The sequence below is a fragment of the Pecten maximus genome, chromosome 3 (genome assembly GCF_902652985.1).
Source record: "Pecten maximus chromosome 3, xPecMax1.1, whole genome shotgun sequence".
Taxonomy (NCBI): Eukaryota; Metazoa; Mollusca; class Bivalvia; order Pectinida; family Pectinidae; genus Pecten; species Pecten maximus.
In genome coordinates, this window is record NC_047017.1 from 26,795,981 (window position 1) to 26,917,948 (window position 121,968).

At 35.9% G+C, this 121,968-nt stretch overlaps 5 protein-coding genes across 5 annotated transcripts; 2 read left to right on the forward strand and 3 right to left on the reverse strand.

Moving 5' to 3' along the window:
• Positions 1 to 1,428: 1,428 nt before the first annotated feature.
• On the reverse strand, positions 1,429 to 1,824 carry LOC117322691 (adhesive plaque matrix protein-like). The gene has a single exon (XM_033877630.1). The coding sequence runs from the start codon at positions 1,822 to 1,824 to the stop codon at positions 1,429 to 1,431; it is 396 nt and encodes a 131-aa protein (XP_033733521.1).
• Positions 1,825 to 19,013: 17,189 nt separating this feature from the next.
• On the forward strand, positions 19,014 to 29,915 carry LOC117323750 (sarcoplasmic reticulum histidine-rich calcium-binding protein-like). The gene is made up of 5 exons (XM_033879178.1): positions 19,014 to 19,220; positions 25,002 to 25,073; positions 25,622 to 25,676; positions 26,604 to 26,640; positions 26,930 to 29,915. Exons 1-5 carry the CDS (start codon positions 19,068 to 19,070, stop codon positions 27,018 to 27,020), a joined length of 408 nt encoding a protein of 135 aa, XP_033735069.1. The 5' UTR covers positions 19,014 to 19,067; the 3' UTR covers positions 27,021 to 29,915.
• A 1,763-nt stretch (positions 29,916 to 31,678) lies between these two features.
• Positions 31,679 to 47,950, reverse strand: LOC117323751 (CAAX prenyl protease 2-like). The gene is made up of 9 exons (XM_033879179.1): positions 47,825 to 47,950; positions 45,659 to 45,764; positions 45,359 to 45,439; positions 44,203 to 44,263; positions 43,407 to 43,465; positions 42,929 to 43,037; positions 41,095 to 41,166; positions 40,192 to 40,254; positions 31,679 to 39,592 (listed from the first exon to the last, which is right to left on the reverse strand). The coding sequence occupies exons 1-9, from the start codon at positions 47,941 to 47,943 to the stop codon at positions 39,393 to 39,395; spliced, it is 870 nt and encodes a 289-aa protein (XP_033735070.1). The 5' UTR covers positions 47,944 to 47,950; the 3' UTR covers positions 31,679 to 39,392.
• Positions 47,951 to 51,230: 3,280 nt separating this feature from the next.
• LOC117323753 (carnitine O-palmitoyltransferase 1, liver isoform-like) lies at positions 51,231 to 102,624 on the forward strand. Its single transcript, XM_033879180.1, has 19 exons — positions 51,231 to 51,628; positions 66,961 to 67,073; positions 67,562 to 67,678; positions 70,465 to 70,541; positions 78,261 to 78,351; positions 80,589 to 80,669; positions 81,598 to 81,684; positions 82,020 to 82,135; positions 82,791 to 82,852; positions 83,277 to 83,375; positions 83,668 to 83,717; positions 85,779 to 85,863; positions 89,670 to 89,776; positions 90,281 to 90,344; positions 91,235 to 91,324; positions 91,775 to 91,845; positions 94,456 to 94,705; positions 96,603 to 96,756; positions 97,604 to 102,624. The coding sequence occupies exons 1-19, from the start codon at positions 51,308 to 51,310 to the stop codon at positions 97,708 to 97,710; spliced, it is 2,142 nt and encodes a 713-aa protein (XP_033735071.1). The 5' UTR covers positions 51,231 to 51,307; the 3' UTR covers positions 97,711 to 102,624.
• Positions 102,625 to 105,249: 2,625 nt separating this feature from the next.
• Positions 105,250 to 114,136, reverse strand: LOC117323754. The gene is made up of 4 exons (XM_033879181.1): positions 113,921 to 114,136; positions 112,891 to 113,020; positions 108,960 to 109,130; positions 105,250 to 108,424 (listed from the first exon to the last, which is right to left on the reverse strand). Exons 2-4 carry the CDS (start codon positions 113,006 to 113,008, stop codon positions 105,747 to 105,749), a joined length of 2,967 nt encoding a protein of 988 aa, XP_033735072.1. The 5' UTR covers positions 113,009 to 113,020; positions 113,921 to 114,136; the 3' UTR covers positions 105,250 to 105,746.
• Between the last annotated feature and the right edge of the window lie 7,832 nt (positions 114,137 to 121,968).

Below are 121,968 nucleotides of genomic sequence, written 5' to 3' on the forward strand. Positions count from 1 at the left end.
TTAGGATTCTACATTTGTTTTACACTAACGATACCTCAGTAGCTGTCATGCCTACAAATTGTTTGATGTAATTCATATGTTATAAACCCATAAAATGTCTGCCCTTGAACAACCTAGAACCTCCTTTTCCTTCTTTGCTTTGTTTGTGTCGAAGGTGTCTCATATTTTAGTTGTTGGGGGTTTTTTTTGGGGGGGGGGGGGGGGGTATTTTTTTTTTTTTTTTTTTTTTTTTTTTTTTAAATATTTTACTTTATCAACCATGTGACCAGGAAGTCATGTAGATGTTCTTGAACAAGCACTCAACACAGGCTATCAACATTGTGTCCATGTGAGATCGATTCAACAACGCTTGGTATCTACTCTTCAAAATAATGTTATTTTAATGAATATCTATATAAAAGGTTATCTAACACAACCAATAAAGTTATTGCTAGTGACGTTTTGATAACAGCTCTGTTATCTTTCTCAGACATGAATTACCAGTATAGGGTATGGCGCACGCTATTTTAGTGAATTTGAAAGGAAAATATATAAAACTGAATAGCTTATAAGTCTTAGATGAGTGATCAAACCAGCTGATTGATTTCATGTCAACATTTATTACAAAACTTAACAGGATAATGCGTCAGGCGAGGCCTATATAAATCGTTCAGCAGTTTGTTTGATCTGAGAAGCTGCCAGATTCATAGTCATACGATTCTATTGATTCAGTTATTTACGGAACTGAGTTTATTAGCAATTCATATCAACTGGCTCTCATCCATGACAGTCCGGGTTGTTAAGCTTGAATAGTTTCACCTGTTTATGTGCTATTTATAGATAATGAGCTCTAATATGTACATTTTCAATAACCACAAACATTGCTCATACTCATACCAATAGCATTATTACATTAACAAGTTCATTCAAACATATCTTTAGGTTGATATACAGAAGATATATATTATACTTATTAAGGAGATATTCAATAATGTTTTGGATATGTAGGCCTTTTTACCAAAGGGATTCTAGCAGAGTCTATTGTGTACATGTATTTCTAATGAGCTTTCTTTCATATATTTTTACCATATCTGGTCTTATGGACAAAACAAGAAAATGCCATGATGTGGTGTTTGTCGTCCGTCCGTCGTTGAGATTTATTTTAAAACTCTAGTAGTGAAGCATGGTTTTAGAGTTGTACTCTTCAGTCGAAAGACATCGTTTGGCTATCCTACACATGGATTATTAATGGGCTGATTTTAACCATATTTCATCTGAAGCATTCTTAGACTAAGGAAAACAAACATCGCGTAAATAGAGGTTGTGACAAAATAAGGGCAGAAAAAAACATTTCAAAGGGCTTTTCAATAAAGACAAAAGTATTTCAGCTTCAGATGGAACAGCGCTTGACCAATGACATTAAGCGTTTTTAGTTGAGATTGTGTTATTTCACTGGGGGCAAGTGGGTGTGGCGTTAGTGGTCATGGCGCAAATGGGTGTGGCGTAAGTGGGTGTGGCGTTAGTGGTCATGGCGTAAGTGGGTGTGGCGTAAGTGGTCATGGCGTAAGTGGGTGTGGCGTTAGTGGTCATGGCGTAAGTGGGTGTGGCGTTAGTGGTCATGGCGTTAGTGGGTGTGGCGTAAGTGGTCATGGCGTAAGTGGGTGTGGCGTTAGTGGTCATGGCGTAAGTGGGTGTGGCGTAAGTGGTCATGGCGTAAGTGGATGTGGCGTAAGTGGGTGTGGCGTAAGTGGTCATGGCGTAAGTGGGTGTGGCGTAAGTGGGTGTGGCGTTAGTGGTCATGGCGTAAGTGGGTGTGGCGTAAGTGGGTGTGGCGTAAGTGGTCATGGCGTAAGTGGGTGTGGCGTAAGTTGTTGTGGCGTAAGTGGTTATGGCGTAAGTGGTTATGGCGTACGTGGGTGTGAAGCACGTGGGTGTGGCGTAATTGGTGTGACGTACGTTGGTGTGGCGTACGTGGATGTGGGCGAACCACAGGGAAAATGAAGATATGCCACTAAGTCCTACTTCTTCCTTTCATTTGGTTTTGTTACCAAGAAACTTGTGGACAAGACTGCATGTAGTTAAATTGAGGTAAAGCTTTAAATCTTTTTACCCTAATTTTAAATTCACTCCTCACGACAGAAGAACATGTTTAATAGAGATGAATGTTAAAGTATCTACCACTTCATTACTTTGGCTACCTCGAAATGCGTGGTCTTTTGAGTCTGTACTACTGTTTCACTGTGTATATTCATTGAGTGCTGTATATCTCAGATTTAGACAATTGGAAATAGAAATCCCTTAAACTTTTTAACTACAGCACGGAAAACTTACCTTCTTTATTAGTATAATAGATGTACAGACTTGTCACATGAATGAAGTATATCTATGGTAATTACACGACGTAAGACATGACGAATTTCGATAAATTCCGTAACTAATGAGAAAGCTGCACCATCAGTTCGGTCACCGTCACAATTAGAAGATTTTAAGGTTCTGAGAACATATTGGCAGCTATGTGTATGTGGTGTTATGCAAAAGGCTCGGTCCTCCATATGCATCAAATTTGCTTTGTTTATTGAAGTAAATATGTTTTTCTCTGTACATCTAAGTTTGTAAAGAGAAAACAAATAAAAAATGCAGCTAACGCTAATCCATCACATTTTCTGGAATGCGATTCCCCGGTTGGACGTGCCAAGGTATGGGGTCACCTGCCCGACCACGTGGGTTTCTTCCTACAGTAAGAGCTCTCGCGCGCTTCCAGCCGTGCAAACGTGTCGGTATGAGAGAGCTCTTACTGTAGGAAGAAACCCACGTTTACGAGACTTTTGCATAACACCACTTACACATAGCTACCAATATGTTCTCGTACCCTTAAAATCGTTTAATTGTGACGGTGACCGAAATTATGGTGCAGCTTTCTCATTAGTTACTACACTCCAGTTATACCGACAGATAAAGACTACACCCCAGTTATACCGACAGGTATAGACTACACCCCAGTTATACCGACAGGCAAAGACTACACCCCAGTTATACCGACAGGTAAAGACTACACCCCAGTTATACCGACAGATAAATACCACACCCCAGTTATACCGACAGGTAAAGACTACACCCCAGTTATACCGACAGGTAAAGACTACACCCCAGTTATACCGACAGGTAAAGACTACACCCCAGTTATACCGACATAAAAAGACTACACCCCAGTTATACCGACAGGTAAAGACTACACCCCAGTTATACCGACAGGTAAAGACTACACCCCAGTTATACCGACAGGTAAAGACTACACCCCAGTTATACCGACAGGTAAAGACTACACTCCAGTTATACCGACAGGTAAAGACTACACCCCAGTTATACCGACAGGTAAAGACTACACCCCAGTTATACCGACAGGTAAAGACTACACCCCAGTTATACCGACAGGTAAAGACTACACCCCAGTTATACCGACAGGTAAAGACTACACCCCAGTTATACCGACAGGTAAAGACTACAACCCAGTTATACCGACAGGTAAAGACTACACCCCAGTTATACCGACAGGTAAAGACTACAACCCAGTTATACCGACAGGTAAAGACTACAACCCAGTTATACCGACAGGTAAGACTACAACCCCAGTTTATACCGACAGGTAAAGACCACACCCCAGTTATACCGACAGGTAAAGACTACACCCCAGTTATACCCGACAGATAAAGACACACCCCAGTTATACCGACAGGTAAAGACTACACCCAGTTATAACCGACAGGTAAGACTACACCCCAGTTACTACCGACAGGTAAAAGACTACACCCCAGTTATACCGACAGGTAAAGAATACACCCCAGTTATACGCCAGGTAAAGACTACACCCAGTTATACCGACAGGTAAAGACTACACCCCAGTTATACCGACAGAGTAAAGACTACAACCCAGTTATACCGACAGGTAAAGACCACCACTCCAGTTATACCGACAGGTAAAGGACCACACCTCCAGTTATACCGACAGGTAAAGACTACACCCCAGTTATACCGACAGGTAAAGACTACATCCCCAGTTATACCGACAGGTAAAGACTACACCCCAGTTATACCGACAGGTAAAGACTACACCCCAGTTATACCGACAGGTAAAGACTACACCCCAGTTATACCGACAGGTAAAGACTACACCCCAGTTATACCGACAGGTAAAGACTACACCCAGTTATACCGACAGGTAAAGACCACACCCCAGTTATACCGACAGGTAAAGACTACACCCCAGTTATACCGACAGGTAAAGACTACACCCCAGTTATACCGACAGGTAAAGACTACACCCCAGTTATACCGACAGGTAAAGACTACACCCCAGTTATACCGACAGGTAAAGACCACACCCCAGTTATACCGACAGGTAAAGACTACACCCCAGTTATACCGACAGGTAAAGACCTACACCCCAGTTATACCGACAGGTAAAGACCTACACCCCAGTTATACCGACAGGTAAAGACTACACCCCAGTTATACCGACAGGTAAAGACTACACCCCAGTTATACCGACAGGTAAAGACCACACCCCAGTTATACCGACAGGTAAAGACTACACCCCAGTTATACCGACAGGTAAAGACCACACCCCAGTTATACCGACAGGTAAAGACCACACCCCAGTTATACCGACAGGTAAAGACCACACCCCAGTTATACCGACAGGTAAAGACTACACCCCAGTTATACCGACAGGTAAAGACTACACCCCAGTTATACCGACAGGTAAAGACCACACCCCAGTTATACCGACAGGTAAAGACTACACCCCAGTTATACCGACAGGTAAAGACCACACCCCAGTTATACCGACAGGTAAAGACTACACCCCAGTTATACCGACAGGTAAAGACCACACCCCAGTTATACCGACAGGTAAAGACTACACCCCAGTTATACCGACAGGTAAAGACTACACCCCAGTTATACCGACAGGTAAAGACTACACCCCAGTTATACCGACAGGTAAAGACTACACCCCAGTTATACCGACAGGTAAAGACCACACCCCAGTTATACCGACAGGTAAAGACCACACCCCAGTTATACCGACAGGTAAAGACTACACCCCAGTTATACCCGACAGGTAAAGACTACACCCCAGTTATACCGACAGGTAAAGACTACACCCCAGTTATACCGACAGGTAAAGACTACACCCCAGTTATACCGACAGGTAAAGACTACACCCCAGTTATACCGACAGGTAAAGACTACACCCCAGTTATACCGACAGGTAAAGACTACACCCCAGTTATACCGACAGGTAAAGACCACACCCCAGTTATACCGACAGGTAAAGACTACACCCCAGTTATACCGACAGGTAAAGACTACACCCCAGTTATACCGACAGGTAAAGACCACACCCCAGTTATACCGACAGGTAAAGACCACACCCCAGTTATACCGACAGGTAAAGACCACACCCCAGTTATACCGACAGGTAAAGACCACACCCCAGTTATACCGACAGGTAAAGACCACACCCCAGTTTATACCGACAGGTAAAGACTACAACCCAGTTATACCGACAGGTAAAGACCTACACCCCAGTTATACCGACAGGTAAAGACCTACACCCCAGTTATACCGACAGGTAAAGACTACACCCCCAGTTATACCGACAGGTAAAGACTCACACCCCAGTTATACCGACAGGTAAAGACTCACACCCCAGTTATACCGACAGGTAAAGACTACACCCCAGTTATACCGACAGGTAAAGACTACACCCCAGTTATACCGACAGGTAAAGACCACACCCCAGTTATACCGACAGGTAAAGACCACACCCCAGTTTTTATAAGACCACACCCCAGTTATACCGACAGGTAAAGACCACACCCCAGTTATACCGACAGGTAAAGACCACACCCCAGTTATACCGACAGGTAAAGACCACACCCCAGTTATACCGACAGGTAAAGACCTACACCTCAGTTATGCCGACAGGTAAAGACTACACCCCAGTTATACCGACAGGTAAAGACCACACCCCAGTTATACCGACAGGTAAAGACTACACCCCAGTTATACCGACAGGTAAAGACCACACCCCAGTTATACCGACAGGTAAAGACCACACCCCAGTTATACCGACAGGTAAAGACCACACCCCAGTTTTTATAAGACCACACCCCAGTTATACCGACAGGTAAAGACTACACCCCAGTTTTTATAAGACCACACCCCAGTTATACCGACAGGTAAAGACCACACCCCAGTTTTTATAAGACTACACCCCAGTTATACCGACAGGTAAAGACTACACCCCAGTTATACCGACAGGTAAAGACTACACCCCAGTTATACTGACAGGTAAAGACTACACCCCAGTTATACTGACAGGTAAAGACCACACCCCAGTTATACCGACAGGTAAAGACCACACCCCAGTTTTTATAAGACTACACCCCAGTTATACCGACAGGTAAAGACTACACCCCAGTTATACCGACAGGTAAAGACTACACCCCAGTTATACTGACAGGTAAAGACTACACCCCAGTTATACTGACAGGTAAAGACTACACCCCAGTTATACTGACAGGTAAAGACTACACCCCAGTTATGCCGACAGGTAAAGACTACACCCCAGTTATACCGACAGGTAAAGACTACACCCCAGTTATACCGACAGGTAAAGACCACACTCCAGTTATACCGACAGGTAAAGACTACACCCCAGTTATACCGACAGGTATAGACTACACCCCAGTTATACCGACAGGCAAAGACTACACCCCAGTTATACCGACAGATAAAGACTACACCCCAGTTATACCGACAGGTAAAGACCACACCCCAGTTATACCGACAGGTAAAGACTACACCCCAGTTATACCGACAGGTAAAGACTAGACCCCAGTTATACCGACAGGTAAAGACTACACCCCTGTTATACCGACAGGTAAAGACTACACCCCAGTTATACCGACAGGTAAAGACTAGGCCCCAGTTATACCGACAGGTAAAGACTACACCCCAGTTATACCGACAGGTAAAGACCACACCCCAGTTATACCGACAGGTAAAGACCACACCCCAGTTATACCGACAGGTAAAGACTACACCCCAGTTATACCGACAGGTAAAGACTACAACTCCAGTTATACCGACAGGTAAAGACCAAATCCCAGTTATACCGACAGGTAAAGACCAAATCCCAGTTATACCGACAGGTAACCAAACCCCAGATTCATTAGCGTTATGATTTTAAAATGTCCATAGGCCAGTATTAAAGGAAAGTTCTTTCACTTATATTAACCTTAAATCCCAGTTATGCTTTCGTATGGACAGTTTAAGTTGGTGTACGTTGATGAAACCGGGGTCTGATCTACAAACAATGCAATAAGTAAAAGTCGTTCTGTTGTCGTATGTTTAAAGTATATGTGCCTCAGAAATAAAAAGGGGACTTCCGAACCCTTTAATCCTTCACAAATTAGGTTCTTTAACAAAACATGAAAAAGAAAATACCCAAGCAATGTGAAAAGAGGTAATAAGGTACTGAAGTATCAGAAGAATACTTAGCATGTTTACAGAATAGTTGAGTCACCTAAACTCCAAGAGACAACAACTTTAGATTGTGTGCAGACCTTCTTAACATTCACAGATTCCAGAGATATATTGAGATACAAGTTAAAAACACAATTTTAAAGGTACATGCATACCCGGATATGCAAAGTTACCTATATATGTACGTCGATGGTTTACTGTTAGGTTTATAGATCGGTCCATTGCCAGTATCTAGAAATGGATATCATAGTCGCATATTCTGTTTGAGTTCATTATTTACCTTAAAATATCTCCCACCGATCAAAAGGAATCACATAAGGTATATAAAAATATTAAGTAATGCATAAATTTCATGTATCTTGCTGTATTCGATAGAGTGCGTAGTTAATGTTATCTGTTTAAATACTGACACGTTCGTTTAAATCGAGATTTTATTGAAATTTATGTTAATAAAGATTGTATTCCCCTTTAATTACCACATTTCTAACCAGTTTATCTAACCAATACAAGAGATAGCATGTATAGACCTACAACAGAGGTTGACACGAACCATATCTCAACTTCCTTCTGAAATATGTTTATCCGAATTTTAATGAGCTAATTAATACAAGGCGCATAATCATAACATCCAAAACAAATATGGCTGCAGTATATGTCTACACAACGATAATTATAACAAAGCAATCGTGCTTTATATGATTTTGTTAGAGTAAATGGAAACATTTCTTGAACATTTGTGTTTAAAGTACCATCAAAAGATACAAATAAGATTTTATTTTTCATCATTAAAAAGAACATGTTTCATGCAAGCTAATTAAGCTAGAATGTCTGTTTACATCTTAAAAAGCGAACGATTGCTGTACAACTGCTAAAAAGTGTCCATGACATCTGTAAGTCAGTAATCAGCGCGTGATGAATCCATCAGAACCACACAGGATATGGTGTCATTACCGGACTTGCTTGTAATGAGAGAGTATCTGTCCATACACACTATAATAGTTTTCCTTTTGTATTCAGCATTGCACGGCAGACAATATTGCACATAATAACAAACAAAAAACAAAACAAAAATTCAATATTTTCACAATAATGCACCTGTGTCTTCAATAGTTCCCTCTGCTCTCCAGAATGATCTATTTCTAAATTATCCAGATGTTTTTAATTACAAATAAACACTCAATGGAGTATATCACATACGATCGGTGCGATTTACAACATGGCAGTTTTTGGTCGTTTCTTGGCAAATGGTCCGGACGTGTGCTGAGGTACTCGTGACCTTCCAGCGGTTGTCACAGGTCTGTGAATGGCGTCCACCTTCGGTTTTTGAACATGGAATAGATTTGGCTTGTTAGTCAGGTATCGAGATCCTTTGTGTGACCGCAGGTTATCCAGTGCAATATGATGACTTTTCACAGCCTCCATTCGCCTGCTGGTCTGATAGGGCAGGGGCACGTGTCGGCCTTTTTTGGCCTCTCTGTTCGGATAACAGATAGCTTCCGTTCCAACCACGTCTATCAAAGGAGCCACTTTAATCCTTTCCGCCTGAAATTTTGCTTTGCCTCCGACTGATGTAGGTTTCGTGGCGAAAAGTTTAGCGTCAATGTTGACATTCCCCAGACTTATGGTGCTAGCGTCAGGAGTATCGTCGCCGTCATTAACGTCAGTTGAGGGCTTGTACCGAGGTGTTCGGACATTGATCTGGACGAGTTCGTCCAGAAGGTTGTACTTTTGTTGCCACATCTTGGTGATACTCTTACGCTGCTGAACCTCCAGTCTCACTTCCTGTTCTCGTAGTCTGTGTTCATTACGACGATTTGAAAACATCGCGTTGAAATACTTCATATTTGAAACTGTGGCGGTCGACATCTTTAGCTTGTCCTAAAAGGTCGTTATTAAAGCAATTGTTTCCTCAATGTTTACTCTGTCATATCATCGACAAAATGGACAGTATGGCTCCAATAACTTCATTATAACACAATGTAGAGACGTTGACAGAATAGTTTCATAATGCAAAATGAGATACCGTGTCTATACTTGTCATTTTGCTATTGAACAACGTCAGAGAATATCCGTATTTTTATATGTCAAAACTATTGCGTAAAATTCCAGGATATAGTCGAGATGTCCGCTAATGGATTACAAAACACACCAGCTGTTCTCTAATATCCCGTCTCGTCTGTCGGCGAAACGAAAAAGTTTGGTCACTGATAGCTCAGAATCAATTAGATTTTTTTTCTTCTGTGATCACGTAAACTGAGATACTTGTATGTAAGTTGTAAAATAAATAAAAACGACATGACGCACTTAAATCAGAACATGGCCGTGAAAACAGGTGGACATGTACGTAGATCAGGTGTGTACACTTCATCCGTTAGGAAAACAAACCGTAATACTGTAAGTAAACCGTTCACATCATCCACGTGATTCCAGATAGAACTCGTTTATATATTTATTTTTCATTATGATCTCTTATCAAATAATAAATCCGTATTTGCACAAACACGACTTAAGTCTGAGTGTGGCGTTACCTGTCGAATGGCAATCCATTTTGAAGAAAAGAAAGCAGTTTGTTTGGTTGAAAACATCCGTTGTGGGCATGTCTGTTTTTCATCGCCCGAGCACGAAATCTCGATTATGATCCTCTTACCAAGAACACAATCCCTGCTCCACAGGCTCCCTAGGGGTGCCAAGTCCCTAAATAAACCTGTTTATAGGTATTACAGTATACGGCTACACCTGTAATTAGTTAGTATCCAGGTAAATAGGTGTGAGTAGGTCGGACGTAAACTGACACTTGGTTCGTTAGACTGTATCGAATGGGTTTTAAAGCGAAAGAAAGGGGTTTTATATTCATTAATATACTGAATATTTTCACTCATTGTGCGATGTTACGTTGTGTTAAGGTATCACTTTGGTCTAGTGAATACACTTAGTGTAACAGGTAGCTTAAAGAACGAATCATTGAATACATACACTTGAAGTGTGTGTCATTTTAATTTAGACGTGCGTGTCACTTTGATTTAGAAAAAAGGCGTTTTAATTTCGCTCAAATCTGAATAGGACTTACTGGTAATAATGAAAATGTTATATCTGAAATCTCATTAACTTTTCATATCTGTACAAGATATCACAGCTCCTTATGTACAAGTAGTAGACTATAGTACTGTATGTAGACGACTCGCACCAGCGTCGGGCCGTATTATTTATTTTATGGGTTACGATATAATGTGTGATTGATTGTAATCGACATCGGTAAGGTTAATCATGGATGTTCGATGACTTTAGGGCTCTCGCAGTATGGGGCATGCATCAATCACTATTTAAGTCAATATACATCAGTCAGCATTGCACTTTTACATATATAAAATATACCATATGAGATAATGACACCTGGGTATTAGTATTACGGTAGTTCCGTTATTTTTAAATTTTGGGAGACATATGCATACAATGTATCTCTACGAATGTTACGTTTACTTCCAGACATTATCATCATCATCGTCGTCGTCGTCAACGATCAAAACATCAGCATCCATGGTTGTCATTCATATCTTAAAAAAAACATACATGCATATTATAAGATATTTGTATGCACATCTGGGAAAAGAGAACGGGTAAACCAAAAGAAAATGGAGAGAGAGAGTAGACAGAAAAGATCAAAGAGGAGTACGGTTTCATGATATACATTTTTTGTAATGTATAAATATCCAGAGAGCCCATGGACTTGTTTAATTGGTCAAGTGATTATGAATAAGACATAAAACATTGAACGGCCAAAGTAATAAAAGAATGAATAAGTCTACAAATATAATCTATAAGTTGCCAACTGATACCAAAAAATTAGTAATGTTTATATCAAGATTATAGGTAATGATAATAATGATGATTAGTTATATCATTAAATGTAACTATAAAAATAAAGACATAATACGTGTGAAAATACTAAAAAAATATAAATATAAGTAATAATAAAAGATACTGTTTTATTGTTGGTTATATAATTATAGTTCCAGAAGAGATTTCCGATTTCTCCAACTTTTTTTTTTTAAATGCCCTCTACTAAACAGTTGAATATATTTATAATTTTTAACCGGGAAATGATCTTTGGTAACATTGATGAGTGCATTGATGTTCAGGGAGTTGCCTAGGCATCATGCTTTGCAGATCGTAATCTTTAATAAGAATTCAGATAGCAGTATCTACATGATCGAAGTTTTCTGATAATACATGTTCCAAAACGAAAAAGTCTTTATTGTAAGTAAAGAAGAGTGTTATGACAAAGTATCAGTCAAGCAGAGTTTTGGACATTGTTAGTCAAGTAGAGTTTCAGACAGTAAGTCAAGTAGAGTTTCAGACATAGTAAGTCAAGTAGAGTTTCAGACAGTAAGTCAAGTAGAGTTTCAGACAGTAAGTCAAGTAGAGTTTCAGACAGTAAATCAAGTAGAGTTTCAGACAGTAAGTCAAGTAGAGTTTCAGACAGTAAATCAAGTAGAGTTTCAGACAGTAAGTCAAGTAGAGTTTCAGACAGTAAGTCAAGTAGAGTTTCAGACAGTAAGTCAAGTAGAGTTTCAGACATAGTAAGTCAAGTAGAGTTTCAGACAGTAAGTCAAGTAGAGTCTCAGACATAGTAAGTCAAGTAGAGTTTCAGACAGTAAGTCAAGTAGAGTTTCAGACAGTAAGTCAAGTAGAGTTTCAGACAGTAAGTCAAGTAGAGTTTCAGACAGTAAGTCAAGTAGAGTTTCAGACAGAGTAAGTGAAGTAGAGTTTCAGACATAGTAAGTCAAGTAGAGTTTCAGACATAGTAAATCAAGTAGAGTTTCAGACAGTAAGTCAAGTAGAGTTTCAGACAGTAAGTCAAGTAGAGTTTCAGACAGTAAGTCAAGTAGAGTTTCAGACAGTAAATCAAGTAGAGTTTCAGACATAGTAAATCAAGTAGAGTTTCAGACAGTAAATCAAGTAGAGTTTCAGACAGTAAGTCAAGTAGAGTTTCAGACAGAGTAAATCGAGTAGAGTTTCAGACAGTTAATCAAGTAGAGTTTCAGACAGTAAGTCAAGTAGAGTTTCAGACAGTAAATCAAGTAGAGTTTCAAACAGAGTAAATCGAGTAGAGTTTCAGACAGTAAATCAAGTAGAGTTTCAGACATAGTAAATCAAGTAGAGTTTCAGACAGTAAGTCAAGTAGAGTTTCAGACAGTAAGTCAAGTAGAGTTTCAGACATAGTAAATCAAGTAGAGTTTCAGACAGTAAGTCAAGTAGAGTTTCAGACATAGTAAATCAAGTAGAGTTTCAGACATAGTAAATCAAGTAGAGTTTCAGACATAGTAAATCAAGTAGAGTTTCAGACAGTAAGTCAAGTAGAGTTTCAGACAGTAAATCAAGTAGAGTTTCAGACAGTAAGTCAAGTAGAGTTTCAGACAGTAAGTCAAGTAGAGTTTCAGACAGTAAGTCAAGTAGAGTTTCAGACAGTAAGTCAAGTAGAGTTTCAGACAGTAAATCAAGTAGAGTTTCAGACATAGTAAATCAAGTAGAGTTTCAGACAGTAAATCAAGTAGAGTTTCAGACAGTAAGTCAAGTAGAGTTTCAGACAGTAAATCAAGTAGAGTTTCAGACAGTAAGTCAAGTAGAGTTTCAGACAGTAAGTCAAGTAGAGTTTCAGACAGTAAGTCAAGTAGAGTTTCAGACAGTAAGTCAAGTAGAGTTTCAGACAGTAAGTCAAGTAGAGTTTCAGACAGAGTAAGTCAAGTAGAGTTTCAGAGAGTAAGTCAAGTAGAGTTTCAGACAGTAAATCAAGTAGAGTTTCAGACAGTAAATCAAGTAGAGTTTCAGACAGTAAGTCAAGTAGAGTTTCAGACAGTAAGTCAAGTAGAGTTTCAGACAGTAAGTCAAGTAGAGTTTCAGACAGAGTAAGTCAAGTAGAGTTTCAGACAGTAAATCAAGTAGAGTTTCAGACAGTAAGTCAAGTAGAGTTTCAGACATAGTAAATCAAGTAGAGTTTCAGACAGTAAATCAAGTAGAGTTTCAGACAGTAAGTCAAGTAGAGTTTCAGACAGAGTAAATCGAGTAGAGTTTCAGACAGTAAATCAAGTAGAGTTTCAGACAGTAAGTCAAGTAGAGTTTCAGACAGTTTGGTTTGTTTTTGTTTAACGTCCTATTAACAGCCAGGGTCATTTAAGGACGTGCCAGGTTTTTGAGGTGGAGGAAAGCCGGAGTACCCAGAGAAAAACCACCGGCCTACGATCAGTACCTGGCAACTGCCCCACGTAGGTTTCGAACTCGCAACCCAGAGGTGGAGGGCTAGTGATAAAGTGTCGGTACACCTTAACCACTCGGCCACCGCGGCCCCTGTTTCAGACAGTAAATCAAGTAGAGTTTCAAACAGAGTAAATCGAGTAGAGTTTCAGACATAGTAAATCAAGTAGAGTTTCAGACATAGTAAATCAAGTAGAGTTTCAGACAGTAAGTCAAGTAGAGTTTCAGACAGTAAGTCAAGTAGAGTTTCAGACATAGTAAATCAAGTAGAGTTTCAGACAGTAAGTCAAGTAGAGTTTCAGACATAGTAAATCAAGTAGAGTTTCAGACATAGTAAATCAAGTAGAGTTTCAGACATAGTAAATCAAGTAGAGTTTCAGACAGTAAGTCAAGTAGAGTTTCAGACAGTAAATCAAGTAGAGTTTCAGACAGTAAGTCAAGTAGAGTTTCAGACAGTAAGTCAAGTAGAGTTTCAGACAGTAAGTCAAGTAGAGTTTCAGACAGTAAGTCAAGTAGAGTTTCAGACAGTAAATCAAGTAGAGTTTCAGACATAGTAAATCAAGTAGAGTTTCAGACAGTAAATCAAGTAGAGTTTCAGACAGTAAGTCAAGTAGAGTTTCAGACAGTAAATCAAGTAGAGTTTCAGACAGTAAGTCAAGTAGAGTTTCAGACAGTAAGTCAAGTAGAGTTTCAGACAGTAAGTCAAGTAGAGTTTCAGACAGTAAGTCAAGTAGAGTTTCAGACAGTAAGTCAAGTAGAGTTTCAGACAGAGTAAGTCAAGTAGAGTTTCAGAGAGTAAGTCAAGTAGAGTTTCAGACAGTAAATCAAGTAGAGTTTCAGACAGTAAATCAAGTAGAGTTTCAGACAGTAAGTCAAGTAGAGTTTCAGACAGTAAGTCAAGTAGAGTTTCAGACAGTAAGTCAAGTAGAGTTTCAGACAGAGTAAGTCAAGTAGAGTTTCAGACAGTAAATCAAGTAGAGTTTCAGACAGTAAGTCAAGTAGAGTTTCAGACAGTAAGTCAAGTAAAGTTTCAGACAGTAAGTCAAGTAGAGTTTCAGACAGAGTAAGTCAAGTAGAGTTTCAGACAGAGTAAGTCAAGTAGAGTTTCAGACAGTTAGTCAAGTAGAGTTTCAGACAGAGTAAGTCAAGTAGAGTTTCAGACATAGTAAATCAAGTAGAGTTTCAGACAGTAAGTCAAGTAGAGTTTCAGACAGTAAATCAAGTAGAGTTTCAGACAGAGTAAATCGAGTAGAGTTCCAAGGATTAGTATGCCAAGTGGAGATTCAAGGCATAGTAAAGTAGAATTTTAGACATAGTAAGTCAGGTAGAGTTTCAGACATAGTAAGTCAAAGTGTTCATATAACACCAGGGTGTCATTTGTGAGAGTATTCGCTTAAGATGTGCACGCTATATCAATGGGGAAACTCAGAATACTTGGATAATATATTGTCATACTAATTCCAGAGCCATATATATTATACACAATATGTGTATAATTATTTTAGTAACTACGTTAAAGTAGCATTGTAAAGTATACATACATATTTCCTGTTTGGGCCTTCTGTAAAATGATTGGTGATGTCGCGGCGGTCGGTCATAGTGGTCAGAGCAGACTTGGACTTTACAGTGTTTGAAGAAAATTCGTCATCAGAGCGTGTTTCTTTTTAAATAAGACCTAGTTCGGCATAGCCGTATCATTTTCTTTTGTTCCCGGATATGACACGACAGGTGGCGTTACTGGTCAAGATGAAGTATGTGATTGGTCAATGGAGCGGTAAATGCAAAATGCAGACATGCAGTTAAAAACGAACCAAAGTTAAGATTGAATGCAAGCTGAATAAGTGGATGTATCTATTCAAATGACACATCAATAAAATCATATTCCTGATTCAAATGCAGTCTTATTATCACCAAAAATGATTCAAACTGATATAATTTTGTTATCCGTGCTGAAACTGCGCATTTATTAATTAGTTCGTTAATTTATTACACCAGCAGTTTGGCATTACCAGCATAAAACTATGCCGTTTATCTTTTTTAAAGATATTTCTTGTTTGTTTTGTAATTTGTTGATCAAAACATGGACGTATATATATATATACGTCTAAATACGTGCTTGATTAAAAGGACAGTTTAAGTTCTCTAAAATTTCAAATGGATGCTTATTCTTTTTTTCCTCTTTCATTTTATAAAGATATTATTCGTTATTTCTGGTTTATGTTTAATATATCAGCCATCTGACCATGTCATCACAGTAATGTCATATAATGTCAGTCTTATGACCATGCCATCACAATAATGTCATCTAATGTCAGTCGTATGACCTTGCCATCACAATAATGTCATCTAATGTCAGTCGTGTGACCATGCCATCACACTAATGTCATCTAATGTCAGTCGTGTGACCATGCCATTATATCAATGTCATCTAATGTCAGCCGTCTGACCATGTCATCACAATAATGTCATCTAATGTCAGTCGTATGACCATGCCATCATAATAATGTCATCTAATGTCAGTCGTGTGACCATGCCATCACAATAATGTCATCTAATGTCAGTCGTGTGGCCATGTCATCACAGTAATGTCATCTAATGTCAGTCGTATGACCATGCCATCATAATAATGTCATCTAATGTCAGTCGTGTGACCATGCCATCATAATAATGTCATCTAATGTCAGTCGTGTGACCATGCCATCACAATAATGTCATCTAATGTCAGTCGTATGACCATGCCATCATAATAATGTCATCTAATGTCAGTCGTGTGACCATGCCATCATAATAATGTCATCTAATGTCAGTCGTGTGACCATGCCATCACAATAATGTCATATAATGTCAGTCGTATGACCATGCCATCACAATAATGTCATCTAATGTCAGTCGTGTGACCATGCCATCACAATAATGTCATCTAATGTCAGTCGTGTGACCTTGCCATCACAATAATGTCATCTAATGTCAGTCGTGTGGCCATGCCATCACAATAATGTCATCTAATGTCAGTCGTATGACCATGCAATTATATCAATGTCATCTACTGTCAGTCGTATGACCTTGCCGTCACAATAATGTCATCTACTGTCAGTCGTATGACCTTGCCATCACAATAATGTCATCTAATGTCAGTCGTGTGACCATGCCATCACAATAATGTCATCTAATGTCAGTCGTGTGACCATGCCATCATAATAATGTCATTTAATGTCAGTCGTGTGACCATGCCATCTAATGTCAGTCGTGTGACCATGCCATCTAATGTCAGTCGTGTGACCACGCCATCATAATAATGTCATCTAATGTCAGTCGTGTGACCTTGCCATCACAATAATGTCATCTAATGTCAGTCGTGTGACCATGCCATCATAATAATGTCATCTAATGTCAGCCGCCTAACCATGCCATCACAATAATGTCATCTAATGTCAGTCGTGTGACCATGCCATCACAATAATGTCATCTAATGTCAGTCGTGTGACCATGCCATCAAATTAATGTCATCTAATGTCAGCCGTCTTTTTAATAGAATGTTCCGATTTCAAGCACATTCGTGATAAATACTTTCGAGTCCCGGATATGAAAACCCTTTTCAGTTCCGTGGATTCGAAAACAATATTTAGCTACTTGAAACAAATCGATCTATTTTATAGACTTTGATGTCTTTTACGTTACTGCCTTTGACGTTCTATTTATATCACAAAGTTCACAAAATCCATTCGTACATATACATATTTTACCATTTTTAACCAACTTTTTATCATAGTGATCTAAATATAAATACGGATGCTTTTATAAATGACAAATTTTATCTGATTTTAACTTTAGAAATAAAACATGTTAGTATATTGTTTGGCCCTAAATGACCCTAGTTGTCGATGGGCCGTAAAACATAAACAAACAAACAAACAAACTGACCATGTCATCAAATTAATGTCATCTAATGTCAGTCGTAGGACAAAGCCGTCACAATTATGTCATCTAATATCAGTCGTCTGACCATGTCATTATATCAATGTAATTTAATGTCAGTTGTATGACCTTACCATTATATCAATGTCATCTAATGTCAGTAGTCTGACCATGCAATTATATCAATGTCATCTTATGACAGTCGTATGACCTTACCATTATATCAATGTCATCTTATGACAGTCGTATGACCTTACCATTATATCAATGCCATCCTATGTCAGTCGTATGACCTTACCATTATATAAATGTCATCTTATGACAGTCGTATGACCTTACCATTATATCATTGTCATCCTATGTCAGTCGTATGACCTTACCATTATATCAATGTCATCTTATGGCAGTCGTATGACCTTACCATTATATCATTGTCATCCTATGTCAGTCGTATGACCTTACCATTATATCAATGTCATCTAATGTCAGTAGTCTGACCATGCAATTATATCAATGTCATCTTATGACAGTCGTATGACCTTACCATTATATCAATGTCATCTTATGACAGTCGTATGACCTTACCATTATATCATTGTCATCCTATGTCAGTCGTATGACCTTACCATTATATCAATGTCATCTAATGTCAGTAGTCTGCATGACCATGAAATTATATCAATGTCATCTTATGACAGTCGTATGACCTTACCATTATATCATTGTCATCTTATGTCAATCGTGTGACCATATCATCCCATTAATGTCATATAATGTCAGTCATTTGACCATGCCATCACAATGTCACCTGATATGTCAGTCATATGACCATGCCATCAAACGTGTCATTAAATGTTAGTCGTACTGACTATGCCATCACAATAATGTCATTTAATGTCAGTCCAAATTTCAGCGTGATTCTGCTATCAAACAATATATATCAGTGAAATCCCGTGGAGTTGTATTATTTCAATGTAATTAAAAAGGTTTTGTGGAATACATTAAAATTTATTGTTACTGTGAAATCACCGTCACTTGCTGTAAGGAAGACAACTCCAGCACAACTTAAGCCGGTGTTATGCCAGTAAAGACGACTTTGTGGCTAATAAAATCGATAGGTACACACATATGTCTATTCAGTTATTTTCTGGTAGCTGTGCTTTTTACTCACTTTACTGACCCAAGAACATTCAGAATAAGAGTTGTGTGTTTGTTGTTGTTGTTGTTTTTTGTTTTTTGTTTTTTGTTTTTTAACAAAATATGATGTACGATCCGGAATTTATGTAAGAGTACTGGTTCCGCTTTATTTTAGTGTTACCCGGAAGTCACTCGTGGTCGAAAAGCATTGGTTTATTCGGATACACACCGGCAAAATGAAAGCTACATACATGTTAGCAGCACTGTCTGTGCTCATTCTGGTCATATTCGTCAATGCAGCAGATGAGGAACAGAAAGAAAAAAAATTAGACCCCGAAACGCTTGATTATGCAAAAGGATCGGTGTGCGGTTATTGTGAATACTGCCAGGTAAAATAGGGTCATTTACAACACAAGTTGACACCTTAAATCAGCTGCCTATATGCTTTAACTTATACCTATATGAAGTACCCTAGGGTATTGTAGTATACACTATATAGCTAAGGGTTCAGAGATCTAGAAGTCTCTGAATTTTAGCAGTCTTTCTGGGGCGTATTAGATATTTCAATTTCAGGCCATCAATTGCCAGTGTTGGGGCATGCGCAAGACTAAGAAGAAATGTTGGCTAATAACGTAGGGGTCCGGTAGCCTAATATAATGTGTACCCCTATAGGTACCAGATGTCTTGTATTAATAGTCCGCCTAAATGTCTTTGGCGGATCTGAGACGACACCTGTTAAAATTGTCCTTTGGGCTGACACCAGGCTTGAGACATTCTGACAGATAAATAAATGTCTGGTGTATACGAAGTTAATACCACTATGACATGTCTCTTCTTATTTCATATAAAATATAGCCAGAAATACCTATATATGTATTAAGACAAGGAAATGAAAGATTACCATTAAAAGTCCTACCTTTTTTCAAATTTCCTTACAAAGTCTCCCTCTACTTGCATTATTTTACCGATCTCTTCAGAAGACCTCAATCTTTCGACAAATGCAAAGTTTAAAAAAAAAAGGATTTGTTCCTATGTCTACACCATGGCTAGACGCATCATCTAGCTGTCAGAATGTCTCTATTGTAAAGGCCTAAAGAAACTCGGACTTGGGACTCTAAGTGATGTACACGTGAATACATACTTATTGTGTAAAAGTGTGGTGTGATGAGTATAAATAAGGACACCTTTCAAACTCAGACTTGTAGGAAATTCTGTTTAGCCATTGTTAACGATGATTAACATCTGGCTAAACAGAATTTTTATTATTATTATTTAATACTGGTGATGAATGGTAAAGTGTTTCCAGAGAGATTGAGATTATGACCAGGATATAATATTATTATTATATACAAGTTGCCATATGGTGCATTTAAAGAAAGGCGATATTAACATCCTAACCTTTCTGATTACTATGCCACCTTTCTGGGTTATGGTTGTATTTGGGTGACAAAGATTATGTGAAGATGAAGGGGAAAGAGTAGACAGGAAGAAGTGTTAAAGTATATAGGGTATAGATTGGTAAACTTACAACCTCACCAAGCCTAGACAAAGTGTCCTCTGGAGATAGAGAGGTTGCTGTTTAGAGTCCAAACAAAGACAGGATATTTTTCATTATTTGTTTCTATAACATGTACCGAGATCGCTAGTTTAAGCACCAGTGAAATATTTTTGGAGCAGTACACTTTTCATTATCCTGCTTCAATCTAGCAAATTCTTTTTTCAAAATCTTAGCAACACGCAACAAGACTGTGTCCTTTGAAGTGTGTGGTATTGATCAGAGGAATCGCTGGTCTTATTGGACTGATGAGAAGACACTATGTATATAGGTGTGGGGGCCAGGTAGTACAGTATATCTCTGTGAGGGATTGAAAACTTCAACCCAAGTGGTAACTTTGCCGACTCGTTAATGTTGGTAGAACAGAGTTAAAAAGTATAGCTTCTACTCATACACAGACACGTGTAGTCTCACTGTGAGTATCAGTGGACTTTTAAAATTTGTTTGTCTGTCGTCACAGAATACTACATCTTAACCAAAGTTCTGAGCTCCAGCAATCCCTGTCTGACATACTGGTAGATTGTATTTGGATCTAGGTGAATGGCTCCATTTTCCAGATGAGATCTCTTCCTACTTTTTACATTTGAGATTTAATGCTTGCTTTCCTTAAGAAAGTGACATGGAGAAGCTGTTGAAATAAAAACCTTTACAACATGTAACTTACCTACCTGTACTCCTGGACACATGTAGACACTATACAATCTAGCTAGGTATGCACTTGGTCTGCATGTCTACCAGTCTGTACATGATAGTTATTGTTATAATTTCAGTAAAACATTGCCTGAATAAAAGTTCTCAGCTTATTATAATTTCCTAAAATCTGGTGACCTAATTAGATCTGGTCAAATATGATATTTTGTTGTTAGTCTGTATGTTGTTATATGATACTTAATTTAGCCTCAAGTAATTTTTCATCATTATTTAACCATTCAGTGTATTCAAACTTGTCACTGTAATTGTATTAAGATGTGTACACAATCTGTAGTCAAATACATACTCAATTTCGACGCTTTCAAAGCTAACGCTAACATAAATTTCACTAATATCAGAAAATGCCTATAATTTTTCACCCACTACCATGATCAGCTCTCCAGTAAGCTATAACATCGGTATACATTCAGATGTTGTCAGGACTTAGGTATGTGGTGTCATAAATAACATTTGACTTATAGCCATAAGGCTCAGGTTATAAACCTATTGAAATCTATACCATGTCAGATAACTGCTGAAAATATATTACACATTGATTTGTCAGGGGGCCAGATCTGATAAATTTGGGGCAGGATTTTTGGGATTTAAACAGTGTACCCAAATGTTTTGCTGAGAGTCTGACTGGAATTTTAGAATGCATGTACTATAATTATAGCAAAATCTAATGTACTTTTTTTTTCTTTTCTTTTTTTAAAAATTAGTTCTTCTATAGATCTATAAGGAAGTAGGAATGAAATGCAAAATTTAATTTAATTTATCTAGGACAGCTACATTCAACCATAACAGAAAATGGTTTCCAGGAAATACAAGACAGACATGGATAATTCAAATTTACAGAAAAATTAATTATGTCTTGAATCTTCTGAGTGTCGATATTCCCGCTTGATGCAATTTACGTTGATGAGAATCGTTCTCTCCAATGACTGTCAGATATCAGTCCATTCCCATTAATTGAGCTACATTTGCATTTGATCACTTACATGTATGACTATGTACAGAACTATATCAGATAGCATAGCCTGGGGTGGATTTCTGTAGAAGACAAGAAATGCCAATATTCTGACTAGTATCTCTCAGTTGCTACTATTAATTAAGACTGATTAATTGATAAATTAGTGTTAAATGTCTTCCAGCACTAGAGGTAGATCAATAATGAATCTATATTCACTAGGATATGTCTATCATCAATATTGGTACTTTAACTTACATGTACTGTAGACTGTTTGTAGATCTATATATTAAATATATTTTCACTGTATCATACTGAGAGAGTGTTTTATAGGATGTTGCTTACAGGGATCTAAATTACATGCACTAAAATTATGTTCTCTTTAAAAAGAGATAGGATTCTTGAATAGACAGATAATTTATATTTAAAAAATAGGTGGTATCTTTTGAGAGGTAATTTATTCATTGGATGTTTTATCATTAGCAAGTTAGATGCGCATGCATTTTCAATTTTTTTACCCAATTAAAGTTTTAACACTTTCTTAGAAAGTTCAAAGGAATACTATAGCATATTGATGTTTTTTTTTAATATGACAGTAATGTCACAGTAATCAGTATATCATCTCACTAGTAAAGGTGGCAATTTAAACTCCTGTTGGAAGCATCGGCATGAAATATTCTTACTTCTGGAGTTGATTGTAATTGATAATTGGGGATCTTCATTTATCAGTGATAGGTAATGACCACATACACTGGTTTATATATGATAAATATAATGCTCATTAATCCTCTCTGAAATGCTAGAGAAATGACAAAGGGGAGGTTGGATAAAAATGAAAACTTGGGCAAGAATTTTCAATTTTTAGTTCTCCAAGAAAGATTCCATGGGAGCTATTTCTACATGAATGTAATGTCGGCGTTGGCATTTAAGTGTCATCCGTAGACAGCTAGGTTTAAGTTTTTATAAGACATTTTTGTGTGAATGCTGCTAGAATACTAGCTATAAATAGTATTTGATGTGTTCCTAATGGGACTACATTTGTGGACCTGCTAAACTAGACTACAGTAGACCTTGACCTTTGACCTACTTTAAAAAATTGTTTTAACCATGATCACAGTAAGTATATGATAACCGTATCACATAGGACTTTTATATTTGACGTGTTCTTTGTGACAATGCCATTCAATTGGTACTACATTGGTGGACCTGCTGACCACATGTGACATTCGTGGACCTGCTGACCACATGTGTTCTTTGTGACAAGGCCATTCTATTGGTACTACATTCGTGGACCTGCTGACCTTGACTGTGACCTTGCCTACATTTAAAAGCTAATTTCAAATTTCAACTCACTCTACCAGCTACGTTGCCCTCTGACAACTCTTGTTTAAGAGACTACACTGACAGCAGCATCCATATACTCAGGTACATGTACACAGCCTGTCACAAAAATGCATGAAAAGGCACCCATGGTATAGACATAGTACCAACAACAACAAAAAAGAAACATAGAAAAAATTGTTTATAAGACAAAAAGTTACCGGTAGGTACCAAATATAGAGTTTAATTACGATAGAATTCTTTCTAATGCAATTATTTTGGTTTCACCTTTAATTTAAAAGAAAGAAAGAAAATCTTACACTCTTGGAGGGTTGTTATAGCACAATGTTTAGCTTCGTGTACTGCTTAAAATATAGTCAACAATTTATTCTTGTTTTAAAAAAGATCATAATTCATGTTTAGAAACTTTACTCTTAATCAATGCACACATTATAGATAACCAAAAAAAATCTCAAATTTCCAGAATTCTTGTCTGAGACTTCTTGAATAAAATTGCCTGAATAAATGATATTTTCCTGACGGCTTCTTGATCACAAGTAAAGTGTACATGCCTCACACTTAATAAGTCAGTTGTCAAATTAAACATAGTGTATTGGTATTTAGGTTAACGTTTGGTAACATAAGTAGATTACAAGTTAGAATTCTTATCCGGCTTTACCAAACTATTGTTGTACTTCTGTCTGTAATCTCACAACAAACAAAAATTAGGTTAAGATCTTTAGGAAGATCATAACCACTTTTATGGTTTGGAAAATATTTACAAAATTCATATCGTGCAGTATTATCAAATTTTTGTTTAAAAAGAGTTATGTGAAAATCCATGTTCGTTTTCACATTTAACTTCACAACCCTTTTTTTTGGTCATTGTGGTCTTGACCTCTACACACATATTGACATTTAACTCTATAGTGGAATATACTTAATACAAAGATGTGTGTATATATTATCTGGAATTCAGACTTACTGAACAAATGAGGATTAAATATGCAGTATGTAGTATATATACATGTAATAATTTATATACTTGCAGTACATTTACCCCATAAATACATACATGTATACTGTTTCTCCAGTGTTTTTATTTTTAGTAAGTTAAAGTATTAAAGTGCAAATACTTTTCTAAAATGGTCTGATCTGTTGATACACTGCCTGTCTGATAAGGTCTCCTCAGTTGAGTTTGTCTTGTTTCTCTTTTGTAAAAATAAAGACAGAGTTATATAAAGACTAAGCGTTTAATAAAGACTCTATTCAAAGGCCCGACTCTATTCAAAGGCCCCTTATTCATTTTGCAGAATCATTGATTTCAAAATAGAAAGTAAAAAGTGGTTCACAAATAACCCTGCCTCAAACTTGCCATACTAAACTTTTACACTAGAGGAGGGGGCTGATTTGAGGATTAATATGATACTAAACTGATACACTAGAAAAGAAGGGTGGGAGGCTTATTTGAGGATGAATAATACGGTACTTAACTTTGACCCTAGAGGTGTTTTTTTTTTTATTTATTTTTTTTATTTTTTTTTTTTTTTTTGAGGATAGATATGGTATTCATTGTATTTATGATCAAGATAAGAAGTATAATTTTCTTTCAATTTTATCTTTTTTTTCTTGCAGTTTTGTGAGCTCTGTGATTCGGACTGTCCATGTGAAACAAGTCCTTCTCAACCCAACTGTAAAATGTGCAAGGTAAGGAAACACAATTAGCCGCAGGATATCTAAGTTAATATAAATAGTAACTAGCAAAAGAGGACATACTTCTTCAGGAAAAAAACTAGAGGCACTGTATACTGTATTCGACATGAATTAGGGGCATCTGTCCCAATAAACACAAACCCACATCAGGAAAAGAGGATGGGTACGCTAATTGAAACATAAAAAGTTCCGAACCTCACTGATCTGCCATTTAATCTTCAGTCTTTAAATGTCTCTAGATTGTTTTTGCTACCTGAAGATACTAAATGAAAGAAGACTTATTTTTTCCGCACAATTTTCGCATTAATTTTTTTCTCTGTATATGGTTTTATCAACCTTGACCCCCTTTGTATTTTTGCAAGTGCACTGTGCTCCAATTAGGTCAAATATGAAATTTCCTGAAATAGACAGTAATATAAGCTTTAGATATACATCAAAAGACTTGAAACTCACAATAACCACAATCTACAATATACACTGATGTGACCTGCTATATACCTAAAGAATATGACCCATTTATTTGATTCTTTGTTTTACTTCAGTACTGTAAATTCTGCTACCTTTGCTCAGCAGTCTGTGATACAGTTTGTAAACCAGGTAAGTCAACATTTATCTTAAATACTGCCCTAGTCAAAAACATGTTTTTACATTTCATGTTCTAAAATATCATATTACTCAAGTGTTTCAGATAGATACATACATATTTTAACTAATATTAATAAATATTTAATATGTTATTGGTCCCTACCCATGAAACCAGGAGGACAATAGTTTTCCTCCCCATCCATCTTGTACATAGGAAATTCCAAAGTTTGTTATTTAATTGTTGGTGCTCTAGTGGCTTCATTAGTTGCAGGATTTTGATCAAACTTCAAACGATGATAAAGGACCATAAAATCTCGGACATGTTCGAGTTTCAGAATTTTTGGGTTAAGGTCATTTACTATTTTTAGTGGGGCGAGTAGGGGATAATGTTTTGCTTTAGCAATATCCCTTATGCTTGTTAAATCTGTAGAATGACTGAGTTAGCCTGGAAATTGATATCCTACATGTCATGTTAAGCAGTCTATAACATCACTTTGTGAAGGGGTTAGATACTTGTTGTTGGATTTTTTGTGTTTTATTCAAGAATTATGATAAATCCAAATTTACATTTCATGCATGGACATTTGATGTCTATCATATTATATATGGCAGGGTATTTTTCTTTTTTTTTTTACTTCTTCCTATAACAGCAGCATTTTCAATCAGTGGCTGAATAAATATAATTATATATAGTAAATATATTAATATTTGCACAGAAAAAAACAGGCGCATACATTGTACATAAGAAACTCATAAACACGATCCAAAGTAATATACAATGTGTATATAATCTAGACATGCCTAAGAGTTGTTTACATACAGTTGCATGCATTTGTTTACATGGATTTTGATTATTTCTGTAACATTTTCTGTCATTATTTTTTTCTATTAAAATAAATTGTTAAAATAAAAATGTATCTTTAATTTCATCCCATCCAGGTGGCATATTAGACAAAGTGTCCTCTGCTATAGTGAGGTGAGTACAATAGTAAACACTGTCTTGATTCCACAACATTTAAAGAGTTATTGTCCTTTAATATTACACCTGTACTTAAAAAATCGTTCAGAGGTCTTCTCCCCTCAGTTATCAACCTGATTTACTTAAGTTTTGAAAATATACAAATGTCTTACTTCATTTTTATGATCATGTCATGCCAAAGTGACTGTTTAGCGACTGCATGGTAAAACCGGACATTACATCTTTCTGTAGGTCATTTTACTAGATAAATGTTGGTTGTATAGCCAAGTTTTTTTCTCATTTTCAGTGCTCTACCTATCCATGACAAAGAGGAGATAGACAAGGATTTGGATTCTGTGTCTGACTGGATAGCTAAGGAGAAGAGAGACGAGTTGTAACGATATCGTCCTCTAGAAAACAATACCTTCACTGTGTTAAGAGTGCTAACCTTTCACCTCGGTGTTCACCTGGCCTGTGACCTTTGACCTAGAATTATTCTACATTAGCCAAAGCTATGTTTCAAAAGTATCAAATTGAACATGATTAATCATAGTAATTAAAAGTCTTGATTTGAAAAAAATTTAATAAAATATTCCCAGGGGCCATCAAATTGAGATCAAATATAACTTTTAGATACTTAATATTACATGAAAAAAACTAGGTATATAATACATTATGATATCCTATTACCATTAATGTATTTATTCTAATATTCCAAAGAATAGAAAGTAAAGTTATTTATTTCATGGATGTCAATATGTCACCTTCAGAAGTAGAAATATATTTAACTGTCTTCGTGGGACCACAGTTGTTACAAAAATAAAACATTTACAACTTTGTATGAATGCAAGTCGTGAGGGTGGAGATACTGTAGGCATTTGTTTGGGTGAAGTATAGAACAAGTTCAAAAAGATAGTTGTTAACTTTTTATGATTAAGAAGTTTTTCTATTAAGTTATTCCTTTTAAGGAAGATTATAAATATTGGATAAAGAACAAAATAGTACATGTACCAAGTGTTTAAGTCACTATAATGTGCATGCTATAATGGTACATGATGTTTTTATGCCTGGTAATTCCGTTACTAAAAGCAATACAAGTGCAATGTTTGGGCCATGTGGATCACTTGTCAGTACAGAATTGTCCGTTATAAAACAGAAGTACCAACCTTGCCCCTTATTGTTGTAAAGTTGTATGTATCCTGGTGTTAGTAGTATTACACAATGTATTTATGTATAACTGGATGTTATGTGGTGCAGTTTAGTCTGGTAGATTTGTGAGAACTCTAATTCAAACTAGATATTTTCAAATTTTGTCAGATTGGTATATGTAATTTTGTAGTAAGTTTTCCATTTAAGGATGATTAAATTTTTCAGCTTTCCATTAGAATACACAGTATTTTGGTAAAACATTTCAGTCAGTATTTGATGTCGAGTAATATCATGACTTCAGGTGAATTATGGTTATATATTTTAGAAAAAAACTTCATATTCTTGGAGTCAATTTCTACCAAGAAATTATCGGATATTAGTTGGAATATTTTTACTTTTAATATTTCGATGAAATAAAAAAAGCTAATTCCATAGTAATTTATGATTCCATAGTCAAACAGAAGCGGAAGGGGGATCTGTCATGCAAAAATACTTTGATATGAATTTCTGTGTAACTGAATGAGAGAAGTGAGAAGCAACTGTTACTGTATTAACTGTGTATAGATTTGTTATGGAAACTTTGCTGTGTATTGCTTTGTTGTGTGATTATAATCAGGAATTTCATTTTTTTGTCAATATGCCATTTTTGTGTCCAATGTATTTTATACTTACAATATACATTTCGTTATTTGTGATTTACATTGTAGACTGCTAATTTCTTTCATCATAAAACCAGGTCAAAGAACTTTCAGAAAAATATCCTTAGATTGTATTTGATAGTGAGATAGTCATTTGTATTAGAAACAAGTGGAATTGGACGTGAATACAATATATATATATTATTGGAACTAATTGAGGTAACTAATTATATAGATCATAGTTACCATTTTGTCCACCAGGTGTAGCTTTATTTCCATAAACTAATTAAAAATAACCAGTACCAAAGCATTGTCGGTATTGCCTTCCATTGATTTTAAACACAATTATTTTTTTTTACATCATGGTAACATCATAATTCACTGCATTAGTGTTTTGTTCCAAACCAACCCTGAAATCCCATTTATTTGATTAATTGCCGTAAACTGATTTTTCTAATGCGTTAATTGTGTTATCGTGTTCTACAAACACCCATCATCCTACTCCCCAAATGAAAATTATAAACATACTGACTTAACTTTACAATAATTATGCAACATTATGCAAAGTTATATCACATATTTATCTCTTGTTGTTTTGTCCAGATAATCTGTGGAGCAGAATGTACCGAAACCAGTATTTAAACTAGAAAGGCCCCTCAAACATATCTATTTTAATGAGAAAGAAATAATTATACCGTATATAGTAATGGATCAGAAGAAGAAATGACTAGCTGTTGAATGGATGTGTATGAAGTCTGGTTTACTTTATGAAATACGTAATTATTTCCAGCAAATGTTTTGCTTTATTATGTTGAGAAATTGTACAAATATAATTGAACAAAACCACAAAGAAATGGTTGGACTGTCTAGTAGAAACTGATCATAATATGAAATTATGCAAAAATAATATAGTACATATACAATGTACATTATAATGTGTTTGAACAAAAAATAGGAATAAGGAACAAATTTGTAATTTATTTTTGCTTTTTATAAGTTGCGTAACACCATCACTGTGGACAGGCACTTTCATATTTAATATAGAAAATTTCTATCTGAGAATATCTTTAACCAAATTTACAACCAGTCTTTGTTTTCTATCAAATTTTGAATGGTATCATGTTACAAGTTTGAGATTAACCTCCCATATACTAATTGGAGTTTATTATATGTTCATCAGTGACTTAAATCATGAATACATCAATGAAATGATGGTAATGACACAGCATTGAAAACCTATACAATCATGATTTGATATAGACATGTTGATTATCTTTTTAACATTTGTATTTTGTACATTTTTTTCATGAGGAAATATTTTAACTATAGCCGTAGATATAGAGGAAAGAGACCAAAACATTCCATTGCTTTTAGATATCATAAAAATAAATGCACATCTATTTATTTCATGCATGTCCTTTATATCATAATGTTAAACCTGATTTTTCATATTACCTTTGTCAGACAAATAAAGAAATAAAGATGTTTTTCCCCAAACGGTCTCCATGAAATTCTTAGTTTTTGTCTGTCTTGGAAATCTTCGTGTTACATATTTCATGTACACATTAACCCTACATTATTCATAACTGAATTATCTCCAGTCATGCAAACTTGAAAACAGTCTTACATAACAATTGAACTTATATGAATTATTTATCTACAGCACAGTATTGCTAGAATCTTGGATTGAAGCTGTCAATCCAATGGCAAGAGGCACAATAGGCCTGCATCAAATATTGCTCTCTTCACTCATGATTCTTTGTCACCTTTCTGTTAACCAAGGGAAGTTGTTTAAACATTTAACAAAGTTGACTTCTGTAACCTTGAGTATGGGTCAAGGTTACTTCTTTCCAAACACTGTTAGGTGTTAAACCATGGACCCTCTAGCCAAATACCTTTTATTATAGGTATTTTGGTTAAATCTAAGATGTTGGTTGTTTTTGTTGGTTTTTTTTTGTGTTTTTACAAATGACCTGTGGGACCTTGTATTATGGGGTGAAGTCATTTCTTTTCACAACCTTGGTTGGCTCACTCTTTGAAATCTACTAGCTAAATATCATTATTCCAGGTCTTTTGGATTTTGAGAAAATCAAGGTGGACGTAGGGTACAGAATTACAGCTCCACTGATAATTAGGTTTCATGAAGGCCGTGTCCAAATGTGTTTTAATGTTCTATCCCATCAATTTTTAATCTATCATCATCAGTAGTCCGTCCTCTGTAATCAATTGTTATTGCAATTTCTCAGATAGTAATTAAGGGATCTTTCTCAAATTTCATATGTTAGTTCCCCTTGGCACCTTGTGCATATTGCATTTTGGGACAGATCAGAAAACAACATGGCCGACAGGCAGCCATCATGGGATTTTGACAATTGAAGTTTATTATCGCTATTTCTCAGAAAGTCCTAAAGGGATCTTTCTCATACAGAAATGTATTTCGTAAGTTCCCCCTCGGTCCCTAGTTATGCATATTGCATTTTGGGACCAATCATAAAACAACATGGCCCACAGGCAGCCATCTGAGATTTTGATAATTGCTTTTTCTCAGAAAGTCCTAAAGTGATCTTTCTTATATTTCATATGTACGTTTCCTTTGGTCCCTAGTTATGTAAATTGCATTTTTGGACCGATTGGTAAACAACATGGCTAACAGGCGGCCATCTTGGATTTTGACAATTGCAGGTTGCTCATGCTATATCATGTTATATGAAGTTATTAAATGGTTTGAAGGAAGATTGAAAGAAGAGAAAAGGACAAGGCTTTCATTTGACTGATATGGATCATTCAATGATGGGCTCCAAGATCTCTCTGGGATCCTTTTTGAGATTGATAAATAGTCTTCTTCACAAGGTCATCAAAGAGATACATGATACAGTACGATGTTCTACATAATACAATGTATATTATCATACAGTAGAGTGCATGTGGCATGTTGGAGGAAAGCATCTCTGATATCAGGTTTGGAAAAAGTTGCATTTAGTTCTTACCAAAGGTCTGGAGTATCTAAGGATACCTATGTGTTACTTGTCATCGGCTCTTCAGTTAAACTTGGGAGCCTCTCTGAGCCATTTATTTATATAATATAGGTTTTCTCCTCTGTAGGTTTGGCATAGTATCAAGATTCAATTTGATATCTCAAAAGGGCAATCACTTTTAACACAGTTTTCAGTCATGAGTTTAACAGCTAGCAATCCGACAATCCTACTGGTAAGTAATACATTTTTCATAATTCAAACAAAATTGAATATAAACATAAATGAGACACTTGAAAGGATTTATTTATTTATTCAATTATTGACAGTTCATGTGTTGGCAGACATTGGTGAATTATATAATGAATCATTCACACTTTGTCAACTGACAATAGCAGCACTTAAAATGATATCAAATAATTTATCATTGTGGCATTGGGATCCATGATATAATGATATGGCTGGAGAAAATGAACAGAATTCTAGGAAAACAACAATGCTACATAGTTACACCCCTATCTGGTATGTACATATGTTTATATGGCATTATGAGAGGAACCTTTGTTACATATAATTAATATACAATGTATATTACACGTATACACATTAAAAGGAAGTCTAATGATATCTGCCTAGAGTCCTCTTACAAAATCTTAATATGATTTTATAGTAAGAGCTTCTCATCACTGGTCTGAAATAAATACACCACATGCAGAGAGGACAATTGTTATTTTAAGTGAGCCAACACTGACACTTAATGCAAAATACCAAAATATTTTTTTGAATCTGAACACATTATTTAAAATTTTCAATTAGATGCACCATCTCATAATAAAAACTTGGTTCTGGTACTGACATGTCATGTGTGTTGTCCTTTGTGTGAGTATATATCATATAAAAAAATGTATATAATAAGTCCTCACCATACACAGTCATTATGACAGGAACTTATATTATGGTATGCTGGTACAGTATAAAACACAAACATTCCTGCAGTACCTTACACATAGAGAATTTTGCAGTGATTTTTAGCTAATATGTTGGTAACACTACAACACAGATCATAAAATTTTAATCTCGGACCCCTTATGAAATATTATAATTTTCTGTAAAAATTGACCTTAAAAAATAACAAGATATCCAGTAATACTGTTTCAAGTGATTTTTGAATTCTTGCTGCAGAATGTACTGATATTCACAAAATGTTATACACAATGGTCATGATAGGTCATATAGCAATAAAATAATTCTTAAACATTATGCTTTTTAAAACAAATACAAAATTTGAGACAAAATATTTACTTTGAAAAAAAAAACAAAAAAAAAACAGGTCATGATCACCATCTTACCTGGGTACTTTATTACACAATGGTGGCGAGACTAGATATCATCATACGATAAAAAAAAATGAGATTCATAAAATGTCTGATGCTAGATCTTATACATTAACGTATTATAGAAAAAACTACCTCTGCCTTCAGTTTGCTCAACTCCGTGTATTTTGTCCTTAGCACCATGCAAACATCCTATTTAAAAGGTCATGCAGCAAAATACATGTATACCACAAATCTATCATCCATGTAGTTTTTGTTTTTTGTTTTTTCTTTTAACCATCCACATAAAGGCTGTGTGGCAGTCGACAAAGCATTGCTATAACATACCTGTTTCTCATAATTATGCTATCAACTCTATTTATTTGCCATCCAGGAATTCAGTTACAGACTGCAGACAGTACCTGTATCAGATCAGTTTATAAAAAGTTGATATTTGTACCATTATCTTAATTTACACAAGTTTCAAATCTTGAATCATCATCTCTGATATCTGTTATTAAATATATGAACTTACTATTATATAATATCCCTTTCTACCACAATATGCTCTCGGGTCATTGTATAAATGTGCTGACTTTTAAATAAATGTCATATCCCACTAGTGGAATATAACATTCTGGTAACTTTAAAAAAAAAACTTACTTTCGAGTGAAATAAATTCCATATCGAACAACCACTCATTGTGTAACCTATATTTATACAATCTTACCTTGACCAGGAACATTGTGATGTCCTTAAAATTGTGAACACTTCTGGATGACTATTTAACAATCCTTGGTCCATATACAATGTATTTCCCTGGTATATCTTGATACATGTAATACATTATTGTTATTATGATCACTGTCACCATAATCAAGTAACATATTGGTAATCCTCATGAATAAAAAAATTCTTTTGCTCCTAAGATGTCCGTTTTTACATTGATAAAATAAAGACTAGATTGGTCCCATATCTGTTAACCATGAACACAGTATCTACAGGGTACATAGACTTAGTATACTATTTGTGATCAAAGCAAAATATATAAAATGCCCCAATCTGTTCATGCTATTGCTTGGAATATATGCATTCTATATAAAGTAACGAAGCATAAAATATGTATATATACATATAAATGTTCTTGTACTGGTATATACATATATTATTTACACATTTTCTAAAGAATAATTACACTGTATAAACAAATGTACAATAATTATAATTTACATTTTTATTGTTTTTAATCTCTATGAAGTTCTATCTAAATCACAGGTGTTTGCTTTGGGTTAGTATTTTCAGAAGAAAAATATTAGCCCCTACACCTACTAATTAAGAGTAGAATTTAAATATTAACCAGAAGCAGATGCCTGTGATCTAAATCTACCTATTATAGTAAGTATTTGCTTAGATATCAGTAATCTGTTAGTGTATGTGGTAGCTGCAGTAATTTGGTATATCATAGTGAGAAGGAATGGTAACCTGATATGGAGGAGTTTGGAATTTTTCAACAGAATATTTTTTTAAATAGCTGCATACATTGTATCTGTATTCACATGAAGTAAATATGGACAAAGAAGTAAGAATTATCAACAATTAAACTCAAGAGTCAATGGTCAACGCACCAAATACATCAAACATTCTCAATACACAACCTAGGATTTATCTAGGCCATTTTGACTACTGCTATTTTCCCCTTTGATACCTTCTAAATAACTTCCCAATTACTATTAAATGAAATCATTTCATTTTTTTTTTTTTTTGTGCATTTTTTTATGCAATTATTTTTGACAAAATCCAATTAATTCAACCCATATCCATAAACAGTAACATAAAAGTATCTCTTCTATTTCATTGAAATATTGTCAGTATCATTTCCATCAAAACAAAGCTTTGGGTGACGTTTTAGCCCTGAATTCTGTACATGTAGACATGTAACCCACATATCATTTTTGCTGAAAGGGTAGATATGCCTTTAATATACCAGAGCATCACGTCACCTGTGAATTATTTTATAACAGAGATAATTAATTAGTACAAATGTACATAAAAGCAAAACTGTGACAAATTTTGGCTGCTATGAATTAGAAACAATTTCCATACCAGATCTTACTGCTGGTTCATTTATCTCAAATGCATGCGACAGCCTTGTCTATTTCCTACTGATTCAGTTCCAACAATTTCTCCTTAGCTCAGTCAGAAGTGTCAGGACAGTAGCACCAATGGTCCTGGGTTTGATCGCTGTAAGAGTCATCAAAATACTAGAATTCCACAGAAGTATCATGTTTTCTGATGCCAGCTGGTTGGTTGATTGAGTTAAACATCTGCTAAATCTATTATGAGCAAGTCAAATTTAAAGTTTGAAAATATCATGGCAAGCAGTTGGTTAAAAATAAAATATTAATTATGAGAATTTCCTCTGTGGAAAGAGCCTTAACTTCAGCAAAAAATGGAATATTGATATGGGTCATTTTTGTTTATCGCGGTCAAAACGGCTTAACTGGTTGAACTAAAATTGTTCCTTAATATGAAATAATGGTGATTTTTTGTTGCTTTCAGACAAGCTTTGACAAACACTTTCAAAGCCTGCATTAATATCTGCAGGTCTGTCAAGATATATGCCTGAAATATTACATTTAAAAACAGACGAACAGATTTGTCCCCATAAGCGAACAGGTCCATGGTGTTCAAACTCAAACTCAAGCTGTGATATATCATAAGAATACATACTTAATTACAAATCAATGCGGTAATCGGTAAAGAAAAAAGTCTGGAAAACTAAAGTGTGACTAAAGGTGACGACGCGTCGGTGATGACAGACAATGCGATCTCTTAGTGTCTGCCATTCTTCACAGGCGACACAATACCGATGTTACATTGAGTTCTATTCACAGGCGACACAATACCGATGTTACATTGAGTCCTATTCACAGGCGACACAATACCGATGTTACATTGACTCCTATGTAAGTACATGGACTTAGTTCACAGCAATATACATGTATAATTCTGATATTATTATGTATGCAGTGACCTTGACATTTTGACAAAAATTGCTCTTAATAGCTCGAATGTTACCCCTGCAGACACATGTGACAGATTGTATACTAGATGGAAAATGTTTCACTACCAGATATGGTTAAATATTGACCGCATCCTACTGACTCAGCTATGGAGAATTTCTTACCTCATTCTTATTCAGTAGTCTAAGACAGGTAAGTCAGCTGTCCTGAGTTTATAAGAACCAACAGAGGCATTGAAGTTTTACTGTTGCTATAATTTATATTTCATATTGTGACATAAATCACCCTGACATGTGTCAATTTGATTTGTCATCCATCTAATAGTTCAGCAGTTGCAATGAAAGACAATTCTCAGGTCCCCTTGGGTTAAATCTAAGGAGGGCTAAACTAGTCAAACCTAAAATCAAGCAAATGTATCCAATTATTATTATATGAATACTTTCCATATTTAACTACAATTTTCTAACTGCAAAATCCGGATTTCAATTTTTTTTTCAGAAAAAAATGTACACCCCTGAGTATTGAAAGAAAACTTTACACTAAATTGACCTAATGTCCTAACTACAATGTAGGATGAAAACTCTAAGGTGATGATATTGTTATGATAAATGAATGCTGATGCCTATAGATTTCAGGTCCACCATTGAAGGATGTATAAAGTATTGTTCCACTAAATACTGATGTCTACTGACTAGAATAGCATTATGTGATATCTTCTATATAAGTAGTTTTTGATAATAGTCATGTCAAAATTCAACAAGAGGCCCTAAGTAGCCATCATGAATATTCATTGACAATTACATGGTACATTTACTTATAATATGCTCCTTATATATTGTCAAAATCATTCCTGATCAGTAGTTTTAAAGATATAACAACAGCGGTATGAAGAATAGTTTATGGGATAATCCAATGTACATCTGATTCATTTCTTCATAAGGAAAAATTGTATTATTAGAAATATTTAATTCATTGCATATTGCTAACCTTAATGCACCAGAAGTCATAAACAGTTTGTACGGAAAACACAGTATCTGGTAGGTGTATGTCATGGTCTTATGTATTATATACATTTAACTTAATTTTTTCTTTTTTTTCTCATTTTTCAAATGAAACTTAATATTAATAAAACATACAAGAATATGTACACTGTATGAAACACATTGCATACAAGCAAATACATGTATATTAAAGTGAAGCATTTTATACCAATATAGCAAACACCAGCACTAAAAATAAATACTAGAAACAACATACCGGTACACCCTATGAACCAGCATAAAATAATACAATCCTAACAGAAGAATAACCTTGATTAATAGAAAATATGGATTAGACTGGACTTTTAGTTCTCTTAGAAAACTTGCTTTCTAAATACCAAAGTTTGTAGCTGTCTGTAAATGATTGCTCAATACTCTGCCATGAAGTTTAATTACTTATAAAGTCTCACAAATCAGAGAAAAAAAAAGTTTCCTCTTCATAACTTGGAAATATTCTAGAGGAGTTTAATCCTTTCAGAAATGCTTGAACAAGTTATGTCAGATCATTACAATTAGATAAGCCTTTAAACTTAATAGTGTTTCCAAAATTTTGAGGATGACCTTGTTCCATACATTAATATTTGGTTGGCTTTAACAATGGTATCCCAAACTCTGGCTTCAAATTATTCCTAATTGTAGTTCAATATCAAAGTTAAAAGTTAGAAAATATGTTTTTCAATAGCAAACAATGAAGTATTTGATAATTTTGTATTGTGGTATTCTCATACTTATGTCTTCATATCATGGTATCCTGCTGATGTTTATACTATATTCTTGGAAATCTACATTTTTGTTCCGTCTCAAAACATCATGCCATAAATGGTGCAACATAACCAACCATAATTTTCCCCATAGGGAATGCATTGTTTAAATTAAGGCAAATTCTTCCCTCATGTAAAGAAACCAATAAAAACAGGATCAAACAAATAGATTTCGGACATTGACAGTGTTGATCTACCGTTCAGTGGTAATCATGTCACTCTTGGTCATATCATGTCTAGTACAAAAGTACTATAAACAATTTTCATAAACAACTTGATTAATTTACTCCATAACATATTTCAAAAGACTGCTTGATTGCCAGATATACTTTTACACAGTTGTCATATAGTGGCACCCTTATCGAAAGTACAAGAAATAATTTTAACAACTGATTTACTCATGCAAAGCAGATTATGAAAGTCAGCACCATCAAAATCAATTGTTTCATATATAATATGTAAAATGGCAGAACAAAATATACTGTAATTCAACATCAGCAATGTATTTTTAATGGACAACAATAGATTTGCAACATATTGTATTGTATCTTATCTAAGGTATGTTGGTCTGCACCTTGCAAATCTTGACACTTTTTCTTCTTATTATTATTACTACTATCCAAGTTCAATAAAGCTTGCAACTGCTTGCTATGGTATTTATAGTTCTCAAAAGACAAGAGCTTTGCAGACAAACAGCATATTGTACTACTAGTCAATATAATTCATATTTGTTTTCTTATGATTCCAACTTGATTTAATTTAAAACCAAAAGTAAGTTTTTTATTTATATATTGAACAGACTTTTTGATGATCTTTCCATTGCTACGATTATGACATCACATTGAATGGCAGGTAAATTCCTTTAAATAACAGCCATCTCTAATTAATTTATGTTGCAGTATTGTGATGAAAATCTAAATTTTATACTCATTAAAGCCTGTGTACTACTTCTGTAATCAAATGATCTTTTTTCTTTTATTGGTTCTAAATGAAAGTATCTACCAGTATTAACTCACAGATAGAGGGAAGTTGTTCTGGAGTAAAGCTGGTCTACCATGCAAAACAATATTGAGATGTTATAAAGCAAGTTTTAACAAGAGCTCAATATCTAAGAAAGATTTGAATGGTGAAATAAATAATATGATGATATGACAATGTTTTCAAATCTATTACCTGGTATATTGTTTTTTAAACATTCATCTTAGTTGAAACTTTAATGTTAATTTGAGGCAATTTTTATGCTTATATATTTTATCAAACTCATGATCAATTTTCATGCTATATTTTATCCCATTCATGATAAATTTTCATGTAATGTTTTTATCCCATTCCAGAAAAAAAATATTACAAATGATATTGAAATAATAAAATCCTAAAATGCAACATTTACCAAAAAATATTGTATAACCAGGCAGCTCTTGGATGATTTTAATAGACAAAAATTCCAATTAATATCAAATACAGTAAAAACCCTTATAATTTGTGCAGTTTTTTGTACTTAAATAAAATTTCAAGTTGGGGATGTGCAAATTATAATCTTTTTAAGATTATCAAATGTTAATCTGTATTTGGTCTGCCTATGGTTATGCTAGCTTCCACCTATTGATAAATTCTTAAACAAATACAATCAAAAAGCAATTACCACATACTAGTAACTACAAGTATAATGTATGGAAAATATCTAGTGCCAAAGTGCCCAAAAGTTTCATTATCAAAGTAGAGAAAAAAATACTACTTGCAAAAACCGTTTCATTTAAACATATTTCTGACCATGCATTCCCTCTCTTCAGTCTAGCACAAACAGATATGAAATGAGTTTTGAGAATTAACATACAAAAATGCCTCATTGACATACTGAAATATCGTAGTAGAAATTACAAGTTGTAGACATCATTGGCATACAAGAATGGTGAGGTGACAGGAAACACTAGGGCTATCCACGATAAAAGTCCGGCAACAAAACAGGCGACAAGTTTGGAACGCGTTGGCTTTGGGTAGCTGAGGGCTTCTTTGAAGGACGGGAATCCCATGTGATTACAGAATGCATGGGCTATCACTGGTGCTATCAGGTGACCTGTCAAACAAATGAAGCAAGAAGTCAATCTCCGATAGAGAAAGGATATAATCATGTAATAATTATCCCCCCCCTAAACCTGGTCAAGTTGTGCCCAACTGTAACTAAATTGGCTACTCAACAAAAGAAAATATGATGGATGTACATCTGTTTCAGTTCTTTATTGTTATAAACATATGTATTAGACACAAAAATCATTACAGGACATCTCTCCTTCCTACCCTATGAGGCATTGTCAAACAACAGATGCTGAAAATGATGAAAATGATGATGCCATGACTAATGAAAAAGTAACACTGTGGTCACACTTTCCCACATTTTGGGTGCAGATGAGACAATATCTGAAACTGCATACTGAGCTTTATTGCACATACAGCTTATGTGTGTTTATTTATAGCGGATTATTTTCTATGACACCTGAACCTTTTCAACGGGATATGCAACATCTGCTTTGTACAGAGTCATACATTTATATATAGTATATAGTATTTCACTGCTTACTACATAATAAAACCTTCTATCAATGCTACATCATGACTGACTATATCTAAGATGTAGTATTAAATCTGAGGTTGCAGTTTAAAACAAATGTACCATACCTGTTCTTAAGAATAGAAAAGCGGAATATGCTCCAAACATGGTTGTATAAAACATCTGAAAGACTAGAAAAAAACACTGTTGGTCAGTTAACTTAAAATCAAACAACACAGCATTTTCAAATTACAATATTTTAAACATAAACTTCGAAAATATACAGACAGATCATTATTGGACAGAGGAGGAACATGATGGATTTATGATCACATTTAGCTGTTGATTTCAACATCTGGCACAAAAGTAGACAAAGATTGGGCCAGAACATCAACTTGTCCTGTTCCGAATGTCAATCACTTCCTAGTATTATTCGAAAGTACATGTGTACAAACATTTAAAAGTAACCCTGATAGAGAGAGGTGGAGGCATTGAATTATATTTATTGATCATGCTCTCTGATATATAAACTTTACACTGTTGACTGAAGACATTTAAACTGTCCAAAATTATTAAATATTAAGAATTCATATGTAAAGATGAAGGCTTAATACCAAAGCTATTATTTGGAATACTTCTTGCATAATTTCAGTTTCCTTTTATGAATTTATTCTGTTGGATAAGATGATTATACACTAATAAAAGGTGATAAAGGGAGCTTGACACTCATAATTTCTACATAAACACGATCATTACACTGATAATCTACATAAACACGATCATTACACTGATAATCTACATAAACATGATCATTACACTGCCAATCTACATAAATACAATCATTACACTGCCAATCTACATAAATACAATCATTACACTGCCAATCTACATAAACACGATCATTACACTGATAATCTACATAAACACGATCATTACACTAGTAGTGCCAATCTACATAAATACGATCATTATACTGCCAATCTACATAAAGACGATCATTACACTGCCAATTACAATCATGCTGACTTTACCTGTTTGTTTGACTGCATCCCCTACTGGCTGATGGCCTTGTATAACTCTGTCAATCATGTGATGTATATGTGCTGTGGAATAAAACACAAACATTAATACATCAATTTTTGAATGGTCAGACCAATTTTAATCAGATTAAGATGAACTATGTAAAAGATAAATATATTGTTAATACAATTTCTAAAATGTTGGATGATATATTTTTTATACACAATTGAATTACCTGTACAGTGCTACAGAAAATGCTGCTTTCACTTCATTTGTATCTTCTCTACTAATTATTAAATATACTCTGCTGCACATAAACAACCAACTCTTTTTAGTGCATCTAAAAAAGTGGAGAGTATAAGTCACCTTACTAGCTAAGGTTAGTGGGAATTTCCCTTTAGCCTAGTTGTAGGATGTGGATAGTATACATCACATAACTAGCTAAGGCTAGTGGGAATTTCCCTTTAGCATAGTTGTAGGATGTGGATAGTATACATCACATTACTAGCTAAGGCTAGTGGGAATTTCCCTTTAGCCTAGTTGTAGAATGTGGATAGAATACATCACATAACTAGCTAAGGCTAGTGAGAATTTCCCTTTAGCCTAGTTGTAGGATGTGGATAGAATACATCACATTACTAGCTAAGGCTAGTGGGAATTTCCCTTTAGCCTAGTTGTAGGATGTGGATAGTATACATCACATAACTAGCTAAGGCTAGTGGGAATTTCCCTTTAGCCTAGTTGTAGGATGTGGATAGTATACATCACATTACTAGCTAAGGCTAGTGGGAATTTCCCTTTAGCCTAGTTGTAGAATGTGGATAGAATACATCACATAACTAGCTAAGGCTAGTGAGAATTTCCCTTTAGCCTAGTTGTAGGATGTGGATAGAATACATCACATTACTAGCTAAGGCTAGTGGGAATTTCCCTTTAGCCTAGTTGTAGGATGTGGATAGTATACATCACGTTACTAGCTAAGGCTAGTGGGAATTTCCCTTTAGCCTAGTTGTAGGATGTGGATAGTATACATCACATTACTAGCTAAGGCTAGTGGGAATTTCCCTTTAGCCTAGTTGTAGGATGTGGATAGTATACATCACATAACTAGCTAAGGCTAGTGAGAATTTCCCTTTAGCCTAGTTGTAGGATGTGGATAGTATACATCACATTACTAGCTAAGGCTAGTGGGAATTTCCATTTAGCATAGTTGTAGGATGTGGATAGAATACATCACATAACTAGCTAAGGCTAGTGGGAATTTCCCTTTAGCATAGTTGTAGGATGTCGATAGTATACATCACATTACTAGCTAAGGCTAGTGGGAATTTCCATTTAGCATAGTTGTAGGATGTGGATAGAATACATCACATAACTAGCTAAGGCTAGTGGGAATTTCCATTTAGCATAGTGGTAGGATGTGGATAGAATACATCACATAACTAGCTAAGGCTAGTGGGAATTTCCCTTTAGCCTAGTTGTAGGATGTGGATAGTATACATCACCTTACTAGCTAAGGCTAGTGGGAATTTCCCTTTAGCCTAGTTGTAGGATGTGGATAGTATACATCACATTACTAGCTAAGGCTAGTGGGAATTTCCCTTTAGCCTAGTTATAGGATGTCCACTTGGAGAGCGAGAGGTTGTAGTTCAAGGCTCTGAGCAGGCAGAGTATTTTTCATTACTCCTTCCCATTACACATCTACCAAACATTATTCACAAGCAGTTTCAAAAAGTTCTTCCATATCTAATCAAAGTATACAATGCTTTCGAAGGTATGATGTTATTTCCTTTATTGGGTACGGATACATATTTTTCAGTCTCACAGCTGTGAGTTGAGACTTACCAACTCCAAAGAAAAGTGGACAGATGAAAACTGAATATCCTTCACCAAAGCTAGGAACTAATAATGGTAACATGCACGCTCTGAAGATGAACTCCTCTGAAAAAGGTGCCTGAAATTACAAGTTTAAGAATATATGACTAGGTTCTTTATATCTCAACAGTGAATTATTACTGGTATAATATGTTTACATTAAAATTAAAACATGTTTTTTTTCTAATTATTATTCTGTATGACTTACAGGTCCAGTGTAAGTAAATAACAAACAACTTGACCTGAACAGAGGAAAATAACGATTTCAAATACATCTTAAAGATCTGTAACTTTCTTGCCATCAAAATTCCAAACCATTGTATGGCGTAGTGTAGTAAAAATACAAAATGTATACCCTACAGAATTTACCTTCATGTAATGATCATACATTCTACATTTATAGATTTCAACCAACAATTTTTTTTTTCAATTCCACAAAACTCCATACCACAATATGATTCCTGATCCAGGTTAAGTTCTTCAAACTATTGGTCCAGTACCTCGGTTCTGTAAGAATCACCAAAATCAAACTTAATGAGATGAAATATTTTCTACAGTTATGTTAACTAAGAGAATAGATAAAGTCTGGTACGTTGTCATGCTTGTGAAATATATGTGATACCCAAGACCAGTGTGTAACCAATTTAGATAGATTTTAGTATATCCCCATATGTGATGTGAAACTTTATTAACTTCATCCTAATATCTGTGTTAATTTACTAGAAAGTAGATGCTTGTTCTTATCAAATCAAAATAATATTAAAACAACGCTGCTGTTTTGAAAGTTGACCGAATATGATATATATATATACAAGTATAAATAAGCCACCAACAGCAAGCATAGTCTACAATCACACAAGTACAGATGCATATATAATATGTCTTAATACGGGCTTGACAAAGTCGACGTCTTAATACGAGCATGACCAAGTGTAGACTATGTTAATGGCTGTCACGCTCTACAGCACATCACCTCTGGGACGAGTTGTCTTCCGATCACGATATATCTCAAGTATCTTACCAAGGGAAGACAGCTCATCACATACATTCACAACAATATCTCTTTTTATTTTTGCTAACAAAACAACATTCTGGTATCTAAAGTAAATTCATTTTCATAATCTGATATTTGTGAAAGATGACCTTCATGGAGACAATCTTAAAGCCCCGTTAAGCCCTTGATGACACATAAGAAATATGTATGTTAAACATGTACCAGTGTGTAGCAGATTTAAACATCATACCAAGATAGATTCGGAAAACTCCGTCCATATAATGAAGTCCTAGCGGGCCCAGGAAAAGGACCTACAAAGAAGAAAGGTAATCAACATTGTAGAATTGCAGAAATGATATTCCCAAGCTATGGATAACGTTAGACCTCTGGATCTATAGCTTTATAAAGATTTATTTATCTAATACGACTTTCTTGTGAAATCATAAAACATGACTTTTTAAATCAAAATTATCTCTCAGATTATATACATGTAATGGTATATTTCTTTACAAATTTTAAAATAAAATTTGATGTATCTTATGGTATAAACTCTGCAATAATCTGTAGTTATTGCTACACTAATGAAGAATCAAGGAATTTGTGAGATCAACTAACAGATCTGTATATTGGTGTTACTTCATTATATGATAAGATTGATATTGTATTTTATTAACAACACTAGTACTGCCACAAAGATTACCCTGGTTACAGTGTATTCGAAATAGAGTAAAATGCACAGCAGCGTTCATTCAGATTTTCTTCCTATTAAAACATTTTGAAGATATACATTGACTCCTCCATACTTAAAGGCAAAATTAAACAAATTCAGTAGTAAAGAAGTCAAGGCGGGTACAGAAAAGCACATTTAAATTATGTATTATCATGTTACATATGCTATATTGGTTCTGAGACTTCTCAAGGAGTTGACCTTTAATACAATCCTTCAAGCAATTGTGGAGTTGACCTTTAATACAATCCTTCAAGCAATTGTGAAGAATACCTGGTATTTTGAAAAAGATGTTTGTACTTGACTAGGTTTTTGTGTGCATTAAAATAATAAAATATAGACTAAAATGTGTGTCTACATAAGCATTGCAGCTTATTACGGTACAATATGTTGCACATCACCTCTCCACCATTCATCTTCAGTTATTCAATAACTAGATATGTCTGTATAACATATACCATTAATACCCGAGCTGCCAATTGACACCCTGAAACATAGTTTTGTGAGGATTCCACCAGCAGTTCCTGAGATTAGCTAGTTACATTGCATCGGGACGGGATGTGATGGACTTGATGGACTTGATGCATTTCATTGGCGGGTGCATGAAAATCAAAGATTTTTACCTGACAGAACTACTCTCATTTTTAACAGAGTTCATGATGCTGAAACTATGCCATACCATTGTCAGAACTAATGGAAACAGTAGTGCTGGAAGGAATCCATGGAACCTAATGCCCAGCCACACCACCAGGTCATGGGCCTGCAATATACATGACAATTTTTTAAATAAACACGATAACTACAGCGGGTCAAACAAGCATTTACAAATTACACAGATCTATATAGCTAGAGCAAATGTAAATAATGTGTACTTTATCTTACCATGAACTACACATACTTTAAAAAAGATATAGAAATATTTCATATTCAGGTCTCTGGTGAATGCCAATTACATGTACATTGTATTAATATTACTAACCTCTTCATTCTCAGAATATGTTCCAAAGCACCTTAATAACAATGGAATGATCACAGATATAACACCGACACTCATAAATCTTCTCTTGATTGTCACTGGATCATCTCTGTAAACAAAATCACAACACGATAAATAGACACAACTTAAAACATCAAGTCAACAGATATAGACCTAGAGGGAATAGTACCACAGCAACAAGTTTAAGTTTAACCATGATAAAACAAATGGAATAACAATCATTAACAATTCTGATTCTTGTACACACCCTCACACACACATTATTCCTGATCTGATATAACATTATATCATTGAATTTTAAACTCATGATCACATCACATGATCTATCATTTCTATGAAAGACGCCAAATTATAGTAAACATAAATACATTACATCTACAAAATGTATGATTAGAACATCTGCAGAATTCTGTCTATAATCCAGTTTTTCTTCACCCTTCTAACAGAAATGTAAAACAATGACATTGTATAGGGGCATGTGCAGTATAAAAAGACTATTATACTAATATAGGAATTTAGGATCATGAATACATTACATTGACCTACGTACATACACAGATTAAGATTTAAATTAAGACAATTTTTTTTTAAGATTGTGTGAAATCTCCCTCCACTTTAATATCACAGTACTCGTATACATAGCTGTTTTGGCACCATGACTGCAGAATTTACAGTATATATTGCCTATTATATGAGAAAATATTTATTGAATCAATTCAGTTATAAGTTGTCACCAAGTGTGTTCTTATTTTCTTAAGTTTTTTCTCTGTGTGCATATATATTTATATATATATAACACTTCTGTCTTGGTGCAAAATATCTTAGCAGCAATATCACAAAATTAGGTTAAAGTTAATGTAAAAACCATGTATGTACTGTATTCAGGTGTAAAGTTAATTGGCAATATTCACGGGATTTAATTTCGCTATACTCGTGGTCATTAAAGATGATGCGGAAACAAAATAAGTGAATATTCAAAACATGGATAATGAATATTGATTACCAGGTAATTACCAGTGTATCAACACACAAGATTGTGCAATATTTGATACCAGAGAACTAAAAAGGCAAACTGAAAAATATTAGCCTCATGAAATCAAACAACTTACACATATAGTAGCAATCACAATATTTTTTTCCAGAAGAGAAAATATTTTCCTCACACAGCAAAAAGTGAAAATTGTAACAAGTAGTCTGGTGTAGCCCTTTTTTTTCATTGAATATAAAAAAAGTAATGTGCAAACGTCACATGACACTCATCTCATCAGCTAATTTATCAAATCATTATATGGCGAATAGACACACGAGGCAAGTACCTGTGATAAACACAAGGTATACGTATTAACAAGAATTCTGAAGTGACAGGTCATTTTGCACTAACTCCCGTTTGTCCTAATTATATAAGGGTTATTTAATTTTCACACTAATTCCTGTTCGCCTTTATTTTTTCATTTTTTAGTCAAGTGGTATGTTTTCGTACAAATTATTAAACAAGTTATTAAACTTCCCAAACTTACGTTTCTTTTCAATATAACAATATGACTTATTCCCGGAAAACTGTGAACGATCCTGTTCATTTATCACCAAAGCCAAGAACCGACATACTAGGCCTATAATATCAAGACAAAAATACATTGTAACATATTAAATTGATTTTAATGAAAGCTGATTTGTGACTTAAAGCTACTAAAATTAAAAGAAAATACCAAACAAGGCCTAAAATTTTTGTTTAAGGCGAACAGAATTTAGGACGAAACGACCCGATTCCAAAAATGCAGGCTCTCTTAAGGGAGTGTTATTATGAGAAGATTTTATGTGTACAATCATGTGTAATTAGTAATTACATCCTTACCCCGAGTTTCAACGAAAACTCGTCATCATTTATGATTTGGAGTTTTGGACGTGAAAATAAAATGCTGGTTTAGACCCGAGTAACATAAATTGGAGGGAAAACATTTTGAACTATAGTCAGTTACAATTGTCATTTAATCAACTAGGTCCCTATGTATACAATTGTATCATAAAGTCTAAACCCCCTGTTGCTGCACACGTTTTCAATATCGACGAGTCGGAACAACTTTTTCTGCCGGTTTCTAATTCCGGTTTGTCATCATACTGATGAGGACATGCCTTTCATTTTGTATTTACCTGTTTTTATGTAAAGCGTCTGTCCAAATATACAAGCTACCAACGTATATACATGCGAACAACAGGCATAACATAACTGATTGCCATCCCGCAATTGCAACAAACACGATAGGCGCCATTCTTGTATATTTCAGTAAACATTCTCGTCTTTGTTGAACGGAAACTTTCACGAAGGGAGCTAACTCGTATCAAAACGGGCACCTGTGAGTCGGTGGCATAGACGAATGGGGAAAACTCGATCTTCACAGAGACTTGTATATCAGGATATACAAGTCTCTGATCTTCAACAGTAGATGCAAAATTTTTAGTCTAAAAAGCATCTGCTTTAACTGAGATTTCTATCAAGATGTTAAAAGTGCTCACCTTTTAAGAGTAATTATGATCGATTGAAAACCTAACTGAACTGTTTACCACCCTTCAAAATTCGTAGCTTCTCTTTAATTTCAATTTCAAAATATTTCGTTTTCCAACACAAAAAGGATAAACCAAAGTATTCTCACGTAGAGAGTTACCGATATTCTTTTTATATTTATTTTAACCAAATTGTTACATCATTTAAGATACAAATAAATTCGGGACAATTAAGTCACTAAATGTCAATATTAAGTATTGACAAAAGGATTGGAGAACGGACAATTACAATTATCAACGGCTTCACGAAAACATCAGGGTAGCATGCTCCGTTTCTAAAACTGTCGTAAACGATCAATTTTAGGACTCTGTTAGTTTATCATTATTATTTCATTGTTGATTTCAACTAGATCTTTAAACGTTATACGATTGGTGTCATTTTATGCATCACTGTCGACAATGTAGCATCTTAAACGAAATAAAAACTAATGCAAAAAGCAATTAAATAGAAAAGCACGACGCTAGTGTCAATTTACGTGGTGCCATTTTTTACATTTCGCAGGTTAGACCTAGACCTTCATTTGTATAATTATCTGGGTTGGCATTTTAAAAGTTTAAATGTCACTAAAATAATCTTATCTTTCCATGTGCAACAGTATGTTCCATAAGAGAATGGTGTATTTTATAAGCCACAAATAATTCCGTTAAATATTTTAATTTAACAGTCTATTCTGTGAGATAAAGTTTCAACTGAAAATCTATAGAATTGAGATAGGCTGAAATGCGATCAACGATTTTTTTTAAACGGTGACTTAGAACGAACATCATAAAAATAAAATATTACTTTCGAACATCACTGAGGTCGAATTGGGAGAAGAGATGAGAATGGCGTTATAATACTGGAATATTTCCGTCGCACACAATATCATATATTCCATTCGAATGTATAATTATAGTCCTTTATGATGAACGTTCTCTTGCAGCCACTGTAAAATACCTGTGTTGGGACCTAATCTACAAGCAACTTTTGCATGGTGCAAAGGTCGCCTTTCGCATGGCGCTTTGTTGCTCTTACTCTTCGCATGTAACATTATCACTCTTTGCACAGCATTGACATTCTCCACGTGACACATTATTGCTCTTCGCACGACGTGTTAATTGTCGCTCTTCGCTTTATCGCGCTTCAGACATCGACGCTGTTTCGTTACCACCTTCTGTATTTTATCATTTTAGAAATTCTCATGAATTTGTAAATATGTGACCTTTTATTACATGTGATTTCTGAAAACATGTTTTTTTTTTTTAATTTTAACTCTTTTACCAATTTTTGACTCGGTTAAACTAAACTATAAACATTTTCTTCTGGATTGATATATATAAACCCCGCCAATGCGACATGGGTGAACTCGGTCACTATAGTAAATATTCAAGCAATATTAACGTCGTTGAACTATACTACATCTTTTTTAAACCCCGGTGTTATCATGATCGGTCTTTGAACTTTATTCTCCTCGTTATCTTGGACGCGGACTTCTCAAACACACCACTGACCTATATCTGTCAGGTCAACCAGGCTTTGAATGGAATTTTTGATAACAGTCGGGGTTATACCGTTAGCTACCTGAGACTGTATATGGCCCGTACCCGCCACTACACATTATAAGACACAGTTACTACTATTGTCAACAGGTTGTTTTCGAATACAAATTATGAATGACATGCATATATGTATGTGTCATATGAATTGTCGTCTTTTTTTAATGTTATGATCTTAAAAAGTCCACCATTGATAGAAATTAGCCAATGTCTTATATTAACAGTAAAAGTGGTGTCATTGAAATTAATCGTGCATATTTGATATAAAGTCCATGGCATCGCCAACGTTTTATTAGTAATTTTAGCTATGTAAATTATTAAAATGATGATCATTATCTATATATATCAGGATTACAAAATACTGCTAATGAATTTTAAAAATTAAATTCTTTTAACAACTATGTGGGAACTCGAAAGCAAAGACGACGTAACATATCTCATTACCTTGACAATTCCTGAAGTCTGGAGTTTTTGACAATTTATAGATAATGGCAATGTTGGAAGGGTTGTGAGTGTGCTATTGTTTTACCTCAAGTAAAATCACATGTCAGTTATGGCGTACCTTTAATTATCATCGTCTGATATTTTTATCATTAACATTCCTTTCTGTTATGATATTTAAGAAAACTATAGAATAAGGTATAAATTGTAAACAATTGTGTAAGAACCTGTATATCATGCATGTACAGGCGTTGATTTAATATTGATATGTTCAATATGCAGTATGCGATTTCAAATTGATATATAACCAAACACGAATCAACAGAGTAAAGTGGCCCTAGGCCGTCTGTCATATTTTTCATTGTAACATCTAACGATGAGACGTTTCGAGGTAATGTATTTATACAATTATATGGTTCATTTGTCACAACTGTACACAATAGAACGAGTGTCCTGCATGCCGCAGGACTTATATGTGATGTACGTCTGTCTTTTCTTGGGGCTTTTTGGGACCGTTAATGGGCCCCATTCCCAATTGGAATTATTTCATTTTAAACCCAAATTCCCCAAATTTGCAGTTTACTCCTAAAAGAATATTTCCTAATTCACTAATTTTCTTCACAAAATCAGACAAAAAGACCTCACCCAAACCAGAGACATATATACAGATATATGTCTCTGCCCAAACCAGTGAGAAAAAACCCTGTCTCTGCTCGACTATTATAAGATGGTATACAATATATATATATATATATATATATATAATATATCCATAAGAAAATAAACTGAATTCCTCTTCATAAAATATGATCTATTTCACTCTGTTGGTACTGTGTACCAGAGACGTATATCACTTGTAATGTCTCTGATTGTACACATATTTTATACACGTGTGCAGACACACACACGTTCCCATTGGCCAATATTTGTGGGCGTTGTTCCCTTCACGACATGATGACGTCATGATTGTTTGGCTTCTCAATGAAATTTTACAATCCGTTCGGAACGTTCTGACCGTACGTATACGCTCCAGTTGATCCAGTGTAGACGTTCGATACAGACAGGGGAGGGAGAGGAAACGCGGCTGTCACCATCATGCCAAGTCCTGCTATAGCACCGTTTTTAGGGGCGACGGGGAGACTAATGAGCTACAGGAACTTTAGCGAGGCATCAGCAGTCGGGTTCCTGAGCGCGATTTTATTCGCCGTTTTCTCCGATCCCGTCAGAAATTTTGTAGATTTTGGTGAAAAATGGATGGAATTGTCGGCATTACCCTATCAAATGAATATCGCTTTGTTGGGGTTTATAGTCGGCTATGGACTCGTCAAAATATTATTACTTGCCCGGATAACGGTCCTTAAAATGCTTCTTAATTATCATGGATGGATGCACAGCCCGAAATCAACAGCTACTAAGGTAAGAATTCGCCTTACTTTGTTGAACGATGTATAAATATTATGCAGTCTGCGCCATTAAATTGAGGGGCCCTCCCAGGGGAAACCATAACACCTTCCATATCTGTGTGTATGCATCTTAATCATGATATTATGGTTACTTAATCGTATATAGTATTCTTGATGAAAAAGAAAAAGTGTGTGCTTTATACAGGTTATACGCCATGTATACTATATTATAGTAAAGAGTAAACCAATTCAAGATCTAGTAGATTCTATTGCCTTCCAGCCCGTGTTTCTCTTGGCCCTGACACCATGTACCTCAGTGCCAGAGGAAACTCGGGTAACTGCCTTCCTGTTTACACACCCAGTACTTACATATTAGTGTGTTCAAATGTTTAGTAATCTTATCTAATTATTTAGACAGACACATACAATTGCCATGGAATCCATTATCTCAAAATTGAATTAAATTCTTATTTATTTTGATATTGTACTGTTTAAGTACAATCAGGAGTACCCTCTTACAGCAATGATACATCTACATGTACATTGTGTGTAAATTGAAGCAGCAGATAATTTCTTTATGATGTAGCAATCAAAGGGGTTTGTAATTATAATCTTTTAATATTGACCGTATATACATGTACATGTGTTTTCCCAAATTTGTTAACTAGATCATTAGATTAGTTTATAGTCCTTTCTTCATAGTATTGAGTAAGCCATATAGACTAGTAATTATTTATATAATCAGCTAAAACAAAATCTTGCATGGACTGGGCTGAACGCCAATGGCTCAAATAGAGCATGTATCTACCAGTTCGGAGGACCCAGGTTTGAGTCCATGTCGTGACATTGCATTGCCACACTGTTTCACAAATACTTTCCATAATACTAACAGGTGTGTATGTCTGTTAATATTAAAAAGTACTCAACAACCATATGAGAACAGAGAAGCTGGAATGGTGCATATGATAGAAAGAGAGGGGGGAGGGGGTTGTCGCAGCCAGTTGTCAATGAAATGAACAAATGATTGTGATATATGAAAAGAATTTAAGTCAAGACACTGATGAAAATGTGTACTTTTATGAAATCAGGCTATAAGGTATTTAATATTAACAATGTATAACAAAATTAAATGAGGAAATCATTTTTGTTTAAATTTCAAATACAACATATCATTACAGTATAAATTCGTAAGAAATATACATTGATATGAGTCAATTTAATATTATAGATATACCAGGTATATAATTCCCGCTAGCAGATTCTACCTGCTTTGTTTTGTTACTGTTGTACATGTACAGCAGCTGTATACCAGTGAAATGTTGGCTGAATAAGATTTATCGTATAATAATGAATCTATTATATGTATTACAGGGAAACATATATTATTATTTAATTTCGTAACAGGAAGAAAAAGAGCTAAGACATTGAAATGTATAATTGATGTTCAGCATGGTGACATGACTTTACATATGTATATACCTGGAAATATAAACAACATCAATTTAATTTTGAAAAGAAGCAATCTCAGTTCACATTATAGTAGGTAGAACTCAGAGTCTTAATTCAACACACCTTTATTTTAATTGAAATGACCATGATAAAATCAATAATAAAAGTATTTATAGCTATAGTCTGCCCCAGCTATAAGCCATAAGGATATACGTACAATGTCAGTAACCTATATACATTGTACATGTAAATAAATATACAGTCTCCCAGGTATATATACACAAACTTGACTGATATCTGAACTTAAGTCAATAGGATTAATCTCTGTACTGATCACCTTGTTCATGCTCAGGTGACGTATGAGTTTATTCGGACTTTGATCCTACTCTATTATATTGTGCGCATTTTGAAATGGGTCACATTGTGGTATTGCTTCATGTTTTAACTTTTAACTTAGAAAGTTAAGTCCCATTCTAATTTGAATTAGAAAAGCAGTATAGAAACTTAATTTTAAACTGAGTTTTAATCAACGGTTGATATTGTTCTGAGAAATTTTGAATTTCGTGGAATGGGTATTAATCATTGTCGGTTGCCAATATTTTTGAGTCATTTTATGTCATATGACAACTTTGATAGATTAACATGTACATCACATGTAAAATACCTAGATTTTCTGACCAGGTGTCTTGATCAAGCTGAAAGATGTATATGCTCACAATGAATAAAGAATTAGAACTTAAATTCATACTAATGAATGGCACATTATAATTAGATCTAATGTTTGGTGAACTAGTCCTTTTATTACATCCTCATGATCTCATCACAGTTGCTCCATCTGACTTATAAGTTGTAATGGTACATGCAGTGCTTGATCTGACCTGTCTATGGCGGTCTTGAACTTTGCAATACTATTATATATAATTAGCCAGCTTTGTTTTTCACCAGTCATTGCAGGGGAAGTCATCAACTGCATAGATTTTGTTACTTTAATTATAATTGATCCAAATGATTCATGTTGCAGAAAATGACTGACTTAAATCTTGAGAGTGTTCTTGTTATATATTTCAGTGATCACCCTGGTTCAATGAAAAGCAAATAGCTTTATAGCTGGTTCTCTGTAGAGCAAGGTCTTGGGGAGTTTAATAATCAGTCTAATGGTCTTGAAACAATATTAATTGTACTACCCAAATGAGCTGTGTCCCAATGCAAGTAAATGAAACACTGGTGGTCTCTATGTTGGTATATTCATACATAGTACATGTATAGGATGGTAAGGTTGGTGGAACGGCTTTTTCTGGGGGCTTTTTGGGGCTGTTAATGGGCCCCATTCCCAATTGAAATTATTTCATATTTAACCCAAATTCCCATAATTTGCAGTTTACCTTTGTAAAATGAGAACAGGAAAGAGAAGCTTTCAGTCACACATAAGTTTAATATTTTTCTTTTTTTTTTACCTGGTATAAAGAAGATGCGAATGCATGTTGTTTCCTACAAATTTTTGATACAAACATTTTCAAAGTTGATGGTAATGTGGTATTAAATTATAACTGCATGGTTGTATGAAAATCTGCCCTGGTATTCACTGTACTTATTGTATATCTGTCCTCAAATATTATAAGCTTCTTCCCTAGTGAAAATGTTTTAATAGTATTATGAATGTTTAATTTGGGGAGGCCTTACTTAGTGGACCACCTTTTTTATTTGATGATTCTACAAAATGAAGTAGCTATAGGAGGCTTATTAATACATAATGTGGGAAGGTAGCGCTTACTATTGAACTAACCTGATCATGACCAGCCTGAGTCGGATAGTGAACTTAACATAAAATATAGAATAAGGAAAGGCTAATGGATTTAATTATTGATAATGGCTCTGTTGATGGTAGGAGTACAATCCTCCTTATAATATACTGTAAACAGACTGATCAGCTTTCTTAATGGACTCCAATTATTGTGCAGTCTGATTTCTAGATATCAATATTTCTGTCCAAGACATTCCGCCTGAAACAGAACATAATTATAATCTCAGATCATGAGTCAGCACCTGTAAATCTAGAATGCGTATATGAAGTTATCACATGTACATGTACACCACATGCATGTTTATTTATAGGCCAAACAAAATAGCTGTTGGGGTATCTGCTTTTGTCTCCGAAATCATAGGGATAAGTGTATGATTAGAGGTAGAGGAAAAGCTTCTTTACAAATGTTACTATTTATTTTATAGGAAAAACCATTTTAGATTTTAATATCAAGAGAAAAAATACTTGATGGTGTAAATTTAAAATGTGTGATATAGATATATGGAAAAAGGAATATTTTTGGCATCATTCAGGCCATGGATTATTACAATTTGATAGAACATACATGCTTGCTAATGAATTTTTGAAAAATAAATTAAAAACATTGAATGAATCCAAAAAACATATTAGATTAGTTTATCAAATATATTAATAAAATGTGTTTTCTTTCTCTGTTCCAATTGTTGGCTTCATATAGAGTTTTGTCTTTTGTGGATGTTCTGTCCTTTCATATTGAAGGCGAGTTACAGGTGATCTAATTTAGCTGAATTTTGTTATTTATATTATTAAAAATAAGCATCATTATTTGTTACCGGGTCATCGTACTTATAATTATTATCTAAATTGGCTGTACTTTGTTTTTGACACAAACGTAAGTTTGAGTCTATGTCAGCGCTTTTGAGGTGTAGCTGACAAAATCTACGATGCCCTCTGGCGGATACTGCCTTGGCCAATCTAACCGTTGCTTTACAGTAACTGCGTAATGCTATGCAGTAAATATTTGTAAATATCGTAAATATTCACGATAAAAAATGACATATAGTAAAGTTCAGCTATAAAAAAATTACCTTTTGTTTTGTTGACACAAACGTAGACACAAACGTAAGTTTGAGTCTATGTCAGCGCTTTTGAGGGCTCTGGCGGATACTGCTGTTGGCCAATCTAAACGTTGCTTTACAGTAACTCCGTAATGTTATGCAGTAAATATTTGTTTAACTTCACGATAAAAAATGACATACAGTGAAGTTCAGCTATTAAAAAAAAATCACCTTTTGTTTTGTTGTATTTTAGAAGCTGACAGGACAATGTGTTGTTTTTTTTGGCATTTTCGTTCGCTCTGACACAACTTCCACTGCCACTTCACAATCATATTCTATCGCAAAAAAAAAATAGTCCCGTGACTTACGGAGTCAAATGCAACACTGCAGTTTCGTTAGATATATGACAAAACAACAGAACCTCACAAATAGATCGTTTTCAAAGTATTTAATTTAAGTATGTTCTGTCGATGATACGTAAGAATATTTTTCTGCGTTGAACGCATTAGATTTCACGCGGAATGATACAATCGACTTTTCGCTGGCGCCATATTTCTGCTTACCTGTGACCCGGAAGAAAAATCTTCTAACATCACGCTGAATTTTCATCATCGACATCGATGTGTTATTTTGTACATTGAAAAATCACTCATCCAGCATCCGATTTTGTCCGCTATCTTTCAGTAATGTAGAGTAGGTGATCAAACCCAACTTTGAATGTCATTTTCTCACTGAAATATTAACTTGCATGTGATTGATGTAGTCTGCAGATGGTTAGATTATATAGGCCTAGATGTTTTTTTACGAAAGAAAAAAAGTTGTCTATTCATCATGACAATATCACAACAACGGCAGTCGAGTACCATACGCATGTTTGCAAATAAAAAGTTAAATAAATTCTCACTGAATAGGGTTTCGAAATGTCAAATGGACTTGTGAATATTATTATTGACTTCGGATCTATTGATTATATCCTACGTAATGCACATGAAGTTTTTCGTTTACAGAACGCGTACCGCATTAACGTGGCTGTCTGCATGCAGATGTAGACGTCACTGAAAATTTCATCTCTAATTATAGCGACTGATTCTTTTTTTCTAATATTCGTGATGGTTTAAAAAAAAAATAGAAAATGATCTATCATTATCATTTGAAATATTACATAACAGTCGAAGCATATTATAAAAAAGAAAGGGGTCTACGATGTACATCTACATAGACCTTTATTATGTTTGGCAGAGTTTTGAACGCTTCAGGGACGGTTAAAGGGCAGTAACTCTTTAGAAAACACCATTTTTCATGGAAATGTACTGATTGCTAAATTTAACCAGAGATATTTAAAGGCAGTGGAAATGTTATATTCCTACATCTGCGGTTTTTTCTGTCTTAAATCATTTCAGCTTCTGAATTAAATTAACCTTTAAACTAATGCACAGTAAAGCAGGGGTAGAATTTAACTTTTTTAGTAACTCGCACGTTGTTGCGAGTGGATAAAATTTTAACTCGCAAAATTACAAACTTACTCGCAATTTTGAAATTATGTGTTAACATTAAATATAACAGATGTTTTATGATATAAATAATCTTTACTTTTCAGAACCACAAACAAAAGAACAGTTGCTTCAAATAAAGTTTTTATTTGAGCCAAAATACAATTAATTTTTTTTTTTTTTATTTAACTCACTGTTCATATAAGCCAGGGTATACTCCCTTCAAATATCATCTACTTCAAGATCAATGAATATTGAAGGATTTTGATCCTATATATTACTTACATGTTATAATTTATTTTCAAGAGAACAAAAAATCAAAAAAATCAGTCATTTCATTTGATTTAATCACGTATGATTTCTCATAAAATCTTTGACTAATAATGAAATAAGTATTAATTCTATCTAATTAAAATGCTATTCCCTGTCCATCATGATTTTACAACATATTCGTGATTTGGAAAAAAACTCCGAATTTTTTCGTTTAAAAATTTCATTTTGTTTTTGTCATATCTGAAGTTGACTTGTTAAATTAGAAAATGGACAATACAGTAAGTGCTGATAGAATTTCAAGTAAGAACAAAATATTTACTGATGATGACTTGTCGGGACTATATTCTTTGCAAGTTTTGCAATAAATTTCAATAACGTGCACATGATCATCGTCAAGATTTTTTTCCAGGTCAATATGCAGTTCCCATTTCTCGACAGTTTGTTTTGTTGGCCTTGGGATGCATGTCACTTTTTTCTTATGAGTTTGGCTACTTTCTCTACATGTGTCCTTGCTCTCATTATTTTCGCCGATCTTTTCATTTGATGTTCCGGCAGCGGCTGACTTAAAAAAATTGATTATGTCAGCCATGCTAGCGAGATGTCACGCTTTGTTTCTCGGAAACTCTCGTTTCTTTTCCATTACAATATATTCATGTATATCGTAGTCTTTGAGACGCTTGAAACTAACGAGTGCTGTGTACAAGCGTCACCAAGATAATGCATTGTCTGTGTGTCGGTTTTTGTTTAAAGTTTTCGTCGATGTTTTACTATGTGTGTCTGTTTTACCAGGATTTATATGCACTCGCAGAAAAATGCGAGTACCACAATTTTCTACTCGCAAAATGAAAAATCAGCTCGCATTTAGCGAGTGTGCGAGCGTTAAATTCGAACGCTGGTAAAGTATTGATAAATCAATGCAAATAATTTATTATAACTTAGATTTATTATTATTATTTAATCTTTTTTTTCTTTACAACACTAGTACATATTATTTGAGAAGAACAGCAAAAATTACTAAGTTCATTATTCTTCTAAACAACAAAAGTTTGTAAAACTTTTTTGTGTTGTGCATATATCCTATTGTGAAATAACTAAAGATAATAGTATTGTCTTGATGGCTGTTACATACTATATCATAGGTTGAGTTAAATAATTATTTTCTTCTTGTCAATTATGGTAAATGGTGAAAACACATTTTTTTCATTTAAATTGTTAAGTCGGTTTAATGTTCAAATTCAGATTAATTTAATTAAAGCAACTATTAATAATGTATATATGTGTTAACTTTTCTGACAAAGTCTTCAAGTAACCTGATTATATTTGACAGAGAATCAAAATAAGTAATTTTGTTGTTAAGAATAGTGGGCTTAGCCATTTACAACTGTTTAGATTCTACTTAATAAGGTTTGATTTTTAACATTTTGGCAAATTTATCTTGTCAATATCCAATTTAGTTTTAAAGATAGGCAGTACTTCCATTTTTATGAAAATAAAAATTACTTCAGTGTTCTAATAATTTAAACACATGAACAATTGAAAGAAATACATTTGTATGAAAAGCATTCATAATGGACTTTGAAGAATGCTACTACATGTACAGTTCATCCAGTTTGGGCATTCGAACTACATTTTCATCTGACAGATGCTGCAGATTAAAAAAAAAACTCTGATTTTGAAATCGATGATATCAATACATATAGCTACATTCACATCTCACTAACATTAATTAACATGATATATATACCATACATACATATATATATGTATCATGCAGTTACAGTTATGTATATGGTACATATACTATTGCGGAGAATATTTGATGCAATGTACATAAGTGAAAAACAAAATTCCACTTCAAATTGATTTGAACTGTACATGTGAATGAATGTGTTTTTGTTGTATAGATTATTTGTAGCTACACAGTATGGAGTGTAAACATATAACGTAGAGTGCTATATGAAAATCGTGTTCACTCTAATGAGCGATTAAGAAACTGTCTCAAGTCTGAGCTGATATGAGCATGTAATTCTAAGTTTTGAATATAGTGCTTAGTTTAATGTGCCCGTCGTAATGGTATACCCTGCCCTGTCTACATCCGCATTCTACGCCTCCAGAGTCTGTTTATCAGACCCAGGTGTTTTTAACCCACCATCATCAGATGGTGGGCTATTCATCAATCAAATCGCCCTGCGTCAGTGGTCCGTCCGTCCCTCCATCCGTAAACAATTCTTGTTATCGCTATTTCTCAAAGTACTGAAGGGATCTTCTAAAATTTCATAGGTTTCTCTTGGTTTCTAGTTATGCATGTTGCATTTTGAGACCAATCGGAAAACAATATGGCCGACAGACAGCCATCTTAGGTTTTGACAATTGAAGTTTGTTATTGCTATTTCTAAGAAAGCACTGAATTGATCTTTCTCAAATTTCATATGTAGGTTCCTCTTGGTGCTAACATTAGTTATGCATATTGCATTTTGAGACCAATCGGAAAACAATAAGGCCGACAGGCAGCCATCTTGGATTTTGTCAATTGAAGTTTGTTATCACTATTTCTCAGAAAGTGTTGACGGGATCTTTTTCAAATTTCATAAGTAGGTTCCCCTCGGTGCCTAGTTATGCATATTGCATTTTGAGACTAATCGGAAAACAACATGGCCGACAGGCAGCCATCTTGGATTTGGACAATTGAAGTTTGTTATCGCTATTTCTCAAAAAGTGCTGAAGGGATCTTTCTCAAATTTGATATGTAGGTTCCCCTTGGTGGGTGGTTATGCATATTGCATTTTGAGACCAATCGGAAAACAATATGGCCGACAGGCAGCCATCTTAGGTTTTGACAATTGAAGTTTGTTATTGCTATTTCTCAGAAAGCACTGAATTGATCTTTCTCAAATTTCATATGTAGGTTCCTCTTGGTGCTTACATTAGTTATGCATATTGCATTTTGAGACCAATCGGAAAACAATATGGCCGACAGGCAGCCATCTTGGATTTGGACAATTGAAGTTTGTTATCACTATTTCTCAGAAAGTGCTGAAGGGATCTTTCTCAAATTTTATATGTAGGTTCCCCTCGGTGCCTAGTTATGGATATTGCATTTTGAGACTAATCGGAAAACAACATGGCCGACAGGCAGCCATATTGTATTTTGACAATTGAAGTTTGTTATCGCTATTTTACAGAAGGAACTGAAGGGATAGAACAATCTGCCACAAAATATCATTCAAAACCTTGACATGACATCATTCAAACCAGGGCTCACACACACGATAAAATCCTAAAACAATCACACAAATGTTTTTAACCTGAGCTCTCTCTTATCTAAAAGCTGGTAGCTAGATGGGGCGCTACATCAAATGTATAAATATTTTTTCAAATGCTAATGATAATGATAATTTGTGAAGCGCTTATAGGCATGGGATCCTCAAAAGTTTGAAAAGAAAGGCCTCATTAATTTTACAGGTAATCTAGGACCTTCATATTACATCTACAACTACGTATACATTAACCCATTGAAGATGTCAAATAAGATTACCCGAGTACCTATTCTGACAATTAGCTGACAAGACGCACTTGCAATCAAAAGTAGATATGAATTTCTTTTCTTGCCAATATTTTGTCCTAGTCCTAATCAGGTATTGGTGATGTTCCATACAAAGTTGACCATGTCCCCACTAAACAAAAGCAGTTAAAATAATTTGTTTTCGTTTGTGTCTTCAGTACTTTCAGTACTTTGATTAAGCTATGAGATCTAGTGGAAATTTGTAAAGATTTTTCTTTAGAATCTTTTATGTTTTTATTGTTGGTAGGTCAGGAGTAAACTAGAAGTGTTTATAATCAGCTGCAACCAGGATTTTAGTCTCCTGATATAAATTATGATACTGGTAGGGTCTTATCTGAACTATAACTTGTGGTCACTGAAGGATCATTGTGCAACTCATATTTAGGTCAAAATATTTCACAATACATGTCCATGGTGAATTGGCAGGTTCATCTGGATTCTCTTACATTTGGACACTGACAGAAGGGATATTTTTAATTTTTCTATGTGATGTTCTTCAATTTTGAAACCCCATGAATATATATATAGCCCTCAATGTAAAAAGCCCACTTGGCACTATCAGCAGTCCTAAATCTAGTCCAGCACTTGACAAAAATATTCATGGTATATATAGTATATACATGTATATATAAAAATCATTTTTGTGTCACACTTTTAAGACTGTTACATTTAGTCTAGCTGTTGTGACTGAGATACTTTTTAATGTCTTGAGTCAGATGAAGTTTATATATACATATATATATATGTCACATGAGTCCTGGTAATAATATCTTGGTTGTAGGAGTTTGTAGGTATATCTAAGTACATACAGGTAGGTAAGTAGTATACCTGGTATACCTATAGGCCTATTAACAGGTGTGTTCTGGTTTCGTAGTTGCCCCATATATATTTCCTATCAACAGTGACCAGGGGAAAATAAGTAATGTCATCTATACATAATAAATGTGACACTTGATTGATTTTATTCAATGCTTCGAATTCATGTGAAATTCATAACACTTCATCACAATATGCCATGGCTCACTGATCAGGCTACTAAAGCTGTAGTATGAAATATATACTATACTCCACTAGCTAGGGTTTGTAGTATAGTGTGATTAAAATATACCACAAATCTGGTAACCACATCAAATTACATGGCTATATATACCAGTATAATTACCATAGATTTATTAATACACTTATGATCTGTAGATTAACTAAATGTTAAATCTTATATGTTCACAGATTTAATATACCACACATTAACTATATTGGAACTATTATTGCCTAAACATACCTTGTGTTTAATTATATAATGGATCCCAACCGACAACTCGGACAAGTATTAAATTCTATCTTCAATTAGTTCTCCAGCATGGGATATGGCAATGCAATACAATTTTAGACCCTATACATAATTATTACAAGATTTCTATGCAAAAATTCTGAAAGATCTAAGAGCATCTATAAACTGGTGTATACATGTTTTGTAAACATTTTGTAAGTTGGTTTATCTAACTCTAAGTATATATTACAGTATTATGAACTAGATTAAAGACACCTGTGAGTGTAGGTATTTCAAATTAGACTTTAAACATGATGTTTATAATGCGTAACCTTCGCTGTGATAATTTTAGAGGGTTGTGTGGTGTATATATATACTTTGTTGACAGTTTTATCACAGATATGTAAGTCATAAGATCTCATCACATGTCGATATGGGGAGAGTATACGTAACGCACACACCTTCACTGATAACAGATACAAACAACGAAATTCCTTTGACACGATTACACTGAAGCAAAGGTTAGGCCAAATAAAAAATATATCTGTTATTGGTCACTCTAGATAGATTTAGACCATATAGATATCAATTTCACCCTTGACATGTATACAAACTATGTATAAATATATAATAGTAAATGTGTACAGTGTGAAATTAATGCCCTGCAGGTAGGGCGAAAGAATTGTACCTGCTGCCCCCATTGCATGATCGTAAGAGGCAACTAAATTTGGGATCTTATCTTTTCTCTTCTTTCTTAACAACTTTCTTCTTCCTAATGTCTCCCTTGACAATGCCTCACTTTTGGCCTTTAGTTGAGCGTTTGCCGCTGTGAGGAAGGTTTTGGGTTCTGTCCCCTAGCCGAGACATACCAGAGTCTTTAAAAATGGTAGTTGCTACTCCTGCTTAGCGCACAGCATATTCGGAGTGGGACGACTGGTTCGCCCGTTGTCAGTATAATGTGACCGGGTGTGGTGTGCTGCTGGGTGTCTTCGGCAGTATGCTTCAGTGAGATAGCACTTTAAATCGGCAAAAGTTCCGGCCTATCACAAGGAGACTTAACACGAACATACCGCAGCCTGCCAAAACACACATACGCACTCACCACATGCATGCATGTCGCACGCACGGGAGGCCGTCCTTAAATGACCTTAGCTGTTAATAGGACGTTAAACAAAATAAACCAAACTAAACCAAAGTGGGAAATTAAACTGACTTTTAATCAGATGAGTCCCTAGCTACTGAGAGAGTTTGTCCCTACTGAAACACACCAACCCCAAATATGATTGTGTTGAATGTAATTATAAGAAAATTAAACATTTTGATTGCTATTACAATGAAATTCTTCCAACTTTTTATGGCCCTGGCCTTCAATTTTAGGGGAGGAGGGGGCGTCTTGTCTGTCCGATCACATCCTGTACATGTCCTGTCCCCAATAGGATCAGTCTCCTATAATCCTTGCTATTTAAAAGGTTTACAGATCAGAAGATGACTAAAAATAACAATTAATTAAAGAAAATCAGGTTAATCTCATGGTGGTGCCTTGTGGGGAAAAGCTTTATATAGGGGCTTACCCTGTAGGTGGTTCTGAATTAGAAGTACAAATGTACCTTAATTAGTATTAAAGCTGAAAACTTATGAATACCCACGTATTAATGGAATTTGTGCCATGCTGGAAGGGGTTAATGATGCTGGATTCCATGCCTCATGGTGTTGGCTTTGAGTTGTTGATAGATGAGCTAGTGTACAGGCCTAGGGTATAATTTTAAAAAATTGAACATTAAGTGATGTAGGATGTAAAATATAGCTGTACATAATTACATAGACATCCACACTCTATACACATCCACACTATACAACCAGTTTTCCCCTGAAACTAAAACCAAAAATAGAAAATCAAAGACTGTAGTCTTCTGTTATGGTGTTGTATTGATTCCATTGTTTGCCCTATAGTGATTATAGGACCTGGTGAAAATGGCCTGGACAGGATCCAGCTGATCTATGTACTCTAGAATTATCATGTGATTAATATTGGAAAACATCATTCAATCTGTGTTGTCGTCTGGTTGTTTATTAATTGTAGACATTTTACCCTGGTACATGTAGTGCCAGTTAATTAGCTGTTTACTTATATATATAGGTATTGACTGTCCGTACACCTGTTCCACTGTTTACTTATATATAGCCTAGGTATACATATTGACTGTCCGTACATGTACACCTTTTTCCTCACTGCTTACTTACGTTTTGTAGATTAATCTAGCATACTATAATACAAAGTGTATTAACCATACAAAATAATGGCCATGTGTTCCCCTTATTTGATGGATAAATATATACAAGAAGACTCATTAGATATGTTTATTCTGAAATACGATGTTAATTATACAGATACATTTTAGGTATCGGAACATTACAATAATTTGTAAGGGTTTTTGGTGTATTTTCTTTTTGTTTAATTGTCTGGAATCAATAAAGTTCTCTAATGATGTGGTGTATTTCATCTCTTACAGGGCATCCACAGCCATCTAGTTGTCTTATCAAACTCTTGCAAATTGATTTGTAGCTATAGCAATTTCAAAATTTGAATCACTATTTCTCAGAAATATGAAGGGTCATGCATATGATAGATGGACAATATCCAAACAGAAGTGTTGAATCTGATTCTAGGGAGTCAAAAATATATTCTCAAGGGTCTACTCTGGAGTACATACATGATGGTGTCAATTTTACAGGACATGGATATATATTAACACATATGTAGACTTCCTGTACAGCCAATACTTATTAACACTTGTACATTTATTAACACACATATATACAGTTCTTATAAACAGCAAATAAATATCAACACCTGTGAATATTTGCACAGTTCCTGTACAGCCAATTATTTGTGGAATTATATATATATAGCTATAGCTAGGCTTGCCACTCAGGAAGTTTTAAAGCATGACAGGGAAAGCAAGTCAAGTTTTTATATCCGGTCATCTTTGAAATGTATCTTACAAATGTGTTGTATGTACATGTATATATATATACACATAGGTAATATATAGTATAGATGGTTATTGCCCTCCTGAACAGACCCAGCCTCGATCAATATGAACATTTAGATATTAAAGCTGTGATGATCAAATTTGTCACTTATAGTTATAATATACACTTAGCTCCACATTGGATATACATGTATTTTCAATAGCTTTGATTCTAATTCCATAAGTGAACACATTCATTAGAGGTCTCAAAGTGATGTTATGGCAAAATAATGTGGAAAACTTTTTAAAATAAAATTCAAATTTTACCATGTTATGGACTTATTTTGTTTTTATCAAAACTCATTTTAAACTTTGTGGGGTAAAACTGTTTTTGGGGTAAGTTTCAAAGTACTTATTACTGAAGTCTATAAACATATTTATATGCCCCTTAATCTTTCAATTTGGTTTATATATATATACATTCATTAGAGGTTCAGGAGTGATATTAATTTTGAGTATATATCTCATGCCATATTCATTTGGTGTAAAAATATAATCATCATAAATCTGGTTATATTATGATTAAATGGCAATTGAATGTTGGAAGTATCTGGAAATTTCTCTGAATTTTCACATATTTTGGAAATAATTGTTCATCAGATTGTTGAGATTACTTTTAGAATAATATTTGAATCAAGTTCAGGGGCCGCGGTGGCCGAGTGGTTAAGGTGTCCCAATACTTTATCACTAGCCCTCCACCTCTGGGTTGCGAGTTCAAAACCTACGTGGGGCAGTTGCCAGGTACTGACCGTAGGCTAGTGGTTTTTCTCCGGGTACTCCGGCTTTCCTCCACCTCCAAAACCTGGCACGTCCTTAAATGACCCTGGCTGTTAATAGGACGTTTATCAAAAACAAACAAACCAAGAATCAAGTTCACAAATGTATCACTTGTTTGAATATCAGATTCATTGATTTTGCATTGAAAATTGATATCCTAACATTGCAAGTTACTGCAATTAATTGTAGTATTAGCATTTTGTGATGGCTGCCGTTGGTGTGCTTCGCAATAATTGATTGCACTTGTTGTTGATACCAGTACCAGTAATTAGGTCTGTTCTCATCTATTTGCAAAGATTTCAGCCTTCAATGGCCTTGTGGACAACCTGATAGCTAGTGTAGACATCATGTGAACCCCCTACGCATTTTCTGTTGTATGACTAATGCTGAAGTTTATCAGTACTCTAGCATCATCATTCCTTGAGGGAATAAAACTTCATACAATGACAAGGGACCATAATTATGTTTCCAACATGTTCGATTCAAGTTTCAAGGTTTTTGTATCAAGGTCACTTACTGTTTTAGCGGGGACAGTCAGGGACATGTATTGCTTTAGCAATAACCAGTACGCTTGTTTCTGTGTTAATTCATGCAGAAACTAAATCCATGAAAAACTACCATATAAAGTAAATTTTGTGACTGGTTTGTGTTTTCCAGATATGGGGACTGATGTTGAAAGCCATCATAGGAAAAGGCAACTTCCCGACGTTCTTCTTTCAGGCAATGCTACCACACCTCCCAGTCCCAGATCTCAACATCACCTGTGAGAAGTAAGTGGGATCTTCATGACTCGACCAGCCTAACAAACATGTACAATTTCAATCTAGCACATTTAGAAAGTTAAAAACTAAAATCACAATCACTGTAGAGGAAACTATTGAGGACAGGAATAAATATATTTGAAAATTCCAGAAAAAAAAATATGAAAACTTCTCTATTACACAAAACTTTTCAGTTTAATTATTAGCTATTCAAGCTTCTTTCCTTCCTTGATCGACCAGACTTAGGGCTATGGGTTAATCAGTTGAATAATATGTCCATTATTTCAATGATTTGATCAAATTTGAAATTGTATGAATGTGATGGTTAACCTTTTATAACCCATGGTAATTGAAAAATCATTGAAACACCAAGCTACTGAATTGGTCTTTGTGTATTTTATTGCAATAAAACGTTGTTAATTAAAGTACATGTACTTTATGATCATGAGTCTGGTTTACAGAAGTTTACATCTATATCATAATGTTTTGACTTTCAGGTTTCTAACATCAATGAGACCCCTCCTGTCAGATGAAGACTTCATGAACCTCTTAACAGCTGTATTATCATTCAAGGAGAAGGAAGGTCCCACACTTCAGAAACACCTGCTACAAAAGTAAGCTGGTTCAGTAGGATAGCTGACTTCAATGAGAAAATTTAGCATTATAACTAAGGGTTACATTAGTGGTTTGATTCCTTGGCCTGGATGTTTTGGATTTCAACAGTAAGTCGAGATGACAGACCTTTTTTAGGGTCAATGGAGGTGAAGTCCCCTTGTAGTAGCTGGTGGTTACTCAATGAAAAGCATACAATATGCCTATGTAATAGTAATACTACCCAGGGCAACTGGGGTAAAGAATCTTGACCAAGGACACAATCACAACATATAATGAAGGGTCTGTGGTCTCAGCTTCCATGACAAACACAAACTGTCCTGTAGGGATCAAGCACTTACCTCAGATCCTTACCTGGGTTTATATTGTCAACACATGTTCTACCTGACCTGTATTTGTGTCAACACATGCTCTACCTGACCTGTAATTGTGTCAACACACGCTCTACCTGACCTGTAATTGTGTCAACACACGCTCTACCTGACCTGTAATTGTGTCAACACATGCTCTACCTGACCTGTATTAGTGTCAACACATGTTCTACCTGACCTGTATTAGTGTCAACACATGCTCTACCTGACCTGTATTAGTGTCAACACATGCTCTACCTGACCTGTATTAGTGTCAACACATTCTCTACCTGACCTGTATTAGTGTCAACACACGCTCTACCTGACCTGTATTAGTGTCAACACATTCCCTACCTGACTTGTATTAGTGTCAACACATGCTCTACTTTACCTATATTTGTGTCAACACATTCTCTACCTGACCTGTATTTGTGTCAACACATACTCTACCTGACCTGTATTAGTGTCAACACATTCTCTACCTGACCTGTATTTGTGTCAACACATACTCTACCTGACCTGTAGTTGTGTCAACACATTCTCTACCTGACCTGTATTAGTGTCAACACATTCTCTACCTGACCTGTATTAGTGTCAACACATACTCTACCTGACCTGTGTAAATAATAGTGACAACACATTCCCTACCTGACCTGTGTAAATAATAGTGACAACACATTCCCTACCTGACCTGTATTGATGTCAATACATTCTCTACCTGACCTGTAATTGTGTCAACACATGCTCTACTTGACCTGTATTAGTGTCAACACATGTTCTACCTGACCTGTATTAGTGTCAACACATGCTCTACCTGACCTGTATTAGTGTCAACACATGCTCTACCTGACCTGTATTAGTGTCAACATATACTCTACCAGACCTGTACTTGTGTCAGCACATTCTCTACCTGACCTATATTTGTGTCAACACATGCTCTACCTGACCTGTAATTGTGTCTACACACGCTCTACCTGACCTGTATTAGTGTCAACACATGCTCTACCTGACCTGTATTAGTGTCAACACATACTCTACCTGACCTGTAGTTGTGTCAACACATTCTCTACCTGACCTTTATTAGTGTCAACCCATTCTCTACCTGACCTGTATTAGTGTCAACACATACTCTACCTGTCCTGTGTAAATAATAGTGACAACACATTCCCTACCTGACCTGTGTAAATAATAGTGACAACACATTCCCTACCTGACCTGTATTGATGTCAATTCATTCTCTACCTGACCTGTATTAGTGTCAACACATGCTCTACCTGACCTGTATTTGTGTCAACACATGCTCTACCTGACCTGTATTAGTGTCAACACATTCTCTACCTGACCTGTATTAGTGTCAACACATACTCTACCTGACCTGTGTAAATAATAGTGACAACACATTCCCTACCTGACCTGTATTGATGTCAATACATTCTCTACCTGACCTGTATTAGTGTCAACACATGCTCTACCTGACCTGTATTTGTGTCAACACATGCTCTACCTGACCTGTATTTGTGTCAACACATGCTCTACCTGACCTATATTTGTGTCAACACATGCTCTACCTGACCTGTATTTGTGTCAACACATGCTCTACCTGACCTGTATTGATGTCAACACATGCTCTACCTGACCTGTATTTGTGTCAACAGATACTCTACCTGACCTGTAATTGTGTCGACACATGCTCTACCTGACCTGTATTAGTGTCAACACATACTCTACCTGACCTGTGTAAATAATAGTGACAACACATTCCCTACCTGACCTGTAATTGTGTCAACACATACTCTACCTGACCTGTATTAGTGTCAACACATGTTCTAGCTGACCTATATTAGTGTCAACACTTGCTCTACCTGACCTGTACTTGTGTCAACACATTCCCTACCTGACTTGTATTGATGTCAATACATTCTCTACCTGACCTGTATTAGTGTCAACACATGCTCTATCTTCAAGTAATGGTTGAAAGCAGTTAAAGCTGTTTTTAATGTTTTTCTAGTGTCCATTTTATTGTTATATTACTATGATGGGACCTTTACAGATAATACAAATCTTTCTGCAATAACAAAACACCTGTTAGCTTGTGATGAATTCTTACCATTGGATTGAGGAATTATTTTAGATTTGAAAAAAAAATCACATGATATATAGCAAAACTCCTTATCATATTAAATGCCACCATTTGTCTGGTGAAACCTTTGTATTGTAAACAAGTAAGGTGATAATTATACATCCTGGGATATAGGTACAGATTGGGCTTTTAAAACATTGTTAATAAAGGAAAGTGAAAATTGGACCTTACGAAATTGCAGTAAGCATATTATATAGAAAATAGAATCAAAGTTTATATATATATATATATATCATATATTTTTATATAACTATTTAATGTATTAGTACCCTATGAACTTCATGATTGTGTGTTATAGGTGTGCCACAGAAGAGAACTGGTTGACAAATTACTGGCTAAACCTGGCTTATCTCAGCTACCGAGAACCATGCGCAGGTAAATCAAGTTAATACCATAAATTACTATAAAGCAGTGCTGTTTACTTGGCAATTCTTTATTTATGACCAATCACCAATACAGTACTACTAACAGTAATTGTGTATGTTTACATAAGCTTGTCAAGAGGTATATATATATATGTGCATTCCTTATAATATTACTCAGCAATCAGTCGACTCAAGTGCATTTGTTTCTTCTCAGAAATGTTGATAAAAAGCTGTACAGTTACTGTTACAGCTATGTGATAGAACTCACTATTTTCTGAAATGGAATGAAAGAAACTTTACAAAGTCTGTAAGAAATCCAAAGTCACTTATATATATAATGTACCCCCAGGGTATATATGTTGGGTTTGTATATATAATGTACCCCCAGGGTATATATGTTGGGTTTGTATATATAATGTACCCCCAGGGTATATATGTTGGGTTTGTATATATAATGTACCCCCAGGGTATATATGTTGGGTTTGTATATACTAATGTACCCCCAGGGTATATATGTTGGGTTTGTATATATAATGTACCCCCAGGGTATATATGTTGGGTTTATATATACTAATGTACCCCAAGGGTATATATGTTGGGTTTGTATATATAATGTACCCCCAGGGTATATATGTTGGGTTTGTATATATAATGTACCCCCAGGGTATATATGTTGGGTTTGTATATATAATGTACCCCCAGGGTATATATGTTGGGTTTGTATATATAATGTACCCCCAGGGTATATATGTTGGGTTTGTATATACTAATGTACCCCCAGGGTATATATGTTGGGTTTGTATATACTAATGTACCCCCAGGGTATATATGTTGGGTTTGTATATATAATGTACCCCCAGGGTATATATGTTGGGTTTGTATATACTAATGTACCCCCAGGGTATATATGTTGGGTTTGTATATATAATGTACCCCCAGGGTATATATGTGGTTTGTATATACTAATGTACCCCCAGGGTATATATGTTGGGTTTGTATATATAATGTACCCCCAGGGTATATATGTTGGGTTTGTATATATAATGTACCCCCAGGGTATATATGTTGGGTTTGTATATATAATGTACCCCCAGGGTATATATGTGGTTTGTATATACTAATGTACCCCCAGGGTATATATGTTGGGTTTATATATACTAATGTACCCCCAGGGTATATATGTTGGGTTTGTATATATAATGTACCCCCAGGGTATATATGTTGGGTTTGTATATATAATGTACCCCCAGGGTATATATGTGGTTTGTATATACTAATGTACCCCCAGGGTATATATGTTGGGTTTGTATATATAATGTACCCCCAGGGTATATATGTTGGGTTTGTATATATAATGTACCCCCAGGGTATATATGTTGGGTTTGTATATATAATGTACCCCCAGGGTATATATATTGGGTTTGTATATATAATGTACCCCCAGGGTATATATGTTGGGTTTGTATATATAATGTACCCCCAGGGTATATATGTTGGGTTTGTATATACTAATGTACCCCCAGGGTATATATGTTGGGTTTGTATATACTAATGTACCCCCAGGGTATATATGTTGGGTTTGTATATATAATGTACCCCCAGGGTATATATGTTGGGTTTGTATATATAATGTACCCCCAGGGTATATATGTTGGGTTTGTATATATAATGTACCCCCAGGGTATATATGTTGGGTTTGTATATACTAATGTACCCCCAGGGTATATATGTTGGGTTTGTATATATAATGTACCCCCAGGGTATATATGTTGGGTTTAGATATACTAATGTACCCCCAGGGTATATATGTTGGGTTTGTATATACTAATGTACCCCCAGGGTATATATGTTGGGTTTGTATATATAATGTACCCCCAGGGTATATATGTTGGGTTTGTATATATAATGTACCCCCAGGGTATATATGTTGTGTTTGTATATATAATGTACTCCCAGGGTATATATGTTGGGTTTGTATATATAATGTACCCCCAGGGTATATATGTTGGGTTTGTATATTCTAATGTACCCCCAGGGTATATATGTTGGGTTTGTATATATAATGTACTCCCAGGGTATATATGTTGGGTTTGTATATATAATGTACCCCCAGGGTATATATGTTGGGTTTGTATATATAATGTACCCCCAGGGTATATATGTTGGGTTTGTATATACTAATGTACCCCCAGGGTATATATGTTGGGTTTATATATACTAATGTACCCCCAGGGTATATATGTTGGGTTTGTATATATAATGTACCCCCAGGGTATATATGTTGGGTTTGTATATATAATGTACCCCCAGGGTATATATGTTGGGTTTGTTTATATAATGTACCCCCAGGGTATATATGTTGGGTTTGTATATATAATGTACCCCCAGGGTATATATGTTGGGTTTGTATATACTAATGTACCCCCAGGGTATATATGTTGGGTTTGTATATACTAATGTACCCCCAGGGTATATATGTTGGGTTTGTATATATAATGTACCCCCAGGGTATATATGTTGGGTTTGTATATACTAATGTACCCCCAGGGTATATATGTTGGGTTTGTATATATAATGTACCCCCAGGGTATATATGTTGGGTTTGTATATATAATGTACCCCCAGGGTATATATGTTGGGTTTGTATATATAATGTACCCCCAGGGTATATATGTTGGGTTTGTATATACTAATGTACCCCCAGGGTATATATGTTGGGTTTGTATATATAATGTACCCCCAGGGTATATATGTTGGGTTTGTATATATAATGTACCCCCAGGGTATATATGTTGGGTTTGTATATATAATGTACCCCCAGGGTATATATGTTGGGTTTGTATATATAATGTACCCCCAGGGTATATATGTTGGGTTTGTATATATAATGTACCCCCAGGGTATATATGTTGGGTTTGTATATATAATGTACCCCCAGGGTATATATGTTGGGTTTGTATATATAATGTACCCCCAGGGTATATATGTTGGGTTTGTATATATAATGTACCCCCAGGGTATATATGTTGGGTTTGTATATATAATGTACCCCCAGGGTATATATGTTGGGTTTGTATATATAATGTACCCCCAGGGTATATATGTTGGGTTTGTATATATAATGTACCCCCAGGGTATATATGTTGGGTTTGTATATATAATGTACCCCCAGGGTATATATGTTGGGTTTGTATATATAATGTACCCCCAGGGTATATATGTTGGGTTTGTATATATAATGTACCCCCAGGGTATATATGTTGGGTTTGTATATATAATGTACCCCCAGGGTATATATGTTGGGTTTGTATATATAATGTACCCCCAGGGTATATATGTTGGGTTTGTATATACTAATGTACCCCCAGGGTATATATGTTGGGTTTGTATATATAATGTACCCCCAGGGTATATATGTTGGGTTTGTATATATAATGTACCCCCAGGGTATATATGTGGTTTGTATATATAATGTACCCCCAGGGTATATATGTTGGGTTTGTATATACTAATGTACCCCCAGGGTATATATGTTGGGTTTGTATATACTAATGTACCCCCAGGGTATATATGTTGGGTTTGTATATATAATGTACCCCCAGGGTATATATGTTGGGTTTGTATATATAATGTACCCCCAGGGTATATATGTTGGGTTTGTATATACTAATGTACCCCCAGGGTATATATGTTGGGTTTGTATATATAATGTACCCCCAGGGTATATATGTTGGGTTTGTATATATAATGTACCCCCAGGGTATATATGTGGTTTGTATATATAATGTACCCCCAGGGTATATATGTTGGGTTTGTATATACTAATGTACCCCCAGGGTATATATGTTGGGTTTGTATATACTAATGTACCCCCAGGGTATATATGTTGGGTTTGTATATATAATGTACCCCCAGGGTATATATGTTGGGTTTGTATATATAATGTACCCCCAGGGTATATATGTTGGGTTTGTATATATAATGTACCCCCAGGGTATATATGTTGGGTTTGTATATATAATGTACCCCCAGGGTATATATGTTGGGTTTGTATATATAATGTACCCCCAGGGTATATATGTTGGGTTTGTATATAATGTACCCCCAGGGTATATATGTTGGGTTTGTATATATAATGTACCCCCAGGGTATATATGTTGGGTTTGTCTGATGTTACCACTGTGCCACTCGATCACTCCAAATTGGAATGAGGTTATTAGGATCACGGGAGATTTAATTTGAATATAAAATTTGGGAATATTATAGTCATGCAGGAAAAGCAAAATGCAAGAAGAGAAATACAAAGTTAAGAGATACCTGCAGGGTCAATTAGGTATTTTAATTATAAATGTAACATATATGGGAACACAAAAAATATATATCATACAATAAATTAACAGAACTATTCATTCCATTTAAGTCATAAATGGATATACAGGTATGTGAAATATTGGTAAATGTGACTATAAAGATGTCATAAAAATGCGACACTCTGTCCTGATACAGGAAGTAAGTGTTTAAGTCACAAACTTTGACTGATAGCCAGACTTCTATGTAAAGTCACATGGCAAGTGATTCCTCATGTGCCTGGCCGTGTACAGTTTTCTAAGTAGGGAAGGACTTAGTTAAATGTACATTTCAATGTTTGCCTAAATGTAATGTATGATACATCTGTAAAAAGAAGGATGGAACAGTATTATTATTAAAATTTTTACAAAACATTCCTCTTACTTTATATAATTAACACGTCAATCTTTAAACAGCTTTGTGTAGTATTTTGTGTTTTTTTAGTCTTTTAATTTTGATTTCAAAATATTTTATTGTCACCACAACTAGTATTAAATAAAATATTTAAACATAGAAAGTTATCAATATTTAGTATTGACAAAAAGGATTGGACAACAGGCTTTTAACCACACATGTATACATGCTCAAAGGCATTATTTATAGCAGATCCTATGTGATCTGCTGGAGATGAAGCATTTGTGTTGGTTTTCTATATATAAGATAAATCTAAAGCATTTATCTCTTTTTTTCAGGAAAATTAGATTTTAAGAAAATGAGTTGTAATTTAAGTTGGATTTTGTAGATAACCTTGATAAACAAGAGTTACATATAGTATTACAATCTTGGTAACATTCATCCTCTGGTAATGTTTCATACAACCAATCTTCGATCTATACAATAGGTCACTGGGACATTTAACTTGGGTTGAAATTTAATTGATTCTATCATACTGGCTTAATTAATATAACATCTTAGTAACTAATTAGTTTATGTTATGAGTAAGATAGCCTGTATCCTATGAAGAGGACATTAGATTGTTTCGTGTTGATAACCATATCCATGTCACAAGTATTACAACATATCCAAAATTTGTACGAATGTGAAATATTTGTGAAAAAAATATCAATATATTCCATCCTGCAAGTGAAACAATAATTATACTGATTATCATTTGACTTTTGTTCAATGGGTGATTTTAGAAAAAAAAATGAACTTGATAATACTTATTTGGAATATTGTCTGATGTAAGTTTAATCTGAAGTATATTCTGATTTACAAAATACCTGGTAATACTTTTCTGTTAAGTCTACAACCTGGTGTAATTGAAGCTTCTAACATGATGGAAATGTCCTGCGATATCAGAAAAATCATTTATATAAACTTCACAAGCATTAATGAGTCATATTGGCCTTGATCAATACTTCTATAAGCAGGCATAGCTATCATGTAGCTGTCGGCCAAACAGCCCACTTTTTATGAGCTTTGAGCCAGCTATTTTACGGAGTAAAAACTGTTTTTGATTCAACTGCCTGTCAGCATTTAATAACATTCCAATGTCTGTTTGAATACTAATGACATTGACACACTGACCCATATCTGAAACTTCATGAAAATTTCATATTATTATATATGGATCCAGCGGTTGTTGCTTTGATTTCATAATAAAACATGGCTATTTACATAAACAGACAATCACAAGGTATATTTTATAACCCAGCCATTTACATTTTGTGTTAATCATTGTCTTTTTTCTCAAATCAACCAGAAAATGAGGTTGTATAAAAAACATTTATTGTCTTTGATATATCAAACGTATTTTCGGCTGCTAACGATATAAACGAACAGAATATATAAGATTTTATTTATGTTCTTCTAGCAACCACCAGGTGTATAGCATTGCTATTAAGTAGTGTTATTTGTTTCCATGGAAACTGACATTGACATTGCTATTAAGTAGTGTTATTTGTTTCCATGGAAACTGACATTGACATTGCTATTAAGTAGTGTTATTTGTTTCCGTAGAACCTGACATTATTGCGAGTTATTTTGTGACAATTGGGCTTGTTTAATCAATAATGCGATAACTGGAGGCCATTTTTTAATGTATCGATTCAGTAAACAAAAACAGTGGTAAGTATATATGGTATGTGCGTCATCACACTGGTATAGTTAAATAGAATACTCGGTAGTATACAATGTTATATAATAGACCAAATTGTCTGTGAAGATTTACATTATATACCTTGTAGGTGTATGATATTAATTACCCTGCAGTGATGTTAGGGAGTGGATTGATAATTACATATATGGCCTTACCTTTCTCAGTATTTGTTCAAAGTTAAGAAATATTGTCTAGACAATTAGTCTCTCACTTTCAATCTGGAAGGCATGACAATACCAGAACACTGAAACCTTGATTTGCAGAGTTATTGCCCCTTTTCAGACTAATCTGTCAGCAGTGAATTTACCATTGGATATCTGAGTTTATAGTTGTTCTAGGTTATCAGATTCCTAAATATGTTCCATCTATTGTCATTCCCTGTGCATATAAACATTTGACATTTTGAAAACTTTTACAAATTCTAAGTGTAGTACATGTATTTAGACAAAACATGATGAGAAATGGTCCTGAAAACATTCTGATTAAATGTTCTTACTTTTTATTTTCAATCAGTGGATCAATCATAAATAAGTCCTTGGCTTCCATCTTTAAAAACTTGTTGTTAACTTCTTCTGAAGTTTTAATGGTATGATTTATATAATTAACCAAAGTGTTCTGATCCGTAACTTTTAAAATTGTTTTCTAGCTATATATATAGTAGCATGATCAGAAACTTGACAGGGTGGCTATAGTAAGTGATGATTACTCAATTAACTGTTATATGATCTATAAGCAGAACATATTTCAAACATCTCAGCTTGGTTCTATTTGGGGCCGAATGGTTAAGGTGTACCAACACTTTATCACTAGCCCTCCACCTTTGGGTTGCAAGTTCGAAACCTACATGGGGCAGTTGCCAGGTTACTGACCGTAGGCCGGTGGTTTTTCTCCAGGTACTCAGGCTTTCCTCCACTCCAAAACCCTGCACGTCCTTAAATGACCCTGGCTGTAAATAGGACGTTAAGCAAAACAAATCAAACCAAAGGTTCTATTGGTAGGGACTATGACGATATATACCAGGATTGCTCCTGAGATGATGTTGAAATCCAAGATGGCTCTAATCCTGTAATTATCTGAAAAAGATCTAATTCTATTTCAACTGTGTCTTAAAATTATATTTATAAAATGTCACTGTGTTACAAATCAGGTAAAATAGTTCTGCCTTATAAACAATTTAATTTATATTGTATTTGAAGTCAGGCATGGGTTGACATCTAAGGTTGGATTTATAATGGAAACAAACCTAGTTTAGAAACTCATGTATATTATTTCTCTTTACAGTGAACGTAAACTGTTATGCAACAGACAGGAAAAAAGCTTGTTCCACAAACCAGGCAGCCAGAGCTGCTAACCTTACCCACTGGATCCTCAGGTGATACATGATAGAGTTAACACAGCTCGTCTCAGTCCCATTTACATTCCCCTTAACTTGAGTTTACATGATGGAGTTAACACAGCTTGTCTCAGTTCTATCTATGCTCCCCTTAACTTAAGTTTACATGATGGAGTTAACACAGCTTGTCTCGGTTCTATCTATGCTCCCCTTAACTTAAGTTTACATGATGGAGTTAACACAGCTTGTCTCAGTTCTATCTATGCTCCCCTTAACTTGAGTTTACATGATGGAGTTAACACAGCTTGTCTCGGTTCTATCTATGCTCCCCTTAACTTAAGTTTACATGATAGAGTTAACACAGCTTGTCTCAGTTCTATCTATGCTCCCCTTAACTTAAGTTTACATGATGGAGTTAACACAGCTTGTCTCAGTTCTATCTATGCTCCCCTTAACTTGAGTTTACATGATGGAGTTAACACAGCTTGTCTCGGTTCTATCTATGCTCCCCTTAACTTAAGTTTACATGATGGAGTTAACACAGCTTGTCTCAGGTCTATCTATGCTCCCCTTAACTTAAGTTTACATGATAGAGTTAACACAGCTTGTCTCAGTTCTATCTATGCTCCCCTTAACTTAAGTTTACATGATAGAGTTAACACAGCTTGTCCAGTTCTATCTATGCTCCCCTTAACTTGAGTTTACATGATGGAGTTGACACAGCTTGTCTCAGTTCTATCTATGCTCCCCTTAACTTAAGTTTACATGATGGAGTTGACACAGCTTGTCCAGTTCTATCTATGCTCCCCTTAACTTAAGTTTACATGATAGAGTTAATACAGCTCATCTCAGTCCCGTTTACATTCCCCTTAACTTAGGTTTTCCATCGGATAGCAATACATGAATATAGTGTTCCGGTAAATGCATATCCTGGGGCATTTTTGTTGACTGTACATGTGCCAGTCAGAAATTGATTATGACATCATAATATATGATGTTACATCACAGATTGTCAATGGAGCAGCAGTATGACTGCCTCCATTTTATTTTGTCTTTCACATTTTGACTTTAAAACCAGCTGTCAAAATGTAGGTTTTTCTGAGTTATGTGATAATACTCATCCTAAAGTTTTCATTTCATATACCTGGTAAGATTTTATGAAACTGGTAAAATGTTAATTTTTGATTGCTCATTGTAACATTTTGAATTTTGCTTATCAAGGCTCGCAAAATAAAAAAATTCTAAGATTTGTTAAATAAAATCTCGTATGAAATGAAAAACTTGTCTCAGACCCTGTTTGTCTAGCTAGGGAGGTTCCTTTCAATGTCAGAATACAATTTATAGAATGTTAACAGGAAATCGTTAGGAGCATTCTAGTCTGACTAGTACAGTATACTGTATACCTGGTAATTTTCGCCCTCGTTTAATTTTCGCCATTTTCGCCTTTTGAAGATAGGGCGAATTTAAGATGAAGGCGAACATTTCAAGCTGAATTGAATGATTTATAAACCATAGTACATGGGCCAAGTGTAGTCAGATCACAAACATACCCTCTTACTTTTCAACTGTAAAATCACGTACTAGGCTTAGCATATTCAATCAAAAAACGATACATATTAAGTTATTTTTAAAAAATCAGTCATTTTTTTGTAGTATTATGTAGTCGGTCAAGATAAAAATGAAATACAGAGTGGCATCAAATTCCTGTCATGGAAAAGACTAATTTGATGAGTTCACCGTCGCTTAATTGTGGCTTCCATTCATGTACATGTATGTACATGTGAACAAGAGAAAACACAGGTCAGTCATAAGTCACGGTGCGGTGAACTTACAATTGATCATGTTTGCTTAAAATCACCCATGCATACCCGATACTACTTGAATTAGCAGGGACTAAAAGAAAATCTGAGCACAGGTAAACGTTCTATGTTCACATGCTGGTAAGACAATTGGGGAACTTGATAAGTCCCGAGTGGTCCGAGTGCAACTGTATTGATAATTCCGAACGGAATTTTTCAATTTTACAAACGATGAGATGGATATTTCTTGAAAACCATTTAGGGTGAATTTAAAACGGAGCGAATATGTTTTGTGTTGTTCAAGGGGGAAAATAACCTGGGGCGAAAATTACCAGGTATACAGTATATATTTTCCCTCAATCACCATGTTCTGATGTACAAAATTTGATTGTGTTTGTCGAGGATTATAGTCATATTTTCCTTTTAATATGTAGAATCATATGACATTTTTGTTAAATTTCCAATATTTTTTAACAGATTTCATGAAAACATTCTGGAGGAAAAATTAAAACCACAGTTTCTACAGGACATGATACCAATATGTATGGAGGGTTACAAGTAAGTACAAAACAGGCAGATCACACATCACTTTAGTTGTTCAAACCTGTCATTAAGATCAATCAATGGGGCAGAAAAAGTGACCTTATTGACAAGTGGTCTCCACAGAGGTTTATAATAATCATATACAATGAATTATTTTACAATGGAAACCAAACAATAAAGATGACCCCTAAGGCAGGTTCAACTGCATAATAAACCTGACAAACATTGACACTGTGTCAACTATTTACAGTTGGTTCTTGTATTTAGTTGTCTGGTTTGTCTCCACAAAATGATTTTAACAAGAAACAAATAAATATATGACTGGATATGTGTATCATTACTGTTATAAACATTAAGAGCAGACATTATGTAACAAATTTTCTTTCAAGGCGAAGCCAAAAATGAGATAGGTCTGAGATTAATAGAATCTTATAACATGGGTCTGGACCAGTTGGACTGTGTGTAACGTTTCTCTGGTTAGGGTATAGCATGAGGCCAGTCCAAATTCTTACACGTGGGTCAATTCCTGTCCACGGAACAGACCTATGTACATCACAGAAACAATACAATGAACTTGTTTATACAGTTCATTACCACGTCAGCTTTTCCTTATCCTGTTAGATGTTATTCTCTTCTAGAAAACACAAGATCATCCTGTAATGTTTGTGAGAATTCTTTGTCTCCTATCCCAGAAATATGTATCGTTCTGTAATGTATGTGAGAAATCTTTGTCTCATATCCCAGAAATACATATCATTCTGTAATGTATGTGAGAATTCTTTGTCTCATATCCCAGAAATACGTATCGTTCTGTAATGTGTACATATGTGAGAATTCTGTGTCTCATATATATCCCAGAAATACATATCATTCTGTAATGTATGTGAGAATTCTTTGTCTCATAACCCAGAAATACATATCATTTTGTAATATTCTGTTTCAGGATGCAGTTCTGTACATCACGTATACCTGGCAAACATGTAGACGAGCTTGTTACGTGGAAGGATTCGAAGCATATTGTGATATTGAGGTAAGATGTTAGGGGGGAAACAGGAGAGCAATGATCATAACATATGGATTAATGGTAACTGGTAATCTGCATGCTCATAATTAAAAAGATAAATAAATAAAAAAGGTGAAATTCTGATTTCAGTATAATTATGCCAAAACATACACACTTGAGAAAGAAATGTAACATTGAAATGAGATTGTGTGTTATTATTTGTACTCAGCATATGGTTGTATACCTCAGTATATGTATAGAAAATATTACTAGTATGCCCGAACTCAGATTTATTCAGTGCAAGTCTACTTATTTCATTGATAATTAATTACCGTATTTTGAACTTCATTTTTTTCCACCAGAAAGGGCAGTTACTATAAGTTGACTGTGCACGCACCTGACAACGATGGAAAGGATAGATTACTGACACCAGCAGAGATCCTACCTATCATAGAACATATTCTAAAAGACGCAGAAGGTTTGGAATTCAAATTGAATTTTTTGATTCTATTACAGTGAAACCTGTCTAATCTGACACCTGACTTTTCCGACATCCTGTCAAATCCGACACTGTACTGTATTTCCGTGATGCCAAGTGTAGTCAACAACAAATACCTGACTTTTGTGACACCCTGTCTAATACGACCAAATTTCCAAAAGTGTCACTCCCACATGGTGTCGGATTAGACAGGTTTCACTGTATATCTATTTTATTTTGAAATATTTAAGAAGATTATGGATTGTCTCGCTGTGAAGAATCGTGTTACTTTTCTGGTGGCGAGGGCCGCAGCGTCAATATTTTCACTTTTAAGTTTTGCATTTAGAATTAAACTTTAACCCAACTTGGTTCCATAATTACATGTAATTCTTGTGTGATTGCAATGTTTATTAACATAACATAGTTTGAAAAGGATTTCAAAGCTTATGAATTATATGTAATTTGGAAAGGTTTTCCATGTTCTGTAGTAAGTTATAAATCTCAGTCGGTATGCTTTATATGTAATCTTAATTCTTGGGATGATATACTTCATGTTTGATACATTTTGGGTCTAAGAACGAATAGCCATCATAGGTATAATAAGTTCTAAAGGATTTTCAGTTGAAGCTTTTATCAAACTTTTTATTTATTTCAGAATCAACAGACAGCACACAGGCTGCCGTATTTACAGCTCTTAAACGAGACCAGTGGGCTGATGTGAGTAACTTCAATCTATCAAATCTTGCATCTGGAATCCTAGGTGAAAATAAGATTTACTACATGTAGCTGATAATGTATAAAGTACCTTGTGTTAATTATCATTATGTTACTAACAGTATGTTTTAAAAAATTGAAAATGAAAGTATGAATATTTTCTAAAAGCATTTCCTCTCAATTTTCTTTTTGAAAATATACAAGTAGAGTCATAAAGACACAATGTCATGTTTTGTTTGAAGACACTGACTGTAGACATGTTTTGTTTGTAGACACCAACTAAATGAATTTTTGGTATAATTTTGGAATTATTATACCTTCATGAAGCTCCCGAAAATTAATACCTGCAAGCAATCCTAACCATGGAATAAAAAAAATTGTACATCAATATCCACATTTTCATGTCAATTATGACTGGAATTTTCAGATTCGCACCAGAATGGTAGAAAATGAACTAAACAAAAACAGTATAGATGACATAGAGTCGGCCATATTTCTTGTTTATCTGGATGAAGGTCTACCGACAGTAAGTACAGTATGAGTTATAGGCACTTTTCATAGTTCATAGTGCTTTTGAAAATTGAAATATGATTTTGCTTGTAAAACTAAACATAAAATTTTATACGAAACTACAGATACAAACATCCTCAATTACTTTAACCGTAAATACCGTAAGTTAATAAATCGATGATTTTGTCCCCATCTCCATGCAAAATGGTTTTAGCAGATCACATATGGCCATCAGGCTTCTTGTTAGTACATTGAGAACACGTCATGGGTATCTATTTGAAATATCATCCTTTTTGTCTTTCTTTCAGACAATTGAAGAGAATGGAAAAGATATCATGGTTGGAAATGGATTTAACAGGTAAAACATTAACTGATAAAGAGATATTGCTCATTTAATATAAGATTATGTTTTTAACATACATTAAGATGTTTTGCTATAGAAAACTTCTATTAGAAACAGAAATGAAGACTAAGAAAAATTTTTGAGTGTCCAGATGATATCACAAAATTGCAACAATACAAAATGCATAGCCATTTTTATGCCTCTGCCATGAAATGGGGAAGCATGTAGTGTTACCCATGTCTGTCCCGTCTTGTCCCGTCTTGTCCTGTCTTGTCCTGTCTTGTCCCGTTCCATCCCTGTGCAATGTAACTACATAGTTAATCTGAGGAACTCCTGATGTGATCCTCACCAAACTGTTTCTAGTGTCAAGTGGCAGCGGGGGCATGTATGCACTGATCAAGTTAAGAGCGATACAGGATATTGGAATTTTTGAGTCTGTAGATAGAAGTTGGCCAAATTAATTAAACAGTTACATGTAGAAATTTCCATTCCATCAGAGAAGAATTACATATGATATGGAACTCCTTCCCATCTGTAACTCCTTCCAATCCAAAACTCCTTCCGATCCATAACTCCTTCTGATCCATAGCTCCTTCTGATCCATAACTCCTTCCAATCTGTAACTCTTTCTGGTCCATAACTCCTACCGATCCATAACTCCTTCCAATCTGTAACTCTTTCTGGTCCATATAGAGAAAAGTTTGTTCGACTTCAGTGTTTGGATTCAAATTTTAAAAATAAATGAATTTGTGAGAATGGTCCTGTATTTTACATCAAATATGTTTATTTTTAAAATATGATCATTCGGATCACATTTTAAGATAAACTCATTTAAAATCAACGGTGATTTGTTAAGATATGCTATGTATATATGTTCAGTATATATGTATAATATACATTTTTGGAGGACACTTTTTAATCGTAATGCTTTAGACTGTTTATCACATAATCCCTGAGAATACTGGTATAATATCAAACGTCTGAATGATTTTGACTATCTGCTTTAGATACTGTACATAGGTAACTGATGAAATCATCCACTGTAATATTCAAGTGGATAGATTGTAATCATTCAGACTAGAATATTGAGAGTTTGTTGATATTGTTATCCATTACTGAATCACATCACTGTTATATAGTCCAGTTTACACAACCATGAGTTATTCAATATTTCATACTCTTGTTGTTGTATGGTAACTATGCTTTGTAAAAGATTTAACTTATGGACAGTTTTGATGGACAAAAAAATGTTAATTTTGGTTGTGATATCATCTAATTTAGTCAACATGAACACGTGTACCACCAACAATTAGCTCATGACTTTAGATTTGTGGTACAATTATTTGAGAATTGAACAGGCTGTAACATACAAAAGTTAATTGGACTTTAACCCCAGGCCTACCATGTAAATGTAATTATCCCCCTTTGAGAACTCTTGTTTATGTACTTCACTACTACGTTGATTTGATACCATCTATTAGATCTTTGTGATCGTTTTAACATGCTTTAAGAAAGCCATACACTGATGTTAGGTTGCACCAGTGTGCAGGAAGAGAGGATACACAAATCTCTAGATCTGTACATTACTGAAAAGTTCTTACTTAATTTCAACAAACTTTCTGTATTAGTTTTCTGCTTCATATTTAATTCAATCTCTCATCATCCAAAATCAATTTGATGATAATGTCTTTATTATTAATATTATTCTGTAATGTTTCTTGCTGTACAAAATGATTGACAGCTTTCAATTAAAATATATATATATATATATATCTTACATACGTACTGGTTATACTCTTGGATATGACTGTTTTGTAGAGAAAATAATTGTTAATTTACTGTTAAAAATGATACAGAAAGATCTCAAGTATTTTGCTGAAGAACCATTGCTTAGTTTTACTAAAATCTATTATCATACATTATGTATATAATTACAATTTGTATATGCATGTACATGTATTTTAATAATCAGGTTGATGCACTTATTATCAAATTTAATATGGTAATGTAGTTGATAGGTCATGTTAACATTTGTTTGTGAAATTTCGTGTGACCTTGACATTTCCTGTTGGACAGATGGTTTGACAAGTCTATGATGTTCCCCGTATTTGCTAATGGTAAAACGGGCGTGAATGTGGAGCACTCGGCAGGTGATGCTACAGTGAGTTTCCTGACCAGCTGGCTTCCACCGTGTGACAGCATTTACACTAACTTAGGTCACAGCTAGTCTCAGTATTTGCCTGACCAGCTGGTTTGCATTCAAGGTCAAAATACTTTGGAAATTAGTTAATCAAGACACTTTCTTTTTAGGAAAGTAGAGAGAGTATTTCTTATTTCATAACTATGAGATCCCACTGTATGAATATAGGTAGTCAGAAAATTTGTGAAAATGAAATGACTATTTTAGTTCAGATCTATTGAATCATAATTTATGATTGTAGTAAAAAAAATTGGCAGATTTGATTACTGAATTTAAAGATATGAAATTTAATAAAAATGTCTTCTCAAAAATGATAGGTACAGAGCTAGCTTCCTTGTCATATTGAAAAGAGATCTATCCGTGACCTTGAATGCACACCTGAATGACTTACTGCTAATGACCTGTAGTTTTAGATTTGCTTGCCTGTATTTACAGTAAACATGTAATCAGCCACCCTAACTCATATATATGCACCTGCAACCATTATATGTGTATAAAACATGCACCCACATGCTAATGGACATTTTTTAGTTTGCTTCTGAATCAGTTGAATACATTTATTTGAAATTTGCTACATGTAGCTTGTTTTGTGTGTGACTTTTGATGTATACAAACTCTTTGTATTATATTGTTGTACCAGAATATCACATCTTGTGATTATTTGATAAAAACTCAAATTTACACATGCTCTGTTTTGAAATTTGAAAAAAAAAAAAAGTTTATCTAATGACTGAGGTGAAATAGTCAGCGTGGTATTTATCAATAATGACAATATAAGCTATCAATGGAGTTTGTATACATGTGTTGACTAATAGTATTCTAATTTTTTGTTATCTTTTGTAGATTTTTAATTCTACCGGTTTTTATTTAGACTTTCTGTTTATGTGGAATGTCTTGGTCATTACAATTAGGATAACAGTACTACAGTTTGACCCTTGACCTAGGATTACAGTACTACAGTTTGACCCTTGACCTAGGATTACAGTACTACAGTTTGACCCTTGACCTAGCTATAGGAGTACAGTACCACAGTTTTGACCCTTGACCTAGGATAACAGTATTACTGTTTGATCCTTGACCTAGGATAACATTTCTACAATTTGACCCCTGACCTTGGATAACATTTCTACAGTTTGACCCCTGACCTAGGATAACATTTCTACAGTTTGACCCCTGACCACAGTGATGGAGACACTTGGAATCCTTGATTTTTAAAGCTGAAGTCTGACACCAATATACAATAGTTTGGACACTTAAAGATAAATTCACTGTCTAGATACCATGTATATGAAAACTTTCAAAATTGACATATTCTCTTCCTTTTTCTTTCATAACTTAAATATCTTTTCCTTGGTCAGCAGCTAAGCAAACAACTATGAATGTGTCCACTGTAATGAGTACACCACCTCTATATGAAAACTTAAACTTGTGCACAATGATTCTAGGCACAAGTTTTACAGACTCTTGGCAGATATTTACAAGTCTTTTGTATTTAGAAGTATAGGTAGCAGTCCAGCAATGTTCTTTTTTTATCCCGACCAGTTTCAGTCGTATCAGCAGGAGGAAGGACGTTCGGGATATACATTGTAGTTTAATGTCTAAATGGTGTTTTAGCACAGTATTTATCTAGCTTTCTAAACAGTTCTGGTTCCTCATATTTCCCCCAAAACAGGTGGTATGATAAGTCCATCTCCTTTACTCTATCTGCCAATGGCGTGGCAGGGTGCAATGGCGAACACAGTTCCGTTGATGCCACAGTAAGTTCATGCACGGAGAAATTGTATGGTTCCAGTCTAAACATTATACACATTGTATCCTATATTAGTATCTGCTTTGCTTGGGTATATATTGGGCTGAATGTGCTGCACAGAATCATTCTAAAACCTGTATTACATGTCACTATATTCACTTGCTGTCTGTTTGCTCTAAATATTTAAATAGGGGGAAATATTCAAAAATCACCATTATAAACCAATCTTGTTAACCAAGATTTTCAAAAGCTATTTTGTCATTCTTTGTTGAATATACTGTTACAGTATTTGATTTTATCACGAACATGAGCATTTTAATTTCTTATTTGAAATCCAGGATCGAGAAATATACATGAACTAGCACCAAAATGTTCCCTCTATTATATGTGCTGTGTAGCTTTGTGATAGTGGTTTTAGATAGTGGCATATTATATATATGGACATTATATAAGGAACAGATCTGGAGTATTCTTTGCTTTCAGCAGTGATCCAAATTTTGAGAATAAGAAAGAACTTCCAGTCATAGTAATTGTTAAATTATAATTTACTCAACACAATGCATTGTACAAGAAAGGCTCATTATGAATAATTAATATTAATTAACTGTATGGACAGGAAAAAATTCTCTGCAAAGCATCTGAGAAATTTTCGTCAAAACTATATATTTTTATGTTGTTTAAACACATTTAATTAATTAATTTATAAAAAAGCAATATAATTTTCAAATAAATTGTTATTAAAAAAATTAGATATGATTTTTATGATCGATTTGTCTAATTCTAATAGAGTAGCTCTGCCTTTATCATATGAGTTACATAAGATATGTGTTTTATTTTATTATTATTTTTGTTGTTGTTATTTCTTTACAATCTCATAAGTTATAGGAACCTTACGACGTTCATTCATGACTTAGTCATATAGTCGGTTACTCTCTCCTCTATAACCAGTACATGGTTTGTGATGAATGGTACGAGGCTGAGATACAGTGTAGCCCAACCCTCCTATACATCTAACAGTTCCTCTGTGGTTCTAGAGAGGGACAGTAGCTGATTAAATAAAGCAAAATCTGGTTTAGGACTAGCACATGGTGACCCATATATGCTTAACCTTACAAGTACACATATTAAATCTTCATTATTTGCATCTAATTAACTTTCTCTGTTAACAGCATTTTATTTGACATATAAATGTCTTTTTATTCATTTTCAATTTACTATTTTAATAACTGTTCTGTGTCCAGTAAAGCTCAGTTTGACTTCACTATTCTTTAAACTGACATAAACTAACATAAGGGAGATAACTCTTGATTGTGGAATTACTGTATGGATGGCAAATTGCAAAATACTAGACAACAGAATGTGAAATAATCTGTTAATCCAGATCCATTTGAGAGAGGAGGGCATGATATTTACCCCATGCATGATACTGACCCTTTATAGACAAGTAGAAGGTCACCACCCGACCTGACTAATGTTGTCGAAGGTGCAAATAATTAATACATGTTACTGGTGTTGTAGTAATGTTGTGTGTAAGTCACTTTATTATGCATGGCATGAATTCATACTAATATTGTGATCGCAGGAATTGAAATGATTTTCATTTGATTAATTACTTTAATTTGTTAAATGTTTTTGTATGATCAAACAGCAATCTTAAAATGTCTTATTATTGACATGATTATAATGGTTAATCATTTATATTTTTAGATAACTTTAAATACATTTAAAATGTCTCAGATACTTGTCCAAAGATTTGTTAACTTCAAGATTTAAATCTTAATAGAATGAACACCATTGTCTTTTGGACAGGAAAGCTTGAAAACCAATAACTCAACTTTTGCAATGAAAAATTAAATATTTAAGGCATTTACAAAACTTACGTGATGGAAACGTTTTAATTGTTGTTTTTTAGAAGAAACAAAATTAGTTGAATGAACAGTATTAGTAAGAACTTGTGTCTACGAGGCTTACATTCCATGAACAAACTTGGAGTTAACTTGTGTTGTGATGTTTTCAGCTTCCCGGCAGAATGTGGGAATACTTCTTACAGAATGAGAAATACACCAAGGATGGTAATATCATCGCTGAGAGGTCTCGTAAGAAGAAAATTCCTTCTCCTCAAAGGTGAGATAATTAATTATTATCAACTGTTAATTGATCTCATTTCTACAGGTCAAAATATTCTGCTTTTAGTAAAAAGTATTGTAAATGTACATGTTTAGTGGTAATCTTTCTTTGTGTGTGTTTTGTTTTTATTTTTGGCTGGAAGTATTACACTAAATTATGATTTGGCATATTACACTTTCTATTATATATGTAATATACTATTTTATGTCCAATAATAGCTGTGTGTTAACTAATTTTGGTCAACTGCCCGAATGTTTACAGTATGTATGGTTTTGTTGTATGGGTACAAGGTTGAATAATGTTATTGCATAAATTACATATACATCTGTATATGTAAGTAGGGTGAAGACTTAACAGAAGAAAACTACACATTCTTGTTCTTAGATAGCAAAACACGAAATGTCTGTATTTCATTTTTCACTAGAGTTCTCCTCTAAGGAATACTTTATGTTGTTTCAGCAACACAAACTATTTATATGAATTCACTTGTTTAACTTTTAGGCTGACATGGGATATGACTGGATTGGAGAAAGATGTGGAAGAAGCTTACGAACACTACAGAAAAGCTGGTAATAAATTCTCAAAATAATATTGTAGGTGATGTTAATGCTAATATCCTTCTTACCTAATATAACTAATATAGAAATATCAGACAATTATCTGGTTGTGATTTCTTTGATAATAGTCATATCAGTATGTTAATATGTTATTGTACATCCTCTTGGTGAATGTAAAATAAACACTGTCATCTTGTTATCATTCCATCGGAACTTATTTAAACTGCCCTCCACACACACAGAGTAAATGGGGGAGTATTAATAGTTAATATGTCTGTGTGTGATTGCATGCATTCATCTATAATTAATTTGTCTTTGTTTTCATGGTAAATACTCAAATGTGATTGGTCGAAAAATTCTTTTCATTCTTCTATGAAAGAAATTCCGAGAATGGTGCGAAAAATGTGACGTCACAATACGACAATTGACGTTGCGTATTGATTTGAGAAAAAGAATCCCATTTAAAACCAGTAAAATTGTATGTAAAACATGTTTTAAATTAGAAAATCATTTTCAAAAATTAATTATAAGCGTTGATGTCAATCATTTTTTAGTTTTATCGGGGTATGAAACAAATTTTGTTTGCAAACTTCTGTAAGAATCCGCTACGCGGATTCATACAGTTTGCAAACAAAATTTGTTTCATACCCCAATGAAACTAAAAAAAATGACATCAATGCTTAAATATGTTCGTCCGTAACAAAGTGTGTTATCTCATAGATAGATTTAGTTCATATTCATGGTATTACATCATTTACATCACACTATCAAGTATTTCATCTAATTTTCGGTGATTCTTAGTCAAGGGTTAGACACAAAGGGCACACTTGACTACTGGTAAGGATGGGTGAGGGGAGTCACAGAGTGTATACAATTTACATTCAAACTTTTTTTCTAGGCTGGTGGGTTTCGTCTGAGAGTTGTCTCCCCTGAATACGGTAAAGGTTACATCAAAAAGAAGAGAATGAGTCCAGATGGTTATATCCAGGTTAGTCTCTAGTCAAGTGCTGTATGATTTTAAGATTCAACAGTGTTTAAATATAGATATGCAATATCATTTCAATTAAGACTTAATAGATGCTAAAAACAGGAATATTCTTGTTAGAATTAATTAATGATGATTTTGCTTTGGGCTTGTTACCATTGTCTGAACTTAACCGTTACAATACTCACAAATATAAATTGTTAAAATTGATACACACAGGTTTCATTCAGGGTTTTAAGTCTGCTGTTTAATTTCTTTACATCTACTGACATCAATTGAGAATGAATGACAAGATTCTGGATCAAGCAGATGATATATGAATAATTTGTGCAATATACATTAGTTTGGCAGCATACAATAATTTGCGTTTTGAAATAGTTTTGAATTCATAAGGCTGTGATTGTCTTTTATTGACCAAATACAGAAAAGAATTGTAATTCGTCCCTTTTGCAGATGGCCCTACAGTTAGCCTATTACAGGCTCTACAACCAAGTTCCTAAAACTTACGAATCTGCATCAACAAGGTAGGTCACTTAGGTTAGGATACAAGAGTACAGGTTGGGGGTGGGCAGGTTAGGATACAGGAGTACAGGTTGGGGTTGGGCAGGTTAGGATACAGGAGTACAGGTTGGGGCGGGCAGGTTAGGATACAGGAGTACAGGTTGGGGGTGACCAGGTTATGATACAGGAGTACAGGTTGGGGGTGGCTAGGTTATGATACAGGAGTACAGGTTGGGGGTGGCCAGGTTATGATACAGGAGTACAGGTTGGGGGTGGCCAGGTTAGGATACAGGAGTACAGGTTGGGGGTGGCCAGGTTATGATACAGGAGTATAGGTTGGGGGTGGCCAGGTTATGATACAGGAGTATAGGTTAGTGTGAGCAGGTTAGGATACAGGTGTATGGGTTGGAGGTGGCCAGGTTAGGACACAGGAGTACAGGTTGGGGTGGCCAGGTTATGATACAGGAGTACAGGTTGGGGGTGGCCAGGTTATGATACAGGAGTACAGGTTGGGGGTGGCCAGGTTAAGATACAGGAGTACAGGTTGGGGGTGGCCAGGTTATGATACAGGAGTATAGGTTGGGGGTGGCCAGGTTAGGACACAGGAGTATAGGTTAGTGTGAGCAGGTTATGATACAGGTGTATGGGTTGGAGGTGGGCAGGTTAGGATACAGGAGTACAGGTTGGGGTTGGGAGGTTAGGATACAGGAGTACAGGTTGGGGGTGGCCAGGTTAGGATACAGGAGTACAGGTTGGGGGTAAGCAGGTTAGGATACAGGAGTACAGGTTGGGGGTGAGCAGGTTAGGACACAGGAGTATAGGTTAGTGTGAGCAGGTTAGGATACAGGTGTATGGGTTGGAGGTGGGCAGGTTAGGATACAGGAGTACAGGTTGGGGGTGTGCAGGTTAGGATACAAGAGTACAGGTTGGGGGTGGGCAGGTTAGGATACAGGAGTACAGGTTGGGGTTGGGAGGTTAGGATACAGGAGTACAGGTTGGGGGTGGCCAGGTTAGGATACAGGAGTACAGGTTGGGGGTGAGCAGGTTAGGATACAGGAGTACAGGTTGGGGGTGGCCAGGTTATGATACAGGAGTATAGGTTGGGGGTGGCCAGGTTAGGATACAGGAATACAAGTTGGGGTGGGCAGGTTAGGATACAGGAGTACAGGTTGGGGGTGGCCAGGTTATGATACAGGAGTATAGGTTGGGGATGGCCAGGTTAGGACACAGGAGTTGGGTTAGTGTGAGCAGGTTAGGATAAAGGTGTATGGGTTGGAGTTGGGCAGGTTAGGATACAGGAGTACAGGTTGGGGGTGCGCAGGTTAGGATACAGGAGTACAGGTTGGGGTGGGCAGTTTAGGATACAGGAGTACAGGTTGGGGGTGGGCAGGTTAGGATACAGGAGTACAGGTTGGGGGTGGCCAGGTTAGGATACAGGAGTACAGGTTGGGGGTGAGCAGGTTAGGATACAGGAGTACAGGTTGGGGGTGGCCAGGTTAGGATACAGGAGTACAGGTTGGGGTTGGGAGGTTAGGATACAGGAGTACAGGTTGGGGGTGGCCAGGTTAGGATACAGGAATACAGGTTGGGGTTGGGAGGTTAGGATACAGGAGTATAGGTTAGTGTGAGCAGGTTAGGATACAGGTGTATGGGTTGGAGGTGGGCAGGTTAGGATACAGGAATACAGGTTGGGGTTGGCAGGTTAGGATACAGGAGTACAGGTTGGGGGTGGACAGGTTAGGACACAGGAGTATAGGTTAGTGTGAGCAGGTTAGGATACAGGAATACAGCTTGGGGTTGGGCAGGTTAGGATACAGGAGTACAGGTTGGGGCGGGCAGGTTAGGATAGAAGAGTACAGGTTGGGGTGGGCAGGTTAGGATACAGGAGTACAGGTTGGGGGTGGCCAGGTTAGGATACAGGAGTACAGGTTGGGGGTGGCCAGGTTAGGATACAGGAGTACAGGTTGGGGGTTGGCAGGTTAGGATACAGGAGTACAGGTTGGGTGTGGGCAGGTTAGGATACAGGAGTACAGGTTTGGGGTCGGTAGGTTAGGATACCAGAGTACAGGTTGGGGGTGGGCAGGTTAGGATACAGGAGTACAGGTTGGGGGTGGCCAGGTTAGGATACAGGAATACAGGTTGGGGTGGGCAGGTTAGGATGCAGGAGTACAGGTTGGGGGTGGCCAGGTTAGGATACAGGAATACAGGTTGGGGTGGCCAGGTTAGGATACAGGAGTACAGGTTGGGGGTGGCCAGGTTAGGGTACAGGAGTACAGGTTGGGGGTGGGCAGGTTAGGATACAGGAGTACAGGTTGGGGGTGGCCAGGTTAGGGTACAGGAGTACAGGTTGGGGGTGGGCAGGTTAGGATACAGGAATACAGGTTGGGGTGGCCAGGTTAGGATACAGGAATACAGGTTGGGGGTGGGGCATATTCTTGTCTGTCTTCTTTTGTGTTCATGTTTGGAAATGGTATGTAGAAATAGAACAGAAAGTTATTTATTAAACTGTTTTAAGAAATCCTATATCTTAAAGCTCATTTGTTCAATCTTATAGCTAGTTGCTTCTCAGAAAGACTTTTTTCTTGTTATAATATCACCAATGAAACTAATTATTGTTCAATTGTTTTACATAGGATGTTCCTGAATGGTAGAACAGAGACAATCCGTTCAGTATCTGAATATTCCAAGCAGTGGGTACAAAGCATGCAGAATGAACGAGCAACCCGAGAACAGAGAATAATGTTACTTAAACGAGCCGTACAATACCAGACGCAGATCAAAGTTGATGCCAGTATAGGTCAGGGATGGGACAGACATCTCATTGGACTGTTCGCTGCCTCGCAAGAACTCAAAATGCCGACCCCAGCCCTGTTCCAAGACAAGGTAATTATTACAGTGATAGCCGTAGTTTTTGATCACAACAAGACATTACTCCGAATAGGTAGAGCCATATTATTTCTTACTGTCACCTTTGCTGATGTGTTCTGCTGTGCTGAAGGATGTCTTTCATCGGTCAACAAAAATCACCAGAGTCATTGCTGCAGGAATGTTTCAGTAGTTTGTTGTTTTATAATCTGTCAGACTATAAATGTAGTGCTCATGAGTTATGAGAGGATACAATATTCTGTACATAATACTCAACCTTGTGGCATCCCTCTGGATTCTTCATTTCTCATAAAACTTTGTCCAAACTTCATTCCATGTTACATGTAGGAGAATACCTCAAACAAGTCCAGGTTTCTGTGTGTTAAGGCAAACAGTCATCATTATTCCATATTATACTTATAGCAAAAATCATCATTTTTGAATTGAGATAGAATCTTCCCATACACCTGTGTTATAAGATTTATTCTGTATCACAGTTGCTGGGTGCCATACACCTGTGTTATAAGATTTATTCTGTATCACAGTTGTCGGGTGCCATACACCTGTGTTATAAGATTTATTCTGTATCACAGTTGTCGGGTGCCATACACCTGTGCTATAAGATTTATTCTGTATCACAGTTGTCGGGTGCCATACACCTGTGTTATAAGATTTATTCTGTATCACAGTTGCTGGGTGCCATACACCTGTGCTATAAGATTTATTCTGTATCACAGTTGTCGGGTGCCATACACCTGTGTTATAAGATTTATTCTGTATCACAGTTGTCGGGTGCCATACACCTGTGTTATAAGATTTATTCTGTATCACAGTTGCTGGGTGCCATACACCTGTGCTATAAGATTTATTCTGTATCATAGTTGTCGGGTGCCATACACCTGTGCTATAAGATTTATTCTGTATCACAGTTGCTGGGTGCCATACACCTGTGTTATAAGATTTATTCTGTATCACAGTTGCTGGGTGCCATATACCTGTGTTATAAGATTTATTCTGTATCACAGTTGTCGTTGCCATACACCTGTGTTATAATATTTATTCTGTATCACAGTTGCTGGGTGCCATACACCTGTGTTATAAGATTTATTCTGTATCACAGTTGCTGGGTGCCATACACCTGTGCTATAAGATTTATTCTGTATCACAGTTGCTGGGTGCCATACACCTGTGTTATAAGATTTATTCTGTATCACAGTTGTCGGGTGCCATACACCTGTGTTATAATATTTATTCTGTATCACAGTTGCTGGGTGCCATACACCTGTGCTATAAGATTTATTCTGTATCACAGTTGCTGGGTGCCATACACCTGTGTTATAAGATTTATTCTGTATCACAGTTGCTGGGTGCCATACACCTGTGTTATAAGATTTATTCTGTATCACAGTTGCTGGGTGCCATACACCTGTGCTATAAGATTTATTCTGTATCATAGTTGTCGGGTGCCATACACCTGTGTTAGAAGATTTATTCTGTATCACAGTTGTCGTTGCCATACACCTGTGTTATAATATTTATTCTGTATCACAGTTGCTGGGTGCCATACACCTGTGTTATAAGATTTATTCTGTATCACAGTTGCTGGGTGCCATACACCTGTGTTATAAGATTTATTCTGTATCACAGTTGCTGGGTGCCATACACCTGTGTTAGAAGATTTATTCTGTATCACAGTTGTCGTGTGCCATACACTCTAGATGTCAGTGTGAGGATTACAGAAATTCTAACCCTTGTAGTCTTATTTTGGCATTACCTTTGATTTGGGGGGGTGTCACTCCAATTTACAATGAAAGAAAACTTTTTATCAAGATCTTGTGAATTTAAGGGGTTTGATATGAAAGCATAATTTTTGGGTTAACTGCATTTGAATTTTGTTGTTGTTGCGGTATTACAGAGTTTTTGGATGACCGACAAACTGAGTACATCACAGACTCCGACCCGTTACACCGACCAGTGGACCCTGGAGACCTCCTGTATGGGCGGTGGCTTTGCTCCAGCCTCCCCCGATGGTTACGGGATATCCTACATGATCTATGGGGAAGACATGTGTATGTATTCAGTTCTATACTGTCCTGTTTATATTTGTCAGACTTGCCTAGCTAGCTATCCAGCTCGACACTGTCCTGGGTTATATAAACTCTTGTGTCCAGTACATGATGACATCCAAGTTTCTATTGAAATCTACTGTGCCGTTTAATCAGACCAATAAGTTGTGTCTCATAGGTTTTAGTATCAAAAAAGGAAATCGCTATTAGTACTTTAATGATAAACGATAACTACGACAATATATATAAAAAAAACACTTGTTACATAAAAAAGATAACTAGTTTAGTTGTAGAAAAACATGTCAGTTATTGATACAATTTAAAAATGAGTATATAAACTGCAGCAGTAGCTTAAAAATGTGATAAACGCAATATGATGTCAGGTGAGAATATTTATCCAAAATATTATGAACTGTGTTAAATTATTTGTTAACTTGAATAATTAGTAATTAATGGACCATGGTAGCAAATGCTTTCCTTAAAAAAGTGAGCAAATCATGGTAATTTGACTAACTAAGTGTCATATATATCAGGCTAAATGATTTTGTAACATTGCTGTTGTTAGGGTGATAAAATACCAACTTTCCACATAGATATTAGCTAGTGGCCGCTGTTTTTCATTTCCGTTGTTACACAACCACATTTATCAAATTTCTTTGTTATTATAAGTGTTTCTTAACTTTGTCAGGTGTAACCATCAAAGTTGGTCTTAACTCTCCTGGTTTTTGGGACCTCTTATTGCTTATTTGGTTATTATGACATTTTTTTCTCTAGAAAATATAATTTTTAATAGCAAGATCCACTGTATATATATCAAAAGTAATCTACTTTTTCTTTCGTCATATTTCAGTGAATTTCCATGTGACTAACAACAAGTACTGTCAAACAACGTCAGCAGACAAGATGGCCGACGCCATTCTGGAGGCGATGTCAGACATGAAGGAATTGCTCAAGTAGTGCTGTGATTTGATGTCGCCATGGTGTTTTGTTGCCTTGGTCACCATGCTTACACCATGTGACTGTAGTTTTATGCTCTCAAAGCATTGTATTGTCATGATTTTATATCAGTTTATACTGTGTGTCGTCTGGTTGGGAGAAGATCAGAACTCGCATGATAAAGAGGAATGGTAACATCAGCAGTCTGATGGAAAACTGGAATTCAACAACATTGAGAAATATCATAACTACCATTATAGATGGACTTGTTACAGATGAAGACTGGCATTCTCTTGTAAAACTCGGGTAAAACCGCATTTGGCTATCAATATTTACATAACTTGCTGTAAATTGTATGACCGGGAAGAAATAATAAGATAGTTTTGATGTTTTACGACTTTGTCTTTAGAAATATTTTGCATACCAATCAGCAAATCAGTGATCCAGCATTTATTTGTCAAAGCTGTTGAATTTTTAGATTTCACAGGAAGTTATAATTAAAACAGAACAGACAGACCCTGATCTGTGACAATGCCTTGAATTTTCAGTCTCTTCTTTTGTAACAATGCAATTTTTTTATGAATGCCATATAGATAACCTGCCTATCAGTTTGTGTATTGTCTGACAGTGGATATACTTGGTACTATTTTTGCGAACTGTGATGGGGCTCCAGTGTTATGTAAAGTATTTATGTTGTGTAGTGACTACAATCATATAAATGGCTATGCTGTGGGATTTCTGATTATTATTTGTGGCATCTCCTTTTTTCTAAGACACAATTTTTATATTTTATAGTATTCTTGAAAACTGAGAATACTTTTTCTCTTCGGAGAGGGTGGGGTCGCTGTCTTGATCACAAATATCATTGTTGGCATGACCCTCTGTAAGAAAATAAAAACAGAAGTTTCCATGACTGTTCCTTAATGCGATACAATTTTGTAGCATATTTCATACTTTTCAAGTCTTTTTGAATGATACAGCACTGTAGTGTTAGGTTATAAGTTTGTAAAAGTTTGTCACTTTTTAGATAATTTTAAATAAACTGCTAACAGTTCATGTTTTTATTTTGGAATGTAGTCCCAGACTTCATTGTTTTATGTGGTATTCACAGACTTGTGGTGAACTGTGGACTGGTGAACATAGACTTCTTTATGAACTGAAAACAGTTGTATTATCGTCACTCTTCTTGACTAACTCTTATGGAAGTTTATTTCAGGGACCATGTTTTTTAAAGTTTAGAGTCTTCTTTTTTCATGGGAACACGCCACTTTTATAAGATATTATTTCTCTCGTAAATAAGATTTACAATTCATATGCTGTTGATGGTATTTTGGTTGGTTAATACAAGAGTAATGTTTGTATTTGTTCTTCATTTTGTTTTGTTATTATTTAATGGTATTTAATGTTTCTTTTATTTCAGTATTCAGTTTTCTTTCATAGAAACCAATTTTCCAACAACCCATTTCATTGTTACCTTCCTGTTTAAGACAGAACTTGTTAAACATCGCGAGAAGTTGATGAGTCTGCTAAATAGTAAGAGTATATATTATCATAGGTTCAACTGCAAACTTGATGACAAGGCCATTTATCATTTTTAAAGTGATAGTCCCTGAACTATGATGTCTGTCTGACATCTTGAGTGATATTTAACATATAAGATTTAAATTTGGCGAAAAAAAACTTCAGTGCTATGAAACAGACAATTAAACTACCATATTCCAACTATGCAGTTATTCTCTTTTTTTTCTATCAATACAAAACATACATTCCATAACGTTGTATTGCACCGGTCGAGTGGTTGTGGAACACTTTCTCCATTAAGGTCGATAACTTACTACTAGTACTAGGACAATTCCATACAAATCTGTTTAACAATTGTTCATCGTGAATGGCTATGAAATAGTAATTGTCCAATCTGCCCTGCTGTTGTAATGAGTACCAGTACTTGGGAAGTAGTTCTGGGAGACACTTGGACTCTTGCAAAGTCCTATGGATGAGTTTATACTGTTATGGCTGATAGTGGAGTTTGTTTCTGTGTTTTTTTTTTTGTTTAATTAGACACAATAAATCTTAAATTAATGGCTGAAACATTTTCCAAATAGGTCAAATGCCCTGGTGATATTTTCATTTGGTAGCTCTCTTTTTAAATAAGTTTCTTAAACTCAAAATATTTTTTTTTAGAAAATTAAGTATTTTAAAAATTCAATTTTAATATTGAAAAAAACTGCTAAAAATCATTGATCTTTGAATTATCTGCTGTTTATTGTGGAATGTTTGTATGTTTTTATGTGGAGCTAGTGGTCTCTGCCAAACACAATCCTTGTTTTCTTGGCAAGACTTGCTTATTGTTCGATGATTTTAAAAATCTGTTATTAATATTTTTATTTTAAATATGACTTTTTATGCTTTCATTAAGTGTGTGAACTATATTTATATTCATAATGTAGCACAAGTTATCAATATTTATATCCACAGTTAGGTTCTATCTTACAACTGTAATCCTGACTTTCCCTCATTACATATACAGTTCATAGTGTAGGGTTTAACTCCGTTAAAATGCTTAAAATTGTGACATGTAATTATATATTTTGTCAAGGAAGAGAGTTGATGATGTCCTTTGTTGATTGCATTTAGTCGGCAAGCCTAGTCTTAGACATTTATCACAAAGCTTTCACGCCTTGCACATTATATTGATGAAATGAATCTCAATTTTGGAGGAAAACTCTTGAATTTTGGGACCATGTAAAATTAATTGTGTGGCCGAGTTGTTTGGACAAACTAACATATTACTGTACAGATATTTTGTTGTGTTGGTTTAAAATGTACACATTTAATATCAAGTTTGTATTTTATTCATGCCTGGCCCTGCTTTTTGTGTTTGTTGTTTTAGTGACTGGAATGGTTTTTTAATCTTGCAGATTTTTAAATTTTCGCTATCAACGAAAAAATTACAACTTCAATCTACTTGCTTCACAAAACTGTTAAGACATTGAAATATCAAATTCAAATATTGTTTTGAAGTCTGAGAATTTTGGGGGTAGGGAGAGGGGAAAGCATGCATGCACTGTTCAAGTGTCTCCGGAAGGTCATTGAGCTGCTGGAGATAGACTTACAATCAATCCATATCTATTGCGATCTCTAAAACGACATAAAAAACTTTTTTTTTCTAATTGTCTTGTTATTAAATGTGTATGTTTTACATGAAATGACAATTTTTAGATTCAGAGATATTCCGTCTATATGTAAGCATGTAGAAGCATCATGATATTGTGTATACAGATTTAAAACTGTTGCAATGTGCTTTGCAATTTATTAATACTATTGGCTTTGAATATGATTTGTTTAAACGTTTATAACAAAATTCATGGAGTTGATGCTTATTCTTGATGTTTATATACTCGAGCTGAAAAGACTTGTATATGATGTAAGCATTTATGTACGTGGATGAGATTCATTTCATATCTATTGTTAATAAAGAAATATTCAAATATGTCATTTTTTTCTGTTGGTTTATTGTCTCTTAGAGTATGTTGTTGATGCTACTGTCTCAATGGTAGGTTACAAAGTAAACAAGAACTAAACAATAGCATTATTATTACATGTTTCTAGATGAAATAGACAACCAGAGAAATGATCATTTGTCATGTAGAATGGTATGTACTGTGACGTCATCATGAGATCCTTTCAAACCATAAGAAAAGTTTTGGTTTGATACTCGTGTTTTGAATGGTTTAGGAAGCTGTGAATTTGTGGTTCATGATATTGTAAAATGTTTAATAATCAAACTGCCTTTGACTAGAATTGACATTTTAATCAGGGTTGACAATAACATGCCAAATTAAGTTCATGTAAACTGAAATAAAAGTCTAAAAAATAATGTTGGAAAAATGATGGCTTGAAAAAAGATGCCTAAAAGCTAACATCATTGTGTTGATGACTTGTGTAAACAATTTTACCTGTCTCCTGCCGGTTTAAGTAATTTAAAATCTAGTTGCTTAATTTATTGAAATATTATTCAGAATATGGTAGTTTATTACAGTATCTAAACAGTTTATTTACTGATATATATGTAAACAATTTGTATACAATTCATTTATAGGTATATGCAAAGTTTACTCACTTGTTATACTCAGTTTATAATCATTGTATTGATGTACCATGATGGACATTGTTTATATATTTGAGTTTTACAAATTTGAGTTTTACAAATTAGAACTTTATTATTCATAAGCTTACCTGTACCCATGGTTGCTCATCATAATGTAATTGCAATATTTTTTTCTGAAATTCATACATATAAAGATACTTAAATTAGATATATCAAGGAGTAAATATTTTTCAACATATTTATGTTTCCACTGTCTTATTTATTATTAGCAAATAATGGTCTGATCATGATATTAATATTATATAAGAAATTGTAAGATTTACTACTAACTATCCATGACAACTCAATATGATATTAGAGGTTCTCGAATATAGCCACATGTATTGTGTATGTAGACAACAAAAGTAATATAGCCACATGTATTGTGTATGTAGACAACAAAAGCTTTGTAACAGATAAAATAAAAAGTACTTCTGTTAAAAGTTATCTTTTAGCAGAATATGGAACATTTACTTTCTGCATGAATATTAGTTACTTTCCAGAACTAAAAATCTAGGCTTTTGTTTTGTACATTCACTCGCAAAGAATGGCAGAATACTGCAACTTGTAGTTAAACTTTAAAACAGCATTTATCATGAACTCATTTACTGCTTTTTTTAGATTTACTTTAAAGTTTGGTGAAAACAACTCAAGATGTTACTGGTCGCTTGTTTTGCTGGTATGATATTTGCGTACACTTCAATGCAATATTTTAGCAAATGTGTTGAGTGTGTTGATTTCTGACCGATTATATGTGATATATTTTAGTAAATTTCTCTGTAAAGCAATCTTTGTTTTTGTGATTATTTAGATAAAGTGATGATTAAACGGTATTGTACTCTGGATCATCTGGCTTAACCATACAAGATGGCGCTGGATTAGCTTCTTCAACTAACTTCTTTTAATAATACCCCCCACAACGAAGTTAGGGGGGTATATTGGAATCAGGTTGTTCGTCCGGCCGGCCGGCGCTCCATCCGTCTGTCTGTCTGTAGACACAAAGATGTACTGGCTACTCCTCCTAAACTACTGAGGGAATTTCAACGAAACTTTATGGCAATAACCCTTATACATTGTAGGTGTGCGTAATCTATATCATGTTGTAATTTTGTGGTTACAATGGTAACCAGGTCACTATACATTTTGTACTTCGTTTTTTGGGTGAGTCTGTAGACACAACGATGTACCGGCTACTCTTCCTAAACTACTGAGGGAATTTCAACGAAACTTTATGGCAATGACCCTTAGACATTGTAGATGTGCGTAATCTATATCATGTCCTATATAGCTATCAACCAATTTCATTTGAAATACACAGGAATGTTAGGGACTCATAATGTGTACATATGCATGCAGGTTTTTCCCCAACAAATTTAGGTTGCTGTGGTAACCTGTTCACTAAAAACAGGTTTTTGTTGGAAAATCTTCACCAGAGGGGCGGGGGTATGAGTTGGCCCTCTCGACGACAGTTCTAGTTTAAAAAAGAATATATGTGTTTTGGGGCTTGTTGAGACAAATTAGGATTAAAAGTTTTGTAGCTATATCTGGCACACATCATAATTTACTCCACAAGTATTTTTACTAGCTATTAGTGTAAATTGATAAAGACAGCAAACAATGACACATCCGGTTTTAGAACAAAACTTTTCAGCAAATTACAATCTCCCGCGGAATGCCAAGAATGCACAGATGATAAATATTTTGATGGATATTTACTGATAATTGGTGTCCTTTTACCTTGAACTTGGATCTGGTGACACATATTCAATTTTGATTGCATTTGGTCGGTGGTATTAATTAAATTTTATATCGAGATTAAGTTGTGAAAACGAAACAGATATCGCCCTATCTAGGGTGTAATATCAACTGTAACTTACCTAAATTTGGTATTTTAACAATTTAAACACATAATGCTGATACTGTTTCCTGAAATATTTGAGACCCGAATCCGGTAGATTGCATTTAAAAGAAAATATTACACCTCCAGTGTGCATACAGATGTATTAGGACTGTATGGAAACTGAATATCTAAGTATTACAAACATACATGGCAGGAAGAATCTGGATTTTTTTTCGTGTGCATGTGCTCCATCGCAGTCTGTCTTTGATGTAGTTCAAAGGTCACACTGTGGGTTAGGGTGGGAGATAGAGCCAATTGATATAGTTCAAAGGTCACACTGTGGGTTAGGGTGGGGGATAGAGCCAATTGATGTAGGTCAAAGGTCACAATGTGGATTAGGGTGGGAGATAGAGCCAATTGATGTAGGTCAAAGGTCACAATGTAGGTTAGAGTGGGAGAAAGAGACAATTGATGTAGGTCGAAGGTCACAATGTGGGTTAGGGTGGGAGATAGAGTCAATTGATGTAGTTCAAAGGTCACAATGTGGGTGATAGAGCCAATTGATGTAGGTCAAATATCACAATGTAGGTTAGAGTAACCTACTTTTGGTACGCTACACACCGCCTCATTTAGGTGAATCAATGCCCCAAATATGAAGTGACAATGTTAAGAAGTGTTGGAGAGAGATCCCGGGCAACATTTATCTTTGATGTCGGCCAAAGGTCACAACGTAGGTCAGAGTGACCTACTTTTGGTCGCCTCACTGCCTCATTTAGGTGAACCCATGTCCCAAGTATGAAGTGCCTGTTTGGAAAAAGATGAAATAACTCCATGAAACCATGTGGTCATAAGAAAGAGAAAGTCTAGTGGTCGGACTTTGTCTTCTATAACCTCTTATGAAACATTAAGCCATGAATAGCAAGGAGTAATTAGTCACATGATTTGTAGATTGACTACTACGTGACACTGATCTCATGTCACTTAAATGTCGGTAATAAACAACTTATTTTGGTTGAATTGATAATCTACATAAAATATCTCAAGAAGTAGCACATGTAAATGCTGAGATGCTTTGATATTTATAGCAGTTTATAACTTATAAAAGCACCATAGGAATGGTTCAAAGACAATACCATTAAAAAAAACATGATTAATATGAAGTATGGTAACTACTCGGAAGATCACGATTAATACATGTAATGAGAATTTACCTTTCCTGGATGTTACATGTCAGTTTTGTAAAGTATTGTAAGTATTGATAGATATACATTGACTTGTATGTACCTGTATGTAGGTGATGATAAAGAAACTTAAAATGGTTTCATTTTAGGTATGATTGAACGTGTCTTCGATTTACCTGGTTTTATGGTTTTTTTTAGATCTTTATGCGCCTTCGTATCTTCCATATCCAAGCGTTTTCTATAATGAAGATTCCCTATCTCCCCACCGTTAAACGCCCCCTCGTTTCCCGATATGAACATTTCTTAAATGCCGCCTCCCACCGTTTTCTAAAACGAAAATCTATATGCTTCATACTGAAAATCAATTAGATAAAAAACAATTCATCATATTGTGAGTTTATTAAAATAGAAATATATAAAACTAAACATTGTGGTATATCAACAACAAAACATAAGTAAATAAATAACAACCTACGAATAACGAAAGAAACAGGTGCGTGCTTTTAGTTAACATTGCAAAAGCTTAACCACAGTCATGTCGTGAATTGAGACAACTAAGGCAGTATAACTTAAAAAAAAACTGTTTTAAAAGTTACACAGTCCATTTTATTGCTTCTACTGCAAAGTTACTTCTAATAATAGCAGCATTTTGTGACGTGAGATGAAACATAAGCATAACTCTGAACTTCACTGGTGACAGGCGAGCCCCAGAGGCCGCAGCAGATGTAAAATCACAACATTCGGTACTGAATAACAATAATATCCATGATACTCAAGTGCGTCAGTGATTAAAAAAGAAATCACGACGTTCCCATCAGCTGGGAGAACACGGCACATCACCAACAAATGAAATTACATGAAAAAAGGTGTGTATTTAAATCCTACTGGATTAGAATTCGAGTTTCTTTCGGCTACTATCTTCACTGCTTCTCGATCCGTCAAAGGCTTCTCTGGATAATTTGCTAGCGCCGATCCGATTTTCCAAGCCCTCCGAGACGCTACTCAATCCATCTCGAATATCTACTGGGATATCTTCAATATATTTCGGGAAAGGTTTCTCTCCAAACGGTATAATACCCTTACTCCTACAGTACAATACAATGCACGCTTCTTTTGCCAGCAAAGAACCGTTTTGCAACGACCTAACTGCGCTGGCACTAACCTTTACGAGGTTGCTATGATTTAGTTTCAGACGAGCGATATTTCTAGTAATGATGCGTTGTATAGCCATGATTTCCAAAGGATCTGTCAGCTTTTCTATTTCTAATTTTGAGTAGCTGAGGATAATGGACTCGTCGCTGACTAAACCGTACAACTTGTATACAATAGGAAGTCCCATGAAGACGCTAGGTTTCACTTTTGGTAAGTTGGACACGTTGACAACAACCATCGGACTGTCCGCAGCTAATTCCTTGTATCCGGGCCAAACGCGGACCAGCTTTTCTCCATGATAGTGACTGAAGTGCTTGCAGACCATATTCAACAACGATTTCATCATCTCTGTAGCTTCGCCTTTTTTTTTCAGAGATTGATTATCTTGTTGAATGATCTCGCTGTAGCCTTTTAGAGCGTGGGTCATTGTCATGCTTCCGAGTAGTTCGTTCTGGTACTTGAAAGCGACATCTAGAAGACGTTTGTATGTCGCGTCGCTTGAGGAATGCTTTAATTCGTGATCTGCCAGAAGATGGACCAGAAATTCGTTTCCGATTTCAGCTGAGTAATGAAGAGGCGTCATCTCTTGAACATCAACGATGGTAACACCGGCTTCATGCTGCAGTAGGAGTTGAACTACTTCTATCTCGTTGTTCTCCACTGCGTAACTGATCGGCGTCCTGTTAGCGCAGTCCAGGGCATCCACTCTTGCCCCATGTTGCAACAAGAGAATAACCAGGTCGGTATTGCCGTTGACGGATGCGATGTGAAGTGGTGTTAAACGCTCTACGTCGGCCGTATTTACAGATGCATTATACGAGATTAAGGTGCGAGTCATGGAAATGAAATCGCTCTCAACGGCGATGAAAATGGCTGTTTTCATATCCTTGTCAAGTGCATCTGCCATCGCTCCGTTGGCCAGTAAGATATCTGCTATCAAGAAGAATCCTAGTTGAGCTGCATAATGCAAAGGGGTGCGTTGATCTCCATCGCTGTTGTTAACAGGCGCACCTTTTTTGAGAAGAGTCGTCACGCAAGCAGGATGGTTGTTCTCAACAGCATAGTGCAACGGGGCTTTCATTGCGTCATCGAAAGCGAAAAGGGAAGCCCCGTTTTCCAGGAGGATATCGACAATGTTGTGTTTCCCATCACGACATGCTTTGTGGAGTGGTGTTTGTTTTTGATTATCTGTGCTGTTCGGAAACGCACCATGCGACAAGAGAGAGACGAGGACTGGAGCGTGACCGTTCTCTACAGCATAATGAAGAGGAGATTTTCCTTGCACATCGGCCATGTTTACAATTATTGGCTTAAGTGAAAGCAGAAACTTCGCAACAGCAATCTGAGATTTTGATACGGCATGATGTAACGCTGTCATTCCTTCCCCATCTACATCATTAACGTCGACTCCATCCATAACGAGAGTTTGAACCAGGGCGAGATCGCCGTTCCTTGCCGCATGATGAAACAAACCTCTAGGGATTTCCGCATCGGTAGCCGACACTCTGTAATAAAGTGTCTCTCCGCTCATAGTAGATATAGGAACTGCAATATCAGAATCTTTATTTTGAGCCACACGAGCTGCTATACGCTCCCAAACCTCGTCGTCGAGGTCGTCTTCAAGAAGGGACATCCTGTACCGCAGTCTTTCCTTCAGAGTTAATGAAGACGGCATCAGAATATCATCATCTCCTAGCAGAGACATTCGATAGCGAAGCTTTTCCTGAAGCGATATCGGAATACCGATTTCATCGGCTTGAATCTGCGCCATTCGGTACTGTCGCAGCCGTTCCTGCTGATATTTTGATTCTGGCATAACGATCTGCGCATATGACGATTTCGTTTTTTTCGAAGGATCTTCCGGTTGCGCTGTTAGGTCATCTGCTAGTTGCTCTAGTTTTGCATCCATCGTATCTTCCTCCGTTTCACCTGTGTTTTCCTCGTCGAACGAACTACTTGGATGGTCCAACCTCGAAGCTAACCCACGACTTAGAACGATAGGTGGTACGATATACTGTTTTGTCGAACTGCCTTCTCGAACTATTCTAGTTTTCGCCATCGGACTTTGCTCTATGTCCTTCCTCAACATCGCATTTGCCAGCGGACTTGACTCTCTGTCATTTCTGACTATCACTCTTGTCATAGGACTGGATTCTCTTTCCTGCCTCGCGCGTGCTCGGGCCACTGGGCTAGTTTCTCTGTCCAGTTTCGCCCTAGCCTTAGCTAATGGACTCATTTCTCTGCCATCCTTTATGGACAGAACTTTTTCCATCGGACTGTTGTCCTTGATCCCTCGGATCTGAGCCCGACCTACAGGACTGATATCTCTTTCGGGTTTGTTCGGCGTGCTATGTGCGATGGGCTCCGTTCTCCTAGTTGCTTCTATAACGGTACCATATAAATGGCCGTCAGCATCTGTTAACATATATTGAATGAGATCGTTAAATGATAGTAAGACAATAACACGTAGCAAAATCAATGCATCTGCAAGCCGTGACGGGTTGTAAATAAGAAGGAACCAATACAAGAAAGATCCTATAACCTTTTTTCTCAATGAAGTAAAACAATCCTGCAACAGCTATTTTGATATTTTTATAGCATTTCAAGTGTGTTCGTGTACTCTTTCTCAAGCAAACTCTTAGACAGAAGTAATATTAACTTCAACATACATCATAGCGCCAAACGCTTGAGGAACACTGATTAGTATTCGCCTGTAGAATTTCAGTCTGTACACATTACAACTTATATCGGGTGGTCGGGCGGCACAGTGGTATTACACTCTCGCCTTTCACCTAGGCGGCCAGGGTTCGATTTCCCAGTCAATGTGAAAAGGTATGTGACCGACCTCGTGGGTTTTCTCCCGGTACTCCGGTTTCCCCATAATAAGACCCCTCGCGCTTGTATAAATTGTTGTAAAATAAATAATTTAGAAACTTGTATCGGTACGTACAATCATCCCGTGCTCGCCTCCATCGCCTAGAGGGCCGCTGTAGACGGGAGATGCCTCCAATAACACTAGACCTTGCCCCCTGAATCTCTTCCTGTACTGCATCATATTTGGTGAGCGCCTTCTGGGAGTCAATGATGGATTGGTTACATCGCCGGATCAACTCCTCCATGTCTGAGGATGAAAAACATTTTTTTAAAACATGCATGTCAGAGGAAGCATTGAAACGCTCCAGTTCATATTTGTAGCGCTAAAACGAAGACTCCTGTGAAAATTATCTGAACAAAAACTTACAAGACAATTATCATACCACACAACACCTCAAAACGCGTTCATTTTCATATGGAAATGGGTGTATGGGCATGGAAATCGGTATTTAAAAGCATGAACACGGAATGTATTAGCTGTACCATGTGGGTGTTGGATTTCTAATATATAAACATATGTATAATATTTTTCATTATCACATGAACTCAAAAGCGCACTATATGCGTGTACAAATACACACGCCATCGAATAAAGCTATAATGTAAGTAATGTTATACTGTACAAATCAATACTAGTATCAGATTATCTGTCTGATATCTGTTATTTATACGCTCTAGTGAAGATTTCAAACATTCCACCACCCAAACAAGCATGCTTCACAGCAATCCAATACGAGCAACTTGATGTCAACGCAAATTGTTGCTTTGAAGTTGAAACAATAATAAAATGTCATTGATTTTAAAATCCTAAAATAGATGTATGCAAAAATATCATTAGAACGATCACAAATTAGGCGGAGACGTTGAGTATTGTGTAAACATTGCAATTTAAACCATGCATGAAGCGTTTTAATTTAGATATTACTAAATATTTACTAAAGCAATGCTTTATGTCAGTAAATGCAGCATTGCACCAACATGTCAACAATAATATATCTTATTTAAAAACTAAACAGATAAATATTCGTACATTTTCCAACCAGCTGCACAACCTACTTGAGCTCTAATGATTAGCTCCATAGATACATTGTGGTATAGAGCATGCGTGACGTGGTATTATTGGTTCGTAAATGGCCTCCCTAGACGATAGTATGACATGGTTAACGATCGCATGATGACAGAATTAAGTAGAAAACAATTGTATGCAGTTTTCCATAAAAAACAATTATGTTATATATAATTGAAAATTCTACCAAATGAAGGTATAAAATAAAGTACTAAGAACTAATAACGAATTAACATGTTCTATGCACTCTGCGTGTACAAGTGTATATGCAACTGAGTTGTTTTTACACTCTCTCGGATAGAAAGTGGATGTTCGTGTCACCAAGTGATATTCCCTACCTCGTCGATGGCCGTCCCATTTGGAATCAAGTGGGATAGAGGTGTAGGTCAACGTCAAAATGTCCATCGTGAATGTGACCAGCGGTTATCAGAGAGGTGTCGTTAAGTTGTAGAGACGGGTGTCTGTAGTATTGGATGTGTCAGCAGTAGATAAGTAGGTTATACACACTCAAATGGTGTCGACCCGATATTGATTGACACAATGATTAATTATTTAGCGTTGCCTGCGAAACGTTCCTTTCATGAATAAAAATTAACGTGTGGCGTATGTATATCTGTGTATTAGATAGTGTTTTTTTGGAATTTCGGTACATTCTATCTGCGTGCCAATGTAAATCAGGATGCTGACACTTAGGTAATGAGATAGCATTAGCAGTGTATAACCACAGTAAATGCCATTAGGGTATAAATTTGTAATCCGAGAACCGCATGTTTAGAAAGCGAATTGCAAGTCATCTAATTTAAGATACAAAAAAATGTTCACTTTTATGTGTCAGTAATATGTCGATAAAATAGTGGTTTAATAAAAACCCTTTTTCCCCAAAAAACCTGGCGCGTCCTTAAATGTCCCTGGCTGTTAATAGGACGTTAAACAAAATAAACTAAACCAAATTCCCCCATATGATTAGTTAATGAGTCAGGGCGGAGGTGAGGGAGGGTTGCAATTGCCTCCGAAGAGTTTCAATGTTTATTTGCTGGGTCATCGTCCGGTAACCAGCAAGGGTCATTTTTGATCGAGGCAGACCATCTTTCTATAGTAGCTGATAACCATACCATTGACTATCAGATGGAGGTCCGGGACATAATATCCAGAGTAATGTGGTAAAGTGTCCCAAGCACAACATCTAAGGACCGACCTTATCATCAGCTGCCAAAGAACAGTGGAGAAACAAAAACAAAAATCGCCCAGATGGAGTTGTTTCCTAAATAACCAAACTATTGAATCATACCCGATCAGGTTAAGTGAGAATGGAATCACACCCCTTTGGTTATCACTATGGACTCATACCCCTTCAGGTTATCACTATGGAATCATACCCCTTAGGTTATCACTATGGAATCATACCACTCAGGTTATCACTATAGAATCATACCCCTCAGGTTATCACTATGGAATCATACCCCTCAGGTTATCACTATGGACTCATACCCCTCAGGTTATCACTATGGAATCATACCCCTCAGGTTATCACTATGGAATCATACCCCTCTGGTTATCACTATTGAATCACACCCCTCAGGTTATCACTATGGAATCATACCCCTCAGGTTATCACTATTGAATCACACCCCTCAGGTTATCACTATGGAATCACACCCCTCAGGTTATCACTTGATATTGGGCTGGTCCGGTCATTTATATACGGGGTTGTCGCCGTTCGAGGCCGAGAACTTGCGACTGGCCAAATAGTTCTGATGATGGCCGGACATTTTGATTGGCCAAAGTGTTCCTATAACGACCCAGGAATTTCGATTGGTCAAGAGTGCATATAATGTTAAGAAATAGGTGAGTAGATAATGGCCCGGATCTTTTGATTGGCCAAAGTGTCTCTTTATAACGTGATGGGCCTTGCGATTGGCCAAGAGTGTCTATAATGTTACTATGAGACTGGTGATTGGTCAAAATGATGTCCCAGGACATGCGATTAGCCAAGAGTCAATTGCAAGTGTTCACACCAATCACGTTTGCGATTCCGACAACCAGACAAAGCAGATCCATGTCCCATGGCGTGGTAAATCATATATTGCATCGGTAACATTTTTATTGCAATCGACGCAGGCATTTCGGTTTTGGGATGCAAATTTATTTGATATTGAGCATATCTAAAAAGAAAATCATTATCAACTAGTATTGATATCGTCTGGGTTATTGGGGCAACCGGAATTGATGTTAAAATTATATTAATTACAATGGAAGGACAACCTGGATAGTGGTTGCTAAAAAGTGGAACAACCAAGTTAGCAGTGGACAGGTAATATACTAGCACATCATTCTTAATGGCGCAAGAAGTGTCGGGCGGTTTGAAAACAATCTTAAAATCATACCTCTCATTTCATTTCACTTTCCGAACTTTGCTGTGGGAAAATCGAATAAATTGTAACCAGATATTGGGGTATTGGGTTGAATGACAGCGAGGTAATTTTAAGATATTCGTATTACATGTACTTAATTTTGGTTTATTTTGAGGCTCGTCTTTTAAGTGTACAGCAAACAGCAAAAACAACGAGAGATACACACATCCCTAAATATACATAAAAGTCGTTTCTAACTAACTATTTCACAGACAGATGTCATCTGGTATTACATTGCTACTCCTAGAGGGATATACTTCTTTTCAATGTATAATATCAGCATTGTGTTATCATAATATTTTATTGATAAAAAATCATAGTCGGAATTAGCCTCCTTTATTTTATTTATTTTTAGAGGATATATGCTCTATACCCATTATGAATAAATGAACAACCCTATAATGTCTCGGATAGTTAAAGTAATTAGGTAAGTTATATTGTTTTAAGTTTATATATAGCCATACACAAGTAAAGTGTATTAAAATAACTTGATGACAGTACATGTATTCTACTGCGATTTTGGAACTTACCTGCAGTTTTCCCTTCAACTGGTACGTCGGTTTCAGCAGCTGATTCTATGCTGGGGTCGGCGGGGACTTCAGCAGCCTCATCAGAGACTTGCTGAATATTGTCTTCCGTACTAGCCATCCGTGACGTCAACTGGCAATGTGATGAGGATATGACAGGTATCAGTCATGCATGATAACATCTATTGATGTCGATCTGCATGGTCGATCGATCTAGTTAGTCATGTCAACATTTTTTCCCTTAGTCAGCAAATCATGGATATCAGTATATCTCTTTGTTTGGAAATATGTTTTATTTATCTACAATTTGAATAATTATTCCCGTGTGACACATTTCCGTATAGACAAAGTTTTTAATGTGAACCTTTGTCAGTGAAATGATGCTTGAAATCATTGAAAATATCAGACTTCCAAATGTAAAACAACGAATGACAAAATGGATTTTGCTATTTCAAATAATTGAAGGAAAATAACTCAAACGTACATCTCTTCTAAACTGAACTCGGTGTCGGAATGAAGAAACCTGTAAAAACAGGGTGTTGTGTTCTACTATATTCACGATTCTGTGTGAACCTGTGTTATCCGACAGCTAGTTTTCGTGGTAGGAATAAAAACCAATATGATATTCAGTTAACAAAGGTTTCTCTATACAGAAACGTTTGAATACTGTTACTCCACTAATCCTGCTACCTTAATCACTGAACCCCGTAAAGCCAGAATAACAAAGAAAATTCATATTAAAAAAAAAAATTATGAATGGTTGAATTGGAAGCGTGTATGTTTGAGATGCGGATGAGGGGAGGGGGTCTATTTCATTTTAAGAACTTGTATGGGTCTGTGGTTTCCTTTTTCTTGTTGATTTATATACGTGACCTCTTATAACGCAAAACGTCGAAGTGGCAAAAACATTGACAAATCTTAACCGTGAGAACGATTTTTTATGCAACTTACTAATGCAGGCTCCTTATTAATCCAATAAACATTTAAAAAATCATTGAATTATATGGTGATTAAGAAATAAAACAATACATACCTGTCGAATCACCTTGATTACAGGTAGATGTTGAAATTCGTCAATCTCGGGTGTAAGTAGAGAAATCGGTTACTGCCCCGCACCGTCACAGCATAAGCTAATATACAGCTTAGATAGGTCACGATATTATTTTTCGAAATTGAAACCGGCATGCCTTGATACATTATTGATGGCCAGCATTTTGGAACCCGACACTACAAAACAGGCCCGCCTTGATTAATATTACAGGTATATTAGTGCTACATTGATTAGGTATATTGAAAGTCTGTTCGACACAGCAGGTCTTACTGTGTTTCGGGTCGATATAGATCATCCAGGTATATATATATATGGCCGTAGGATATGTACCTGTACCTGTTACAGTGACGAAAGCTGCCAGTATAATAAGATTTCAATCTCAAGTTTGTATACAGTAAGCCTAGTCTTAAATAGGTTATGAAACTATAACGTGAAATGCAATAATAGCAGATTATCGGGATTATCTGTCGCCACAAAATCATAATTCTCGTTCAGATTTTTAGATTCAATGACTTTAAAAGGATAAAATCGATTATTATATTCATGTGTTTAAGCAAACTTAGGTGGAATTGTCTAGTCAGAAAGTTTGGTTTTACTTTGTTTAACGTCCCGTTATGGTCGCGAGAAAGTGTCAAACCGTTAAACAGTTAAATTTGTACCGTAGCTAGGAAATGGCAACGAGGTATTAGATTATATCACATTACGATCAGATGCAGGGGTATTATTTAATGTTGTTAAAAATGTTTCATGATAAATGGAAGAGTATTGCGTCCGCACGTATATTTGCCTTTCATTTCGTTTTTGTCCTTTCCCTACCGCCGTAAATATGGTTCCAATGCAGGTTTACACATGATAGACAATCACTTTTCTCTAAATCCATTAGAACTGGTATCCATTGTATACAATACCAAGAATATCATATTTTGAATTATATCACGACATCGACGTATCGACACTTCAATGATCATGATCGGGCAGTAATTTTTCTTCAAAAAATGTTTTAATCCGCTTTGTAGTTTTCAGGACAATGCATGGTAACTACATTGTACGTTGGAAGGTCTCTGGGGGATATTATTCTCTATAAATAACTTAACCAAGACATTTCCTTTCTCTAAAAAAAATACGCTTTTCGAGGTTTAGTTTCAGCTTTAATTTGACAAATATCCCACTATAGGCCGCGAAACACAGTATAATGAGACGTTTAGTAGTCACAGATGTATTACAGATACCAGCGGATAGGACTGTCCCTCTATTGTTGTAATTAGTACTGTTTTGTTCAGGTGAATACCTTCCTTTTCCACTTGCAAATATCCAGGACTGAGATCTGATGTGGAAAAACCATGCGGTTCCTCTCAGAATCAAAAGGAAACATCTATACGAGGTGATGGAAGAGCAGTTTTATCCTGTTGCCGTAAACAATCCCTGGCGCCCTTCTACAAATACCATAATGCTTTTATATTTTTTCAATCGTTATCGATATAATTTTAGGTTAGATTTTATACAAAGTCGGTATTTTATGGAACTCTTAGGGTTCATCTTATTTTGAAACCTGCTGAATTTCATTCTTTTGTACATATGTGTTCTTGTGTTAATTGTTATTCTACCTTTTTTGTACAGCATTTGAACACATTGAGTGAAAGAGTAAGATAATCCAAAGTGGCCAATAACTAGGCCCTTACAGCATTCTATAGGAACATATACATATTGTCTATTGATAACTAATGTCCATTTTAGTACAAATGTACTGGTACGTTCGGATCTCAGGTGCATTGTTTTACGCTTATTTCTTGTCTTTGGATTGTCATTATTTTGCCTTTTCAGCACCTTAAAGGTACAAACTACAGGAATGCCAACTTCTGTCTATGGAGCTCCCTTCTTGATCAAGTTCAAGGAAATAACCGATGGTCCTAAGAATGAAGATGATGGTTCCAACGTCATGTCTACTCCTGGTTACAGTCAGTCCATCTGTGAAGATTTCCAGGACTTCGATCAACTTGTGATTTCGGAATGTCAAATGGAGCAGGACGAGAGAGTAGAGGACTCAGAACCAAGCCTCACACTGGAGTGTTGAAGACAATTCCCAAATCCTGCTTACATTGATAGTGATGAAGTAGCAAATGACAAAACAGTGAAGGGGATGACTAAGCAGTTAACTACAGATATATGGCATAGACGAAAACTACTCAGAAGTTCCAGAAAAGTCTGAAACTAGTACATCTTGGACAAACTAACAGTGACAACCACGCGAGGATGGCCGGCCTTGTTGACAGTGTGGACAGAAATATCACATTAACCTTGGATGCCGTGACCGGTTAAATCATTAACAAGGGAATTAACCTATGAAGAAGGGCATTTGGCAGGGTATGCAAGAAGAGTCCATAATAATGAGGGGAAAAAAACCAAAAAAAAAACATGCGGCTGGATAGTTGCTGGCTTCAGCAAATAAAGTATCATTGTTTCTCGCCAAGAGAAAAGTCTAAGGTTTGCTGCTCAATATCTACTCTCTCCACATTTTCGGAACATTATTAGAGAATGTTCCTATAAGATGACTGTCACCCAATGCATTTTACAGATATCTTTAGTGTGAATTGTATCGATGTTAGCTTTTACTTGGAATATATAGGCAGAGGTTCCTGTAGCTGTACCTGGACTTTGTTGGGAGTCACTGACATGTTTATTGTTAGTCTCCGGGAAAGTAGTTAAAACTCTGCAATGCTTTTGCTACTTGGCGTTAATATATTGTTTCCTATGATGTATGCATGCATAGGGAAGATGAAGCGAACAGGATCCGTATCACACGCAGATCTTCATTCAACCTGGTATTTCACACTCTGATGCTAATGGAAACAGACTAGTACTTATTATAGGTACGGAGGTGAACAGCATTGCGATGCGGCCGAACAGCTATGTTATGTTGAATGACTATATCGACAGAAGAATGAGATACAATATATCATCGTTCCCAGAAGGATATTGGCAATACATTTGAATTATAATTACAAAAATACGAGGTTTTATTTTCAAAGCATGATGATAATACCATCCATTCCTCCTTGGTTCAACACAGAATAGAACTTTGGAACTAAATTCCTTTTAAGCAACGTCACCGCACGGTCTATATGGGGTTAGAGGAGAACCTTCAGGAGCTTTTGTCGGGATGGATTTTCAGGAGGTCCGTGGACGTCTCATGATGTGCTTGGGATGCAAAAGATGGGAATATACAAAGTATGAGTATCATCGGCAATAATTATACTATAAAGGACTCCTCTACATTACCTGGGATAGGAAAGAGAGAAATTTTGACTACTTGAGTGGCAGCAAAGTCTCCAATGTTCTGGATAAATGGATACTATCAGGAAGGGACAGATAGAGCACATAAGGAGTTGACAGCTTTCGCTGTTGGACCGTTTTCATTTAACCGAATGTCATTTGGATGGTCCAACATCCCATTAACCTACCAACACGTGATCGAAAAGTGATATTCATTTGAACATTTGGCTCATCAACTTTGATGATCTCATTGTATGTTCGGATACTTTTGAAGAGCATCTTCGTTGTCTTCACCAGATATTTCAGAGCTGTATCGATAGAAATGATGGTTCTTTAAGAGCCGAGTAAATTACGTAAGGAATATCGTTACTGATACTAAAGCTGGTCCAAACAAGGTTCTACGCCAATGCACATTGTAGACATCTGTAATGTCCCGTTTCATTATTCGTGTATTCCTCTGGAACTGATATCACATATGTCTTTAGGAACAGGTTTTGACCCTTATACCTGGAAATTAGCCAACGTTATGCCAAGATTTAAAAAGGTTGCAGACATCCTCCTTAAAACCACAGGCCAATTTCTCTACTGTACACTATGGAACGGTCTTTGAAAAAGTATCAGTGTTTATGCATGGTCATTCTATGGTTTACCAGCTTATTGATATTTGTCATCATATATGGATTGCACTTATATGGAAAAAATACATAAATGTAGCTTTTGTGACATTCCCGAAACTTAAAGGAAAGCACGGAATAATGATCTAAATGTGTTAAATACATGGACTAATACTTGCTTGGTTTCTTTGAATCCTAATAAGATAGATCACCAATTATGCTAACATTGATAACGATTTAGATGAAATGTTTGATGGGGAAATCCAAAACTTCACTGATAATCATAAACATTTAGAGGTAGTCTTTAATTCAAACGCAAAGAGGGGGTCATAGCAATGAAATTTATACCTCTGTTATGAGAAATATTAATGTTTTACTTTCTTAGTCGCCTAAAAATGTACTGTATAAAACGTTAATTTGATCAGTCCTGACATATTCCATCTACGTCCGTATTGATGATTTTATATTATGAAAGAGGCCGAGAATCTCTGTCTAACCGTAGAAAACGTAGGAAACTCCTGTTATATGAAATGCGTAATAAATGTATTACTTGCGTCTTAAAACCACCTGCCTCTACCTATTATTGGTGATAATAATCGCTATGCTTTGTGACCAATAGTAGCTAGAGATTCCTCAATTTAGAATTTTTCTTACCATCTCTTCTTTTATACCTTCTATTCTTCATTTTTCGGGTGTCTTATATTCGACCTTCACAGTCTACCACTATTATATATGTTGGGGTCAATGGTCTTAAGCTGAATGCTTAGACATTTTAAGGGCAAACCTTGTAAACATGCAGCATGTTATTGTGGTAATCCATGTCAGAATATCTTCATTACGTTTTAGAATGTCGCCTTTTTATAAATGAGAGGCATATTCTTATCCAAAATTTGAGCTCTTTCAAAGTCGAATTCAATTTATGGGGGGGGGGGGGGGGGGGGGGGGGGGGGGGGGAGGGGGGGAGGGGGGAGGGGGGGAGTCTCTTTTTGTCTTATTTATCTCTCAATCGCTTTTAATAAAATGAGTTATTATTTTATTTATCGGGTGTTATACAAGTCAATTCTGATTCCAAATGGATTAAAGATTTTTTTTATGTTTTCGTTCCAATAATCAAATGAATACGAGGAATGGAATTCATTTGCTTATAACGTTAAACACGTTTTACTGTTATCAGTAATATTCAAAGTCTCTGAAATTCTGCTATTAAAGGGATCAAAACAGCACGAGTTATCTCTCTTTAAATACTTTATTCAAAACAGGTTTGGATTAAAAAGATTTCAGATCACAGTTTTGATACTCAACTTACTTGTAAAACGAAGGATGTCAACAATAAAGAGTCATGTTGAGTCTATGACAGCATCCCTCACAAAACGCTTTTAACAAATATGGAAGGATTTATTGGTTACATTGGGGAACTTTCAGAATGGATAGAGTCTTGTCATTAAACAGTAAGTTATTATATGTGGTGAATACACTACGTAAAAAAAACCAACAACATGAAAATGGGAAAAAATAGAACATGGTATACTACCACCAACAAGGAACAATACGTCCTATTTATTTTTGTAATAAATGGAAGAGACATTCAGATAATAATTGACACAGAAATTAATTTTAGAGAACAGTATCCAAAGCCAATAAGAACTAATATCCACAACACGACTTAAAATCAATTGTTTTATATTGTTTTAGACGTAAAAGTCATACGAGGACGGGTGTCAAGGAGACTAACACTCGGGGTCATACGAGGACGGGTGTCAAGGAGACTAACACTCGGGGTCATACGAGGACGGGTGTCAAGGACACCAAGAGTAAGGGTCATACGAGGACGGGTGTCAAGGAGACTAACAATCGGGGTCATACGAGGACGGGTGTCAAGGAGACTAACACTCGGGGTCATACGAGGACGGGTGTCAAGGAAACTAACACTCGGGGTCATACGAGGACGGGTGTCAAGGAGACTAACACTCGGGGTCATACGAGGACGGGTGTCAAGGAGACTAACACTCGGGGTCATACGAGGACGGGTGTCAAGGAGACTAACACTCGGGGTCATACGAGGACGGGTGTCAAGGAGACTAACACTCGGGGGTCATACGAGGACGGGTGTCAAGGAGACTAGCAATCGGGGTCATACGAGGACGGGTATCAAGGAGACCAACAGTCGGGGTCATACGAGGACGGGTGTCAAGAGACTAACACTCGGGGTCATACGAGGACGGGTGTCAAGGAGACTAACACTCGGGGTCATACGAGGACGGGTGTCAAGGAGACCAACAGTCGGGGTCATATGAGGACGGGTGTCAAGGAGACTAACACTCGGGGTCATACGAGGACGGGTGTCAAGGAGACTAACACTCGGGGTCATACGAGGACGGGTGTCAAGGAGACTAACACTCGGGGTCATACGAGGACGGGTGTCAAGGACACCAAGAGTAAGGGTCATACGAGGACGGGTGTCAAGAGACTAACACTCGGGGTCATACGAGGACGGGTGTCAAGGAGACTAACAATCGGGGTCATACGAGGACGGATGTCAAGGAGACTAACAATCGGGGTCATACAAGGACGGGTGTCAAGGAGACTAACAATCGGGGTTATACGAGGACGGATGTCAAGGAGACTAACAGTCGGGGTCATACGAGGACGGGTGTCAAGGAGACCAACAGTCGGGGTCATACGAGGACGGGTGTCAAGAGACTAACACTCGGGGTCATACGAGGACGGGTGTTAAGGAGACTAACACTCGGGGTCATACGAGGACGGGTGTCAAGGAGACCAACAGTCGGGGTCATACGAGGACGGGTGTCAAGGAGACTAACACTCGGGGGTCATACGAGGACGGGTGTCACGGAGACTAACACTCGGGGTCATACGAGGACGGGTGTCAAGGAGACTAACACTCGGGGTCATACGAGGACGGGTGTCAAGGACACCAAGAGTAAGGGTCATACGAGGACGGGTGTCAAGGAGACCAACAGTCGGGGTCATACGAGGACGGGTGTCAAGGAGACTAACACTCGGGGTCATACGAGGACGGGTGTCAAGAGACTAACACTCGGAGTCATACGAGGACGGGTGTCAAGGAGACTAACACTGGGGGTCATACGAGGACGGGTGTCAAGGAGACTAACACTCGGGGTCATACGAGGACGGGTGTCAAGGAGACTAACAATCGGGGTCATACGAGGACGGGTGTCAAGGAGACTAACAATCGGGGGTCATACGAGGACGGGTGTCAAGGAGACTAACAATCGGGGTCATACGAGGACGGGTGTCAAGGAGACTAACAATCGGGGTCATACGAGGACGGGTGTCAAGGAGACTAACAATCGGGGTCATACGAGGACGGGTGTCAAGGAGACTAACACTCGGGGTCATACGAGGACGGGTGTCAAGGAGACTAACAATCGGGGTCATACGAGGACGGGTGTCAAGGAGACTAACAATCGGGGTCATACGAGGACGGGTGTCAAGGAGACTAACACTCGGGGTCATACGAGGACGGGTGTCAAGGAGACTAACAATCGGGGTCATACGAGGACGGGTGTCAAGGAGACTAACACTCGGGGTCATACGAGGACGGGTGTCAAGGAGACTAACACTCGGGGTCATACGAGGACAGGTGTCAAGGAGACTAACAATCGGAGTCATACGAGGACGACGAGGACGGGTGTCCAGGAGACTAACAATCGGGGTCATACGAGGACGGGTGTCAAGGAGACTAACAATCGGGGTCATACGAGGACGGGTGTCAAGGAGACTAACACTCGGGGTCATACGAGGACGGGTGTCAAGGAGACTAACACTCGGAGTCATACGAGGACGGGTGTCAAGGAGACTAACACTCGGGGTCATACGAGGACGGGTGTCAAGGAGACTAACACTCGGGGTCATACGAGGACGGATGTCAAGGAGACTAACAATCGGGGTCATACAAGGACGGGTGTCAAGGAGACTAACAATCGGGGTTATACGAGGACGGATGTCAAGGAGACTAACAGTCGGGGTCATACGAGGACGGGTGTCAAGGAGACCAACAGTCGGGGTCATACGAGGACGGGTGTCAAGGAGACCAACAGTCGGGGTCATACGAGGACGGGTGTCAAGGAGACTAACACTCGGGGTCATACGAGGACGGGTGTC

Excerpts from the sequence above, each read along its gene's own strand:
- LOC117322691 (XM_033877630.1), bottom strand. The coding sequence starts at position 1,824 with ATGACCACTTACGCCACACCCACTTACGCCACACCCACTTACGCCATG.
- LOC117323750 (XM_033879178.1), top strand. The coding sequence starts at position 19,068 with ATGAAAGCTACATACATGTTAGCAGCACTGTCTGTGCTCATTCTGGTC. Across the intron at positions 25,677-26,603 it reads TGATACAGTTTGTAAACCAG|GTGGCATATTAGACAAAGTG; the intron begins GTAAGTCAACAT and ends CATCCCATCCAG. Across the intron at positions 26,641-26,929 it reads GTGTCCTCTGCTATAGTGAG|TGCTCTACCTATCCATGACA; the intron begins GTGAGTACAATA and ends TCTCATTTTCAG.
- LOC117323751 (XM_033879179.1), bottom strand. The coding sequence starts at position 47,943 with ATGGCGCCTATCGTGTTTGTTGCAATTGCGGGATGGCAATCAGTTATG. Across the intron at positions 43,466-44,202 it reads AGTTTTCCGAATCTATCTTG|AACCGAGGTACTGGACCAAT; the intron begins GTATGATGTTTA and ends TGATTCTTACAG. Across the intron at positions 41,167-42,928 it reads TCCACTTTTCTTTGGAGTTG|CACATATACATCACATGATT; the intron begins GTAAGTCTCAAC and ends TTTATTCCACAG.
- LOC117323753 (XM_033879180.1), top strand. The coding sequence starts at position 51,308 with ATGCCAAGTCCTGCTATAGCACCGTTTTTAGGGGCGACGGGGAGACTA. Across the intron at positions 83,718-85,778 it reads GTTGGAAATGGATTTAACAG|ATGGTTTGACAAGTCTATGA; the intron begins GTAAAACATTAA and ends CCTGTTGGACAG. Across the intron at positions 85,864-89,669 it reads ACTCGGCAGGTGATGCTACA|CTTCCCGGCAGAATGTGGGA; the intron begins GTGAGTTTCCTG and ends TGATGTTTTCAG.
- LOC117323754 (XM_033879181.1), bottom strand. The coding sequence starts at position 113,008 with ATGGCTAGTACGGAAGACAATATTCAGCAAGTCTCTGATGAGGCTGCT. Across the intron at positions 109,131-112,890 it reads AGTTGAAGGGAAAACTGCAG|ACATGGAGGAGTTGATCCGG; the intron begins GTAAGTTCCAAA and ends TTTCATCCTCAG. Across the intron at positions 108,425-108,959 it reads GAGGCGAGCACGGGATGATT|ATGCTGACGGCCATTTATAT; the intron begins GTACGTACCGAT and ends ATATGTTAACAG.